At 40.4% G+C, this 137720-nt stretch overlaps 8 protein-coding genes across 10 annotated transcripts; 4 read left to right on the top strand and 4 right to left on the bottom strand.

The window, feature by feature from the left end:
- Nucleotides 1-1734: 1734 nt before the first annotated feature.
- LOC112558226 (leucine-rich repeat and fibronectin type III domain-containing protein 1-like) lies at nt 1735-10703 on the bottom strand. Of its 2 annotated transcripts, none has more exons than XM_025228560.1 (2): nt 10574-10703; nt 1735-9113 (listed from the first exon to the last, which is right to left on the bottom strand). In XM_025228560.1, exon 2 carries the CDS (start codon nt 8974-8976, stop codon nt 7060-7062), a length of 1917 nt encoding a protein of 638 aa, XP_025084345.1. In that variant the 5' UTR covers nt 8977-9113; nt 10574-10703; the 3' UTR covers nt 1735-7059. The 2 variants fall into 2 exon arrangements, with proteins under 2 accessions (XP_025084345.1, XP_025084346.1); XM_025228561.1 differs by lacking the exon at nt 10574-10703 and adding an exon at nt 10436-10562.
- Nucleotides 10704-10718: 15 nt separating this feature from the next.
- Nucleotides 10719-29874, top strand: LOC112558227 (calsyntenin-1-like). The gene is given in 15 exon segments (XM_025228562.1): nt 10719-11097; nt 14331-14480; nt 15074-15160; nt 15163-15280; nt 15804-16351; nt 18305-18580; nt 19061-19242; nt 19492-19776; nt 20246-20397; nt 21319-21623; nt 22359-22538; nt 23005-23150; nt 24662-24794; nt 24928-25109; nt 25751-29874. Coding segments are annotated over 15 exon segments (2976 nt in total). The 5' UTR covers nt 10719-11039; the 3' UTR covers nt 25925-29874.
- A 9427-nt stretch (nt 29875-39301) lies between these two features.
- LOC112557384 (2-phosphoxylose phosphatase 1-like) lies at nt 39302-45395 on the top strand. Its single transcript, XM_025227198.1, has 4 exons — nt 39302-39319; nt 40209-40343; nt 41134-41361; nt 42026-45395. Exons 2-4 carry the CDS (start codon nt 40241-40243, stop codon nt 43252-43254), a joined length of 1560 nt encoding a protein of 519 aa, XP_025082983.1. The 5' UTR covers nt 39302-39319; nt 40209-40240; the 3' UTR covers nt 43255-45395.
- Nucleotides 45396-55512: 10117 nt separating this feature from the next.
- LOC112555589 (echinoderm microtubule-associated protein-like CG42247) lies at nt 55513-81968 on the top strand. The gene is made up of 24 exons (XM_025224023.1): nt 55513-55716; nt 55893-56876; nt 67170-67348; nt 67853-67980; nt 68511-68707; nt 68872-69075; nt 69848-70028; nt 70325-70426; nt 70655-70730; nt 71265-71417; nt 71671-71740; nt 72065-72169; nt 72485-72580; nt 73621-73773; nt 75498-75656; nt 75993-76106; nt 76535-76672; nt 77268-77399; nt 77696-77852; nt 78072-78187; nt 78510-78600; nt 78918-79013; nt 79197-79327; nt 79563-81968. Exons 1-24 carry the CDS (start codon nt 55513-55515, stop codon nt 79638-79640), a joined length of 4044 nt encoding a protein of 1347 aa, XP_025079808.1. The 3' UTR covers nt 79641-81968.
- Nucleotides 81969-82045: 77 nt separating this feature from the next.
- On the bottom strand, nt 82046-89468 carry LOC112555578 (alkaline phosphatase-like). Its single transcript, XM_025224014.1, is given in 9 exon segments — nt 82046-83005; nt 83573-83727; nt 84034-84229; nt 85060-85162; nt 85357-85467; nt 85765-85940; nt 86249-86483; nt 86766-86968; nt 89056-89468. Coding segments are annotated over 9 exon segments (1569 nt in total). The 5' UTR covers nt 89150-89468; the 3' UTR covers nt 82046-82709.
- Nucleotides 89469-92362: 2894 nt separating this feature from the next.
- LOC112557875 (transmembrane protein 107-like) lies at nt 92363-94703 on the top strand. Of its 2 annotated transcripts, none has more exons than XM_025227970.1 (4): nt 92363-92767; nt 93141-93208; nt 93804-93904; nt 94071-94703. In XM_025227970.1, the coding sequence occupies exons 1-4, from the start codon at nt 92666-92668 to the stop codon at nt 94232-94234; spliced, it is 435 nt and encodes a 144-aa protein (XP_025083755.1). In that variant the 5' UTR covers nt 92363-92665; the 3' UTR covers nt 94235-94703. The 2 variants fall into 2 exon arrangements, with proteins under 2 accessions (XP_025083755.1, XP_025083756.1); XM_025227971.1 differs by having other exon boundaries at nt 92364-92749.
- Nucleotides 94704-95465: 762 nt separating this feature from the next.
- On the bottom strand, nt 95466-106598 carry LOC112557873 (protein DDI1 homolog 2-like). Its single transcript, XM_025227957.1, has 8 exons — nt 106236-106598; nt 103822-103998; nt 103315-103441; nt 100686-100813; nt 100300-100428; nt 99496-99599; nt 98849-99020; nt 95466-98630 (listed from the first exon to the last, which is right to left on the bottom strand). The coding sequence occupies exons 1-8, from the start codon at nt 106504-106506 to the stop codon at nt 98380-98382; spliced, it is 1359 nt and encodes a 452-aa protein (XP_025083742.1). The 5' UTR covers nt 106507-106598; the 3' UTR covers nt 95466-98379.
- Nucleotides 106599-113127: 6529 nt separating this feature from the next.
- LOC112555566 (pleckstrin homology domain-containing family G member 5-like) lies at nt 113128-127015 on the bottom strand. Its single transcript, XM_025224004.1, has 13 exons — nt 126917-127015; nt 125084-125242; nt 120275-120347; nt 119927-119976; nt 119494-119646; nt 118916-119026; nt 118323-118472; nt 117876-118013; nt 117611-117730; nt 116917-117049; nt 116397-116509; nt 114989-116112; nt 113128-114622 (listed from the first exon to the last, which is right to left on the bottom strand). Exons 1-13 carry the CDS (start codon nt 127013-127015, stop codon nt 114613-114615), a joined length of 2433 nt encoding a protein of 810 aa, XP_025079789.1. The 3' UTR covers nt 113128-114612.
- Between the last annotated feature and the right edge of the window lie 10705 nt (nt 127016-137720).

The raw sequence follows: 137720 nt of genomic DNA, 5'->3' as shown, positions 1-137720 counted from the left end.
TCACTTCAGGCTCAGCGCCATTGCGTACAACTCAACCGGCAACCGTTGGCGATATCGATCTCTGAACACTTGACACAGACTGTATCGATATGTTGTAACCACCTAAGTTCGTGGAACTGGGAGCTGAAGTGCGTTTGCTGAATTTAGTCACAGAAAAGAAACGATGGCCCTTTCTGTTTCCACATTTGCCATGTCACAATATCCACGCATTTTTATAAACATTTGAATTTCCTATGCACAGGCCATTTGATTGGTTAGCTAAAAATAGTATCATTGTCGTTGTGTTTTGCCCTTGCGGGTACAAATCGAAAACAAAATTGCTTTGGTTGAAAAACAGACCAAGTAAAACGCTGGAGGGTTTATGTTTCGCTTTCCCTTTTTTTTTTCGTGCTGTTCTGTTCATAAACTAATTTCAGCTGAGCATTGTTTTCCTTCCAAGAATTGTTTGCTCCGTCTAAGCAAGGAAAACAAAGCCAGACGACTCTGGAATCTTTTTACCATTTACCAGAGTCACCCGACTGTCGGCAAGACTTCCCACTCACAGATGCACGCGCGCAAACAAAAGGGAGAAAGAATAAAGTATCTGTATTTTCTTTGTTGTTCATCCAGCGGTGGGTGAAGCTGAGGGTCGGTGAAAGGCCTATATACCTCCTACCAACCTGTATGGTCTCCAGATCTGACCCCAGTGTCAAGAACTTTTAATCAACTAGGGGTCTTCAACAAAAGGAGATGTCTTTTGCTGTTCTTTATTGGAACGGAGAGACGTGGAGAGAAATGATCTCAGCCTGGAGGTCTTGAGGGTTTACATCCGGCGAGTGTGGAAGCGTTTCGAGATCGCAAAACCGAGCGCCTTCGATCCATCCGAGTGCCCCATCTTTGTGCAAAGGCCGTTTTAGTGGCTGATCAATGAAGCGTGCTGCATGGGATCGTGACTGATTTGCACCTTACATAATTGTGTGGAAGAGGCACGTTAGGTTACTGAGCTCGGCCTTAATCTTGAGGTCGGCGTTTTGAGGCTTGTCTGAGCCTGTGACTGATGAACTTCATTCGCCCATCGAGTAGAAGGATGACGGATTTAGCGGACTGTTTGTAATACTTCTGGCACGACGAAATTCTGTCTGGTCTTCTTGCTGGCACCAAATGGTCTTCACCTTTCCATTAGTTCTTGTCCGCCTCAGCTCCACAGAACAGGAACTTTAAAATAAGCTCTAGGGTGTTTAACTTGCAGGAAGACTGTGTGATTATGAGGAAATTTGTACCACTGTTACCCTGTATGAACTGATCCACTGTTCCCCTGGACCCCGTGTTACCCTTTGTGTCTCTCTGCTCCCATGTTTGTTTTACGCCGTGCCAGCAACAAACGCCATGTCACAGCGAGCCATGGGACACCAAGAATAAGCGGAAAGAGGCCTCGGCATTCTACACAGAAGTCCTTTGCCCTGTCACCCTCTACTTCCTGAGCTGAAGCATGCAGATTCTGCAGCAGTCTTCAGCAAGCGGTTGATGACAGTTATCAGCTGAACTGTCCATCCCACCATTTTCTTTTCACCCTATGCATCCTGACTTCCCTAATCAGTGTCTAGTCGTTTCTGGTTATCCTTTTTATGTGTAATTAAGTATCTTCATGGATACTTTCACGTTACAACAAAACATAATTTCGCTCTCCCACACACACACACACAGATGGAAGGCCCTTATAATATTTTATGTCAATGAACAACTCGAACTCAGTTATTTCATTTTTTTTTTCCTTTAATTGTGTCCCAAGAAACGTGTTTCATTAACTTGCCTAACACTGGCTCAGCATGTATTTCACCCAGAGGGGCACTAAACAAATTCTATAATTATATAGCTACTTCTAGGGCATCAACCTGTGAGCAAAGTTATGAGTGAATTCTGACTAAAATTCTTCTGAATTCTTGGCTATTGCACAAAATAACTTACAGAAGTAACACGGTCTTTGAGGATTCAAAAGGGCTGTGTACAGGACACAAATGCTAGCTGGCCGCAAAAAATACCAGGCTAGTTTTGGGTTAGACTAATGACAATTCTATGAAACATTTAACATATTACATTTGCAGCAGCACTGTCATAATATATTGACCTGCAAAACTGTCATAATTACATAGACCAGCAGAACATGCATCGCTGTCTTTGCCTTCAATGTCAATAACAACATCAATGCTCCATTTACAAATATATAAATCATTCTAAAAGCATTGATCAGATAAGCAGTAAATAGCAACCTGTCAAGTCGCTGAGTTGAAGCTGAGCTTGTATCTTCTAGTGCAAGCAAGCAATGTTCTTTACTAATGGAGGGATATGGTAAGATTACTGATACATTCTCTTTTGGCAAACATTTTGTTTCTTCACCCCCTCCCCCCTCTTTTTTCCATATTTACAAATTTCAAAAAATTGATAAGCAGCACCAAAAGATGACCTAAAGTAATAATATTTGAAGACAAGGCACAAAGTACAACTAAATAATGAAAAAGAAATTCAAGTGCTTTCTACATCACCTTATGCTGAAGAGCAGTCATAGCAAGGGATATTCAAGACCTAAAGACGTCTCCACAGATTTGAAGGATTCCTAAATTACTAAGATAACAGATATTTCTAAAAAAAGGTAAGATTTAAAACAAAGCTGCACTTTTTCTCTTTTATTAAGATTTGTAGTTGTTAAACCTCATGCTGGAACATTGGAAAATAGCTCTTTTCTCTTTACCAATCAGTTTTGTTCCTTAAACAGTCCTGTTTCAATTAAATGTGGCATTTTTATAATAAATGAGAAATTTGTGCTAAGAATCCAAGACTAGCAGCTAACACAGTAAGATTTTACAGATATAATTTGTTAACACTGAGCAGCACATATACATGGCATAACAAAAAATCTAATTTCTAATAAAATGTATGAAAATAAGTAAAGGAGCAGGGTGACAACTCACAAAAACCTGCAGATTGAAACTATATGCTGCAAACAGAAAAAAAACTAATACCATACATTAATCATCCTTGTCAACTAAAGACATGGAATGTGTATTATTTTAATATTGTAAAAGTACAATACTTACATCCTAGGCAGGTGATAAATCTGAACAAATCTATGACAATAAGGTACACGCATGTTACGGCATGCTGGTCACACATTCACTACTAGTAAGGGCTAGTGTGCACATAACAAATTACCTACCTAACACTACACAACTCTGTAAAGCAACTGCTACAAGCTAGTTGGCTGGTGTCAAGCCTCTTTATTAGTGAACCTCTGATCTGATATCCATTGCATACGTTTAAGGCACAAAAATACTCATATCACACTCTGCTTGCAGCATATCCTTAAAATGACATCCTGATGAAACCGACAAAAAGCTTATTGTATTATTATATGCAGCTTTGCTCCAGCATGCAACTTTAAAAAAAAAAATCTTTAGATAAGCGTACAGCAGATACATGCTTTGATCAAAACAGCTAGCAAAAGATCACTCACAATTTTCAAAGCTCCATTTTATCTTATGGCATCAAAACAGGTAAAACATTAGTCATGGCAACACTGAAATGGTCTGGTCTTTTTTATCTTGAGTAAAATTCCTCCACTCACTAAACCATTTACACACATAGTCGTATCATGGCCAAAGATGCACACTCATCAACATTCACATCTCTATAACCTTTGGTGCAATCGCTGCAACACTTCAAGAAAATCCAAGAAAGGGACAAGCCAACAACCTCACTGTCACTCAAAAGCAGCTAAACATGTAAACAGGATGCTACATGCAAAATGCCTACTATGAATCCAGGATACCACATTCTCAATGTATTGGTAGCTACAGTATCTCAAATTATTAAGGTTGGGAAATGGAGATATCTTACTGTGATAGTAATACTAACACTTCCAAGACAATCACAAATCCAAATCTCTTATCTTAATATTTCTTTACACTGTCCTGGACATTGTTTAAAACATTAGATGCCAGTTATTTGCATTTAACTCTTCGCATGTTCGCAGCGCAGCTCATGAAGCTCTTCATTTGGAGTGTCAACAATTTTAAGTACTCATGGCTCTGTTTATGGTATTTTTTTTGTAAAACAAATATGTGAATGCTTCATTAATACTTTGGCAAGCTGCCTGCGACTGAACTACATGTGACTTTACATAACATGTCAGCCCTGCTGCTAATATAAAATTTCTGGCAGGAAAAATGTACAAAGCATGCTGAAAATATGGATTCCTCAAAGACATTAATCAAACTATAAAGCTTTTAATATCTTTCCTGATTTCAGCAGTATTTTATACATCAAGCTTTAACAACTATACACGCATGTGCTTTTGGAATTTACAAAAAAGAAAATATAATCAGGCTTATTCTAAAAGTGCTTTTAGAATATATGCAAATGAGGGAAAAATTTTAAAAAAAGAACATGCCACCAAGTTTTCTTTCCACCTCTTTTCAAACAGTTTTTCAGCCAGTTCACAAATACAAATGTACTGGTACTGCACATAAAATGTCACTGAATTTGAAAGACCACACTTGTCAAATTAATCCAATTGATACAGTCTGGTGTCCTCAGTACCATTTGCCACATCAGTAAAAAGTACTTTGTATTGATCTAGACACACCCTTCATACCACATCTTACTTAAATGTGGATGCATACCTGATTGCCTGCTAATGCTTGGAAAAAAAAATCTATATTACAGCTGATAGATATTTTTAAATATCAGAAGTTATAATGTTGCTTTCTTATGTGAATTCAAATATACATGGGCAATATAATGTTGCTTTCGTACATGAATTCAAATATACATGGGTATGGGTATATATTCCATTTTTGGTGTAGAAGCTGGTATCTTTTAATTATCAAACATTCTCCAAACTTCTTGAGCAAAACCGTGCTGCTTGGTCCAATTTTATATGACCTAATGTTCATAAATAAAGGTAAAGGAGGTTCTTATAGTGCTGAGTACATTCACCAAAAGAAAGCATATCTGACTGCTGTGCTGATCAATTTTTTTACATTTTTTATACCTCAACATCAGGATGTAACTGGTCCACTTGAAAATCTAAGCCTGCTAATAAAAGACAATTGTAATGCAAAAGCAAACTGAAGAATAAAAAAAAAAATTCCTGACCTGAAATTTTTCAGTGTGTGCACCATTTCAACTCACTATCAACTCATATGATCAGCAGCAGTGAGGCAGCATTCTTAAGACATTTCTCTCCTAGGAACTGACATTCTGTTGAATTCCTCAGAACTAACCTTCTCTTACATAGTGTACGTGTACTGTTCATATGCCAATTTAGTATGTTAACTTAAATATTTTTAAAATATAAATATCAATGTTTGACGCAAAAATATTTTAAATGCATTCAAATATACAATATAGCATGAGTACCTTCCTCACTTGAGTGTAAAAAAAATTCCAAATATGCTTACTTATTAAAGTATTTCATTGGATCATCTGAAAAACTGCTGTCTAAATAAATAGAACTCTTCAATAGTATAATGTTCTCATGCAATCTTACAGTTAGAAGACTTGATGTTGCTAGGTGTGTAAGCCTGACAAAGTAGTCAACAGCAGTCCTGCAGAAAGCTCTTTCTTCTGATAAGTCCTAATGGACAGCACAGTCTTCTCACTGGACTCATGTGCATCCCTTTCTTAGAATCTTCACTCTTCTAACCAGTCAAGTGTACATTCAAGTCTACATATTTTCTGCATACAGCAAGGGTCTGTCCTCTACTTGATCTTCTTCCTCATGCCTATCATTGATCTTAATTTTACATGAGTCTCATATGATACACGAGCGAAAATCCTCATTTCGCCCTACCCCCACCAAAAAAGAAAAATAAATACATAAGGCTTTCTATAACACCATCATTCCCACTATATAGCATATATTGTGACCAAGAAATAGAAGATGGCTTTTTAAAAAAAAAGTGCACACAATCAAAATGGAATGCATTGTGAATGTTTCTCTGATCTGGGAAAGGGGATGAGGTTCTGTTTCCAACGGCATGGCAAAGCCATCAAGCAATCAAAACGAAAAACAGTGAAGACTGCAATTCAAATATTCTGACTGCAGTTTATAGACTCTTCTGTTTCTGGTGCTGGTTCTCAGTACCTTTCTGAGCTCACTCACATTCATACTTGCACACACTTGCTCAGTTTATCTTCTGACACCAGGCTTCTTTATATATCTAATAAGATAAAGACATACGGACAGAGGTCATTTTCTACCAAGACCATTAACTCAGAAAAAAAAAGTATCCTTCAGCTTACATCACTTAAGGTCTTTGACCTCCTTTAAATTCAGACTTATATGAATGACTTCACCTAATAATGTCTGAACCTTGAAATATGGTATTCACTCTATGAGTATGTGTCTGCTGTGTGTGTTTCTTAGGTTTGTTTCCCATTTTTTGTGAAACACTAAGCACATCTTTAGGGAAAGTGCTATATAAATGTTCATCATTTTTATTATTTGATTCAATTATACACCTACAAGAAGGCTGAGCCAAGCTTCAACAAAACCCTTAGTTCTGTATCACCCTTGGGGTGGATTGCTTCTTGTTAGTGCTAAGGTCAAATGTGAAAACATACAGCTTATCTAATGGAATACCTTGTCTGTTTTTACTCAAAACTAATCATCATGCTGTAATCAAAGAAAAGCAGGTATTACAACAGAAAGTCCATGTTGCATTCAGCTGATACTAAAATCATTTTTGATCACACTTTTAAACAAATTACGTCTTTAAAAAAGGCTTGAATTATAATCCTCTGTAACCCCCATGTCACCAAACCCAGCTACCTTCCAAACATAATGTCCTTTCATTACAAAACCGTTCACAAACATTTTTAACGAAAGCAGAAACATGGTCCCAGACAAATATTTGCTGTATTGTTGTAACAGTTTTAAATCTGAGCTCAACTCAATCTTTGTCCAGATTTCCTTCTCCAGGATTTATATGAATTGCAAACTTTGCTTTTATTTTAGTTTGCAACATTTTAAAATAACAGTAGCTATAAAAGACATGGGACTGTTATGATTTTCATAACCCATCAAACTATAGTGAATGACTTGATAATTTCTCGAGATTCCTGAGTATCTACGTTGGTTTCCACAGAAATCATGGACACAGTCTGAACTCCCATGTCACCAGTGCCACAAAACTCTCGAATAGACTGTACATGATATTTCACTGTCTCCACACCGAGAACAACACCAGCCTTGACTTTGTTTGCAGCTGTTGAGCCACTCTCCATGATGTTGTGCACATACATGCTACCTGATTCCTTGATGGCATGCACATTGCGCTTCATAGATTCCACCCTGCGACCAACTCCATAGCGAAGCCGCCAGCGCACTTCTTCCATAGTTTCCAGAATGTTAGATGGCAGCCAGGCACCTCCTGGGGGAGTGCCAGGGGTACCTGATTTTTTGGGCGAGTATGTAGGGCTGATTGCCACAGGTGTGGTGAAAGGTGTTTCTGGAGGGTAGTAGTCATCATCAAAGTCCATGCTATCTTCTTTGCATCTATCTTCAAAATGGGATTCATTAAGATTCTCTTGCACAGACACATTATCGACTGGGGTGTGCTTCACATTTTTCTTTCTGCCCACACAGCTGCACCAACGAAGAACAGCCCGTTTGATTGCTCCTACCACAAAGCCTAAACAAAGACTCACAGCAGCACAGCATGCACCAATGAAAAGACTCTCCAACATTACTGTCTTAACAGCTGAGTATGCTTTGACATAATGGATGGCCGTTGCATTACCCAAACGGTTGAAAGCTGTGCATGAAATGTTGCCATTAAAGGAGCTGCTGAATGAAGAAATTCTCAGAATGCGACCATTACTCTGAACTGACACTTCAGAAGTTCCAGTCAAACCGTGAACCCTGTAGCGTCTTGCTGGCTGGCATTCTTCACAATGATCCTCCAACATGTGCAGATGTGCAACATCAGCAAACTGATGACCCCATGGTGTTGACCACATAATAGCAGGCTCAGGCTCTCCATGGACTCTGCACGACAGCTCCACATGGCTTGTGATCAGGATCACATGAGAATGAAATGGAACAGAAGTCAATGGTTCAGTGCATTCATCAAGCTTGCCAACAACATCTCGAACAATAACAACTTGCTTGTCAGGTGTTGTACACTTTGTTGACAGTGGTCTTTCCAACAAGGATGTGTTGCTATGCAGAACCTGTCCAAGTCCAGCAATGCCGCATGAGCATCGTAATGGGTTGCCAGAAATATCAAGGCTTTGTAAACTGAGCAGTTCTGTTCGAGGTGAAATGTCAAAGGAGACGAATCTATTGTTCTGAAGTTTAAGAATCTGAAGGGATCGCAGACTGGATAGCTGACCAGGGGCAGTGAAAGACAACCTGTTGTCATTCACCAGGAGAATACGTAGCCTGGGCAAGTTACTTACAACAGGAAAGATATTCAATACATTATGTTCTAAATTTAAAATCTCCAGCCTTGGCATCTCAGCAAATAGATCTTTTGGAACACTTTCTAGATAGTTGTAACTGAGATCTAATGTAAGCAGATCATCTAATCTAGTGAAAGACTTTGGGGAGGCATCAGTAATGGCATTGTGACTCAAACTTAAGTGTCGGATGGACATGCCATCAAAAATGCCACTCTGCACATCCTTGATGTTGTTTCCAGCTAAGCTGACATTCCTCAACATTGAAAGTCCTCTCAATATTTCTGGAATCATCGTTTCACTTGTGTTAAAATGTACAGAAATAGCATACTCTCCAGGTTTATTGTCTCTCAAAAACTGATTGAATTTTGCTGCATTCTCAATAAACTGGGAATCAATGGTACACCGAATATGTGCTTTACCTTCACAAATGCATGATGGGATGCAGCCCTTAGCCTGTTTCTGATTGTTGCTGCATGTTGCACCTTGACTTAAGAGGCTAATGATAGCCAAAAGCAAATGCAAGTGATGAATCATGACAAAAAATTTGGTGGACTATGAAAGGGTATTACATACACAAATAGATCCGGTGAGCAATCTCTGCATATTACTCATACAAGCACTGAATCATGAAGTACAGCTGCAAAATCCAGGCCACCCTTCCACAGTCTTATCTGGAAAAAAAAGTTGTAGCACAGTTACTCATTATTTCTTTTTCATTCTTCTGTGTATGTAATTAGTTCATTTTCTGATGGTGTGCATGATAAATAACAGGCACATATATAAATATATACTTATACACACATCTTATTTTTAAAAAAAATGTGGAAAAGAATAAAAGACAGCCATTTTGATGGGCAAATGTTAGTCTGACTTAGTCACATTAGCTAAGTTGACAGACAACTGTTAGTCTGTTATAGTGGTAGTAACCCAATGGATAGACAACAGTTAATCTGACATAGTGACAGAAGCCAAGCAGACAGACAACTGTTTGTCCATGAGACAGTAGCCTACCGGACAAACAACTGTCAGTTGATGTATGTGAACTAGTTTAGGGCCAACCTTGGCCTATGAATCAAAACCTACCCCTAGTCATGTGGCAAAAATGGGAAGGTATATCAGGGAAAGTAAACTAAATGGTGGCAAGAAGGGAAAGTTTGGACGCTATCTGCAATGTGCTGTTATCAAATCCCAATATGACCATAGGCCATGGGACTTTATAATTTTTGTTGTTGATTTTGTTATTTATAAACTAGTATGTTACTTTATACCATTCAAACACATTTTTTCTTGTTGAAGTCTGTTTTTATACCAAGTCGTCCAGCCAATATTAATCATTGACTATCAAGAGCTTTCTTCACAGATTAACTGAAATCCTTTCTTTGCTGTACTTTCTTCCCATCTTAGGTTTTCAGTTTTGGTGATCAATCCTCCTTTATTCTTTTAATCCATACAGCCCTCTATCATTTTATAAAAGTTAGTGTGTTTGATAAGCATACATTCCCATTACTTTCAAACAAAAGATGTAGAGAACGTAGCATATCTTTACCAATGGTTTTGTACCGCAACTTTTAGTTTACGAAATAAAAAGCACCTGGCAATGATGAGCAAAGAACATGCAATATAATCACATTTACCGTCTGTTTTAGGCTTATTGATATTTAATGGTCGTTACTTTTTTAAAGCATGAATTGAACAGGAAAACGCAAATACTAGAAAAATCATGGGAAGAAAGGTCATTCTGTTAATAAATGTATGACATGTTTACAAAGGCCATATTTTTCACGCATAGCTAAAATGATTTACATATCCTGTAAATGGATCAGAATTATCCGTTTAATCCTTTAAAAATATATGGGACAATGTTGTCTGTTACTCAACATAAATGAAATTAAGAAAAATGTTCAAAATGTTGTAAAATCTATGACTATGTTGCTGCATCCTACTTCCAACACCGACATATTTAATGTTTAGACGCGTAAACACCCGTACATACCGTCAAATACACAACAGATAGCCATGTTTTCTGTAATCTGACAACCTCGAATGAGGTCATTTCGTAATCACCTAAAAAATAGCCTTATAGAATTTTTAAGATCTGGCTATGGCTTTGAAGTATAATTATGCTATTTACCTGAAATGTCAAGCCATAGTCTTTCAAACTTAATTTTTGTCGGCTTGGATAAGAAAGAGGGGGATCCATTAAAAGTATCTACTTCCGCTTTCGTAAAGCTTCCGGACATTCCGTCTACTGTACACGGGTGGCCGGTAAGAGACGGACGCGGGGAATGTTGTTCCTTTTTTTAACACTGACGTATAATTGGAAAATACGCGGTTATTTATAAAGAATTTTCCATCAAGTGGTTGCGGAAGGAAAATTCTTATGACTGCTGTTAAAGCAAATTAAATCCCTTATAAGAGGAAGCAGCCTACGAACGAGCGGTCGAAATACTTTTACGTCATCGTCATTCATTATCATAAGTCTGATCAGCCATATTTGTTGTCGGCACGGTGAAGAGAGGGTTAACAGAACCAGTTGATACCACCTTTAAACATTAAAATCGCGATTCTAATCGCGTGGACTCCTTCATACAACAAGCATGATGAGGATTAATGTGATTGTGCTGGTGATATCCAGCACAGTTATGGGAATGTCTGGTGAGTAAAATACCGATGCTGTTGTCTTTCCTTAGCGGCAAGTGCTTGAGATTGTTCTTTGTTGTTGAAGAGTGTAGAGGCTCATTCTGAAATTTTCATTCTTCACCTAATATTTTGAAATGAGAAAGCTTAACAGAGACTTAGTTGTACAACTAAAGCCGAGCTTTGTGTTGTAGAGAGCAATCAATGGAGTATTGTTCATTTCATTGTCATTTGCTCATTTATCAAGATAGCATTTTGCACGATCTGTCAGTGGTAGTGGTAGTTACACATCTAACACTTGTAGACCGAAACTGAAACCTTCAGAACATTTTGTAGACAAAAGTTGTATTCTTTTTACGTCCTTGAAAAAGCCGCCTTGATGAGGGAATTGAGGCTTATTCTTAAAATCATTTTTTGCATATTTTATCAACAGACACTGGCGCGTGTAACACCGAAAACTGATTAATTCACAGTCATTAATCCAGTTTTTACCGTAAATCACTTCTTACAAGCCTTCTTATAACATTAATGAGGAGGGTTTAATCAGAATGTAGACATAACGTAGTATCAGGTCATTACAGGTGACTTGGCTGTCTGTAGAGTAATCGTCTTGCAACAGTAGTGTCAGTGAAACAAAAGAGTTCAAAGAGAATAATAATTCTCAAGCCTTTGTGAAACATTCAGTAATCAAATTAACATAAAAACCAATTTGTTTTTCAACCCGAAAAGGTCAAATTCTTGATTAACCGTCACTTTTGAGTGTCTTGTGAACAACCAGAGAAAACTCCTTGGGAAATTCATGTAGGGTTATTAGCAGAAAGAAGAAGCATTGAAAATAGTAAATATTCAAAAATGCATACTAATATAACATTAAAAGGGCTTATTGCAGTTTACACATTTCACTTCAGTGGACAAGTTATGATTCTTAGATCATCTCATCAGTTTCCTAGTGAATATTCTAATCTCCAAATACCATGTTTTCTTTAACATAAAGCAAGACCTCATCCCATCCTATACAAGTGGTCGCTTGTTTCTCATTTTTGCTCACTATCACTAACACATTTAGTTCGATTTTTTTTTTTGGTCACAGTTCTTGTCATACAAAATTCTGGTTGACTGGTATGGGATAGTGGCTGTAGGTCTGCTAGTAGACTTATAAATTTGCCACAAAAAAACTTTGAGAAATAAAATAATGCAATTTATTGTTTTTGTGTGAGAATAAACATTTGTATTATGGATTGAGCTAACAAGAAAACAGTATGACCACTGGTGTTGCAGCTTTCTCCAAAAAGGGGTAACAGAAGTGGGGGTAATTCTAACTATATTCTTAAAATAATGCCATAAGCATGCAGGTGTGGTATTTATTTCTTAAGTTGTGTGACCATCCCACTACATGGCTGAGACAGAGTAGGTGGGCCATTATTTATCTGGGCTGGGAAGCCTACCACGTGACTTGTGCTGTCAAATCAGCCAGCACAATGAATAAACAATCTGTGTAGGCAACTGATCCTTTGAAATGGCTGCTCCTAGCACTTGGCAAGCATCCTGCGTGTGTGTAAAGGAGAGGGGGGGAGAGGTGGATGTGTGTGCTGTGTATGTTTGTGCATGATGATTGTAAGCCTGCTTTGGCACTGTGATAGTGTGTATGATTGGGGCATGTGGTGGTTGATGATTATACAACAATTGGATAAAAGTTGGCAGGAATATTTATGTGGTCACTGGTTCATTTATGGACTATGGTTGGTGTATGTTAGTCTAGAGTATGTTTATATTTCATATTTATTTTCTTTACACATTTCGCAGGGTCCTTACATAGAGAATTTTCGCCGTAAAGCCTTATAAGTCCTTATATTTGCCATGTGGTCCTTACATACATCCTTACATTTTTCTCTTTGACCCTTACAAGTCCTTATATCGATAAAACATTACCACAGATTTATTTCTCATACCTCTTACAAATCCACAAATTTATTTTTGGAGTCGACTTTGGCGCAAAATACAGACGATTCTTCGCCTCACTGCTATTTTTATCACGCAACTGCCAAGTCTTGTTGCAACAAGACTGATGTTTCGCGAAATTTTAGTCTTGATGGATGACCACATTTCTTTGTCTTCTTGACTATTCAGAAAATGCCATGGAAGTGTTCTTTTCAGGAGAAATGGGTAAAGGAAGAAAAATATAAAGACTGTTTGATAAAAGACTCTAAAGATAAACATTGTGCACGATGTGCTGCCTGCAGAATATCCTTGAATCTTTCGTCAATGGGCGAAAGTGTTACGAACAAAAAATAATAAACGGGCTGTTATGCTTGACAGTTTCGACTCATCCCATCTTTGGTTTAGCATGAGGATCACACTGTTTTCATTCCTCTTCTGGAGTCGGTTGCACTGCTCAAGCTTAAGGCCTTAGTCTGGATGTAGCAAGGGTATAGCACCTGACTTAATTTACGACCGTTGCATTGCTCCCGACTAAGCGAATTTTAATCCAGAGCTAGGGCGTAACTTTAGTCCAACCAGGAGGTAGGCCTATCTACAGACTACCAAGTGACTAACTTATGAGTGTCCACAGCAACTCGGTTTTCGTTTATAATTTTTGGAGAAGAAGCATAGGACGACGATGTGAAACTTGTGTTTGGTAGATGAAAGTGATATCTCTTTTCAAAATGGCTCTTAAACTTGTTAATCATTATCGTTAATTACAACAAAATATGGCGAAATTGAGCCTTCGGAGTAATGTTTTCGATTCTATTATTTCGGTGTTTTCAAATAGTTGTAGGAGATACAATCAACACGCATATATGTCGACAGTTTCTCGAACAATTCACTGTGTTTCTAAGGCTCTTACAAATGGACAAAATAGATAAAATACATAGGCCATCACTCTGCATAAAAATCACAGCTGGGAAAGCATCAGAAATTAAATATCGGTATTAGCCGGGACATACCTTAGTGCAGACATGCCTTTTTTTCTTCTGGGGGCATCACAAGTAAAAGGCTGAGAAACACAGGTTTAAACCTCAGATTTGTGTAAGAACTTTCCTAGTTATCCATTTGCGCATGCGTTTTGTGTGTGTGTGTGTGGTTTTTTTTTATTATTTTTTTTTTAAATTTTGGGTACTGTTTATTTACTGGTCAGTGCAGAGAGTGTGACCTATCTCGGCCATTATTCTGTGCATTACAGGTGCATAAATGAAATTAAATTTGCAGGACTATGTTTTGATTATTTTGCCAATTTGCTCTTTTTTTCCCAGAACCCAACGCCTATCCTCCACAAATCATTTCACCGATCCAAAGCCGATCTGGTCGGCCAGAGATTCATGGCATCATTGGTGAAGACCAGACCATTGTGAAACTGCAGCATCCTTTGTTGGCTACTGATGCTGATAAAATTGGTGGTGCCTGTATGAAAAATTTTACTCAGTGTTATTGTGAAGAAAACATGTAATTTTGTAAAAGAGAATAAAAGTAATAGTAGTCAATAATTCGAAGATAACAGCTTAAAAGAGGTAGACTGATTTTTTTTTTAATTGTTTAGAGGTTGTTACCGATTGACTGGTAAACGTTTATTATCATTATTATTGAAAATATTCAACTGAACTGTAAAGATTTATTAGAACTAACTAAACAGGTGAAGGCAGAATGAGAGTATTCGTGATGACTACATACATGTATACTCTTCAGGATAACACGAAGAATATAGCACACTTTCTTGTTTTAGGCAAAGCTTTGTTGTGAAAACTGCTTAATGCAGATCTCAGTGAAAGATATAAACTATCGTTTTGTTTTTAATACTTGTGCTGTTTAACTTATTCTGATAGTGTAGTGAATATAAAATTTACATTTCAAAATGGCTTGATATGAATAATTTGACTCTTTGTTGAAAATTTTTAAGAGTCACCAGGTAGGCAAAATTACTGTTGGGGGCAGACGAATAGCTCTCTTGATATTTGTAGCTGTTGTATCACTTTTTTTTTTTTTTGTTTTCTGTTTTCAGCATTTATCTGCAAGTTTGTGGTGAAAGAAAATAAAAAACATCCCAGGAAGTTGGAGTTTCCTTTTGAAGTGCAAATGAAAGAAGGAGCCCTGGTGAGGGTGAGATCCGTGTAAAGGAGGGCATGCACCTGGATTTTGAGCAGCAGAGTCACTACAGATTCTACATTGCTGCAGAAGACTGTGGGTCACCACCTCAGCAGTCTGAGAAGTAAGGGGAGCTTTTGAAAGATGGAGAAAATATCTTAAAAATGGCCATCTGCAAGCATATGTATATATACTTAAACACGCTGAAAAATTACCATAATGGATTCAGATCCAGTTGATAAGGACATTACCTTTTGTAACTGCGATGGGGAAAGGTAACAGAACAGTGAATATGAATGAAATCCAAATAATTGGTATTTTGACTTCCATACTTGTATTTAGTATTATCCATGTCACGCCAATTGATCTGCCTTAAATCAGGAACAAAATATTGTTGGAATTTTTTTCTTTTTTGCTTTTGTTTATTGTGACTTTGTCTTGGCAGTGTTCTTGACAATGTACATCGATGATGAACTCCTGTATTGTAGTTTTTTTGTGTTGAACTACCTATATGTCTTCCCCTGAGGACAAGCTCACATTCACTGTTCTCGGCATGTTATTATTTTATCTGTGGCAATCTTTTCATTATAAGTAGGAGTTCTTTTGTAGATAAAGCATATATACTTTTGTATTTTTCTTTGTTTCAGAGCAGTTGTTTTAATCAAGGTGAAGGATGTCGATGAGTTTGCTCCACGGTTTGAAAATTCTTCATACACTGTTGAAATTGAAGAGGGCAAAATGTATGATGAGATCATCAAACTGCGCACCATTGATGAAGACTCTTCAGAAACATTTCATTCCATCTGCAGTTTTGAAGTCATAACACCTGATGTTCCTTTTTACGTGACAACAGATGGGGCCCTTCGCAATACTGAAGTCTTGGATTATTCCCTTCATAGGAACTATATTCTCAAAGTGGTAGCAACAGACTGTGGACAGCGCAAGTCAAGCCCTGTTTTTGTCAACATCTTGGTCAAAGAGCAGTGTCACAACGGCTGGCAGGACGTCCCAACTGAGGTGTCGTACACTGCAGGCAGTGGCCGAAAAAAGATTGCTGAGAATGCCCAGCTTCGGCTCTGTGATAAGGCATGCACGCCAGAGCAACTGACAGTGAAAGTTTCCCTGACAACGAAGCATATTGGGAAAGGGTGTGACCGAGATACCTACTCTATTACATCCCAGCGCAAACTTTGTGGTTGGTATTCTACATGTTTATAGCATTTGACTTTGTGTATGTGTGTTCGTTTTCTCATCCATCGTGCAAATGCCTTGATATTTGTGTTTATATGCAGCCAAACATTAGCATGGCAGATTTCAGTCACCATTTTTCATGCATACTTGCATTTCTTGCATTATGTATCATTAATAATAAATGATCTGTATTTCAGTCCCCACTCTCTCTCTCTCTTCCCCTCAATCCTCAGAAATTAGTAATGTCACTATTGCTGTTAGTAATATCACTTGCCATTGCTTCTCTGTAAAGAATCCCAGTAATTCCTCTCCTAAATAGCCCAATTGTGGACTGAACTGATTTTTAAAATAAAACAGAAATTGTACATCAGAACTGCCCACCCCAAACCAGGTGGTTTACACATTAACCTGATCATGATTTGAATTTAAATGGATAATCTTTTTTATCATTTTATTCAATTTTTTTTGTTTGCTTATCAGTTCATTTTTAAAGGATCTTGAAGGAATTATCTATAGCTGTAGAATTTAGCTTTGATGATTTTTTTTTTTTTTTAATGTTCAGCTCAGTCAAAGGGCAGCATCTATTAGCTTGACTTCATCAACAATACTCTCATGGTGGTGGTGATGTTAAATAGGGGGAAGGAATTTTATTGTGCAGTATCACACAGTTGTCTTTGTGACACACTTAACCATCAACTCATCTATGAAGAACAAAATATAAAAGGTGAAGCTTGAGGAGAAAATGGATAATATTAAAGAGCACTGAACAGCAGACAGTTAATCCTATTGTACAAGCCAATGAAAAGAATAATATATTAAAAAATGCTAGTTTTTACAAAATATGGCTTATAGGAAATATGATTATAGCAAATCTTTATAAAGGAGAAGTGTTTTGAATGCATGGTTAAATGCTTAAAGATAATGACATGCAAACTGAGCATAATGACTGCCCATAAGTACTAGCAGTATTGTACAACTGGCATATGGGTGGGCATAACTGTGCTTAAATGCCATCAACTCAGAACGGCCCCTTTTGACCCAGTACAGCTGAAACTGAACTGCACTTTCTCCTTGTATGCCCAAAATGTTTGGGTCTTGGTAAACATATCATTCCTAAAAATATTGTAAACACCCTACCCTTTCTTATTTCTCACTTTTAATGATAGATGCAAAAATACACTATGTACTTTCTTGTTTATTTATAAAGCATTAAAACTAAGCAAAAGCTGTATTATGTACAAAAAAATTGAAGACCTTTCACTTCAACCTACTCAAACTTCAGTTTGATTTAAGTTGACTACATGATTGTATGGAGGCTAATGGTTGATATACTGTTTGTGCCCGTATTTATACATGAGTGTAAGACTAGTGTGGATGCTAATTTTATGCATTCTGAACTGTGTATTTTCATCTTGTACCTTTCTTGAAACTGGGCTCTTAAGTATGAATCGTTAAAGATATCTTATGACTCACTTCATACTCTGACATATAATAAAGTGACAAGTCTACTAGTATCAGTGACATTTTAATTGACAGTTTTTTCCCCTACCCCTCAGTCCTTAAATCCTGAGAGAAAAAGAGCAATTTTTAGGAATTTATAGAATCAAAAAATTTCTGTTTTATATAGTTATTTGTACTTATTTCTATTATACAGAATTTCTTTTCTAGTTTTAGATTTTGGTTTTATGCATGGTTTAGTCATTGGCATGCACTATATCACATGCTCATGATTACCAAATGAATAAGTTTGAACAAATGTCTGTGCCTTCCAAAATCACAGATGTTTAAAATTTATTAAAGGGAAAGTCTTGTTGGTATTCACAAGAGATAGGCTTAAACACTTTTTACATTTTCCCTTGAAGGATAAACTTATGGGAGTACTTAGCAGTTTGGGGATTCATAAGTATTTGCTCATTCAGCGAAGATGGGTGAACTTGATAGATTATTTTTGGTGCAGGTGCCAGTGGAGAAAGTGTGGATCTTTTACCCTCTCCATCCGAGGCAGATTGGACCAAAAATCTTCCCACTGACGATGGACATGTCATGGACCAGATCTTCTCCTTTGATGGCCAAAGCAATGCTGTAGAAGTGCCTGCTGGACACTTTGATCACCAGCTTGGTGACCACTTCACCATCTCTATGTGGATGAAACATGACTTCCCAGAAGGCGGCCCAGTCAATGTTCACCACTCTGGACCAAAGGAGCATGTCTTGTGCATGTCTGATGGTGATGGTAGGTTGGAAGAAAATGTCTTAGTAGTTTTGCTTTTTTGAAACAAAGATAATGGTTCAATGTAAAAAGTAACAAAATAGTTGTTTCATTATACCGTATGTTTTTGATTTGCTTAATTAGTCCTTTCTGAAATTTTAACAGTGCTAATTGGTATTGTTTAATCTTTTAAAGTTTCGGCCAAATTAGAGAGAAATTTATTGTTTATCATGGTTGATTATTATCTAATAGGAATTTTATAGGATTGATATCAGTGTAGTTCATTTGACTGTGGTTTTTATTTAGCTTTTGTTTAATTGTTCACAATAAGTGAAAATTTGCTATGCTCGTGTTGGTAATATGCTAGAAATAAATTTTTATTTTTTCAGCAGGAATCATTGTTTTTGTGAGGTAAAATTATTTTCATGTGCGGCAGGAGTTCTTTTATACTTAAGTTCTATCTGGAGCCTTGTCTTAGTGAAAGTAATTTTGTTTATGATTTAGGAATGAACCGTCATCATTATGCTCTGTGGGTTCACGGTGAGAAACTGATCTTCTTGCTGCGTCAAGAAGGGAAAACGGGTGCTGACATGGAGGTCTTCAAACCAGCTGAGTTCCGCTGGCGCATACCTCAAGTCAATGACAACGAGTGGCACCACTATGCCATCAGTGTTGACTTTCCTGATGTATGTATCATCATCATGACAAGTACTATTGAAAAGTATTACTTCATAAGTTGTATGAGTAACCTAACACTTAAAAAATTTGCAGTGTATAATTGTTTTGAGCTAGGCACACGAAGATGCTTAAATTCGTTTTTCTTGGGCCAAGTTTTCAGGCCAGCTGATCAATGCCTGCCAGATCATGGACACACCTTCGTGTCAAATACATGCCTTGTCCCTTCAAATATAACAACAAACAATGTTTAATTTCAGGTTCGTTTATACATGGATGGGAACCTACTGCTGACAGATTCCAACAACTTTGAAGTGATTGATGATTGGCCTCTTCACAAAACCCACAGAGTGCACTCTACTAAGCTAGTAGTAGGAGCTTGCTGGCAGGGAGCTGAAACCACTTTCAAAGACTTTTTCCGTGGCTATCTGGCTGGTCTTTCTGTGCTTAAAGGGAAAACAGAAAGTGAGCGTGTTATTAAGTGCCTCCACAACTGCAAAGAGAACCTTGATTTTCACGCCTTGGGAGATATGTCTGCAGGCACCGTAAGTTGCTTTCTATGCCTAAGCAGCATGCATATGTGTGCGTGCCTTCAGATATCTACATTGATGTAGATCTCTTGCCACAGGCACTATTATTACAAAAGATTTTTAATAACTTGTACACTCTTTACTCCCATTGATGTGGTGAAGTTACGGGTTAAAAATAAATGGTGTTCTCAATTGTTAAGAGCGAACATTCAGGACAGTTATTTTGTAAGTGAATTGATATTGGAATTTGAAGATTGTTTTAGTGTGTTAATAAAGAATTTGACGTGTGAGAAGCTTTTTTTTTGGGGGGGGGGAATGTAGTCATTTGAAATGGGATAGCACAGCAACAAATAAGGTTAAAATCACCATTCTTCTAGATGTAAATTAGTTTACTGATGGATCATCTGTAACCATGTTCAAATGTTGCAAGACACCATTAGAAGTTGCCTTTCCTTGATTCCCATCCCTAACCATTGTTTATCAGGTGGTGAGCTTCAACAGCGACATGACAGAGTTTACTGTCTTTAGCAAATCTTTATCGGAGGTTGAAAAGATTTTGCGTGAAGTCACATATGTCAACGCTCGTGCATACCCAACACCAGGCCGTCGTGATCTTCACATTGAAAGCACTGTGACGTAAGTACACCAATGCTAGGGTGTAATAAAGAAAAGAAAGGCAGGAAGTATTAAAACAAATTGACTGGTATGGAAACAGAAGTTTATAGATAGGAAGAGCCAAACTGATTTAGAGGGCTTCGGCTGGACTGTTTATCGTTTGACATACAAAATGCATATTGTCGCATGCAATAAACCTGATAAGTTTGATGAGTAGTATGAACTTCAATAAAAGCATTTTTACTAGAAGGTCATTTCAAAAATAAACTTATTTCTTAGAGGTTATTTTTATTATCAGGTAATAAATTTACACATAGAGCAAGTAAACAGATTAATAGTACATGAAGATTCCAGGCAAAATTGGTAAGAATGTGCAAAATTAGAAGTACACAAAAAACTTCCCCCTGCAGCTGACAAGTATATATTAATATTGTCTGAAGTAGATGTTGGATTTATTGGATGCAGTCTTTTACAGGATTATTGAATTAATCTCAAATGAAATCAATAATTTTAAACTGGAAATTATGCATGGTTTTTGCTGCTTGACGAGAGTCACTGCAATGTGTTTATAGTAGAGGGGAGAGAATTCTTATTTTTAAAAATATCCAACATCAGTTTCCTGCCTTCAGTGCCTGTCATTTGGATTGTATAAAGTATTGAAATAGACTGTTAAGCTTCTTTTCAGTTTAACATAAAACAGTTGCAGGTGGCATTACTGGAATGCTTTAGAGATTCTTAACCTTTTTACATGACTGTACCCCCAGAGGGTGCATTCAGGTACTTATTTTCATAATGGCATGTGCTTATTTGTGTCGCTGCATAACCCTTGCCATACCCCTAGGGGTATGCATACCACCGGTTGAGAACCGCGGGTTTAGGTTGTTTACAGAGTGTAGAGTTAACAGTTACTTGTTAATCAGTCTTATTGTCTTCTTTTGACAGGTGCAAAGGTCAGGAGCAGGTGCTACCAGCAGTAAACAGCTACATCATGGTGAAAGAACCACCTAAGGCTGTCATTGTTATAAGTGGCGCAGCCAACCTCACACGTCTTGTATATGAGTTTGAACGTGGTCTGCGCATTTTCCAGGATGTTCATATCTACTCCACAAGTCAGTCTAGTTCCAGCATTGAAGAGGAGGAGGAGTACGATGATGATGATGAGGAGGACAAGGAGAAACTACTTCTGTTGTAGAGAAGACGACCATGAGAGCAGATGAAAAAGGGTTCCAGGGCACAACTGAGCGTATGTTTAGCATTTTACTACTTTATGCTGAGCCATGTTTAGGGGGTTTTTTTTTGTTTTTTTTTAAGCATTTGAATGTTCCGTTCGCATTATCTTATCATGCTGTCTGGAAACAGATGCTTCTTAAGGAGAGAGTAACGACTTGTAGAGAGGCAATTGGGGTGTTCTGTGATCCATTCAGCAATGTTATTTCTACTGAATACAAATTTGGTGAAAGTGAATTCCTGTAAAGAGTAAACAGTTTTTGGAGTGTGAAAGAAACTTCAGCAGCAGAGGTAATAACTTTGACAGTTTCCTGCAAAACACTGATTTGTATTGTATAGTACCATGATACCAGGCAGTGAGCTTTTGTTAGCTGAGCTTTGGAATCAAAAAAAGGAAGATAAATTGGAGTTGGACAGAAGAGCCATTTTAAGGATGAACTTAATAATCATCGTACACTTCTCAAGTACATTTTATGTACACCTTTATGTTTGGTTTCTCAGAAATAGAATGCAGTTCATAAAATGGTCAAAGATATGCATTTCATTTGGATTAAAATAGTCACTTACATTCCATTCATATTCATTAATATATTTTTTTCAGTTTATTCAGAAAAATTTTATCTAGTTTCAGAATTCAAGTTAATATATTATACTTTGTCCTTGTGACAAGTTTTTTGGAGTACTAGACTTGCAAAATGTAAGTACTAGCAAGCATTTTCCAGGATTGAAAGTTTGGTAGTCAGTGCTTATTAAAGCTTCTCTTTTAGAGGTCACAGAAGATGGGAAGAAGCAAGACCAGTTTTTCATTGACACATGCCGGGTTGAGGCTGATCCCCCACTTGACCTCTTTGTGGAACATCTGTCACTTCCTACTCACTTAATGGAGAACAGAGGACTGGTCTGGACTGAGACTAATGATGGTGTGGTTGTTATAAGTAAGCAATTTCTGTTTTTATTTTGGCCATTTTATTATCGCTAATATATATCTGGTTCTGGCTTAGGGTGTATTGGTACATTTTTTCCAAAGTAAACAAAGCTTAACCTTTTTTTTTTTGCCAGTTATGTTTTTATAGGTTGTTTATAGCCAGTTACATTTTGGAATGTTTTTTTCCAACAGACCTGGCTGAACCACAGTGTTTTGTTAGTCATGGCCATTGTTTCTAGACATGAGTTTTTATTTTTGATCAGAGAATTAATAATTTGTAGGAATTAATTTGGAGATAAATTTTCCCCTACGATATTTTCAGTCATTTTTCTGTCCTTTCCTGAGAAGTCATGTTGTGAAGCCAGCTTGCATGTGTGCTGCTGAATCTTTGTGCACGTCACTGCATTTCAAATCAATTGTGTAACAATTAACAAGTCATGTGATGTTTCACCTTTTTACCCTTCCCCAATTGTCAGATGCGGATAAGATTGAATACTATGAGGAGGTCATCCGGGACATCCACTACTATCACAATGAACCCAGCAAGCTGTCTAACCGCACTCTCACTCTTAGCTGCACTTCCCAGAATGGACGTTTCATCAGTAACAAGTTTGTTGTCAGGGTAAAGTATTCATGGCCTTTCTTTAATATTATGGCACAACGGAGCACAAACATGTATCTGTATGTCTGTACAGAGAAGCACGTGTTTTTAAAGTAAAAGCATCATAACAAATCAGCTTGAAAACCACTACTCACAATAGCCCATTGGTGTTTGAACTTTATGTTAAAGAATGAAATGTTATTTATTGTATCCGGGGCTGAAGAAATGCCAGAGGGAGCTACTCACACTTTGTTCTAGAAGCACTTGGTGTTTATGCATAAATATAGGACTTCCATTTGAGCCTGCTTGTTCTATGTGAATCATGTTCATGATTGTGAAAAGCAACATTGGTTTGGGGCAGGGGGAACCTGATAGATCCCAACCAGCTGTAGAACTTCCCAGCCATTCAGCACAGAAAGGTCGCTGTTTCACAAGTGTTTTAGCAGATGCAACACATTTTGTTCTTAGACTATTTCCTTTAAGGAAACTAAATGTTTAAGATTAAACTTTGTTTAAAAAGAAAAGGAAATGTTATTCACTTAGTAATAATAATAGTAAGGATGCTTGTATAGAACAGAATTCCAGGCTCACAGTACTTTGATGCTACCAGACCATGAATATGGAATACAGTTTATAGAGGATGTACAATAATAATATGCTCACCAAAACCACAGGCACACACGAAGTACACACAGTTTAACAAAGTACATGCAGCAAGAACAGAGTTACTGCAAGAGGTATTTCTGAAGCATGTAAGTCCTTAAAGCTAGTGACAGGCTGATTGGTTCAAACTGAGACTGGCAGTGAGTTCCACTTTTGGGTCCAGCATCTGATAAGGATCTCTTGCCAAACAGTTTGGCTATGACATATCACAGCCAGCTTGTACTCAATATGAGCAGCTGTTAAAGTGTATGGCATGACTTGTGACATGATTACACTTTCTTGCCTTGAGAACAAGGCCTGCAGCAGAGTTTTGAACTCTCTGATATTTGTCAATTATGCAATTGGGGCTGCCAGTCAGTAGAGATTTGGAAAGAGCTGGTGAATGAACCAGTGCTTTTGTTGCCTGACCATCAACGTACAGTTTGAGGACACGCATCTGGCAAATAGCTGAATGATCTGAATAACAAATATGAGACAAATCATTTGTGATCGTGGCCCAGACTGTAGATAGAAGATATGAAGAGGATGGTTTGGGTACCTACTGTGATGGTACTGGAGATTATGGAACGAAAGGGATAAAAAAGCAAAGCTGTCCTGTGGTGTTACAGTTTCCTACAGGTCATCTAAGACTTCACACCTGTGATAACAGCATTTCAGTAGTGTTGTCCACATCACAATTACCTTATGAGGCATACAGTTGTGTGTCATCTGCAAACTGACTGGTTTGAAAGGGCATGAGTTTAATAAGATAACAGACTGGTATTGTGCTCATGATGAAAAGAACTGGTCCAAAAATAGTTCTTTGTGAAGAAAGAATAGATGGATGAGATGAGGTATTATTGATAACAATTGTATGTTGTGGGTTGCAGCTGGTGGCATTGCATGAGGTGCATGACAGGCCCAGTTTTGCAAACGCGCAGGCAGCACCTGTAGCACATGTGCAGCAGTCCCTTGTGAGTTCTGTTAACCAGGAAAGGCATGCTGCTGCAACTTCAACCTCCAGTGAGTACTCTGTTGGCAAAATGTGCTTATATGTATAGTATTTCTTTTATCTCTCAGTACACCTCATTACATACCTTTTTTTAATATAAGCACTTTGTGAAAAGACATGATTTTTTATTTGTTCTTAAACCAGATCTAGGAATGGCAGCAATCATTGTGGTTTGTGTTGGCTTCCTGCTCTTCATGATCATTTTGGGAGTAGTTCGAATTCGTGCTGCCCACCGCCGCACCCAAGTGGTCCATGTTGAGGAAAAGCAGGAGATGGAGTGGGACAACTCTGCACTCAACATCACAGTGAACCCTGTAGAGCAGGAGGTATTATTCAGCTTTTCTTTGTTTAGTCTTTAAATTAGTATTTCTTGCATGCTTATCTCCTCATTAAATATCCTTGGTAATAGTTGAAAATGTGAATAAAATTATTCTGTTTTTGTTTTGGTTTTTTTGTTTTTGTTTTTTTTTTCTTTTTTTTTTTTTTTAACTTTAAGTATTTTACTTTTTGCTACTTTCTCAGTTTGAGAGAGATTCTCACACTTTGTGGATGTATATGTGAAAAATGTAAGTTAAGACTAATGGAAGCACTAGCAATGTACTTAACAATTCATATTGGGTTCCCATCAGAGGTGAATGTGTTTTAGCTTAGTTCACGTGAGAGAACTTAAATGTGAATGATTTATGTTTAGAATTAGAAATCTCGTTATGCCAGAAAAGATTCATGTTGACTCTGGTAGTACTGCAGTGTCCTTTAAAACAATCTTAGCTTGAGGTGTTATTCAGATTAACTCAAATTTAGAGCAGGAAGAGTGGAGCAAAAAATTTGTTAACAATCGTCATGAATCTTTATCAAGAAGTTACAAAGGAGAAAATATTGATGCTGTCAAGGATATATCTTGAGTGATGCACATGTTGATAAACACACACAGAGACTGATGATCATTATGAGGTTTCTTTCTTTCTAGATCTTTGAGTATGAAGACAATACCCACCAGAGTTTCCATGATGACAGCGAGACAGATGATGATGAAAGCAGTATGCAAGGCGACTATGGTGAGAGCTCAGAAGACGAGCCTCAGGAAACCAACAAAGCCCCCACCAATGATCTTGAATGGGACCATTCCAATCTTGGGTTTTAAGTGACTCGCCATCAGTTACTGTCGTGTGTTTTAGAAGTGAAACTGTGAAAAAGCTAAAGGAATATTGTAGATAGAAGATGGAAGATCATGCTTAATTGTGACTGCATTCTTTGAAATGCTAGATTTCAAATTAGCCTGAAATACTTGTTCATAGAACAATCAGCATTAGTATCCACACATCTTGGAACTGTGAATGTGCTGTTATATTTCTGAGTAATCAAAATGTTTCACCTGGTACTGTTGTTTAATGCAGTTGGACCATTTTAAAGATAACTCTATGTGAATTCGGGCTATTGCCACTGCCCAAGTGGATTTTGCACAGAGCTCTTGAAAGTTATGGCATGGAAATGTATAAAGTGTTCTCTTCAGACAGAATCATGTATAAAACAGGGTTTTCTTTTGAATTTCAGATTAATAATTAACCCAAACTGTAAATATATTTGAAAAGAAATCTGAAGTCCTACTTATGGCGTGTCACTTTTCGGCATAATTTCTGCATGTGTGACATAATTCCATGCTGTATACATGGAGGAGAAAGCACGTTGGTGGGGTAAGCAGGGAAGTGTGAGCATGTTGATCGGTTCAGAAATATCTGTCTCTGTTACTTGCAGGGAAATTTTCTCTGTTACCTGGATCATTGGAAATCTTCATTTATTGTACCATCAGTCTCATCCGTGCATGTCTCCTTACACTTTACTGCTTTTTTATGTGGGTAGTTACTGTGTGTTCTTGTTTTTGTTTTTTTTGTATTACGAAAATTTCACCCCGCCTAACACATTCTCCTTCCAACCATTTTTATCAGCCTTCTGCATTTTTGGGTGTGAATAATCTCTACTTAAGATGTAACAGATTAAAAGTACTGTTATGGATAGTGTTCATTTTGTGCAGCTAAGCAATGCTGTTTGTGACCAATGGCAGATCTAGGTAGACATCAACAGGACTCTTCATTTCCTCAGTGTTCCTTCGGAGCATTGGCCTTAATCCCAGCCAGCCAACTTGAAGCCAGCAGTGCCCATAGAGACTTTGAAATCGCCCAACAGTCCAGTACAATGAATTTAACATCACAGTGCTTTCAGAAGCGTTGCTGCAGTGCCTTTCCAAGTCTTTGCAAAGCAAGGCTTTAAAGTAATGAGGAACTATTCAAAGTGAGGCTGGTCTAGGAAATCAGGAAATAAAAATAATGTGTCAATTACACTCTGTATTATATGCACAACTACAGACCTTGTGGACAAACTTCTTCCTCCACAAAACCCTAGAATATATGCTAGAGAAATAGCTTCAGGTCTCTTATTGCTGTATATAGTTCTCAGTTCTGGTCTCGAGAGATCTACTAATACATTCAGTTCCTTGAATTGTCTACTGTCATATTCTGTTTTCATCATCCCTTAATCACCTCATTATTAGTACACTCGCAGTTTGCATTTTAAGAAAAGGTCATTATTGTTTGGATAAAATATATGTTGAACTAGATCTTCCCCGCCCATTTCTTCTTGGTACGTGTGTATGTTGCTGATAGTGGGTGTTGATTATCCTGCAGCACACTCTTCATTACACGTAGACGAGCAGTCCCGAATGCTATATTTGTCCCAAAGGTTGTACGCATTAATTACATTTCTACAATCATGGTAGTCTTTCAATGTCTTTGTGGGAAAATGTTGTTACATTGAAATTCATGATTCCTTCTGTTCATATATTCAGTCAAGCGCTTGGTGGTATAATTTTCCCCTTTCTATAGAAGTGCAGTTTTGTTGGCTTTGGATCTCCTGTTGTGCACGTTTAGCAGTGATATTCATTACTCCAATAATGTGATTGATTTTAATAATTTCATCTTCATTAAAAGCGATGGAGTGAAAACTTAATGTTTATTTCAAGGAATGACATTTATTTTTTCAAGCTTGCTGGCGAGGAGAAGTGTTTTGTCTTCAAAAATTTTATTACAGATTTACCATGCCCAACAGTAGCTTGGTCCAGAACATTCCGCATGCTACCAGGATGATAAAGTACTTTAACTGGATGATATGCTGGACACAACTCACCTACATTTTTTTTTTCTAATGAAACACTAGCAGTTCTGTAAGAAATGAGGGGGAAGGGGGTGAGGAGAAAACATTCACTATTTCGTGAAACTGTTCCTTGGACATACCTGTACGTTGTCCAGTCATGTCGAGTACTTTTGTACAAACTCAGTGATTGTTGGTTGTTTCCTCATCGCTTAATGGTGTTGTGATGGCTTATCATTTATCAATTTTGGACGTTCTCAGTGCTGTTGTGTCAAGGAGATTTATTTTTTAAAAATTCTTATATGGCCGTTACATTGCATCTCAAAGGCACAGCACCTGAGTGTATGGCCTGCACTTACCTGTATCTGTATACTGAATTCCAGAATGTATTAGTAAAGTATAAATGGTAGTAGGGATTTTATTTCAAGGATATGAAGTTGTTGAGCAAATGCTTTTTTTTTAAATCCCTCTTCTAACCACGCAACCACACATCCCGCCTCTGTTACTTTAAATCTCATGTAATATAAAATCACTTCTGAGCTCCATCATTAATGTCGGTGACACTTTAGTTCAAAATTACATGGTTACTTGAAGTGTTGTTTCGCATGGGTAAAGCTGTTTTTATCTTCTGAAGTTATAAGAATGAGGATTTTTCTGTCAGAATGAAATGTTCTCCTTCTGCCGCACTTTTTTTGATTGGTTGTATTTTTGAAACTTTTTTTATGGGGTGCAAAAAAGGTGGCGTGGCAGAAGATGCAAAAAGTGACATTTCTATGGTATTGCTTTCAGAGTATTTGTTTAATTTATGACATGTGGCATTTACACCAGTAAGATGTAAAATGATTAAGTGAAATCACACCAAGTATTTTCAACCTTCTCATGAATTAGCATGTACTGTTTGCTGTGGGCATGAGCAGAGAGCTGTTTTCTTAGGTGCCCACAACTGGTGTCACCATAAGACAGTGCAGACCTGGATGCAAAGTCATTCAGAAACAACTATGCATTCACTGCTGCCATTAGCATCTTGCCACAGTGTGGTAATATTCACATTCTAGTTACAGGACAGAGAAACCTGCAAGTTAGATTGGACTTGCTAGAAGCACAAAAAGGCAATAGTTTCTTGAATGAAGATGCTATGCTGAATTAATTTTTTTAGCATATTACTATCATTTTGTAAAACTACCATTTAAATACAAAAATAGTGTGCTTTTATTATTATTATATATACACACATAAAAATATATTTTAAGTCAACTTGCTTATTATTAAGTAATATTACTGGATAAATCTTAATCAAATGCGCATGGCAGTTTATAATGTATTAACCTGGTGTGGAAAACATAATTAGAAAGGGTATTTATGGTGTGTTTATATTATTTTAGTATTATAATTTGATTTTATTGGTATGGTCTTAATACTCATGCTCATGGATAGCTTGGTACCTAAAGCAACCAGCAGAGCTATAGGGATTTTTTTCCTAGATTCTTGTTGCTCTCCATCACCTACCCACATGTAAAGATAGAGCCATCGTGTGAACATAGATTTTCTTTTAACAGCCATAAATACCAATCATAATGTATATCACGATCGAGTTTTAATGCTTGTTTGTTGCATGTAATGTGGGTACATTTTGCACTAGGTGCTTTTTTTCCTGTGAAAAAGTAAGTGTTTACAAGTCAAAATGTTTTCTTTATTGTCATTTATAACCCACGCTTATGTTTCGCCTCCTGCCCCATACACTGCTATCAGCTTCATAAACTGTATATGTCCAGAAACAAAAGATTTTTAATAAAAGGTGTGGTTGGTGGGTAAGACAGGGTCACAACTGGTTGATACCTGCACATTGCAGTTTTATGTCGGCAAGTTAATGTGGTATAAAATCCATCATAGCAGAAAACAACGGACATGTCATTTGGACAAGATGGTAAATAAAGTCCCAGCCACAAGGGAGCGTTTTTTGTTTACTTTTTATATTTTGTTGAACCTTGATTAGACTGCAATTATTGTAGTTTCAAGACACTATTTTCCAAGTATGAATATAAATTATCACATCACAGTACTGTGCCTGCGAGTGCAGCACTCAAGAACTCGAACCAGACGTCTGCAAACGAAGTACTACCTTGATACAACGGGTCACGCCTGATCGCTTCCGCTCTATCGATCACCTGGCTTGAGCGGCTCAGTCCTTTGTGTTCCAGCCGCCCCTTATCAGGAGGACACAGTGTGCGGTAGGTCCCACCTTTTCAGGGGCGCCGCCACGGCAGGCTTTGGGGTCAAAAGTTGATGCACAAGCTTGGCTTTGTAAGAACACGCGAATACAAAGATTAAATGAGCGTGCACGTGTGTAGACAGCGAGAGAATGTGTGTGTGCGCAAGCGCGTACATGAGAGTAAACAAAAGAGCAGGCTTGTGTTTGTTGGCAAAGCTGTAGTCGTGCGTGTTTTTGTTGGGCTTTTTTCTTTTCTATTTTAAAAAAGTGCTGGTGCACACATGTTCACGTGGGAGGTCCTTGCGAAGTGGTTCAACCTGCTCCGAAGCCGTCACTGAAAGGAGTCGAGGCTTCTTGTTCGTTTTATTAGTCTGAAGGACTCGCTGCTTATGAGAAGGACATGACCTGCTATTTCTCTGGTTGTGAAAGGTGTGAACAATTATGAATAGCTTTTCTTAAAAAATAAATTCCTGAAGTGCATTTGTACAGCGTTTGTCTACCTCGCTGTCGGCGTAGACCATCGATCACGCAGAGGTTGCCTGTGATAACCGATAGAGAGTGAGTGTCGGGCGGTAATAAAGTAGATCGTAATGGCAGTTCCAGCTGGACACAATCAACTGGTGTAGCGTGCCAACAACTTACAGTAGCTCTGCGCCTTGGTCTTGTCTGGTTGTTACAACAGCTAACGTGAAATCGGATATGGTAGGACCAGAACGAAAATCACGACTATCAGAAAACAAGAATTTCACGTCTTGTGGTCGTTAAAAAAAACAACTGAATTTCACGAAAAGTCTTAGAGACTTTCATTAGCCTAAGATTTCGTCGGCTGCTGTTGGGTCCTGTCCTAATGGGGACTTTAGTAACGAAATAAACTGGCAAGACGAACTTCGTCTTCACAACTTGGACAGAGATGTCTTCGGGAAAAGTTCGAGACTCTTCTGGAAATTCTAGGGGCAGCAGAATATCTTTTGCCCCGGGAACCAGTTTTGACGAAAGAGGACCCTTGTTCAGCTGCAGAAAGAAGGCTTCTACGGGAGACACCTTTAACCTTCGACCCGTGAGTTCTGACGAACTGGTAAGGCACCAGACTAGAGCGGTGATTGTTAATTATTTTCTTTGAGGAATCAAATGTTTGTGGAGAGTGTGTCTGCTGACATTGCCTACCTTTATCTTCGTGATGAGTGCAAGCTGAACTGACAGTTCTGAAGTTGTGGGTGTTTGTTTGGTGTCCGTGGTGGTGGTGGTGTTATGTGTTGGGGTGTGCTTGATGGTGTATAGCGGTTTTGAGAGAATGAGAGATGAAAGAGTGCCTTTGTGCATATATTTCGTGTCAACAACACACCGTTTAACGATCACGTCCCTCTAGCGATCACGTGAATGATTTCAGTTACCACAGTCGAAATTCTCCCTTCCCAAAGCCACGCTGCCCTCTCTGCGCTACCTGTCGGTGACCCACGAGGACTTTCTCGACCCCAGATTCGCCGAGGACGTCGTCAAGTCCTATGGCATCCCTAAATACTTCTTTCGCAGTAAGTCAAACCTGCTTCTCTCTCCCCCGTCCTCGGCGTGTCTTGAAGAACAAGAGCATACAGGAAAGACAAGTCAACGCAGGAAGAAACCTTCAGGATTTTGTAGAGGAGTCTAGGGACAGGACTGTCAGGGATGCTGGTATCCGCAGGAGTTCAAAGAAGCAGCTGGAACTAGCAAAGAACATGACCAGCACCGGCACACGCTTGCCAGCGGTGGTTACACAAAAATCTGCCGACCAGACCAGCAACCCCAGAGCACGACTTAGGGTCGAAAGGTCATCATCGCGAGGGCTAGAAGAGGTCGAGAACATGGAACCCAGGAAGGTGGCGCCAAGAGTAGCGGGGTTCAAGCCGCTATTCAAGCCTCTGATCGGCGAGATGTACGCACAAGAACAATTTTCTCCTCACATGAACCCTTGGCGAAGTCTGCAGATGGAGAGCGAGACGAAAAAATATGTGGAACATAAAAAGAGATGCGGCCTTTGGGCAGTGAGTGATATAAAATTTATATTAAATTAGCATGCATGTGTATGTGTGAGAGAGAGAGAGGTGGTGGGAGGGAACGAGAAATGGAGGCAAGCACAATCCACATCCAAACCAAGATTGAAGTAAATGTACATGTTCACATTTCTCGTAAAGAAGCTACTACTTATAATATGAATATTATTTTCTGTTTTAATACAGTGCTTAGTGGCTTACCAAAGTGAATCATGTTGATTTTCTAGCGTAGCATCACTAAATATGTTTTGTTGACTCTTAATGTCTTATACTATCAACTTTGGATACATTCACGTCACCTGACAGTACTATAGCGACGTCATCTGATGAGGGACGTCGACTTCACTTGACTTATTGTAACTACTTCAACTGACTTTCTGTAACTACTTCACCCAGAGACACCAAATAGCACTTGACTTACTGTGACACTTCTTCCAGAGACACCAAAGAGCACCTGACTTGCTGTAGCCACTTCACTATGTTTCTTGTTGCTTCCTAGGTATGTCCGACTAATCCATTCTGCTCGAGGCATGCTGCTCCCCGAGACCCACTCACTTCATCAAAGTCACCAGAACAAGACGGACCCTGAGGCTAGTCTTTTTCTCTGATTAGTCGGGTAAACAGGCCCGCCCACAAGATAGTCCCGGTTGTCAACGTCGCTCCTTAATAACTGTCACAAGATATTGCATTTTCGTGAACTTTTGACCTCGTGCACGTTTTGCTGCAGATGGGACCATGTGGAAAGAGATTTTACCCCTGACTCTATGAAAGTTCATTGAGCGACATGTACACATCTTACCATAGGACGTGTGTCCAAAATGTCATGTAAAGCTGAACTTTTTGATACATTTTTTTTCCAGCAGTAGGAAACGAGCACAAACCAAGTATACACCTTTGCTTGCCAAACTGACTTTCCGTCTTTTCTATGGAGTAGTATTTGGGTTTTTTTTAACCTTTGTTTCAAAATTCCTTATCTCGTTTCTGGAAACAATGTACAATATTACAATAAACATCGAATTCAAGAATGTGACGTGACTTCATCAATAGAGTGTTTGTTGTGACAGATTTTAAGTCATTTAATTTGTCCTTGACCGGCACCTGTCGTTGGGGGGACATGGACAGACACGGCAGCTGACAGGGCCGTCACTTGTTTACTGTGTGGCGGTAGTCAGCAGGTCCTGTACAGGACGACCTGTCCAGTCTTTCGACTGCCTTCCAAGGTGTCTTAACATCTTCGACAGTTCTTGCCGCATGACCAAAGAAAACCAACTTACATCGTTTGACTGTTGAAAGTAAAGGTTCCTGGTGTCCTATGCGTGTGACAAGCGTGATTTTTACAAAGTCATTGTTTTCTATGTTTGTATCTGTACGAGAGCCTGAGTCTCCTCGGGCACTTGTTCTCAAGTGCCTGGATGCTCCTCTCGGTATCATCAAGCAGGATTCCGTTTCACATCTGTAAAGCAAGAAAGGTACTAGTAGAGAGATTTTCAAGATCTTGCATGAATGTCGGAAAAGCGAGCATCAAAGCAAACCATCACTCACCGATCACTTGCTCGCGCACAGACACACAACCTCCCTCTTTCCGGCATTCTCCAAGATTTGATAAATAAATAATTGCTCGAGAAACATGAAAAAGAAATGTTGAAGCACCACTGTACTGGTGACACACGTGCCATTCCTGCGAGGATCATGTCGTGGAAGTGGTCCAAAGGGGCAGAATATTATTAATTTTTTCAACTACATAAATCTGTTTACATTGTTCTGATTTAGTTTAATACAATTTTTTAACTACTGAAAGTGTTTTGATAAGCTTTTTGACTGCTGGACCTTTGAGATACAAAAAAATAATTCAAAGAATTGTACGTTTTGAAACACTTGGATTTATAATATGGATTAACTATGAGATGTACTTGATTCAAACAAAATTCATTATGAAAAAGGAAAACTGTCTATATGGTAACAAACAATTTCAGTTTACATAGGCAGATTCAAATAATCAACATCTTGATGAAAAGTCTCAACTGGAAGGAATCTCATTCTCGCTGTCCAATAAAAAATGTATGCTGTAGTCACGTGGTTTCGCGCGTCGCGCGGTATCATGAATAAAAAACGCGATATTCTTTCGGGACAGGAACTGGCAGTTCGACAAGATTTATTGTCTCATGTTACATCAGCATTCTGTCTGCTCGCAAACTTATGATCGTAAAGATCATCGTCAGAGACCCATGCAGAGACCGATTCACTGACTTCTGCTTTCTTTTAATCATCTCCCATCGGGGTGAGTCACGACCATTTTAATTTAGACTAACTGACGCGCAGTTGCATTAAATAACCGTACTTCTTCCTGATTCCTCTCACATTAATAAAATCTCAAGGTACAACATTGATTACACATTCCTCTGCATTAATCTACACAAAGGTCAGGAAAAGAGAATCCCAAAGTCCTGTCCAATCGAGAAATCTGTGCCGAATGCCTAATTACATCACGAACTTGTATATTACTGGACTGCTTGCAGACGATGTTTTCCAGTTAACTACTAAAACGAGGCATGAGACTACAAAGCATCCGGTTTATTCACATTTCAGATTATCTACTAAAACGAGGCATGATACTACAACGCTTCCGGTTTAGTCACATTCATTGTTCAGGCTCGCCTAACTTCGCAAAATGGTAAGCGTTGGTCTTGGCAGACAGACAGCAGTCCACCTATACACATCCATGATTACATACACTGATCTTCTCAAGGTTCTTTTCAGCCATTGCTGTCTATAAGTCTGGACAGAGTAATTGCATTATATAACCGTAGTTCTCCTTGATTTATACCCGACACACTTCAACCAAGCCCAGGGCACCAAAAAAATTTAATTAAAGCCTTTGCAGAAACCCACATTCAAGATACATAAAAAGATAATTACAAAGTCTCGTGCAGTCTAGAAATCTGTGCTGAATCCCTGCTTAAAACCTTTCTCTGGTTTATCTTCAGATGCTTCACTGAATTGTTAGTTCTTGTAGCTGCACTACGGTGAACGAAAATAACCTTGCGTTCCCCTGCGTGTTTGTTCGCACTGCTAATCGTGATAAAAAAAAATGAGTTACAGCGTACAGGTTCCATTAAGAAACTCAAGTTTTACAGTATTTATTTTGAAAAGAAGTTTTTATTTCCAATATCATATTCAACTCTTTCTTTCTTACTTTCATTAATTCATTGAACTTTTCTTTCTTCCTACCTTCAATTCTTACCTATTTATTTATTTACTGGAAACACGGTACCCCATCATTTTCATTCAAGGCACCAAGCAGTTAAGACCTTCCTTGGAACAAAAGTTAAAGTACAAGTAGATTCCAGAGGCAAGTCGCAACAAGTCATGTTCACTTTACAGGGTACATAAATAGACAGCCAGGGGGCCCTGCTGTTGATCAGCAAGCATCCTCAGACCACAGCACCAGCAGCAGGATCCGCAGACGGGATGGCGTAGTAGGCGGAAGCCTCCGTGTGTTCCTCTTCTGCAAGAAGCAAATAAAGACTGCAGCTACATATTCACTCAGGTAAGCAACCGATTTATTAGAACAAGTATTCAGACCTGCATTGTTGTTTTTGCTATCAAATTCAAAATAATATTAATGCCCATGACAATGAAATGTCATTTATCGGGTACAATCACAATACTCGTCAATTGCCTGAAACGTGGATTACTTGAAATGTTACGAAAAAAAAAACAAAACAAAACGAAAACAATAAATAATAATAAATACGTAATAAAATAAGTAATAATAAGTAAAAGTATCCATACAGATTATTAGTTGAGAGTTCTGCAATAATATTCAAAGGTGACTGGTCTGTTTTTAAAATAAAAAAACAAACATAAAATCCTAGTTTTGGAGTACAATAACGAATATTAGAGAACTCGTTGAGTATGGTTTATTTCTTCATTACTACAATTGTTTTTTTCGCTGTTTGTCTAGCTTACTTGATCATTTTTCTCACATTCATTGGTTTGCTGTTAGATCAGTTAGTTCAAACTTACCCGCCGGCTCTCTCTCTCTTTCTCTGTGTGTGTGTTCCTATCTCTATTTATCTGAAACCTTAATGCGTATGTTCCCAGCGGTGTATGCGTGTGCTGGTGATTTTTCTTTATGCTTTCCAATCTTATTTTCCCGTGCAGATATACATCGGGGGTAGAGACGACTAGTGTCAACGGGCACATCGACTAGCAGGCAGCCAGTGGAGCACCCGCCACTGCCGTCTCCAAGGAAACAAAACTCCCCAGCCGCCTTCTTTCAGCCGCCATCAGAGGAAGCCAGTTGCAGAGACACAGCAACATCGTGCTGAGCTCCTTCTGGATGTCCCTTACCTGACCCAGCTTCCAGAAGATGAAAACGTTGAGAAGAAGTCGTCTGGCATGTGCCCTCCTTGCCTTGGCAGCATTTTCTCTTGCAACAGCCGTCATCACCTATGGTAACGGGCCTACATTGAATTGATCAGAGCTTATAAATCCAGAGCTCGTAAGAGTAAGAGTCTAAGAGTAAGAGTAAGAGTTGCTCGGGGACCGATGCTCTTGTGAACGTGAAACACGTTTAACGCTCTAAAAATTAAAATTAAAAAAGTCATAAAACTCTTGCAATTCATATCACATCGATTAGAAAACAGAAGATCTTTTGCCATCGTTATACATACAAAATATTATATTTTAAATCAAATTATTAGTTTAAAAAACTCAGTTATTTCTCGCCTTTTTTTAATCTGATTTCTTCGGACATATAAGCCGCGCAAAAGCAATACCAGACACACTTACTGTTACGAGCGCTGGCTTGATCTCTCTGTTATTTAAAACATAGTATCACATAGTATCTGAAAACATAGCATCACAATGCACATGCACTTGATTCATACTGGTCGCACGTGTCTGTAACGATCTCTGTTAAGAAATGTTCTTTCTTTTATTGTTGTTCACACGGCTTGGTTGATCTTTTTGTGTCCTTAAGTACTAATGGGACCATGTACATCCAGTTTTCAAGGCATGAGACTCCATGAGAACCATTACTGCAGCTTAGAGAACTGTCACATTGAGCCATCAGCTCTGCATCACAACACTACCGAAACGGCGGCAGCACTTGGCAGTATCTTTAGACACATTCTATAATGCTTAATTTGTTTGTAGTAGACCAGAAATGCTGATTTGATTTAAGCTAGAGGCAATTAATGTCTAATATCAACTCCACACTCAGTGTTGTGAAAAGTGTCATGTACAAGGAAAGCTGAAGCTATGTGTGTGCGTGCATCTGTGTGTGTGTGTGTGTGTGTGTGTGTGTGATGACGGGTTCAAAAATTAAAAAATAAGATTTTCCTTGCTTTTTTTTCCGCTGTTCTCTTAAATCGGGGTCACTGATCGGAATTGAATTGTTCATTTTATTTACAAAAGTAAATATGAGGCATTCCCATTTTCTCTTCCCCCGTTCAAGACAAAACTGTCACCTCCACTCGACACAATGCAATAAAAATAAACATTACTTTCCATAACCTATATTTATATGACGAAAAATAAATAGCTTACTCATTATTCTGACATTTCCAGACTGGTGCTGGAACCTTCTTTGTTTACCAGCTGCTGCAGCAATGCTGCGCCTGACATATTCTGACATCTATATTTTAGTAACTCTATGTTTCAACTGTAGCACAGTGACTGCGTGGTTGTCAGGGTAGTTTTAACACCAGTCCGCGTGTCATCGAACAAGAAAAAGAATTTGATTTCTCCCGATAAAGCTCCGCGATCTCTCATCAGGCCCCACTGACGTGAGAGTTGGCAGGTTACATCCATTATTCACGTGGTCTTGTCCGGAGCTGCTGTCGGTGCCGTTTGCACGCTCAAGCGGTGGAAGACCGATGTTGACTGTTGTAGAGGAACAGGAGGTGGGACCCAGGTATAGACACTCGCGACGGGGGAAACAGATAACGAAGGGTTAAAGCACTGGCGTCCCAACCCGAAGGCTCAGCGGTTCGATACTCGTGTGGCGCAGAGAAATTTTTTGCTTGTCAACCCAGCTGTCCAGAATGACTCAGCAGGTGTGCGACCCTTTAATGATTGTAACATGGTCACGGCTGCGTCGTCTCGCCTGAGGCACTAGAAGTCAGGTCTGTCTCTTCCGTCCGGTATAGTTGTCTGCGCTTGCTCCCTTCTCCGTCGTTTCTTCTACGTCATTTTTTATCGTCACCTTATTTTGACGTCACATGAAATGACATCCGGCCTTCTACACCATAATCTTCGTTACGCGGAGAACAAAGAAGAGCTTTCTCTGCAAGAGCCCGCGTGTGATTCCCTGTAAGTAGGTAACAAAAAAATTAACTTCATACTGTACTGACATGGCACATAATCGTTTCTGCACAGTGTGTAAGTTTGGAATGGTTATATAGACAGTATTACCTAAGACTGACACATATACCACTTCATAACAGTCTGTGTCTCCTCTTCACGAGGTAGAACCGTGGTTTCCTTCCCTCGCCCGCTTTGATCTGATCAGGCACGTGAGTCGAGCTCTGACAGCCTGTCATAAAAATGGTCACGCTTGGTCATTCTACAGTCCACATTAAAACTTATTTCACAACAGTCCATCAATGATTTATATAGTTATAAACAATTTTAAATAGAGAGTTTTTTTTCCCCCACCCATACAAAGTAACAAATATAACACTTTTATTACAGTTTTAAGACCACCACCACCACCCTTATCTTTTTCTCACACACACAAGAAAGAGAAAATATAATTTTTTTAGCATGACGAGGAGTCTGTCCGTATATCTTTTATAAGTACTCAAACTAGGCTTGCAAGGAACCTGACAGGAAACAAAGAACTGCGCGTTCTATAAGGCACTGCCAATTATTATACTTGTAACTATAAGAAAAATGGCGTTCTTGAAAAAGGAACAAAAGACTACTCCTTCTGAGCTAAATCATTCTTTTCAGTGATTTGGCTGTCATTAGCAGATGTTGCCTTTCAGATACACATAGTAACTCTACTAATATATTTTGCTCGGATCAGTAGTTTTTCGCAAAATGTCGTCTGCTACATCACACAGCCCTTATTATGAAACTGGAGGCCACTCTTGTAAACATTACGAGTGACGTCCCTTTTACTGATGGCAAATAGAGCGAAACCCGCAGTGTAAGGTAAATCGTTACACAGGTATTTGAGATTGAGTGTCCATAGCTTCCACAGTCATTACGTGTCAATTTAAAGTTATGTGAAACAGAAAAAAGTATCTTAAACGATTAATATTATGCAAATGTCATTTGTTTTAGTCATTAAATAGGATAAAACACTGTGAATGGCTATAAGCTTGACATCAGTTCAGAACAATGATGAGCAAATAGAGCTCCTCTAAGAATTCAAGGGACAGAAATTTTGCACTTTTGCAGTGGCCCAAAGAAGTGCATTTGATGACTCGTCGTTATCATATCATGTGTGTTCAAGCATGTGTACATAGTTTGCATGCGCAAGCATCTAAGAAGGTTTTTAAAAAAATTATAGAACTTAATGTTGCGGAATAATCTATCAATTCCTTTGTTATTACTACAGTCTAAACTCCTCTGAGTTTTACTTTAGTATACTGAAGCTATTAAATAATTTATCAATTTATGTTTATTCATGGTAAACTTTGTCTGGCTTATAGAAATGCTCTACTGTTCATGAGAAACGGTATGTTAGATATCTATTTTGATATACATTAAATTACTAATTAGTACTACAACATTAGTTAAATTATTTCATATTTTATAGTTACTTTTTGTGTATTTTATTTATTGCTTGCACTAACTTGGCCCTAAATCAGTGCAGTTGATCATTTGGGATCATTTTTATTGTTTGAGGCATTTTGTAATTATTTTGAGAGAACCTATTTGATTATTTAAACCAATTTTCTTTGGTCTATTTGTTTACAGTTTTAGTTGTACTTTGCCACATTTACAGTAAAGATGTACACATGGTATCCTGTTGACTCAAATACAGCATGTTAGTTTCACTAATTAGTTACACAGCCTTCGTGTACTATCAGTATTAAACAGATGGGTCACTAAAGACATAGAGATGCTGCCATTTCTGAGAATGATGACGGCTCGCAGGAAGCTGTCTACCAGGGTCCTGGCTCTGGGCATGGTGGTTGTAGGGCTCATCACCATCATTGCTTTTGGTGAGTAGGGCAGGGATGGAAACAAATTTGCATGGACTGTACTTTGGTGAGTTGGACATGGTTCTTTAAATCTAGATGATTGCTTTTTTTCCCATGGGAAGAGTGGGGAGGAGTACCCTTCTTAAATGTTGTAATTCATGTTATGAAATAAAACAGTTTTCAGCATTATTCATAATCTTTCTTATTTTCAGGTTTTTGTTTCTTTATTTTTCACAGTAATCTTAGTGGTTTGCTTCTACATTTCTATTTTCTTAATCCTTTACCATTTTTTTCCTCCCCTTATTTCCACACCCTCACCCTCTTGCGCACCGGTGTTATCTTTGATGCTAAAGTTGGCAGAGAATTTAGTATAGTTTATGTAATGTCCAGAGTGTTGTTTGCACGCTTTTGTTTATCTGATGTTCTGGTTTTATTTTCAAAACCTGTATTTGATGACATGGAAAGTGTGGGTGGGTGGGGTACACACATTGATGCACATTTGTGTTGTATGTATGTTTATGTGGTGAGTCTGTATATGATGGGGAGAGAGTTCAGATAAGTGCATGTAATTACATATAGTCTGTTAGGTGATGTGGTGAAAATGTAAGCAACAAAATTTATACTTGTAAAGATATATGATGGTTTAAATTAAAAAAGAAATGTTTAATCAACTGCCTACAGTGATATAACATCTGGTCCTTATTGTTCAGAGTAAATACCACTATTTCCTATTCTTATTCCTCTTCTAAATCTACAAAATGTCAGAACTGTAACACTGAATAATGACCATACCTCACCGTTTTGTTACCAGTAACATTGTTACGAGAAGAAGGCCGACATAATGGGAACCACCACCATGGCAGCAAACAGATGTTTGTTAGTCACCTGACTGTTGATCATCTGCCAGCTCCCTTCCTCAACAAGATCAAGGCAGCAGCAGGGAGTGATGATGTCAAGACACACAATGATAACCCTTTGGGAGTGAGTAGAGTTGCAGAATACTGCAACATCCCAAGTGGTATGCAGAAAGGGCAGGAAGGTAAGAGAATAATTGTGATTTCCAGCTAATTATGAAAATGTAGTAACTCAGATGTTAATTGTTTTTTGGTTGTTTTTTTTTTGAGAAACAGGTGTTTTAGTGAATCTGCTTAGCTGATGGCATAGCTTTTTGAGGGTGCAGTTTGGTCCATTTAAATTGGTGCAAGCATGCCTTAAGGAGAAGGTGCAGTCTAACTGCCCATTTACAGAGTTCAGAGCTCAGTGAGAAAATCTTAGCAGTTTACAAAATTGGTCACAAACGCAAAAGTACTAATTACTTGTGCTGTTGCCAACTCTTTACCTTTTTTATTTTATTTTGGTGCAGTTTCTGTTTCTATTTCCAGATGTCTTTTGAGTTGTATCACATTTTTATTTGCTACAGTTTTAAGCAGATCTACATACATAATGCAAATACAGATTTTTGGAGAGCAAGGCATTTATTTGCTTAGTTCAGAACCAGCACAAAATTAGAATGCCAACCACATTTATGATTGACCAACTAGAGGATGTCAGAGTAAAGTGGAAAGTTTACTGAAAGAAATATTTCTCTTTACTATGGAATAACAAGCCTGACATTTAAATACAAGTAAAGAAAACACTGCTTTTCCAATTGTCATGTTGTGGAGATGATACCTCCCTGAGATCCTGGATTTTATTTCATTTAGGAGAAGTTCCTGAAGGTTACCAACTCACTGCTGTGTTCCTCCTTATTCGACATGGTGACAGAACACCTATGACAACAGTTTTGAACATTCCTCGACCTTCACCACCAGAGGGCTGCATCATGAATGCAAGTTCCTTACAAAACACACCTGAGGTCCAAAACTTCATTAGTGACATGCAGGCCTCCAAGGGTAAGCAGCATCCTGGCAGTGAATTCATGGACTGGTCCTTGTTTCCACAGCATTCCCTGTGTGGAAACTCACAGCTGACTGGTACAGGGGCTTTGCAACACTTGTACAATGGCCTGATTCTAAAGGAGAAATATGTGAAAAGGGCAAACCTATTTGGTGAGACTTTCCATCCTTCCCAACAATTGCAGTTGAAGAGCACTCAGTATTCAAGAACATACCAGAGTCTCATTGCTTTTTTGTATGCCTTCCTGCCACACTTCAATTTAACTCAGCTTGATATTCAGGGTGCCCATAGCAATGTCTTCTGTGATCCGCAGTTTGTACCCAAGTCATGTTGTCTGGTGCTTTCACAGTTAAAGGGGATGGCTGACAGACAGGCGTATGCTCATCTGAAAAACAAAAGTAGCTACCTTGCTGCTATGACTGCTTTTGCTAATGTCTTTGATGTGAAATTGTCAGCCATCTCTTGGCCTACAGCAATCATTGACACACTCCAGGGTCATGCATGTCATGGTATCAAGCTGCCCTGTGGTCCAGCCAAGAAGTGTGTCTCCAGTGCCATTCTAGAGCAGCTGTGGGCAGTAGTCGATGAGGCTGGAAGAGAGAGCACCAAAAACGAGAACTACGACAGATACTGTCGAGTGGCAATGCACTCTTTTCTTTCCGAAATAGCGACCGAGATGATTAAAGTATCTCGCAATCATTCCACTGTAAAATTTTCTGCATTCTCTGGGCATGATGTCACCATTTCACCACTTCTACAGAGCCTGGGCCTGCACGATGGAAAGTGGCCCCACTATGGCACCAGAGTAATTTTTGAACTCTACAAGAAAGTCGGTGCTGAAGGGAAAAATTACATCAAGGTTCTGGTCAACGGCCATGACATGACTGACAGCGTAAAGTTTTGCCAAGGCTACACCAACCAAGATGGTGTCTGTCAGCTGAAGCGGCTTTTGAATTTTGTTCAAAGTGAAAACTTAGATTTCTTGGAAGGCAAAAGTTTGCAGACTTTCTGTGACTCTTCAGCTAAAGCCTATTGATTTTGTGCTGTTACATTGAAGGGATTTGGTTTTTTATTATATTTACGTGAAGAGTGTCTGAAGAAGCACTTGCATATTTTGAGTATTAGATTGTTTGGGTTTCTCTAAAAAGCCTAGTGCACAATGGTGGGAAAGACTAATAACTTTGTATTTGCTGTTTACTTTAGTTTATTAAATAGTGTTGTTCTGAATTAATCTTTTTGTCTTTTAGCTGGAAGTCACAAAAACTTCAGCAAATCTCAGGACCAACTTGATAATCATAGTGGCATGTCTGATTGCTAATAAATGAATGCCTCATCAGTCTTTCTTTTTTAAAAGCAGTCACATTAAAACATTATGTATATTTGCTCAAGAGGAAATAGCCATGGTGGTTTTTTTTAAAAAACATATTGGTCACATTCATCACAATTTCATGGATTTAAGACTTTGTTTGCATGTGTAGTTTAAGAAATTATAGGAGGAGGTAAGGGCTAATTTAAATTCATTACGTGTTAGAGGAAATGCTGTGGTTAAGCCATTGGATTTTGAAGATACATGGAGCCATGATTATGAAAGCTTGAGGCAGCATGGAGACAAGGACAAGGGTATTGTTTCCAAAGTTAAATTGCAGTGTCTAATGTTTTACCCCTGGATCTGTAGGTGTGAAAAAGTACTAGCATTATGTGGACTGTTAGGAGTAATGCTAGAAGTGCATGTTCAGGGCATATTTAAAGGGTTCAACAGTGGGTAGGTGGTGGATATGGAAAGGGAGAGAATTTCATTGTTTTGCTGCAAACTATCTAAAAATCTTGTGACCATATGTTATGCTTGTGATAGGAATAGTTAGGAGAAGAAGAGCCTAATGGTCTAGCTGGGATGCAAGCTGGGAAGAATACAACAATGTATCTCACTGATAAAATATGGAAAAAAGTGATTTGAATTTCCTTAAGGCTTGATTACAGTGACATTTAAAAGGAAAGTAAAACCAAAATCAAAACTTTATTTAAGAAGTAATACGCACATAGTAGGTAGAGGATCTTCCAACCCCCTCACTCACAAAACACCAGTAGCAAAACCCATAATTGCTTTATCAAGCTTTTCAAATGTTTCCCCCCTCCCCCCACCACCACCACCAAAATGAGATTATGTTTCATAAAAGCTTATAAATAGCAGTGGCGGTTACAGTAAAATGCAAAATAAAGAAAGTTTGAAGAAAAATAATTCATGTATCCCTCAAATAACAAAGAAGCTGTAAAAGCCTCAAGAAGCTTCATAAGCTCAAAATTTGACCTATTCCTGAATGATGAAAGGATTTTTGGAAGGAAGATTGGTAGTTTTGTTGTTAGAAGAGAGACATGAATATAGAATTTCAGACTGGAGGATATTTTACTTTTCAAAATGTTGATTGAGAGATTGCATGAACTGACAAGTAGAAGGGTTTCGACTGTGTTCACGCTATATCTTTACAGTGGCTAGTAGTCTTATTGGTTTCTCTACTGTTGCATTTAATGAATCACATCTTTTGATATCTTAGCAAAAGCGTTGTTTGTGATAAATGGTCTTTTAATTTTTTTCATTGGCGAACACCAGTTGGAAAGAAAAAAACTGAGACTCAAGTGTCTATCATTTAAAATATGGAAATATTAATAACTTCTGTCTCAGTTTTAATCACTCCATCCTGCTCACTTTTATTTTGCTCATTCATTCTTTCCATCTTTTTTGTGCACCTAAAACTTATTCCAGGTGTGCTCAAATTGTTGAAACTTATGCTCAGCGTGTGGCTACACAGCCTTTTGAAATAATTTTTCTTTAAAAGTGGAACGCCTGTGTCACTATATGGACGGAAACTTCATGGAGAGTTCAGCTATGTGTGAGCTTATGCTGTACCATGTTCATTTTTGATGCTGGGATATGAATGTTTCATACTTCGATAAATATGGTCTATTCACAGTTATTTGTGTTTGCCGCCTGTAGGCAAGAGCATTAACAGAGGTAGTTTTTAGCAGCAAGCATATGCTGCGTTAGAAAGAAACAAAATAAATAATAAGTTGTTGTTTAGACTTTTTGCTTATATTGCTCAAAATACAGTGATGTTTGTGATGGGATTGGATGCTGATTTCTGTCACCTTTGCAATTTGGACAAATAAAATACCAAAATAACACTGTCGGGTTCAATTCTGTTATGCAGATGATTTCCATATTAATTTCTTGATAAATTTTCTGGTCTGTGAAGGTAATATTTCTCAGACTTAACTGTGGATACATACTCCAGTTTGGATTAAGAGAGAGAACTGTATCAAGTGAAGGTTTAAAAAAAATACATCAAGGAAACCTTTCATACAAGAAAACAAGGCAGATTCAAGTCAGTAGTATAAATGATACCGGACCTAATTTGTTTGTTCCATGCAAGAAAGTGCAAAAAGCAAAACCAATGGGACTATGTGAACAAAAGTAAAAACTAATATTTCATAAGAATGGTAAAAAAATTTTAACTAAAGGTGTCATGTAGCTAAAGTATAAGGGAAGTAACCCTTGACAAATGGTTCAGGTTCTAAGCCGAGTTATGTACCTTTGGTTAAACGAGTAACGAAAAATAAATAAGTTCACTCGAGAAGTGAAATTAGACTGTCGGGGATGGCATATGGCTACTTTTTATTTTCCACGTCATGAAGTGCAGGTTATTTGGACTCAGTGCTTTGGCCGTTCGTTTTGGAACAAATTTTACGATTAGTTTGTTAACTAACCTCCAGTATTGTTGATTGAGTTTTGGTGAGTGCAAGAGAAACCAGGCATCTTGCAGTGGACAGTCTGTTAAAGGCACTGTTACAAGTTGCTAAATTCTTAGAAGAGATTCCTGCAGATACAAATGATGCCATGTTTAGTAGTTAGCTTGTTCAGATAACAGTCATCAGGATATTCTATAGCATTTAAAGTTTTAGTTTGGATGGCATTCACCTCTCCAGGGGAAAAAAAAAAAAAAAGCCACAAACTTTGGAGACCGCGGTTTAGTGTGGGAGTCGCTGCAAATGTCCATGATCTATGTGTAGGGAAGAACAACAAATAACAAGCAGATACTTTATGGTGCATTTTGGTACAGAAGAAGAGTGAGAGGCTACAGTTGACAGAGACCAACGTAAAATCATATAAAAGCCATACAGTCAAAGATATTTAAGTTTGCTTAATGAATTATTGGTGGTCACGCGCAACAAAGCAACAACATGAATACAGACAGCTATAATAAATGGATCGGGAACTGCTTTCTGGGCATTGTTCTCAACAGGAACGGAGTGGCGACACGGCGAACTACAGTTTGTAGAATAACAACCCATGCCAGGTTGTCACGCTTTCGTAAACAACATCTCGAAAGGCGAGTAGTCCTGGTTTTACACAACCTCACCCAAAACACCTGTGGAAAGCAGGTCCGGACAGTTGCAGAACTGGTGTCTCCCGACATGCTGATGAATCCACCCCACCCTGCGCTTCTCCACCTCCACCAACACCCTACCCCATCCACCCCATCCACCCGGCCCGCCCATCCGGCGACTCGCACGCACACGCCGTTCCGCGAGCTTTGAAAGTGGGAAAAGCTGCTTACACCAGCACAGGTGTGGCCTTCCTGCTTTTCTTTTGACGACAGTGTAGGATATTAGAAGCGATCGGGTGTTGTCTCTCTCTTTCTAACTTTTGTAAAGCAGAAGTGATCGAGTGATATCGCCCTGAGGAAAAGCGATAGATTCGTGTCAGTGGTAGTCGATTTCAGTGGCTTCGTTTCAACTCTAGATATAGCGGCGAGATATGAAACTGGGTATCGTCTTCACCAAACCATCAAATTTAGGCGACATCAATCACACACGAGAAATATGCGTGTGTAAGACTGAAAACTACATTCAAATCCCTCGTCAAACTGTTTTCTGGGTAACAGACTTTTATTTGAACATTGCTTACAGTAAGGAGACCAGTTTACAAAAGAAATAAGAAAAAGAATGTGAGGACGAGTTCAGAAATACGCCAAGCATAAATAAATAAAACTGAAGAATAACATACTTTTGAAAAACGAAACGATAATTTCATGACTTAAAAAAGAGAGGTTGATGGGAGCTCTATATTTTGTCTTGAATATTTTACAATCTTCCAGTATGAATATGGATGTTGAAGCTTTGTAGACGAGAAAGAGATCAATATCTCTTTTAACACAACAATACAGTGCTGCTTACATCTTTTTTTAAAAAATCAAATCGGTTTCAGGTAAGAGAAGTAGGGGTGGGTGGTAGCGTGGTATAGACAATGGAACAGGTGGAGGAGGACAAAACCTGACGAAAAGCACTCTGTTGTTGTTCTTTGTAAACAAAGCATCAGCTCTTAGTGAGCCGCCAGAAGATCTGATTTTTACATAGAAGACATAGATACGACATCTACCTCAGCATGAACAAAGCAGTCGTATAATGAAAGTAAACGAGACATTTATCTGCATGACATCTATTCCTTTCCCTACCATTCAGACTACTTCTCACTGTAATGTTACTACAAAGTCCGATTTTAGAGGTTTCTGCGATTTTATGAACGTGGTCTCCGCCACTTATTTTATTTTTATCGAAACAACACAAACATCAACACATACTCGCCTCTTTTTATTTAAATCGTCTTTGCTGTTAAATGTCCTGTGAAAACAAATGGCCGTTAGCAAGACCGCGATAATATCAGTCATCTTCACTCCCCGCTCTTCCTTCTCTCTTGGTTCAAACCTGCCCCGCTCTAGCCCTTAGTACCCCTTTAACCCTTTCGTTAGATCGTCAAGGTCCTCAATGCCACTTTAACCCTTTTATTAAATCGTCAAGACTTTAATTGTCTTTAACTGAGGTTCCTCTCCACCCTTGCTTTATAATCGCCTGCTTTTGTCTACATGTTATATATCAAGCTTTCGATTGTCCCCATCAAGCAAGCTCTGTTAACATTGTGGTTTTCTCTCCCCTGGCCACACCTGTAAAAGTTGTCTACACCAGTGGGGAGTGACTTTTCACACAGCTCTGACGAACATAATGGCCCATGAAAAGGGGCTTCTGCTCAAGAAAGACTGCGATTAGAAAAGCCTTTTCCCGATGTCTCGATTGCCAGTCATCTCGCCCATAGCAATAGGGTCGACAGAGTGCGTCGGGTAAATATTTGTCCCTTGTGTACATATATTTATTTACTTTTTTAGCAGAGCAAGTGCAAAGTGTCCTCACCACTCAGAGCTTGATTTACCGTGGAGCGAGTGTATACCTGAAGAGGAGCTAAGGTAAGTTCTCATTTCATCGACTTTTCTTTAAAGTTTACTGGCAAGATGTGTTTATGTAATGTTTAAAAACTGGGTATTTCATTGCGTGTATCTGAACAAGTAGAACGTTTTTGTTATTGTAGCTAAGTGCTTTAGTATATCCAGTTACTCCTAGACGAGCGGAGACTCAAATGATTCGTAGCACGGGCAACCTTACGAAAAATTCTGTAACAAGTTGAACAAGATTGTGGAATATTTTGTTCCTGGATATTTGCTCCACGATTTTCCAAGCGTTGTAGACGACAACGTAGAGAGACTCCTAACCCCCTTTTAAAAAAATTGTCATGTCGTCTCAGCTTTGAACCATTCTGCTTGGATTTGACTCGTACAAAGATGAGAGATTCCTGACTATAGACGGAGGAAGAATTTTGTTGTCACATTGTACTAGGCTTGCTCTCCATTTTATCTTCATGGGATTTCGAGTTTGAATAGAGAGAGAGAGAGAGAGACGGGTATTACGGGTACTATAACAACTTTTTATTGGATCTTCAAGACATATTTTGCTTTATCTTTTCTCAAAACCTGTAGGAAAATGTCAGTCTCGGCAAACAGTCGTTATTTAGTTTTATATCCAAAGACTCCTACTCTTCTCATTAGCGGCACGACTGTTTGTGGTTGTAGAAACTAGAGTGAGTGTACTAAATTATATTATGTTTATCATTCTGTGTCTTAACATTTATTGTTCTAAGTTTTGCTGCGCAGTTGTGTTTACAGACTTTTTTTTTTAAAACTTACAATGATATGCGAATGACTACTTCAGAAGCTTCTACGTGTACAATTATATTTTTATGTTGACTTTTTGGAAATAGTTTATAATTCAGCTACCTGTGCTTCAGAAAACAGGGCTTCAGGGATGTGTGAGCCCACTTCCACCCCCTATCCCGACCTCCCTCGCACCTTCCTATTGTTTACAACACGTCCACCCCCTCACCCTATCTTCGACTGTTTGTACTCCACCTGTCTTGGCCCTCACGACCCTAGACCAGCTCCTGAAGCACCTTGGGGACAATTACGACAAAGAGGAAAAGGGGAGCAGGCAAGAAAACCTAAGAGGTCCGCCAGAAGCGATTGGTGTTTACAGATGTCAGGATGACTGACAGTGCGATAGCGGGTCTGTGTAATTGAACCTCGCTTGTAGCCGCGAGCTTGATGAGGCCGGACACACACACACACGCACGCACGGCGGTGGGTAGGTGAAGAGGATCCCCGACTGAGTTTGTTTTGCGTATCAAAAATGTATATAGGTATGAAAAAAATGTAGGAATCCATGACAGGCCGGACAGAAGAGCCAACAGGCGGTAGCGAGCATTTTACATGCACCCCATGTCCTCAGATCGGGGGAGTGGGGTCAGGACATCAGCAAGCTGGAGCACAACAGGAGACAGGGTGGATAGGGCGAAGAGTCGAGGCAGCAGGAGGAATATATTGGACAAGATATGACTGTGTCGCTGCCATGACTGCGGCAACCGTGTAAACACAGTTCTTGTCTGCCTTGACCACACCGCCATTGCTCGTAAAATGTCAGACGGGGAAAATAAAAGCTGCAGGCAATGGCATAAATCACACACGCACACAAGAGAGACAGAGAGACAGAGAGAAATAGAGTCCTTTGCTATAATGCTCTCATCGGAAATTAAGATTAGGTTTATCAACAACCTTGACGGAGAGATTACAGCTGTTTGCACTGATCTTCATATCTCTCTCTCTCTTCGCTCACTCTTTTTAAACTTACAAATTAATCTAAAATCTCTCTTTACCTTTATTATTTTTAGATTCATAAAAATATAATAAAAATTAGTTTACATAGCGCAAGAACTATGGGGTTTCCAAAATATAAGAAGAATTAATTTTTGTTACTCAAACGATCATGCATGTAGTATATTAGAGATATTTATGAAATACTTATGTATGATGGATTATTTGAGTCACATGAATCATAAACTTTCTGTGGTATATGCTTCGTCATCCTCCGTACTGTGGACATCTTCGATGAACCCCATTCTGTCCCCTATACACATCAATGAAAATGATAAACTAGACTAGGGCATGCCACTTAGGATTATCAGTTGCATGCTGCTCAGTAATTAGAAATGTTACGATTCTAATGTTTCTTCATTCCTGACTCCAGAGTAGAGGATGACCTGAAAATTATGGACAATAATTAAACTAAACTAGGCAAACTGTTTACCTGATGGCTGAATGAAAGCTTTATCAAAGAATGTCAAACTTTCGGTCATATTCGTCCAGTTAAGGCTGAAAACATCTTCCCACCTGCTGAAACTAATTAGTTTCTAAATGGCTGAAATGTCCAGTGGAATTAGACGACTGATTACAAGTCAGATTACGAGAATGGTGTTCAAGAACTAGTCTGGCAGTCAGATACAAAAGATAACATGAGGTCCGACTCAGTCTTCCAGCTCAGAATCCTCTGGCTCCGATCGTGGCAGAAAGCCGAGCCTCGTCGGGTGAATGAATCCACAATCGACGAGATTAAATCCCATTTCCGCTGCAGATAATTGCAATAACTCTTTGAGGCGTGTGTCAATCGACTTGACTGAACAGGTTTTCTCTCGTCTTCCTGCCTTTGCTCAGCAAATACACAGCAATCAGAGATTTCCGTGCAAAGGCCCTTAATCACTAGAGAGCGAGCCAACAGAGAGAGAGGTGAGAGAATGTTTGATGTTACCCGAGATCGATAACCGTATGGCAACATTAATAAAAGTAAATGAACTTTGTGTGAGATATTATCAGCAAACGATGTTATTAGTCCCCATGGAAACACACACACACAGACACACAGACAGACACACATCCTATGGACATTCACGTGCACAAACACACAGACATAAATGCATTCACAGACTCCGACACCCTCAGATTTATTTTAAGATTAAAAAAATAAATTACAACCTTCCGGAAACTTAATCTGAGTGTATGCAAGTCAGATTTGCTATGTCAATATTCCCACGCATGCGCTGTTGTCTCCATTTCCTTTGTGGTCTTCCGTGATAGAGAGCTCTCAATAGAAGCAACAGTTCTGTCGGTAGTGACTTTCCACTGACAATGGCAACATTCTCTAGCTTGGTGAATCCAGCTTGGAGGTTCTTCTTCGCTGTGCTTCCAATATGTACGAGCACCCCGGGTACACAGATTCACCAACGATACTCCATGTTAGTGGATTAATACTGGTTGGCTATCTCGTATATCCTGTCATCCGGAATACCTGTGTGGAAAGGGAGGAGGCTTTCAAACATGTGTGAAGATTAATGCGAGTGTATTTTGACATTGTTATCTCTAACTCAGTGGTCTCTCTAACCATTGAGTAGTATGCAGCTGATAAAGGAGGTGAAAGGAATATTGGGGCTCGTAGGAATGTTGGACTCATCGTTCTGAAGATAAACTTGTCTGGTCCAACGAGTTCACATGAAATATGATCTGAAGGTGAGGGAAAGTTTCACGAAAGACACACGTGGTTCCTCCCACCCTACCTCACCTGGACGATGGTCAAACGAGAGGTGGGCACAGGACTGACCCCCGCTGAAGGATGGGAACCGTCTCTTAATATCTGCAATTGATGAATCTTGTCTGTGTGTGCCATTCACGACATCCGCGGAGATGGCCAGGTGGGAGAAACTATTACAACTGTTCTTTACTATTCTAAAGATCGAAATAATGAAGGTTTCAGACAGAAATCATTTCCAGCCATGTACGATGCCGCTGTAGCTCGGTGTTCATCTTTTGTTGATATTTTGCACTATTTGAGTAATCTTTCTTTTGCTCATTGTATTCATTTTCCCTCTATTTATATCTAAGCTGCTAAGAGTGCATTGTTGATTTAGAGATCACAGTGACCCTTTCAATTTTTTTTCAAAGCAGCTGAGAGTCAGTGGAGTTGTCTAGTCGTCAGTCGTCAACATGTCCACTAACTTGCCCGCTGACTGGTGCCTCTGGTGATGAGAGCACGAGTTTCACAGGAAGTCGCACTGCGACCCACAGACGACCTTAACGATGTTAACGGCTGAGGGATGCATTAGAGACCGGCGCCATTAAGCTGCTAAGTCAAGAGGAAGTGACGTAATGGCATGCCTCAGTGACGTCCCACGCTTGACCGCGCTGCTCTTGTCCTGCACTCAGCACAATTGACGGGGAAGGGAGGAGCGGGGAATAAGGGAGGAATGGAAGTGGGGTAGGAATGTGTTGTGGTATCGGCCACGAAGACGTCCTGTCTACCCGGCAAAGTACGGTGAGCCATGTCTCCTCTCGGGTGGCTAGTGTAGGTTTGCCGTTCATCAAGTCTGGAAGATTCGCTGAGTGAAGTACAAAGTCCTTACCACCTCATGGGCTGTAATAATGATGCATAGAGGCATAGCCACCTCGTTTCGTAAGTTAAACCTATGAGAAATCTTCATCATCATTATCATCAAGAGGCAGAACGAATTCAAAATTGTGTTAACTGGAACAATTACTATTTTTATGAATTTGAGATGGACGTGGGAGGCTTTTAGTGACAGCAAGGTTGACAGTGGCTGTATTGTTGCATTGTTTGTTTATTCTTCCCTAGTATAGAATACAGTCCATTGAAGTAACTTGCTAAGCAACCTGACAATCGACCCGGCGATTTTGAAAATCAACTTGCGTGAAGAGAATATCACGCTCTACAGGATTCTTTGACATTCATTAACCGGGGCATCCACTAATGTAAGTGGTTAAGCCACTCGTTTGGCACCAGTGCAGTGAGAGGCCTTGGGTTCAGAGGTCGTCTCGGGACACTACTTTTTTTACAACTCTCGTGTATAGTTGCCCACAGTGCGAAGCAATGCCGCCGGCCATTAGGCTTCACGATAAAAGGTCACAAACACGGGTAGTCCCTATGGGACCGACACCGATCGCTAGTCTCTGGTAGTCGGAAGGGTTTGAGAGACAGAACTATTGTATTTAGAGCGAGTCAAGGTGAGCAGAGAGAGCCAGGGTAGTTAAAGAAAACTACGATATATAAATATATATATAAATCACGAACATCCACATGCGCGCCTAACACACAAGCGTCCTGACATTTGCGCCGTCCTTCGTTCCTGAACAAAGACAATATAACTGTGTCTTGCAGGCCTTGTCGAGGTCTAACAAAACGATATCCCAGCACACGCTGTTTAAAATGACACGATAGTAAAAAGGAAACAATGTAACTCACACTGCCTCACACCAGAGGCTTACTCATTAGAATTACACGAGTGCTGTCGGTACCAGTGGGACATTCTCACAACTGTCTACATTACAGTACATTACTACAAAACATTACTACATTACAGTAGTCAGCCTGGTCTGTACAATGATAAGAGCTGCTTCGGCGGGTACTCACTAAAGCCACTATAGCCATGGAAGGAGAAAAGCCAGGGTAGCTAGAAAGAGCCAACGTAGTTAGAGAAAGCCAGGGTAGGAAGGTGAGTAGGTAGGTAGGTAGACCCAGGGTAGTTAAGTGGGAGGAAAACGTCGACTCTGTGATCAAAACACTTCCACTTCTACCCGTTATTGCTGTTTTGCTTCGTAACAAAACATGAAATAATGTGCAAGATGAGATTAAAGCTGTAAAATATTTCATCTCGGCACGAAGGCTTAAGGCTGCACGGGTGGCGTCGCCACAGACGAGGACAAAACAGGGGAAAGCAACCCTGGCACTCGTGATCGATGGTTTCTTCCCTCTTTCTCTCTCTTTAGGAAGGAGCTCCGAAGGCGAGGTGATGGAAAGAAGCACAGATAAGAGGAAAAAAAGAAACACGCAGGAAGAGAAAAAAAGAGAAGGTTGAGGAGAGGGGAATAAATAACATATATAATTATTATTAAAGTATAAAAACACGAAACTTTTTGTGCAATGTTTTCAGCTGCACATTTGAGTTCATTAAACCTTCAGTGAATAGACAGAAAAACTATTGCAGAAAAAAAAGTCTTGACAGTTGTTCTCCCATTGCTTCTCATTACATTTCGCTCTCCTACAAGTTTTCCGAGCAGTGCAGGTAGAAGTTTTTTTTTTTAAATCACATTTTGGTTGTCGGTGATTAATCACTTGAGGTCAGACTTGCATCTGCGCTTAACCTCTCACATCGTGACGATTTGGTTTAAGTATTCTGAGGAACACAACTTTTCCATTCCTTCTATTGACACCAGAATAGTCTGACCATGGCATTTCTTACATTTATTACAAGCAGCTGCCGAGGGAACGCCTTACCGCGGGCAGCAAGAACTATGTCCTCCAAGGCTCGGGAAACCATTTGTCTGTCAAATGCCTGTAAAGACAGAGAAAAGCTGTATTGTTAGTGCAAATCATTTTAAGCATTGTTACAAAAGCCAGAGGAAAAACGCTCCCAGTTTACCACTCCTGTCTGCAAAAAGGCTGAATAATTTAGTTTCGGTCCAATCAATGTCCTTGCTCATTAACATTTGTTCTATTTTCTGACGAATCTCTTTCCTAAGTTGTGATTCTAGAGAAGGTTAATATTGCATATTTCAAAACCGCGGTAGGCGATTGTAACAGACGGATATTTTGTTGTTGGTGCGGAATAACCAAACCTGACTGCTCCTAACGACATCTACCCGATGAAGTTAACCGATGTTAGCATGGAACACAGTGTGTGCAAATTTTGCCAAGAGTGTCACCAATTAACTTTTAAGACCGTCTCTTATTTTGTCTTCCCACAGGGCGACGCCTTGCTCGAGGGCCATCGTCATCGGGATTTAAACCTCAACCATAACAGCCACCCTCCCAAGGCACAAGAGGACAAAGGGGACAGAACCACAGCTTTCCCTGGGAAGAAGATCTCGTTTCCTTATCATCTTTCTAATGCGAAAGATGACAGCGACGACGAGGTGCAGTCATTCGCTGAAGCCGGAAGAAAGCTCTAACCGCCGCTCGTTCTCGAGTTAGTCACGTGACTCGACACCGGACTCGACCTCCTCCTTTGCGGACAGAGCTCATGACGGACGCGTATCCGTACCACGACAGACACGAACTGATACAACAGATCCAGCGACATCAACAGGAGCGGCAGCTGTCGTCTGTAGACTACAATCAAGACGACGACTGGCCATCTTCGATAAAAGACGCCGACGAGAGCGCATGGGAGCAGTACGGCGACGAGCACTCCCCCCAACATGAGGAGAGGAGGGCGCGCCAGAGGGTCGGGGGAAAAAAATCGGCTGGTCATCACCACCCCGCCCACATCCCCTATCATCCCGACCCTCCTTCCCGCTTTCGCTCGCACACGCTGATGACCGACGACGACAAGCGAATCTACACGGAGTCAGCGGTCCGCAAACTGTCCGCTTCCGGCAAAACCGGAAGTTATGATGATAGGGAAGGACACGCGTGGACGCAGACACCAATCGGCGGTTGGAGCTTATTCGACAGCTCAACCAGCGGGCAGAGGAAGAATTCAAACGAAGGATCGAGGCAGAGGAAGATGAAAGGAATGATGGAGAGAATGATGAGGAGGAGGCGGAAGAAGAGAAGAGAAAAGACAGGTGGGATGTTCTTGACAACGATACCGAGGACTATGAAAATGACAACAACGTTAACACCAATTTTTACGCGAGAAGAGAGAATGAGAAAACACGAAGGAAGAAGGACAAGAGCAGACGCATCAGGAGCCGGGGTTCCGGTGACGTCAGACGCCGCAGGCAGGTGTCCGAGCCGCAGCGACCACACTACCCACCCGGACCACGCAGCGAGCCGGCGTACAGTCGTGAGGTAACGCCAGGTAAAGCCCCATACCGCGCCTCTAGTCTGCCACCACTCGGTTTGGACGACGCCAGCAGCATTAGCAACAACAACGACGACGACGGCCTGACCACCTCCAGAACCGTGTCCGATGATCCTGGAGCTTTCTTCGACCGCTACGCTCGTCGTGCCACCCGTGCATCTGTGCTGACCAAGGCGGAGGAACTTTTGCTGCGAAGGAAGTCGCGTCCCTTGACCAACATTTCCGAATCGGACGATGAAGGCGACGACGCTGCGACGATGATATCGCAGAGGATGCACGCACAGCGGCACGCCGCCAGACACCCTCGCCGCCAGAAGAACGACGACGAATTCGAGGAACAGGACAACGAAGAAGAAGAAGAGGACAACAGCGAGAAAGAAAACAGTGTAGATGAAGGCGAAGTGACTGATGGAGGTCGACGATACGCGGGTGCAGCAGGTCGCACGAGGATGTACGACACCAAGGCAAAGGTGAAAGAACGCATGCGCACTTTGGGCCACGATGGGTTCCGAAAAAATCGACTGCAACAAGCAAACGCCAGGATTCAGAGACAAAGACAGAGACTACCTTACTCAAAGGTGAGTGGCACTACAGCAACAATGTATCACCACTTGGCGACAGAGACCTTGTTTACTTTCTGAGCCTTTTGCGACTCGCCATGGTATCTCTCGCTCCCTTTTTTGCCCTCCGTCACTCTATTTCTTTCTTTTTCTTTATTTACCTATATTCTTCTATGTATGTTTCTATCACCTCACTCATTCATTCAATCCTCTGCAAGTTTTTAACCCTCCGAGTCAACGAGCTCTCGATGTGTTCTCGTTTGTTGCAATGGGTTAACTAAACCATCAACCTGAAACATTTCACACTTTCAAATTTTCGCGGTTCACCGCCTTTTTATTTCATTTGTTGTTGTTGTTGTTGTTGTTGTTGTTGTTGTTGTTGTTGTTGTTGTTGTTGTTGGTAGCAAAAACTAACTGAAAGTCTCTGATGTGACTGATGCTATGAAGCTCGAGGAAGATGGAGCTGTAGACTTCAGTGATGTCAGAGCGATAAAAAAACGATGCAGTAATGATAACATCCAGATTCCTCAGTTTGTTTTTTCTTGTGCTAATTAGTCTCTGCTAGCCAGAAGGTTTTTCAGAAGTCAGTGTGACATGAGAGAGTGAGAACAAAAATCTAATGGATGAAATGTGCACTTCAAGGGTTTGGCCAACAAAATATTCTTTCACGACCTCAGCTTTTTCTTTCGATTCCTCTTTGATCGGTGCAGCCATGAAGAGAGGCCAAGTGCGGACTGGCGGGACTTTAAACGCATTCTACCCATAAACACACTAACGTCCTTCTGCTCCATTACTGGGCAGTCAATGCTGACGTCACTTCCGGCACTCATGGCCAGGCTTTGGCGGCTGAGAAAGTCGAGAGACGGGACTGTGAAGCCATCACAGGCCTCGGTTACAATGGTCTTCCTGGCTTTATGGCGGAATCGATTCTGATGGCCGTGCTATGCAGGTTTCTTGGAGCTTGAGAATCCAGTAAATGCGACTGGAAGTGTGAAAAAGCTTTGCCTTTCCGATTTTGTTGTTGTGGCTGATGTTATTGTTGATTTTTCTTCTTTTTTTCCCACTTTGGTCCGTTTGATGCAATGTTTATCTGTTTGTCTAGGTGGCTGGCTGTGTGGAATTATTGCATTTGCGAATGAGAACCTATTGCAATGCACAATCATGCATAACTCAAACTCACGCATACTCAAACATCAAGTACAAACCTTCAAACGTGGTATCGACCTGGTAAACAAATGCTGTCCTAACCGCCAGTAAAGGGACAATGGCGGCTAAGATTACAATAACACTCAACGATTTCTAGCAGTCAAGCTGCGACAATGGCTGCCAGCGGGGACAAAGATGCTAAGCCGTTACGGAAAACGTTTCACAACCACCCGCCAAAAAAACACCGCAACAAAGGGGAACAACTCGTCATACAATGTTTCATTCCGCTCTTGTTGACAGGCTTGTCTCTCTTGGACCACTGCGGTTGGTGTTTTATTGTCATGTGATTTGTTTGTTCTGGTATTACATTACGCGCTCGTGGTGATGTAGCGTTGAGAGTTCAGGGTGGCGCCACCTTCTGAGTTAATGTTGATGTAAAATCACATTTATATTGATGTAAATTGATTGATTGAAGTTTTACGAGGTTTTCAGGATGTAGCAGTACAATTGATGTATTGTGGGGCATTAACAGATGAATGTTATAACATTACCAGTTCGTGGAGAATTAAGAATGATAGAACATTACGAGGTCATGTTATTATTTCATTACAATCAGCAGCATGGGAGTTGTCGAACCTTTCAACACCATTAACAGATGAAAGAACAAGGCAAATGGAAAATTACTCTTAAATGATACATATTGAGTGAATCGTCTCTGTATAAAATTTCGGGTTTTTGAATGAACTGTTTATTTACAGTCATTACTGACATACAGCTACACTTCCGTTTTTGGAGGCCGCCATGTTTTGTACTTTCAACAGACTCATCTTCAGTCGTTGACGCAGGCGACACTCGTTGACAAGAAAAGCTCTGTAGGGGTCAGTCTTGTCCCACCTCGCTCACCTCTTCCTAGTTGTATTCATGTTCAAAATTCTATTTCATGATACCCAGATCCATCATACCCGCATTTCGACGACTGCGCTTGGTAAATCGAAATCAAACCTTGTGGCTTGGATGAATTTGCAGGGCAGCTTTAATTCTTTGTGTTGCACAGTATATATATATGTGTGTTTTACACGCGATTGTGGGGAAATAATTGTTTTCCATCCCGAAATTTTTAGCCACTCCTCTTTTTTCTTAAATGTGGCAATTGTCCTATGTTTATGTGAAGCAGGAAGCATTTATTTGTATACATTTATTTCTTGTTTCATTCATAAACGCCCAACATGCCGACATGTCTACATTTTTCCCAAAAGGTGAAAAATCTTAAAGTTGAATGTGAATACACTTCGACCCGATTTATATCCGATAATGAATATTATTCGCGCTTTTTCACGTAAAAATGGATTCAGTTTGTGGTCGTGTTCGAGCGTGTTTGTGTGCATCTGTGTGAATGTGTACTTGCGTGTGTGTATGTGTGACCTACCTATGGTTCACCTGAGCAAACATTCCCCCAAGGACGAGTAGTTGACAATAAGCTAGGAGAAAAAGCTGGAAGCCTTGCACCATTCCCCTAAGAAATTGCAAGCTTCACACAGGACTCTTTAAATTATCGAAGTATGTTTTGAGCCGCGTGTCACGCTTCCATGAACCGGAACATAAGCACGCTAGAGTGGTTTCCCCTTTTGTCACACGCCGTTCGTCTTGGATGGCACTAACCTGTATTGTCCTGGGAGACAAAGCTCTGTACACATTATATACTAACTCCTTTCCAGTGTGCGTTTACAAAACTCCATCGAGGGGGTCTTGAATGTTTTCTTTGCATTATTTGTTAGGACACCGTGGATTTCAAGAGTGAGTCAATCGTTCTCTTTCTTACTCTGCTTTCTTGCATATCAAATTACATGTGGAAGGCGCTGGGAATAGCTTAACTGTAAGCAGACATCGCTCACCAGGCTATTCATCATTCTGTTTCATCTGAAATTCCTTATTCCTGTTTCCATCTTTTGCACACATTATTATTATTTTTTTTTAATCCGAAAAAATGTTTTGTCTTATCACTTGTCGAGATCAAGGACATTTAAAACTTATCTAAAGCTGATTTCTAAAAGACATACATTCTGCATCTTTCTCGTTGTCCTTGGTTTCTCACTCTTGTTATCCACTATCAGTCGTCTTCTACATGGAAACGTTAATGAGTCGTCATCAGACAAAGCAACAGTTTTCACTCAAAACTCACACCAACAAAGATGGCGTCACCGGAAGTATATCTGAGGAAGAGGCGGAACGTAGCGAGCGAGCGGGCAAGAGAAGGAAGGAAGAGAGACTGACTTTCATACCCACCTTTGGCAAGCTGGAGGCGTTGAGATGCTGAAATATTAATCGAGGCCCAAGAGGTCGATACAGGCCGTGTCCCTTAGTTTCTTTAACAGTCGCCATGTTGCTGTAGCCATGTACATCCACGTTTGTGTACATCCGCTGTTTCTCGGGTACGGGAGAGCGTGACCAGGGGGCGAACGTTCACAAGACAGACGAGAGGAGAAAGGAACTTAAGAAGGAGAGAAGAGTACACTCCGCCATCATGGCGGTGCCAGACTTCTCCAAGACGTTTACCGTGGACAAGCGACTGGCGGTGATTACCAAAGTAAGGAAGGTGTTGTGCCTCACCTTAGTCTAGCTTTTATTTTCCCAGTTCACAGCAAAGCTCTCATGTGATGTCATGATGTTGTTGTCTGTCGCTGTGGTGTTGTAAACTTGTGTCCGAAAAAAGAAGTTCTGCGAAAGACCTCTCTTTGCTTTGTTCTGACAAACAGCAAAGGATGCGACAAAGAATCAAAGTAAGTGAAGGTGTGTCCTTTTATTGTCGATACCTCTTTAAGTTGAAAATGTTTGTTCAGTTTCTTTATGCAGGACATTACAACAACCGGCTAGTTTGTTTTATGGGCCTGTAAACTGTTTTGCCCCTCTTATTGGTAAATAGAGTTGTTACTGTCTTCTGTAAGGTGCGTTTGACAATGATCAAAAGATCTCCCGACCACAGCAGCAGCACAGAGCCATTAAGATTAAGTCAATTTTTATTTTTACATGAGTTTATTTCGGTAAGGGGAGCTAATTGCACTCACGGACTAATACGAGGGATTAGCAATATCCGTTTATGTCCCTTTCACTGAGACGAGAGAGTAGAGGAAGGCTTCTATTAATAAAAATGGAGGAGTTTGGAGTAAACATCAGGCACTTCATGAACACTAAACTGATCGAAATGTTATCTTCCCGCGTTTACCATTTTGTTTTCATTTTTGTAAACGAATATTGGTTTGACATTCTTATCAATAATTTATCATATAATAAATGGGTTTGATGACCCCCTATTTCTATGCAAATAACTTCTCATTAAATACGTCTGTCCGTCTGCCCATATTTTCTGGAGGCACATCGTGGAAACCAAGAATGGTCGCAAAGGCTATCGAAAGACTCTCTTCTGCCAGTAACAAACCGTCATGGGTACTCTTCTTCTCTCATGAACAGTCATTCTGCATCTTCGCAAAGAGTTCATGCTGTCAAGGTCCGGATCATAACTTGTAATTTTCTCATTAATCCCTGAACCCTATCGTCCGCAGGAGACTAGCTTTCCCCATCTTTCGCAGTTAAATATATTCTTAAATATATTGAATTTGCAGGCCTTTGTATTTTTGACTGCCGTTTGTCTACTGGCTGCTCTTTCTTCCCACCCTTATATTTTCCAGAGGATCTTTTGCAAGTTTCTGACGATCGTGAGAGGCGGATGTTTCCGAGAAGTTGTATTTACCCGATGGCTACTCCAAGGCTGGTACTCATATCCACTAAAAATTACAAATGCAATGCTCTTCTTTGGAGTGTCCTAGAGTTTCTTTCTGTGTTGGTTAAAACAATATACCTTTTCTGCGGCTGCATCTCCTCGCTGAGCGACGCTTGTCCACCGGAAGTCGCTTGTGCGCATGCGGCGTTGCGTGAGGAAAGGCGGGAGGCCGGAGACGCTGACAATGGGCGGCGTGCGGTGTTTCAGAACACTCCCTCACATTTCCCATCGATGTGCGATCAAACCTTTAAGTAGAAGTCAGTGTATTTTTCGATTTCTACAGGCTTTGTGCGTGTTTGATTTTATTCAAGCATCAGATTCAAAACAACGGTTTCTTTGATGTGTGCGTGCGCGCGCGGTTTCTGATACGATTGTTACAAGTACATTCGAGAAAAGTTGCACGTGCATGTTACTGCTTCCTTGTCTGATTGCCTGACTCGTTTGTTTAGGGTATATTATTTACCACAATCACTGGCGAGGCACGTACATAAGGTAACTGGCAAATTCGTACCGTTAAGACAGGTATCTTGATGCAAGAAGTCGACAGACATGCGCTTTCATGGTCCAAAACATCCATTGCTCTTACTTCTGTGACTTGTTTGTATCATCCACACATAACATGAGAATTTGTACACGTTCGCAAACACACATACGCTCGCACGCATACAGGTACATGTACACCTTTCATCAGATCTCTGTCTTGTGCACATTTTAATTAACTCCAAGCTCACAAAAGGACTTCAAGCTGACATAAATGAGTTAATCCCCTGCAGTGAACAGTGCAAGCAGAGAATAGTTTGCATGTTTTGCCTGCTGGCCAGCACTACCTGAACTTCAACAAACATCCGGGCCATGGAGCCGTACATAGCCTTTCTTTTTCTAAACCGGTTCGGCGGACACACTTTCTATTTATGAAATGTAACCACTGTTTACTCTAGGATCAGATAACAACACACATATCTCCACACACGCTGACTCACTCTCTAGGCTGCTTTAATCACATTACATTTAGTTGTCGGCTTTTTGTGTTTTATTGTATGTCATTGTCTTCAGTCCAATAAACGCTAGTCCAGTTTTTGACAGGATTTCTTTTCCTTTCTCTATCTCTCCAACTTTCCCTTCATCTCTTAGTTTTTTTATTTGTTTGTTTCTATCTTTCTTGTTGACATTAATTTGCCTACTGTAGTATATTGCTGTAATTATCTATTTTTATCAGAGAGCTCGAATTGCATTTTTTTAGTCCTCAAAAAAAAAAAAAATAAATAAATAAAATAAATAAATAATAAAAAGAGGAAAGAAATCTTAAGGTCTGAAATTATGTGGTAGTTTGTTCTCTTCTTAAAAGCAATTTTAATCATAGTTTTATTTGTGCTCTAGTTACTTTTTCGGAATTGTTTACACAGAATTGTAAAATAAACTTCTCTTTTGTCATCAGTCGTTTGCCACTATTGTCCTAACCCTCATCATCCACAAAGAAACAATAAATATATGACAAGGCTTTTGCTGTCACACAGCTGTGTTTTAGTTTCTCTTACATTATTTACTCCTCAACAAAAGGCTTCTTGTCCGCTCGATATTTCCGGAGGAATCCTGTTTGGACACCTCTGAGTGAAGTATATGTGAGCGTCATGAAACCGTCGTTCTGGTTGCGCAGCTTCCGGATGCTGACTGCGCATGAGCAGTGGAGAGCTTGAAGCGGCTGTGATGCTGTCAGCCACGATTGTTGGCCACTCACAGCTGCCTGCGAGGACAATCGCACGGTGTGACCAACTTGTCATCGTCATCACCTCTGCAATCGACTCACGGCGCATGCCCGTTACCGATCCCATGGGTTTGGCAGACGTTGCTATGACCACGAGACTCAGGTAGACGGGCCTCGGCACCACTAGACCATGACATTGTCTTGTGGCGAGTGAAGTCCGAAACAAAGAGCGTGGCTTTAGCTGGACTTAGTTTTTTTTTTCCCCGTCATCTTTCGACTTTCTGTAATGATGAGCTTCAACACAAAGCAGTGAGCATCATGTTCAAAAACAGACTTCTCGTTGCCAGACCCGTGTCGCCTCAAAAGGTAAATGATTTATTCCACTAAATTACAAAACTAAAAAAAAAAATTAAAAAAAACACACAGAAGAGATGAAAGTTAGTGAAGTCGATTTTCACGATTTTACTTTCAGAAATATGTTTCAAAATCCCCCGAATTCTTTCGCTCCCTTTTATAGTGTCTTCCTTTTGTAGCCGCTTGTGTTTCTTTGTTGTATGGTTGGCTTTTAGTTTGTTTGTAGCCTTTAACTCATATATATATATATCCGTCACGTAGTCAAATGTGCTCTAAAAATTCAAATCATCATCATCATCATCATCGTCGTCGTCGTCGTTCACTGGCTATCGAAGTATATTTCTGGTCTTTACAATTTTGTGTTTCGTAAAGAAGTGGATCTCTAGTTTTCACATCCTAATGCAAAGTCTACTGATGATTAGGGCGATGTCATGTCCTCTTTTCCCCATTGTTTCCCCATTTCCAAAAATAACTGTAAAACTCTCACAAAGCTGGTAAGTCTACAACTGCCTGCCGAGTTCCTAGTAAAATAAAAAAAAAATCTGTTTACTCATTTCTGCGGTCACCTGAATTATTTTACAGCTTGTTTAATTAGCTCCTTTCAACCATTAACAGAGTGCGGAGAGTTTGCTGCTGGAAAGTTCCTCAAATAAACATTTTTTTCCCACTTGCTTTAATTTGCCAAGTGTGTTACCTGTATCTACATCGATACCCGCTTTTGCTTAGTGTCGGTTGGCTGTTGTGGCAGCAAAGAAGAAGGTAGAAAAAATTAATTAAATAATTCTTTAATGACAGAGAGATAAAGCGAGTGATATTTGCAAAGCCATTCGTGTCCCACGGATAGAGAGGATAGAGAGATAGAGGAATGTGAGTGTGAAATCAGTCCTGTGTATATTTGTATATATCTTAGTTCTACTAAAGTTGGTTTTTCTTCCCTGCTTGTATTACTGCTGTTGTCCAAATAAAGGCCAAAAGCTTTGAATGTGTGACTTGGCCATTTTGTGACAGACTGTTACATCACATTACCGAGTGTGTAACATTTGTTGTAACATTCTTCTTGCTGGCTCTCCTATCATCTTAAAGTCTGGCGGTCGGTTGTCGACCGGTGATGACAACCTCAAGCTCGCACCGTTGTTGGTTCAGTTTCTTGCCGTCTCTACGATAATCCTGCTTCCACTGGCAGTGATTGTTTCATCTCAGACTATAGTGGACATAATTGTGAGGCCAACCTAGCGACGAACCTCAGTCACACGCTGGTTGTTGCTGGCGAGCCGCACACGTGTGGGAAACGTGGACCAACTTGCGCATGCGCAGTTAGAACATGAAACACCAGGACATCTCTGCCCACAGACTGCATCTTGTTGCTAGGTTACCCCGTGTGTTGTCACGCTAGGGAGCTACTCAAGGTTTCAAGTACCATTATACCAACTGGCTTTCATCTTAAAACAATAAAGTAAGTTTTTATATATCCCAGTCAGAGCCACGGTTTCCCATAATGCTATAGTCTTTTTTCACATCCTTCCTTATGCAATACATGTATCATATTACTCTCAGCTCTTGTTTTTGTTATTTGGTTCCTCTTTGTATTTTCCGTGTTTGATTTTATTCTTCGTTTAGTATGGTTGTTTATTCTTTTATAGTTCATATGTTATTTGTTTGTGTTCCTGTTCCTCGGATGCTGTCCATGTTTTGTTCTTGTTTTTTGGCGCTAAGAGCATACTCCTTAGGAGTGTGAGTATGCGCTTTACAAATTATTATTATTATTATTATTATTATTATTATTATTATTATTATTATTATTATTATTATTATTATTATTATTATTATTATTATTATTATTATTAACTACAGAGAAAATTACTGTGGTTCTTTCTCTGTGAAGTTAATGTAATGCCAGGTCGTTCTTTTGCCGGGTGGCATTCAGAGACCAAGATGTCCGTGCGACAGACCAACATTTCGGAAAGTCATTGGACTGAAGCAGAATAAATCAGTAATCTGAAACATACATCGAATCTTTAAGAGAATGTCCAGATGACAAAAGGAAATTGCAGTAAAATGTTGAATCAGGTGACTGTTTGGCACTGATAGAAACTCAGCCGCAGGGACGACTTGTAAAAGTAAATCCAGAGAAGATTAACGACGATGAGAGTTGACAATATCAAAGAGGAAAAGCAAAAAGCCACAGGCGAATAAACAGTCCATCAAGATGTCGAGGATGTCAGAAAAGTACAGCTGGGTACAATGCGCATTCAAATAACCACAAATCCAAGCAGAAAATAAAAATGATAATAACGGGATCCTCTAAAGCCTGTTGTCTTGACCGCTTGTTCCAAGAAAGTAAACAGAGAGAACTGTTAGCTCTCTAGACTGAACGAGATGAACTCGATGGGAACAAAAGCAAGTTTCTAACTATTTAATGGCTTTGGCTGGTACATAACATCACAATAAGGACAACTGGTATGCATCGATGTTTTCAAATTCACCTTTTCAAATATTAACCTGCATCACTCGCCGCACACTGCAGCAGTGGATGCCATGTTCTCTTCACCATTACACTGTAGATATCAAGTCTTGGATCCAGCGAAAACATTTCTCGATGCCAGACACCGACTTTTAAAATGTTTGATGTTTGGGTAAAGCCAGGCCGCTGTTTATAAACAACAAACTTCCTCCCCCTACAACCTTTCAAAAAGAGGACAGCAGATGATGGACACAGGACCGTTAGCACTGGCTGACTCGGGGGGCAAGCAAGGGAAGCCTGGGCCGTGACAGTTCATCACGCATGGCCGCGCACTGGTCGTTACCGTAACCACAGCCTAACGAGTGATTAAACCTTTCATTGAGCGATGCGACTTCATACAGAGAAGCTTTCAAACCAGTTCCAGGTTTGTTTTCGCCCTACCCTCTCATTCCCGTCTTTTGTTTGTCTTTTGTCTCTCGCGACATCAGATATCGATCTTGACCGCTAGATGGCGCGCACGTCCACTGTCGCTGTCTGATCGTTGGCGTTTGCTGTTGGTCAACGTCCCTTGGTAACCAACGGTCGCTTCTAAACTAAGAGTTTGAACTGTTTAAAGTTGCACCGTTGTTTCTCTAATTTACTGCCGTCTGCTGTCTCTTACCCGCTTCTCTTGTGTCAGCCAAGAAGCTAAAGAGGCGCAAACAACTAGACCACGATATACTCACTCAATAAATACTCACGAAATCACTCCCTGTCTGATGCTCTTCTCCTTCACACACACACACACCCTACCTCCGACTCACGAGTCAGAGAGTCAGTGAGTAAGAGCAATCCCTCCCCGAGTCATTCAAAACTTGTTTATTGTCTTGACAGGCCGCCGCCCAGTCCTTCAGTGACTATGACCGCGAGTCCTCAGGTACGGATGATGACGTCACAGAGTATGGTGGTTACGATGGCGACGGGCGCTACGAGGTTCCACAGACACGACTTCCGGAAGCAGCACTATTTAGTCAAGACCGGGACAGAGACCGGGACCAGACCAAGAAACCGAGGTAGTTTTAACAACATTTTGATTGAACTCCTTTTATCCTGCCTTTCAAACCTCAAAAAGGAATAATTCTAATTTATATTTTATGTCATGCTGTATCACGTGTGAGACCACGTGCAGACCAGAGGTTGCCATGCGACACTAGTTTTTGCACCGTTTGCATCCTCCACACAAACAAAATAAAAACATGATTGATTAATGTTTTAATGTTCTCCCCAAATCAACCTCTTCAGGTCAGGCATGACTGACTCAAAAAAGCTCATTCGTGCGTATTTCAAGCTCAGCCACGAGTATTGACAAACTGCCCTGCATCCACCTCCTGTTGTGCTTTGTGTCGCCATTTCATCCAAAATTCTTTGTAATTTACAGACAACGGTTTTACAGCTTGTCCTGGGCAGTGCAGATTACGGGTGGCAAGACAAAAGTATTGTCAAATGTTCACTGTAGCCATGAACACTCCTCTGAGGGAGACAAAAGGAATTTTTTCGCTCTGTTCTTTTGATCGCAGGCGTGTCTGGGTTTACCGCAATGCAGATGAAAATTTCAAGGGGAAGCAAGTTCTGATTACACAGAAAGAGTATCCTAACTTCGAGACGCTTCTAGTCAAACTGGGCAATATTGTTCCTACTGTAGCAGGTGATATGATTACAACTACTAATAATGCGATGACTTACATAAGATGCATCGAAACTGTTGAAAAATACTCTGTCTATTGCCGATTCATTTTAACTCATTAAGAGTATATCTTTAAAGGTGTCTTGCTCATCCAGCGACAGATGTTTTCTGACTATACCTCTTTGAGTAAACAGTAAAGTGTGATAATCTCTACATAGACAATGTCTGCACTAAGCTATGTGAATGAAAATGTTTAAGGATTGTATACACTATATGTCCCGCTAACTAGATTGTATTTTACATACCCCGGCAAATAACCTGTTCATTCTCAACACGGAGATATATGAGTTTGTTTTAGATTGTACGACTTTTATTGCATTTTTTGTAAATACCTTATATATTTTCAGCATTTCCAATAGTCCTACAGCCTAAAACTCTACTACCTAATCTGATTCTATATATGTATCTTCAATTGCTACACTGACCTGCAGTTTGATTCTGTTGGCATAAGGACATCAGCATCTAAAGACACTAACCCTGATTGTTTGAAGGTGTGAGGTACATCTTCAGCTGGCCAGAAGGCAAAGAAATTAAATCCATAACGGAACTTCAAAACAACAGGTTCTACGTCTGCTCAAGCGTGAACCGTCTACAGCGGGTGAACTATGGCAACTCCCGTGAGCATTTCTGGAAAGGTGGGAAAATACGACATAACGAAAAGCATCTGTTTACAAAAGAAAACGGACAGGTAAGCTTTCTTCTGTCTCTCTCAGTTCTGTTTATATGTGCCATGTTTTCTCCTTAGATAAAGTTTTGATATTTTGTTTGTCGCTATCGTTATGTGTCTCTACTACCGTCTCATTGTTTCGAAAAATGCATGTGAACCTGTCCGTGTATGTTTTTTCATAAAAGCTTGTGACGCAGTCGCCTAGCAACCAGCGACCGCACGTGATCACAGTCATCAGCAACATGTACCGAGACAGCAGAGAGAAGCTCATCCTCAATCCCAACACCGCCCAAAATTTTGAAGACGTCCTGCAGGACCTCCAGAACATGGTCTTCATCCCTCACCCACCGGTCCGGGCGCTGTGGACGGAGGAGAAGCCACACATTAAGGTCAGTGAGTGCATGACGGAGGAGTTCTTTGCTTGGGTTCCAGTCACAGACTTGATGCCACTTACGGGATCTCGTTTACATCGCAGACAACCACGGACCTCGCGGTCCGTTCTCAAAAAAGACATTTACTCAAAGCTCCGTGCAGATTACATATCAGTTTTTTTCCCAGGTGGTGTTTACCTTAGCGACAGGCAGATCGGCACGTCAGATAAACACGTCAGATGAACGCCAGTCTAATATCTAATGTACATTAAGCCTATCTTGCATCGAATCCATGTCGATTTGTCTCCAGAGAAATCCCTTGTTTGTTAATGCTGTTTTTTGTCTCTTCTGCGCATGCGCGTAAACGTCACGAGTCTATAATGGCTTCGTGATCCGTTACTGTTGCTGTTGGCTGTGTTGACTTAGAGAGGCTTGACGATTAGTGTGTTTGTCAGTGAAGTAGAATGGAGACACAGTTCGATGCCTTCTAAGGTCTGTGGCTGGGAAAACTCTCCCTGCGCGTTCAGCTCCTGTTTAGCGGGAAAGGGTGCCGGACATTGATCGGGTGGAAGGTGGGATGGAGGCAGTAGGTATACCCGGGTTCCACCACTCATCAAAAGCTGCCGAAATCATAAAATCGAGGGTGAAAGGGTAATCGCTTAAAATGGCAGAAAAAAGGGCCTTGGTGCCCTATCCTTGATACAGTGAACCACTTATGTCTTATGGCTAATCTGACGTTTGTAGGAGGACTGGTGCAGTCGATCATTCAATGAAATGTCTTCCTTTGCAGGTGGAAGGGTTTTCGCATCTGTTTCGGGAGCTCAAAGACCACAAAACCTTTCTTGTCTGCGGAGAAGAGCGGGAGCCAAGGGAGCCACGGGAGCCCGCCAAGCGAACGTTGCCTAGCAGCAACTCTTCCAGCGACTCGGTCACCGGAAAGAGATCTCTGCGCAGGTCCAAGCAGGCCAAAGGTTAGCAAAGTTCTGCCGTTAGTGGGGTGGTAGACCTTAGCAATTGCAAGATATGGTCGTCGTTTAGTCGTTTGTCGTTGCATGGTTCTGTTTCTAAATCGGCTCCAGGTACCGATCGACTAAAAAAAAAAAAAAAAAAAAATAAAAAAAGTTTATCATGCATGTGGAACGAATGTCAATAAATTTTATGGAATATTTTTCTAACTATTAATTTCGATCCCAAGCACTGAATCCTCTAATCTGCTTTCCATTTGTAGTCGATTTTTATTTATCTATTTTTTATATTTTATTGCCAGCGGACACAGCGAGACTCGATTCCTTGTCGCCCATTCGTCGAGGACCTCCCGTTGCCAAACGCACGGAACCTCTCCGCGTAGAAATCAACGGCAGGCAACGAGGTCAGAGGTCGCCTAAACGTCCTTTTCAAATCTCTTGCCGTTAGTCGAAGCTGTAGAAATCTATGGACAACATCATATGTCTTGATCTCAAAATGCTTGAACAATGTCTGCTTTCATATTTCTGTTACCCTGTTGCCCTTTTTGTATTCTTAAATTAATTTTTAAAAAATCTCTCTGTAGTTCAATGCTAAACGATATGTTTAGTGACGGGAGGATTTTTTTACGCAGATTTCTTCTTACCGTCCATGCCAGCTTTAGAAAACGATGGCTTGAAGCCAGACAAGAAACTGCGACTCGACTGGGTGTATCCTTCGTGTAGTTTTAATAATCAAGCCTCAAGATGGCTGCCAGAGACTTCATTGATGATGGTGTTTACGGGTATATATAGGGACCACTTAATCGAAGTGCATGATTTTTGGCCTTTCAACATCAGAAGGATGGGAAGATACTCGCTTTGTTACGGGTAAAGGTTATCCTGCTTTAATGCAAGTCGACTGTGCTTTTTTTGGAAAAAAATCACTGGATGAATTTTAATGCTAAAAACCATTTCTTAATCAAAGTGGCCGCATACCCATTACATAAGAGAATTATTGGCAATGGGGTGGCCAAGACCTCAGTATTTATCATGCTGACCAAAATTCTAATGTCTTGAACGTTTCCCCTCCCCCAAGCCATCACCCCTCCCCTTAAAAAAGTTTTCTGAGGCCCCAAAGCACAGTCTTGCCAAACAAGATGACCTTTACCCGGTTAAGAAGAGCCTACATGATAGTGTCATCGAGAGAGGATGAGTGTGAACTGGAGTGTGATAGAAGATACTTTATCCTTGACCTGCACCAAGCTACGGCTTCCGGGGTCGCGATGTCAGACAGAACCTGGTGGTGCTGCCCAACACGGGGGAGCTGGTGTACTTCGTGGCGGCCATCGTGGTGCTGTACGACCGACGCACGCACACACAGAAACACTACACCGCACATACTGAGGAAGTCACGTGGTAAGTGGAGGAGCGGAGAGACCTCTTCCTCTTTCTACTTCTTAACCATTAATTCCTTTATAACACTCCTCGACCTGATGTGACAGAAACCCTCTACCAGCACTCAACGAAGGATGCCTGTGGCAACACTTGCAAACATTTCTGTACATTATGCCAAAGATTTGTAGATAAAGAAAAGCCGATTGGTTGATACTGAGTGTATTGTCCAGAGGAGGTGACACTTAAAACTGTAAACTTGTTTCTGTGTGTTCAGCCTTGCCATTCATCCCAGAGAGCCATTCATAGCGTCCGGACAGCTGGCAGGACGGGACCCAGCAGGCTCTGTGAGTCAGTTTGGTTTTAGAACTTGATTTCTATGTGAGCGGAAGTCGTCTGCTTGCTGTCAGTTCAACTACACACGATGAACACGCGCCGCATCTCATCTGCTCCTTGTCTGAATTAAACCATGAATTATCTAGAATTATTACGGTTTGGGGGAATATTGTTTATTTGTTGCAATGTTTTGGTACTTAGTGCAACATGAGGGACTTATTTCTTGTCTCTCTAAAGCATTCTTGGTGTTCTACTAGAGGACGTGTTCAGACCTTATATGATGTATCTGAATTTTCTATTGATAATTTTGTTAAAAATTTTATTTAAACTTTTAGGCTCACGTGAGGATATGGCACGGGATTACCATGAGCACACAGGCTGTGATAGGCATAGGCGTGTTCCAGCAAGGTGTTGCCTGCATATCCTTCTCTGAGAAAGATGTAAGAAGTTTGTTTTTGTTTTTTTTTAGGGTGAGGGACGGTCAGTTAACCACCTCTTTGGGAGGTTTATGTGATACAGAAGTGTCAGTCCGTTTTTCTCTCTCATATATAAACGCACACCTCATTTCTGCCTAGTAGAATGAATAGCAGTATGTGGAAGTCGTGGTGAGGGTCGTGGCACGGGAAGAAGTGAAGACGACAGCATCAACAGCGATATTATTTCACATTGTTTGGATTATCCAATGAACTCTTGCTATACGGAATAGCATGGAATGCAGAATACCCGTGGTTCACATTTGCCTCGTGACCTTGCAGAGTAACGGCAACCTGTTGATGACCATCGACGAGAGCGACCGTCACGTGATGAGTGTCTGGGACTGGCAGAGGGAGACGATGGTTGCCAAGACAACGGTAAGGAAACCCTCGATTACTCTCTTTAAAGTCATCTGAGACACAGTTTACCTTTAACACAGGAGAGTGCTGTGATCTACTCAGCTCTGTCAATATGAAATGTTTTGGATAAACTAGTAAAGATGAAAAATGAAACAAGCACTCATTAGAATTATATTTAGTTTAGATATTTGAAACTAAAAATTCTCTTTTCTCTTTAGCCTAAACTGTATCGTCGGACCATTCCCAAGGTCAGAGATGAGTTTTTAAGAGTGGCTGACAATGTATTTTCTTATTTCGAAAACATTTCTCTTCCAATGACCTGCGGTGTGTCTTTCTCTGTTATTTATTTCGTGAAAGTTACAATCTTTATTGTTTTCAATCACTTACTTTTGGTGAGACACATTTTGGGTGAAGTTTGGATCACATCCCTCACCATCACTGAATATTTATTAATGTATAAGCGATTCATTGTTTTGTTCTGGGATGTAGTAGGTAGCACAGGTTCTTTGTTGTTCACCGGCATGCTTTTCTCTTTCTCGTTAAACTGTGCAACAACAACTTGTGTCAACAAGTGAACACCAGTCTAACAGCAGTATTAAAATAAAAACTTGTAAGAATTGGTAGAATGGCACACATAATCTCAGACAAATAATTGAGCGATGCACTCATGATGGGAGAACGGAGAAATACAAGAAAGGAAGAGTGGATGGAATACAGGAAACACAAATTACAGACATTGATAATCTCTCCTAACTACTCTGAAAAGTACATATTCTTAACACATTCAGTGACTTACTCAGCCGTGATTTAACTTTTTACGCCTGTTTACCAAAATATTCTTAAAATTATTTGATAAAATACATTTTTTTCTGTTTCACAGAACCTTTAAAACTGCAAAGAAAGAGAAAAAAAACTCATCATACACTAGAAATGAAATAGAATTAAGTTTTTCAATCTCATTTCTGATTCATTACGAAGACGTGTAGTATGTGTAATGTAATGTAAGTAAAGCAGTCTGTGTGGTTTCACACACCTTGAGTTCCTCTTGTTTCACACAGACCACCAACGATCCAGTGGTGTCGGGCTGCTTCTATCAGTTCGACGACAGCATCCTCATCACATTCGGCAAACAACACATGTACTTCTGGACCGTCTTCTGGAAGAGGTCGGAGAGCCGCATCCTTAGAGACAAGAAGAGTGGACTCTTCGAGGTAATTGCTCATAACAATAGTGTTTGCTAGTTATAAAAATAAAGGAAGAATTATAGGAGTCACTTTGGTGGCATTTTCTGGCACAACGAGTCTCTAACCTAAGATGATGATATATTCAAATGGGTACTTAAGTTTTGAAGAAACTGTGGTTCAAGTTTACCTACAGTACTGATACAAATAATGGTATATACAGCCTAATAACATACATTAAAGTATTCTTAAATCAACGGGAAAATTTTATGTAATTTGTGTGAATGAGGAAGAGAAGAAAGCGAATATTATACTTGAGAGATTGTCATACACAGGTATAACAAATATTATTTATCTAAGACAATCAAATAGGGAAGCAAAATTACTGAGTCTGGATGTATCTATACTATCTTTGAAGTGACCTATGTTCCCTCACAATGTAAGGACTCGTGATATTTCGTTTGCTTCGTGTTTTATAAATAGATTTTGGAAAACAAAGAAAACAAATGAGTATTATGAAACTTTGTTGTGGATCCTTCATAATGTTTGTCAACTTTATCTCTGCTCTAACAAGCTCCTGAATGGGTCCAGCAAGGTGTGTATTATCAGGCTGTTACTATGTTTGTTTGGCACATGATGTTGTTTGTAATTCTGGGCTCACTGTTCTCACCTGGTGTACAGAGTGTACATACCAGAGAAGGTACAGGCACTCGGACACACAATACTATCGCCAGAGAAATCTTCATTTTTATCACTACCCTTCTTTCATTTTGCATTTTCGTACAGTTATTTGAGTAGTTATGTCTCAGAGTGGGTGGAATGCCTCAAGAAGTTTAGAGAAAATGCTTAAAAACAGATATATGCAAAATTGGTATTATCGCACCCGTCTAATCAGGAGAAAAGGAAAAAAACTTGCACTATTTGTTCATGGTGTGTTGTTCTGTGCATTTTACATTTTTCCTGTTTTTACTTATTCTGTTCAACGTCTTTAACATGGTTCGTAGCTAGCTTTCTTTATAATGCAATAAGTTTGTATATGTAATCAAAGGTTACCTCGTTTTTAACAAGGCAGTTTAGCCATACAAATATTGTAAATCGGGAAAGTGAGATAAACTTAATTAGTCTAAAGCATGTCAAAATCAAGAGAAAGAAACACATTGTGAATAACGAGCGTGGATTTTATCTGTCTACAATCCTGCCTCCTGCTTCATTCATTTTCTTCGCTGCCCTTACACATGTGCAAGTCAACAGACAATCAAAGAATGAGAAGACTAAAAGTGAATATTTTGTGGTAGTACTGAGCTGCAGTGACTGTATGCTGATGACATTCATCTTCTTTCTTTATTTTTTCTGTGTTTCTATATTTTCTATGTAAAGCTCTTCACTTAATTATTATTTATTAATATAAGCATGATAATATCGTGAAAAACATTTAAGCACGTGCAAGTATCCTCCTACCCACCCCTTACCCACAAAGAAAAAAAAAATAGAAGAGGGACTCCTAAGAAGATCAGCAAAGCCTCCTTGTCATGCTGCAGTTTGCTTCTCGTCACTGTCCTCTGAACTTTTTACCGACAGCAACTGTCAGCAAGCCTCTAGAACTCAGCTAAAAGTCCGCTGCACTGTTCTTCCTAGTGCATGGGATTCTCGTCCACCCTCATTAGCCATGTTTGAACGTTTGGCTGTGATGATGGTGAATCCTTATCCGCTGCAGCCCCGCCATGTTTTACATCTTTTCTCTTGTGGCTCCGCAGGACGAGATCCCCAAGTTCGTGACTGCCGTCTGCTTCGGGGTTAACGGCGAGGTCATCACCGGCGACTCCACGGGCTCCATCCTGGTCTGGCAGCGGGACGACTCCAACATCTTCACCATCGACCGCCAGGTCTCAGCCTCAATGAAGGAGGCGCACAAGGTACTGGACCAGACTTGTGCTTTCTTAAAGCTCTTACCCGTCAAATAAATAAATAAATAAATAAATAAATTAATTAATTAATTAATTTTTCCATATTATTGGAAGTAATGAGCTCGGTCTTGTTGGCTAGCTTTAGTCTGGAAAGATGTCTAACAGTTGAATTTTATTTTTTGGAGCTGATATTGAAGATAAGGATAGTAGGTGATTATAACATACTAGGAGGCGCTTAACAAGCTGATTTCGTTGTGAGTGAGCTAATTAAAGTTCTGCATTGTTGTCCGAGTGAGATCTTCGCCTGAAAAAATGTTCCTTTTTAACCTGTTACATTTATTGCAGAAGAGCATTTCCTCCCTCGTCTTGTTGTCGGACGGCGTGCTGTTGTCTGGCGGAGGGAGTGAGATCAAGGCGTGGGACAGCCTCATGCGCTTCAAGTTGATGAAGGAGCGAGTGGTAATCGACTTGTCCTCATCTCTCTTTCCCCACACCTTGCTAAGATATTGGAAAGGGAACCTTGGGCGTTAACTGTCACAATCGAAGCAAAACTGCTTTCAGAGAACTAAGTGGTCGATTTTGTTTTTCTTTGCTCTTGAGATGTCATGAGAACTAGACTGTCTTGGAAACTCAACAACATCTTGTTCATTCGCCTTTAAAAGCAGTTTTATGCAGCGGGTAGATAGGGAAATAGTCATTTGTGTACAGTGAAAACACAGGTGTAATACATCGTTTGTCGGTGACAGCAAAGCTGTTTCCTCGGCAAGAAGAACTCTCCGGCACGAAAGATCGAAGAAAGATCGTTGAATGTTCGCACTGTGGAAAGCACTTGATTGATGGCGAGGTGTTGTTTTTTTAGCAAACCGTCTCCTGACATGTCTGTGCAGCTGCCCGAGATGTATGGATCTGTGAGGACGGTCGTCCCCCAAACATCCAACGGCAAGGACGGCTTCCTGTTCATTGGCACGTCCAAAAACATCATTCTGGAAGGTTCACTGCAACAGAAGTTCCGACCAATCGTGCAGGTACAAGATCACAGACTTTTATTCGCCAGGGCCCGTAGTAATGAAGCGAGAGTCAGTCGTCTCCCCAGGGCAAAATGGGAAAATTTAAGAAAAAGCGTCATGTTTCCAAAATTATAAAAATTGATGTCCAGACCCCGTGGACACTACTTACGTTTTTTTTTTTATTCCAAGCTATCTTTGCCACCGCTTTCTATGGCTTCAGGCGAAAACAACTTCACGGTCTAGACACAGCTTTATAATTTTGGCAACAAGACGTTTGTCTTTAAGTTCCTCGTGTTGCTCCAGGGCAACGACTTACCCTCGCCTCATAACTACCACCTCAGGAGCCTATTTCACCGCCTTCCACATGCTATACTGATAAATCGACTATCTGTCAAGAGTTATTTGTATCTCTGTTCGAAAGGCAGGGAAGATTTGGAGGGGGCAGATATAATCTTGTACCTTTCTACTTCAATTATTTCTTGCGATTTCAACTTTCTCTTGCGTCCTCATGTTTTCTTTTTTAAAAGCACTCATGAGACAACTACCTTAAAACAGGATGAGTTAAGCACATGCCCACCACTAAACTACATTTTGAACTCTGTTCCTGTTGCAGGGCCATTGCGAGGAGCTGTGGGCAGTGGCGTCACATCCGTCTGAGCCTGCGTTCTACACGGCAGGGCATGACATGTCAGTTATGAAATGGTCGGCACTGTCCCATGCCATCATCTGGAGCACACGAGATAAAGTAAGCTCCCATGATGATCTTACTACAGAAATAATTCAGTAACAAAGATTATCTTAGATTCTGTGACAGATAAACACTTTAAATTGTATGATCTCATTCTGATGTGGTTTTCGAATCTGATGAAAAATATCAAATGGCGACGGTGTGCAGTGAGTAGGAAAAGGACATTGGAGAGTTCCACTCCAAGAGTCGTGTTTTTCTGTTGATTGTAAAGCTGGTAATTAGTTCTGACAGCACCGACACTGTAGTTCATCTGCTGGTTTAAAGCATCCTCGTGTTGACACTCTTCGTTGCAGAAACCCTGTACCAGCATAGCCGTGGACTCGAGAGGTCAGATAGTGGCCGTGGGCACGACCTCAGGAAAGGTCACACTGTACAGCGCCAAGAACGGCGAGGAGACCCAGTCGGTCAAGGTCGGGGCGGCTCAGATCAACGCCATCAGCTTTTCTCCAGGTGAGTGAGGGCCTGTCACCTGAATCTTCTCCATTTCGCTTTTCTTGTAGTCGTTTTCATTACAGTTTGTTATACTATATATATACTTTGGGGGTTTTCGGGGGGGGGGGTCTTATCTGTCCTCTCATCACTGTTCTGCGTGCAATGGTTGCCACGTGGTCTGCAGTTTGACGGACTGTAGCATTGAACTACAACATAAACTTTGCATTTTTCCCGCAGTTTTCTCTGACCCTAGCGGGAGGCAGATTGCAGTAGGGACACATGATGGCTTCCTGCACTTACTGGTCCTCAACGGCGAAGGAGAGCTCTACAGGCACCAGTCGGCGTCCCTCGGGGTAAAGGACATAATTCAACTAAGTCTTGAATATTTATTTTCAAAACCTCAGCATAGACCTTACTTCTTTTGTGATTCTGGTCATGCTTATGCTTTTCTTTGCACAGTGACTACTTGGCCTTTGTGGCCTTTATTACGAACTTCAAAGATAGCCTTTAGCACGATCTATTCCCTACATACCTTCAGGTGCTGGAGTCTTTTCTCATGGTCTCATCCTCAGGGAAGATGTCCTGTAAAAGTTATCATCAGTAACATTAGTATAAATGTCTTTCTTAATAATGTAGACAGCCATGAAAGTGAAAGTGTTTTGTTCTCTTTGTCAGCAACAAAGTCCAGCCTTCGTCATGCACTTAGACTGGTCCAGCGATGGGCGCTTCATCCAAACTGTACTTGGAAATTATGAACTGGTCTTTTGTAAGTGCTTTTCTCTGAGAAATTGGTTAATTTTTCATGTTAGATGACAGTCATATGTGAGCAGTTTCAAGAATATTGTTTAAGTACATTGACCCTCCTAGCTCTTCCCCGGCCATAATTTTTAACATTCATTCACTGCAATAATATATCCTTATGTTTGCTCATTATCTACTCCTTTAGCATATACATGCGTGTGCGTGTGTGTGTCAATGGCATTGGTGTTGACCATACCTCAATCTTCCCTCCATTAATTGTTGAATTTACAACCATATAACATTGTTAATCATTCGTATTTGTTGTTACCTGTCGCTGTGCAGGGGACTCGCAGACGATGCAGAAATTAAAGTCAGGAAGGACACTGAGGGACGCTGAGTGGGCAAGTTACACCGTGCCTGTAGGCTACCCGCTTATTGGTGAGCAATGTACCCGGCCTTAGACTGTCATTGTATTACTCATATCCCCTCTAACCCGCTGTTACATGAGCGCTTGCCTTAGTCAACCATTCTCTCATTTCTCTTCTCCCCTTCCCACCAACCGCTTTGCTTTGCTTTGCTAATTGTACCACTTTGACTGAGGCATTGACTTGTAAACATCAGGGTCCTGGCACCACATGGAGCGGGGGGAAGTGGTCAACGTCGCCTGCCGTTCGTACTTCCATGACTTCATCGTCACGGGCGACAGCCGCGGCCGCCTCCGTCTGTTCAAGTACCCCTGTACTGTAGCTAAGGTAAGTCTATCATTACACACCGTAGCTAAGGTAATCATAATACTAGACACTGAAGTAATTCTAACATTAGACACAGTAGCTAAGGTAACCATAATACTAGACACTGAGATAATTCTAACACGCGGGAGGAGCATTCTCTGGTTGGTTAAAAAAAAAAAAAACTTGAATTGAATCACTCCTTGTATTAAATAAAACATCGTTTCTTGGAGTAATTTATTTTTGTTTGTTTTCTCAGGCCGAATTTCGTGAGGTAAGCCCTTCTCTTCCAACACCACAGCAGCTGTATTACTGGCAGACGACACGCATCTTCTGACTTCCGGTGGAAGCGACGCGGCGCTCGTGCAGTACTCACTTGTAGATAGATAAATATGTTGGAGCATCTAGCTGTTGTATTTTTAAAGAACACTCTTCTGACGAAATATAATTGTCTCTCTTGTGTTACTCCATGATAAACTTTTAACGACTCAAACATCATCACGAATGTACGAGAAGCAGTCAAATGAAACGTAGTGGACATCGGGCAGATGTAAGCCCAGCCTCTGCTACGTTTCATTTAACTGCTGCTTATCTGTGTGTCCCTTTTGTTAGTTGGAAGACAAGAAGTCGTACTCTCTGGCTGATGACAAGATATGATATCAGTTGCTGTTTGAAGGCCATGGGTTGGAGTGTTTTTTTATGTTTCCCTCGCTCATCTATTTCATTATTTATGTTGTCCCAGAGATGTGATAGAATGTCAATCTGTCGTCTGCTGTTCTCCTTTGTACGCCAATGCAAGAGATCAAAAAGCAGCAGCACATCATCGTTTAGTGCCTTCTACCGTGCCCAATCAGTCATGGTTGGACAGACTTTTTTGTCTGTAAATATTCCTGTTAAGATTTCTACTTTCCTGCAGAACAGCGGAAAGTCCAGGTAACCTCATTACATTGTATCCCTCATCAAAAAATAACCCCAAAAGGGTGACTTCATGTGACTTTGTTTTGTTGTTTTTTTTTTTTTTTTGGTACATTTTAAAAACTGTTTTTGTGAAATGGTGTGGTTGGGGTGAATGTTGATCGTGTACTGTCGTTAGGTGATGATTAGTAAGGGCCACATTCTTGTTCTGAAACTCTCATGGACTAAATACCTAAATTTCTCTGCCATGTTCCTCCTGACCTTTTTTTTTAATTGTTCTCATTTGAGTATTGTTACTGATGTGTGTCGCTCCTTGTCAAGAATACTTTCTCTTGATACGTTTTGCCCTCACGCCCTACTACAGACTCTCAGTGCGATGAGACGGTGAGATGATTCAGTTCTTAGTATTCGTTACTAAGACAAACACTGTGATATTTTACAACTTTGTTCTATTTCAAGCGGGTTTTGTAACACTCACTATTTTATAATATGTCCTGTCAGTGTTGTTCCTGTGATATTTATACTGCTGCGATGTCAACAGACGAGACATGTTATCATCGAGTGTCTACTCTCCTTCTAGGATATAAACTGTGATTGTTGTGTATGTCGCACGTTGTCAAGTGAATACCACGACTCCACAATAGTTTGTCTTTTATTACTTTATTACTTTCATTGATTTATTATTTACTTGTAGATGCACTGATAACAATTGTCTTCTATCTCAAGAAGCGAAAAAACTCGTATGCTTAGCGAACAGTGTCAGCTAAAATTTCCGTTACATGATACATGATTGATAAGGTCGTGACAGTTCACAGAGCGGGTCACGCTCTATCGAACCATGACACGTGGAGATGGCTCACGGTCTGTTTCTCTGCAGTAGGTACCAGGCAGGGATATTGTCAGAGAGGAAAAATAAAACTTTTATTGATAATCTAGTGTAGGCATTTATACCAGATAGTCTCTATATTACCTGTTCTATTGTCAGAAAATTGGACCAAGTCTTCTGTAAAAAAGTGTTCTGGAAGTTTAGCAAACAACACTTTTCTGCAGATTGTATAACAATAAAAAATATATGTGCCATGTACAGGGTGCATTCCCAGTTGGATTTTTATGTCCTCTTGTTTTCTGATGTAAAGAAGTTTATTGATTGCCTCATTAAAAGGTAATGGCGGGTAGGCGTGGGACTGCATCGAAAGCGATCAGTAAATGTAGGACAAGTCCCATTACATTTTGCTGGCGAAGTGGCGATATCGAAGCAGATGTTTACTCCCCACTTTGACCTGCACGTGCCTTGAAAGCACTGGACTCTCCTCCAATCGTTGTTAAAGATGTGAAGAGCACGTCTGGGGTATCGAACGTTCTCGGTGTCATGAATGCTTTAGTGGTTGGTATGCTTGTTTCTCCAAGTTTTGTCTCGTCAACAGAATCATGAACAGACTGTGGCATGTTCCTCCCACTCATCTCGTCAGTCCACAGCTTAAAAGGGTATCCGTCCGTTTGGTGTCATCGTCGCTCGATAAGGTCTCGGGATCATTAGGAAGTTGTCTTGTTATGACATGTTAGCATCAGCTCTATGATGTCATGGGTTTGGATGGCCTCCCTTTTATCTTTAATGCCACCCGACCTTGAGTTGTACCGATTTCATAAACTTACCATGTTGAGTTCCTTCCCCAGCCCCTTTCCTCATTTTTCTCTTTAATCTTTGAAAATAACTCAAAAACACATAAATGATATGAAAATAAAGAATGTGTTTGGATTGTTATTATTTTAATTTCAGCAAGGTCTGTGTGTGTGTCTTTTATTTACAAACTTTCGTGAAGCCAGATATATATTTATACTAAGCATTTATTTCTGAATTTGTACTCTTGATCTTTTGCATACACACATTTCATGCATGTACTTGTTAACAAACCTGCATGTACACTGAAATCAGCAGCTAATAATTTTCTTAAGTACACGTATTATTCTTCACACTTTCATCATAACATGTAACAGCCTACAACACACTTTACTGCCTAATGCACAAAGCAGTACAAATATAAAGACCGATGAATAAATAAATGGACTTTATCCTTCATCTTCCTTATCTCTAAATCACTCTTTTCTTGTTTAATCTCGTTGTTTCTTTAATTGTAAGATGTGACGAAAGTCCTAACATTATCATTCATTTCAAATAAAATGTAAGAGCTTCAATAGCAAAAAACAAACCTGACATAATGAAACAAAATGTGATCACAAACTACACTAACAAAGATGCCAATGCTTCCTGTCGGGTAGGTAACCTCTAGACAAAGGGCAATAATGGAGGATGTGTTAGTGTATGACAGAATCTGTCGAGAATGTAGATATGTAAGTTAATAAGAAGAAGGACATTAGTGAAGAAGGTAGTAATTAGTAAAAAGGATAGGTGAAGGACAGTTTTCTGATGTGCGGAAGGTGATAGTGTGTTGGGAAAAGATAAACTGAGGCACAGACACAGCGTGACTCGTACCTACAGCGTTACCATAGAAACCAACGCACCGACTACGAGCAGGAGGGTGTTGACCACCAGGGCAGAGCTTCTACACCAATCGCAGGTGTAATCGTAACTAGTCTGGGGGCACTTGCCGGACCGTTTGTACTGCCCCACACACGAGGCGTAGGCCATGACGTGGGCGATGTAGTTCTGCTCCTGCACGCCGCGGAACAGGTGAGACATCGGACCCTTGGCGTAGATCGCCACGTCCTCCCCCCCATGGCTGGAGGTGCTTATAGGGACCGCGGCCTCCTGGGTGTAGTTCGCCATGTCTGGTACACAAAGAAAGGACATGTGGTCACTGTGCTAACTCTTGAACAACACTATGTTTAAAATATTCTATCATTCAACTCTAAAGGAGCTAGTATCTCCTAGATACAAAGTCATGATAAAGTTTGTGTGAGAAGCAATGGTTCATTTTTTAATTAAATTGTGTGAAAGTAAGTAAAAAATAACTGTAATTTTAGGTTATATTTGCAAAAAGGCCTTCTTAAGGTCTAGGACAGATAGTCATTAATTAATTAGGATTTTTAAATATACCCTAAGACGAGGAAGCCTGGTATGGCAAACATGTTTTCACACGGTCATCTGACTCATCTGAAGCCCTCTAAACTGTCAAATGTGTGTAAGTGAACTTGTAAACCTCTAAAATTACTTGCAACTTGATTTGTTCTGATTTTGTGGTGTGGATCTCTCTCTTGCACATCATTTGTGCAAATGCAGCTGCTTTAAAGACTTTAAATTGGAAAATTCAGGAAAAGTATAAAAAGGAGAGGTATAGAAGTCAGTACTTCTACACGGGGGTACGTGTGAGTGGCACTTCTAAAAAAGAAACTTACTGGACTCTTCATTAGTAACTTCATTTCTTTGTGCACTGTGTCTGTAACCAGGCCCGTCGCCATACAGCAGTGAAGTAAAAGGCCGTCCATCCGGCATCAACGATCTCATTGTTGCACATCTGAAAGCAAAGAACCAAGAAAAGTCAATCGCCCTCCTTCAAAAAAAAAAAATCCTTAAAATATTATTAGCATATTTATAACATATTATGATGAACGAGAACGCAGAGAAAGGCTCATACAAAGTAACAGACTACTAAATATATACATATATACTTACATAATACACATGTACAAATATATGTGTATCTATATGGGTCATATATGCATTAGTTGCATGCTTGTATCAATCTGTGTCACGATTCAATGAAAAATGTCTTTGTAAAAGCAATAAACTGTTGGTGAAGAATATTTTCCCAAAGTTTCGTTTAATGGTTTGTTCCCGAACAACCTCAAAGTTCAACTTACTCAGAATGCCATTGTCCCGGGACGAGTAGCCAGCGATGACCATTGTGTGTGAGTGGTCAGCCGTGATCACAGTCAGTGTTTCTTCCTCTGACGTCAGGCTGGCGGCGGCTTCGATGGCGTTGGCGAAAGCTATGGTGTCGTGGAGCGCGTGGTAGGCGACGTTGTCATGGTGACTCTGGTCTATCATACCTCCTGGTGAGCAACACAGGAACCGCTGACGTCAGTACCCTCTACGTCACAGCCTATTATGGATTCTGATTGGCTACACTACCTGGCCGTCAATATTATCATCTTGATAAATCCACCAACAAAGCAAGCAGCCAACTGACCTTCCACAAGCAGTAGAAACCTCTGGGGTTCTTTTAAGCAGGCGAATAGCGGTCGTGGTCATCTCCGTCAGGCTCGGCTGCTCCTCGTTCTTCCTGTTCATCTCGAAGTCCATGTGGCTTTGTGAGAACAGTCCTGTCAAAGAAGGCCCCACGTGACCCACGTGGACAGCATGTGTGAACTGAGTCAGGCCAAAATGGCTTAAAACGTCCTACCTATATGCTCATGGAACTTAGACGAGGTTAAATATTAGAAAAGATTTTTATTAGATTTAAAAAAACCATCAACATCGGGTCTCTATGAAAGTCTCATCTTGATACTTACCCAAATATAGCCCATTCTGTATCACTCAAAATGTTGAAATGTGTCCTCTAAAGTGACCTGTCTAGAATATCTACTGTCAAACACTTATCTAAAATGGCTGAAATAAATTATTTATCTGTTTATCTCATTTTGATGATAGTTGACACAGTCCTAGCTACGTAGAAGAAGAACGTGCTCTCCTACAAGAATTCACATGATATTACTCGCCTTTATTGGTTTACCTTGACCTGTACAGAAAGATGTCTGCAGGCGCATATCTGGACAACGGTAGGAGAAATCTTAGGAGAAAATAATATCTTGACTGAGCTGAACCTGACCATTAGAAAAAAATATTGCACCCCACTTTTACCTTAAGAATTACTATTATTTACCTAGAATAGAATGTGTGAGTTCAATGTCCAACTGTCGAAGCTGAGCAGCATTCCAAACGTAGGCTGAATTTCGGTTGAGATCTTGTTGGTTCTGACTCCACTCCTGCACATCATAAGAGGATTGGTAAGCACATCTCCGGGTTTCCACAGAAAACACTTCTGGCACACACACACAATCAGCATGGGTATGATGGCACTTTTATTTTCTGTTTAGATATACTCTCGATGTACTAACACGAGAGACAGAACTGAATTAACGATTTTTGACGATGCCAGCGACCAGGAAGTGACTCTTACCTTGATTAGGTTTCTTCCATCTTGCCGTCCCTTTTCAGAGTTGAGTTGAGCCGTACCCGGAATAATTTCATCAGCAGGTTAGAAGTATTGTCGGCCGCCACCCATAATTACCTGTTTGATCAGTAGATAACAAACATGTAAAACTATTTCATCGCGCTCCAATATCTAACTTTTGGTTTATTCTGGTTTTCGAGCCAAATCGCATGGTTCTGCGTTTATCGACATGTCGTCAGATGTCCCTCACTGGTAATCAATGCTGCTGCTGCTGCTGCTGCTGCTGCTGCTGCTGCTGCTGCTGCTGCTGCTGCTGAAGATGATGATGATTCTATTTAAGGCTGGAACGTAGGACTACGTGAGACTACGTGAGAAATACGTTTCTAATCTGGGTTTCTCCAGACTCTCACCTACCTGCACTTGCGGGTAGTCCTCCACCAGCTGGCGAGCGATATCCCGGCATCCCTCTTGCACAGCGTCGGGAGTAAGATCTACGTCTCCCTCCCAGTCTCTCTCAGGTGTGTTGGCGTAGGCCCCCGCAGGGGTGGCGTGGGTAACACGAGTATTGGTCACCAGGCCTACCGACTTACCTACATGGGAGGGAGAAAGTCGTTAAGCACGTAGACCGTTCAGGAAGTGAACACACACACAGATATGAGGGAAAAAATAATAATTGCTGTGTCTTAAGAGCATAACGTTTCGTAAGCTGTTCCTAATAAAAATCCTGGAACATTGTTTTTCTTAGAACCTTTTTATTTTATATATATATGCAACTTATAATCAAATTTTCTTTCAATTCATTCTTGCTGTCGGATTAACACATTGCTTCCTTCTAAGAATACTACTAAGTCTTACAACATCACACCTTGTGCACACCTTTCCCTTGCTCACAACTTACCTTCGCTTAGAGACCAGTCCAGGATGAAGGTCAAGGCCACACCTGGTGCACGTGACTGCGTGCAGTTAGAACGCTGCACGTGTGCGTCTACCCCGAGTACGCCTGAGTTAGTCTTCGCCCCGCACTGGTAGGCCGTGGAGGAGGCAGCCGAGTCCGTCACCGTGCAGTCCGCACAGTAGTCTAAACAGTCCGCACAAAACCGATACTTGGTCATGGAGAACTTTTCAAGCCAAGCCTGGATTATTTTCGGTATATTGAAATTTTTCCTGACAGCTCATGGTTGAATAAATAATTAAGCTAGTCGGGAAAACGTTTTGCTGTTGGTTAAATCTCTCGAAGTACATGTACTCCCATATTCACATCACCAGATTTTTGGAAATATTAACCCAGCTTAAGTCAGTCATTATGAAAAAAAAATTGCTCCCCACTAAGCCTTTAAAATAAGTGTGCAAGAAAGCTGTCAAGATGAGACATTTATTTGAATGGCAATGGGTCGAGAACCTCACGGAAAAGACACCTTAGACAGGGCGACATTTGGAAAGTTCTCGAAGTACAAAAGCGATGTCTCGTCGCCGTTTAACATCCGGGCTGCTGTGACAGTAGAGATGCCCATCCCATCGCCAAGAAAGAGGATAACGTTTCGAGCTCGTTTGACGATCGGTTGAATGTCTTCAGTCTGCAGCAGCTTGTTGTAGGCCCGCCTCTTCCAAGTCATAGCATCTGAGAGAGAGAGAGACGGTAACAACCCGTGAGTGCCTGTGCATCGGCCATGAGGTGTGCATGGGGCATGAACACAAGAAAGAAAGAAAAAGAGGAGTAATGCTATAAATAACAATATAAGCACACTATAACCGACACTCCAGAAGAGTTATATATGACAAAGCGATATTTTCCGTGACATAGGAAGCTATAAAATACTTGACACTGACAGTCACCTCACATGTTGACCTAGTCTGACAGAGATATAAATTATAACTCAGTTGGCCATAATAATATCTGTAGAATGTGACAGTAAACATCATGGGAAAACATATCTGAAAAAAAACTCCTTTTTGAAGCTTCAAATAGATGTAAAATCAGCTTTTGTTGCGCTTTGTTTTACAATAACTATTGTCATTATTATTTCATCTGTCCTCATCAGCCTAGAGTTCCTTCTTGTTGTTATAACAAAATGTGAGAAATTATCCGATTTATAATCTGGTTTTGAATAGTACAACTTTAAGCTGGATGGAAGTTAACGAAAACATCTTTTAGTTTAAAAAAAGTCTTCATGTTAAAGATAATATAATAATCTGAAGCCGCTAAAATTGTAATGAATAGATTCGCCTTTGTGTGTCGAGAGCTGTACTTGCTTCCTAAAAATGCAGGTAGCTAGAGGCGATGAATAAAACTGATGTTTATCAGGTTCTTTCTGTGTAATGTAGGTCACAAACACACGGACGTGTACACGCATACACACAGCAGTGGAGGGAGAGATGGGCGAGAGATGGGGTGGGGAGCAGGTGATTGTGTGTGTGTGAGAAAGAAGAAGACTCCAGTCCAGGGCACCACAACCTGATTACACCTTGCGCTTCCCGTGTACAATGCTTCACCCCATCACTAGTCCACCCGTTTGCTCATTTCTGTGTCACGAGGCCGAACGTCAAGCATTACGAATGTTTGTGGTGACCACAACAAATGTTTTCTTTACACGGCTCTCGTCATCTCAAGCTCTCAATCTAAGAGAAAAGGCTTTGTTACAGCAGGTGAAATTTACTCTCTACACTCTCATTTGCAGTCTGCTTCGCGTAATTATATATTGTCCTTGTCTACCTTGTGTACCATGATGAAAAGACTGAGACATTTGAACACGTATTTAAGTATTGTGTTCCTCACTGCCGTCGCTGGGGTTTCACTTGGAAAGAAAAAGCTACCATCACCATGCCGATTTACGATTCATTTTTAGTTTCAAAAGAATTCTGTCTTGTGTGTAGACTGCTTTTGGTGTTGAAGAAAATGTGTGTTAAATCAGATTGTTGTTTAAAAGTGAAGATTTTAACGTTTATATAGAGGAATCCAATTTTGAAAGTAATCATTAGAGAAAGATAGTCACAACATGAAAATACTAGCCATTCTTCCTCTTCGCATTTTACAATAGAATCACTTCAGATGGGAGACCAAAGACAGACGTGGTAGTGGAGACTGAGAGAGGATGTGGGGGAGGGGGAGAATGAGGGAAGAGAGCGAGAGAGACTATGTGTTATAAATCATAAAAACAAATAATACATAATACGAAATTTTCTAAAAATCTAAGCATATAAGGCATTCGGCATTAGTTGAGGTAAGACTTAAAATAGCATGCACAAAAATCAAGACGAAAAATCTTAGTGACATATTATAATCAAAGAATGAAATGACTTTGTCGCGTATTTAAATATATAAAAGCAGTTCTTGACTTTTCTGCTTCAATTCTAGCTGGAATTAGGTTATTCAGAGCAAAACACTGTCAAGCGTGTATTTTTGTTAACAAATTATCTCTGTTAATTAGCACTGAATTAATTCAGTTATATCTTTTTCCTGTGCACAATCAGGGCCTTGATTAGGGGCAGGTAGAAGAGGCATCTGCCGATAGGGCCCCGCGCTTTTGATTAAAACCGTGGCGATCGCGTTATCGAGGGGCAGCACATGCAGGGGCTAGGAACGGGCCTGGGCACAATAGTTTAAAAATTCTTCATAAAAATCCTACAAAAAACAAAAACAAAAAAAAAACCCACTAAAAGACGCCATTAACTATGTAAACTATGTTTTATTTGAGTAGATCGCCTTACCTTCTACGGAAGAATTCGATTTGTCAGTAGACACCGCTATTGTAAATATGCCTGCGAGAAGTATCACGTGACATATGGAGGTGACGCTGGCCATGTTGCGGAGCTCACTCGCGAAGTTCTAGATCTTGAAATATTCTTTACGCCTCCTCGAACCTTGCCCTACTCAGGTTCTGCATCTGACTGCACGGAGCACGATACTACTGCAGGTACGAACTAGCTGTCACGTGATTTGGAGAGTAGCGTGGGTTTAAGATAAGGTGACCAGACAAACTACATAGGAGACAACTTTGAAATTATTAATCAAACGGCGATAGGCAAATGCTAAAAGCAAAGGCACGGATGCGAATCAATGTACGGTAATCAGATTTTAAATACAAGGAGGACATTGATCGACCTTTTAGAGAAAGCGGAACGTTTTGTGAGCAGGTGGGACGCGAGGTCAAAGACCTAAAAGCGGGACGCCTGGTCACATTACAGTTTCTTTAGGTAACATGGCATGTCACTCAATGGGACAACTACTTGATGATTATTTAGTAGTATGGAACAATGCACGCATACACACGCACACAGAACAGGTACAGGCTTGGCGGTTGAGGGGGGGGGGGGAGTAATTACTGGGCGGGTGACAACCCGAGACCGATGAAAAACGGGAGGTGGTCGACTATAGTGACAGGATGGAGGTGTGGGGATGGTTTGGATGGGAAGTCGGGCGTGAAGCTTGGGTGAAGAGGGCAATAACCATAACCCAGGAGTCAGAACGTGAGGGGACAGCGCAGAGTGAGAGCTGCTTCTCATCGAGAGCGCATGTGTGGTGTGGAGGTTGCGCTTTAGCCAGAACCATCGACTGGCGAAACAGTAAATTAAGGACTTGGAGCCCATGAGATCGAGTGTTGTGCTGTTCTTGTGGTGAGATCGGGAAAGCAACCCAATCCTGATATAATTACAAACTCTTTTTCCACCCATTTGCAGTGGCGTAGGAAGATGTTCGGCGTTGGGGGGGCAAACTCCCTGCTGACAGTGAACGGCGTTCGCACTCGCACATTACGTAAAAAGGATGGGGGGGGGGTACTGCACGCACGCACGTACACAGTGTAGCATCACAACTCGCTGCTTTATTGTTAAAAGGCAAAGCAGCATTAAATAAGAAAAAACAAATTAAAGAATGACTCCCCGGCTAACGCATTCACAAGAAATGTGATAAACGTTATAATCAGATAAATCATATTAATCAAGTTGGCAAGCAGTTGCCAAAAAAACTGCGTCTTCGGTGATTTCTATTAATGAACTCCATGCAATCTCGTCCAGATTAAGCAGATCAACCCTCTCTTTAAATACATGCATAATGAGACAGTTATTCAAGCGCGTTTGTGTCATGGAACTTCTGTGGTATGTTTTGTTTGTTTTAAGCAGAAAAACTGCGTGGAAAAACAAAGGTAAAGATTAATTACGCCTACTCACCCAACGGCTCGTGACACGCTTTGTTCTATCTCACAACAAACGGGGAAAATACGCTGGTTGCTAACCCTCTTCTAGACACCACGCCAGTTTACACACAGCACGTGGCAAACCCCCGACTACTCCCAGAGACGGCACAGGTCTCTCCACCACCGCAAAACTCCTCTTCCGCCCCGCCTCCTCCAGTCCTTGTCAGGTTTCTCTAGGCTTCGAGAAACCTCCAGAACTTTCCCTACCCACAGGACCAGCGTCCGCGAGATTATCCACGTTACAAAGAGACACAGCCCTATACCTGAACTTGGTGTCCGCACACCCTGGGAAAATAGCCCATCCACCCCAAAGAGAATCAAAGAGACCAGAGAGGAAGGACGCAAGGCTACCCTATAATTAAGGCCATAAACTGGCCAGACCACCGTGGCCAGGACGAAACTAGTGGAATGGCCGCAGGCCACCCCTTCCTCGCTCCGCTACCCGACGGTGCTGAGCCAGCGATGCACACGTTCTATGGCCATCTACCAAACACGACACATATATACAAACCAAACAGTATAACACAATAAATTTGAGTACCAGCCACAGTCGTGATGATAAAAGAGTGGTGCCCTTGTGTAGTTTTAGAAATGTTACTTATGCACTTCCCCCTGAGTCGTAGATTGCAATAATACAGTCTCTCTGTCTCTAAAGAAAACTACCAATATAGAGACTCAGAGTCTTTGCTTTACTTAGGTGAAGTCAAAGCCGTCAATTCGCACAAACCGTTGGTGTCTAGTAAGATGGAATCCTCGTGCTTCGCTAGCTTTTCACAAAGTGTAAGGGTCCTGTCTGATTGGCAAGACTGGGGTATTTATGCAACTAATTCGTTACTGGCTTTTGTGTTCCCCATGGCCAATGCGGCCCCTTCGTGTAAGCGATAGCAGATAATTTTAGGGTGACAGCGAGTGGTGGGGATGTTTATGTTGTCAACGAAAACCGCCAAAGAAAAGGAGTCGCATTATGGGGGGAGGGAGACCACACTCGATGTATCGATGTACTGTCCGCTGCTTTCTTCGCTGAGGCTTCAACACAGCCTGCAATTAGCATGCAAAACAATACCAACGAATGTCCCCGATCTGATCGTCAGAGGTGTTAGAGCCTCCACTTGCCTCAGGCCCGCTTTTTGACGTGATGACCGTTCCTCTCTACGTTCCCCTACCTTTCTTCAGTTCTTTGCTCTTTGTGAGAATTACGTTCAAATATTGGGGGGGGGGCAAAAGATATTCCTGCCCCCCCTTATTTCCTTGGGGGGCGGCTGCCCCGCTGCCCCCCTGGTTCCTACGCCACTGATTTGTTCTGGATACTCTAATAGGAAAGTTTGTGCGTGCTGTTAGAGCTTGATGCGTGTTGAATGTTCAACGAATAATTATGTCAAGAAGTCGCTTTCAGAAAAAGTGTCGATCATTATAGTTTTCTTTTCTCTATCTGAACTTCTAGAACCTAATTTGATGAGTTATCCTGTTTTAAATGTTTCAAAATGCCATATAGCATTGAAACTATATACAAATTAATCTACTGTGTCCCCTCCCTTTCAAATGCCTTATTCATCTCGACCACATCATTCCCAGACGTCATCCCACAGACGAGGTAAAGGCATTATAAGCGAGCTGCATTCAAATGCTGTACTGCTGAGTATACTATAAATATTAATGGACACGCAGGGTGATACCGGACGTCGTTTAACATTCAGTGCATGTCTGCTTGATGATCCACGCACCTCGAGATCATCAGCTGCATATTTGTGTTCACACCCTTAACCGCGCTACTAATCTGTCTCCCACATACGAGAACGCTTCCAGGGGACGATACTCTGCTCTCCTCGCGTCTGCGCAACCGCACCAAGCCACTACAAAAAATGGCGGTCTTCAAGTAGCAACATGCCGCTAGCGCTTGGTATTTCACAGTATTCTGAGAAAGGCGAACCTTGTTTTAAAGTGTTTCGACTCTAGATGTCAATCTTCAACACTTCCAACAGTTATTTTTTTCAAGCGAAACTAATCTAACCCAGTTGTCGTCTTTACTGAAGTCACACACCTGTGACAAACAAGCACTTATGTGCATCTGTGAACATCATTTAGCAGTCTTCAGATCACTCCAGTAGTTCTGACACTAGATCAGCAAAATGAAGCTGACGGGACTTGTTCCAGCGAGATTTTTAACTATCGTTGCTCATCTCATCATTGTGATTGTGATATTCTGGTCACGGGTTAGAGCTTTCTCCAAGGTCTTTTTAAAAATAAAATAAAGAATTCTAGTTTCTCACTTATTTCCATTGAAAATTATGTAAAGAAGTTGCATAGCTTTGATGTTCTCAATGTTTTAAGATTGGTACAAAGATTTTGTGAAATCGGAGCTTTATTCAGAGGTGTTCATATTTGTCAGACATGTTCTATAAAATATTGAAAAGGCTATATATACTTAGTCTGCTTCTTAGTCTTTTATTTACTGTTCAGTGTTGAATATAGCATAAAACAGTAAAGTTGTAGCAGTTTCAAGAATAAGAAAGGATTGATATTTCTCAGTAGCATGGAGATATGGTTATTATGATTTAGCATTACTTTTAATAGAACAATATAATAAATGTGTATATGTTCCAGGATGAGAATGTTCGAATGTGCCTCCCAGAGACGTATACCCAAGATGACTATAATCAGAAAGATGTTCAGTAAGAAAGGATTGATTTTTCTGTTTGTTTAGATACAGCCTTGTATTTTACATATGGATGCTTGCACTAAATTTTGCCTACAAATTCATTTAGTTTTCCATAATGATACCTATTTGTACATGTTTGTGCCTGAAAAACAAGAAAGGAATATAATTTAGATAATGAAAATTGTTGTAATAAATGTCAACATTGAAGACAAAAACTGTTTATAATTTTTTTAATGCTAGTCCTTTTTTGCACCCTTCCTTTTGCAATACCATGTTACTCTTCAGCTCTTGTTCTTGTTATTTGGTTCCTCTTTGTTTTCTGTATTTGATTTTATTCATCATTTAGTACGGTTGTTTATCCTTTTATAGTTTATGTTATTTGTTTTCCTGTCCCTCGTATGCGGTCCATGTTTCGTTCTTGTTCTTAAGCTCTAAGAGCATGCTTCTTAGGAGTGTGAATATACGTTTTACAAATTTTACATTCATTATAATTGAAGGTTTATCCCAACCATTATATTATGTACTTAGCATTAATACAGACATTGCTTTTCATATAACTTTTCAGATATTTCCCACTATAATTAAAGTTGTCTTTGCATTTGCTGCAGGATGATCATTGGCTTGTCTGTGACCCTGGGTCTGTTTGTGCTTGAGCTCATTGGCTTTATGGGTGGCTTAACCATGTTTTTTCCATTCCAGAGTCTTCTCTGTATCCTTGCGTGAAGCTTACATGTTGGTCTTTACTTTATGTATATCAATACAGAATTATAGCACGATATTAATGTCATCCATTTTAGTTGTTTAAGTCTGTTTTTTAATTATTCCTCCAAGATGCATTGGATCTCTTTTCTGATTGCTACCTTGACTACAGTCAGCAACTTTTGCACACACAGGAGCAGCAGTGGCGCTTTCATATTTCCTGTTTGATGCATGGCCTTGTGACTGGTACTGGTATATTTTTGGCTTCTGCAGTGCTTTCCCAGCTGTTACCGAAATTATCACAATATTGGGGATTTTGTGTTTCAGAAAGGGTCTGTAAATTGTCTCCACCTTCTACAGGGTTTTGTATATTTGTTGGTACATTTAGTTTATGTGTGTGTGATGCGCTGTCAAGTATGGTTGGCAATTGTAAAAAGATTGAGTTGCACAGTACCCCTTCAAATCACTTGAGATAATTTGAGGCACACTTCCAGTTGTAGTTGTTGACAGCTTTCTGACTTAATATTGTAAAATAAATTGGGGTTTTTTTTTAATGCCTGTGAACCAATAATTAGAATAATTTTAAGAACTGTGATGGTGATTTTTCTTCCCTCATAAAGTAAGGATCATTAATGTCAAGTAAATGATCATGCAACACATGTCTGCTGAGAGATACTTTTCGAAAAAAAAAGAGAAATACTTGCAAGCTTGTACCAATATCATCATGACTTGAAATGTGATAATGTCCGTCCAATTTGAGTTTTTCTTGTATCATGAATATTTTAGAATAAAATGTTCTACTTTTTAAATTTTTTTGTTATTCAATACCATGAATTATGCACAAAATATAGAGTTTCCTTATTTTTTCTTAAATTGCAAGGAAACTTACGTTTTAAATCTTAATCTGCCTCAGGGTTTAAGGTCTAATGGGGAGTGATTTTTATTTCTAATAACTGGTTAAAGCTAAGAGAAGCAACTGTTTCCAAAATATGGGTGAATATTCACTAAGTCATAGGTGGGAACCAAACTTTATTCTGGGACTGAAGTATTGTTAGACCTAGGTGACCCCACACCAATCTTTTTCACTGTCATTTACCCCACTCCACCTTTCAGCTGTCATGCTTGTTGGGCCCCACATTTGTGTGTATGAGCTGTTGATCTTAATGTTCTTGTGAAGAGCACATCTTCATAGACACCCAAGCTCTCTAGGCAGAATTTCAAAGCGCTTTATAGCTGCAACCTCATGATATTGTGGGTGGCGACAGCTATAACGATTGCAAATATTTGAAACTTGCTATACCACCCTTGATGGAATCATCTTTCTGGTATTCCTCATTCTTATCAAGTTCATTTCCTCACATTTTTTCACTGCCTATCCATTTCCTTAGTCATTTAGAATTTTATTCTGTCCCAGGTCCATCTTGAGAATTTTTCCTCAGGACAGAAAACTCCCCTTCATACACTGAGCATAAAAAAAAGTTACTGTATTCCATTATACCCTTCATTGTAAATCCAAGGATAAGAACAATCGCATATTTTTACTACCATGCATGCATAAAAAAGATTTTAGAGACAAAGCCAACATTTTATTTTCACCAAAACTGAGCAAGTAAGAAAATCAGGCATGCAGGTTATGTGCACGAAAGAGGTGGCAGTGTTTTCAAGTCATAGAACTCAAGCTACTATAGAGACCCAATTACCTGTTTGTCTCGCACACTCCCACAACCATAAGACTTTTCTTATGCAGGACAAAAATAAGATGTTTGCCTTTACTCAAATCTTACCACAGACATATTGCAAAACATCAATAGACACTTTAGTGAGTGAAAAACACACTAGAACACCTCTAAACATGTGAAGTGTTGACCCTTTATCAGCATTCACAACAAACTTTGAAAGACTGAACTTTAAGCTTATGATGAGAAAAAAATGATTCAATCCAATGGAGGGAGATGAGGTGCACATAAACTGCTTGGCTACCCAAATGGTTCTTTTCCATCTGGCCTGACCTCCCTCTACCAGATTGAATCCATTCTTTCCTGCTGGATAGTAAAAGTTCTGCCTTTAAAAATAAAATGTAGAGGAATGCTTATAAGATTGCCATATACCTTCGATCAAAACTATCAGTTCAGGCAAACATTTGTAAATAATTTATAAAGTTTCAAAACTCATAATAACACCTAAAATTTAAGGGACCAAAGCTTTGTTCAGATTTTTTTAACACAATGTGACAAACAGCTCTTTAATACTATTATAATAAAATGTTTATATTATAAAAATAACATTGTCTTAGAAAATAAATCATGAAAGCTATTTTTCTGGTACCTATTATCCAACTGGCAGCTTATAAAAGATATTTTTCTAAACCTTTTCTTAAAACCAGATTTCAACAGACCCTGCTGCTTGACTTACAAAGACAAGCTCTTCCATTTATTCTGTACGAGTTTTAAATCTGATTAGGATGCATTAAAAAGCCAAAAACCACAACCATGAAGTGGCTTTGATAACATGTTAAAAAGTCTCCCACTACCTTCAACCTTCCCTGATAAACCAGATTAAGATCTAAAGATTTTTTCCCATTAAGATTCAAAGACTCAGCTCACTGCCAAGGAACATATGAGAAAGCAACTGCAGAATGTCAAAAGGGTGGAATATCTCATCATCTTCACACCAAGAAAAAAGCTACTAACATGGATTGAACCTTGCTTCAGTTTCTGCTCTTTGCTCAAATGTTGGCTGTCATGCTCTGAATAAAAATGAGTGTGCTGGGACTCGCTTAAAAAAACAAACAAAAAAAAAACAAAAAAACAGCAGCCTTAACAAAAACAAGACATCAGTGTCTCAGTTCCACCATTACAGACAGAAATGTCCATGTCACATCAACTCAACCCCACCCACTCCTTTTGTTGTCTTGTAATACCCCATAAAGTTAGAAGAAAACGAGATAATGCCAGTTTAAAGCCAGTGCACCAGTCCTGACTCGAGACATACAAAGGTTTTACGGAATGATTCCACCTGACACACTGCCAAAATGCAGCTTGGTACAAATTATGTCTAGTATTATTTATTGGACAATGTGACCCAGCAGAAACTGCACATTAACTATTGCATGAGCTGCAAAGCAAAATTGCTGGAGGTACTCCTGAATTTTTGCAGCAGCATTCAGTCCCTAGCCCTACTTAACGTTAGCAATCAGGACAAAATCCTTTTAATAAATGAAAAAATCTGTGCTGTGAGAGTTTATATGGGTAACCGTTTTTCTGGCAGTACCAAAACCACACCACTCACTGCAGCTCTAGTCAAAATGAATTTGAAGTAGCATCTTGAATTGCCAACAATTTATAAATGTGTTCTTAATAAATGTGTTCTTAGAAAAAGTCTTAAGGGGGCATCTGAATAATAAACTGTTTTCACCTGGAAGCTTAAATCAACCCATCCTGATCAAGGAAACAAAAATCTGGCATTACTACAGGAATTCATCTTTCTTTTTTGATATGCCTGTTAAGTTTTGCTTTTTTCCTATCATATTCTGTATTATGTAGAAGTCGTATAGCCTGCAAAAACTTGGCATGATTTCTTGTTCTGAGCATATAGGCTGTGACACCATCATCCCAAATATTTGTAATGCTCTGGATATTTTTTAAAAGTAGCTATTAGAGAAAATAGAGCAAATATCTTTTGCCTATAAACATTGGGTTTTTTTTTTTTGTTCAACCAAAGGTTATCATGGATTGTATTGCCAAATAGTCTTGTTTGTACAAAGTTCAGGGAAAAACAAAGCTTAGTCTTTGTTACTCCTCGAGGAGCATAGGGCCGCAACAAGAGGGAAAACATGCTGTTTGTTAAATGTTGCCAATTCTGTTTAAGTCTTTTTCCTAAAATTAAACATTCTTGCATTTTATTTTTCAATTCCCTTTCTTCAGAGGTATCTATAATCAGTTGTCTTTTTTGCCTCAAAGATAGTGCATTGTTCAGGCACAGCTCATCACACAAAGGCAATACTTGATAATGCATCTTCTTTTTAATCATTATTTCTTACTACCCAGGGCTGCATCATTTTCAATAATACACAATTTAGATACTACTGAAGCAAATTAAAGTTTTTAGAAATAAGGTGTACTTCCAAAGATGTATGTCACTTTGCACAAAAAATATCCAACTTTTAATATTTGAAAATAAAGTCAGCTGAGACAGGCAATAATTATTCCATTATCAAGGGCAAAGGTTCTCTTTCACAACCTTTCCTCATTTCAGCAAGTTGAATTTGACCTACACCCTTTACCCGAAGACCTTGTGTATTAAATGGTAGCCAGCCAGCATCATTTATACACTGTTGTAGTCATGATAAGTCATGAAAATCTGTTCACATCATCACAACAGAATGGAAAAAGCTGGTCTATGAATGCACTAGGCCACTTTTCCCAGCTTCTGTGTATATCACATACATTCACTCCCACACGCACAATTACACAGGTACATGCACTTTTAACTCCAATTCAAAGATTTGGCTAATAAAGCTGCCAAGGCCTGATCAGCATTACCATGTGCTCGGCGAAGTTCTTCCATCACAGCAGCTCGAGAAAACCCATAATTCATAAGTTTGGCTATGGAAGATTCTGAAAATGTCAGTGTGGATGCAGAAGATCCAGAGTGTGAAGGGCCTGGTACTGGTTGTTGCACTGACGTTGAGGCACCAGCATTTACAGAAGAGGCTCCTGCTGGCTGTGGCCTTGAGCCTTCCACCAAAATAATAATACTGGTATTATGAACCTTTTCGAGTTCCATACTTTACTTTTTCAAAAGCTATTATAAATTTCAAAATACTGCAGTTAGTGATACAATATCATTGCAGTTAACTATCCAAGAATCTTCTAAGAATTATAGACTATAAAAAACACTTCTGCAACACTGAAAAACAGTGATGGAGATAACCTCTCTCACTGTCTAAACTTACCAGCTGTCTGTTCTGACTGCATTATTGCCCGAGCCAGGTCTTGGTCTTCGTCTGTTGAATTGTGATTCATGTTCAGGCGAGCATGAACAGGCAACTCAGATTCACTCAAAAATGGAGTTTCTGTACCAGTTGTCCCAAAGACTAACATGTTCTTTCGCAGATCAATGATGCACTGAGAGACAAGAACCAAACAAAAGGACTTCAAACACAAGTGCCAGTATCCTTAGTTCTCTGCAAACAAAGCTCTTTAATGGAGGGGAAAAAAACAGACAGACAAAGCATTATTGCATACATTATTAAGAAAATTGCTCATATGAACAATTTATTCTTTGTTTCAAAGTCATTTCAATACCTTTTAGTAACTTCTGCATTGCTTATAAACATTTTGCGTTATGTTTATTTTGTAAATTAAGGAAATTACTGATCTACTTGACAGTTTAGTCCACAGTGAGACATACAATTATAAATGCTCCTTTTTGCATGAACTATTATTACTCAGCAATATTCTAATCGTGAACTCAAAATGAATCCTTACAAGCTACTCTAACATCGCCTGAAATGCAAGTGTAAATGTACAAATATCCTATAACACATTTGAAGCCTCACATAATAAAAAAAATCTCCACAATGAACAGATTTTGACAAACCTGATGGCGTTTCAACATATCCAGTCCAAGCAACATGTCCATTGGCTGATCTTCTAAAATGGAGAAAGAAGACTGAAAGAAAACTGGCCCAATCTGAATCTGACCTGCATAGACGACCAGGAAAAATGCAAGTCAAAATCCCAGAAGCAAATTACCAAAACAGTTGCTGAGCTTTCGCATGCATCACAAAGGAATCAGTTTAAAACCAAGTTAACATTATCTGGCAATTATATTATCAAAAGCAGATACAGATCACGGTTCCCAGTCACTTAATCCCCAGACACTTCATCCCCGACACTTCATCCCCTAGACTTTTAATCCCCAGACACTTAATCCCTAAACTAAATCCTTAACTATAAAATTATGAAGTCAGCGAAAAATTTAATTGAAATTCAAATTCAAATCATGCTATTAACTTCAACGTCATTTGAACATCTACAACATTAGTTAAAGTTCATATAAGCTAGTAAATTTAATGTTCTTCAACAATATGATATGAAAATAGTTCTTGAGTGTCGGGGATGAAGTGTCTGGGGATTAAAAGTCTCGGGGATGAAGTGTCGGGGATGAAGTGTCTGGGGATTAAGTGACCGGACACCACAGATCACACACAGGTAAAAATGTAAGCACACTTAAAACTGATAAAATGCAAAATTAAACATTTTTATTTTACACAAAACCACAAGCTAAAAGCTTTGAGACTATTAGAACTGAAGTTTATCTTCCATGAGCTATAAAATTTCTGCCTTTTAGCTAAAGGTTGTGTCATGCAGCTTAAAACAAACACAATGAATTTAAACCTACACAGATGCACTCTTCCAATGATTTTCTGTGTTCCAACACCTTTAGCAATCCCTGCCCATCGGTGATCAACAAGCCGCATGATGTGACATCGTTCTGCGCATGCTTGACTCATGATGGTCATTTGTGCCCCTGCAATTAAGATATTAAATAGAAATCATGTGCATCTTAACTCAATGATACTGTGCAAGTTAATGACAAGTTATAATACTTTAAAATGACTTTGTTTACACATTTTTCTTAAACCTAAATTTTTAAAGAATTACATTGTTTTAATAAACACTGGTTCTGTAAACTTTATAACCAGTTAAGTGTTGTATGTATAGAATGTACAAAACCCTTAACCACAAACTAATTATACAGACTGCATTACTCTAAGCAATGTTTACCTGAGTCAACAAAAGCTTTGACAGGATGGCCGTTAACCATACAATCTATGTACAGCATAACAACTTGCCCGAAACTTTCAGGTGCAAACTCTATTGCAGTCTCCATGTTGGTCTCTACATTTTTCATTCTGAAAATAATTGAAAGAGTTGAACTGACTTAGTAACATTCCTAAAGCATTACATAAATAATAAACATGCAAACCACAAGGCCCATTTTAATTATCAATGTTTTTAATTTAAGAAGAAAACTTACCAAGACAGGCACCTACTTGAAAAAGTCTTCCACCTGACCTTTACAATATGATAGAAATGGCCAATCAAGTTCTTTTGTCATTCACCAAGTCTCTTAGCAGATGAAAATACCCTTCCTTTTATTGCTCATAAACAAAAGAAAAATTTTCTCCCAGTCCATGTTAGATTTGACCAAAAATTACTACATGCAGAGAAAGTGTAAGCCAAGACAAGGCCGGGACAAGTGCAATCTGACAGGACATCACAGAATTGCCCAAGTCACAACCTTTCCTGAGCACACAAATCTTCTCCAACATAAAAAATAACCACCATTGTTCATGCTGGGCATCTTTTCAAGATGCACCCCATGGGATGTGTATAAGACCTGAATCAGCTGCAGCATATCTAGCATACACTAAGATTCAACGAAACCCAAAACATGTCACCATCAGAACTGATTTTGTGTATATGCTTCTTGTTCTTTAAACTTAATGTCCTAACAAAATAGATCATCAGTGGTGGGTAGGGTGTGGTGCTGGCAATGCTGCTTATGCTTATCTTATATTGCAACACCCTTACTACCCATACACATGGCCACAAATTTAAAAAGGGCACATAAGGGCAACAGAAAAGTGACCAACATGATCAAGGCAAGTCATGACAAAACATGCTTTAAAAACAGTGGTTCTCAAAGTATTTCGGACCGCTGACCATTTAACAAAAGTAAAAAATATGGCAGACCACCAAGGCCTAAAAAAATTAGCGTCTCTGGCAATTTAACATCACTTTGCTGACATATGATGACTCAGCCGCGGACCACCTGACTTATGCGTGCAGCCCACACTTTGAGAACAGCTTCTTTAAAAGACAATAAACAGAGGGTGCATCAAACCAATGTTTATTTAAATGACATTCCCGCGTCATGCACAAACAATACTCTAAATGTTAGGTCCCCCCTCTCCCCTGAAAAGAAACACAAAAACCAAAGCAAATATATATCATTAATCTAGTGACATCTTATATTTGGAAACAAAAAGCATCATGCAATACACAAAGCTAAATATAAAACAGCCAAGAAAATAAGGGGAAAGGCCAGCCAGAAGACAAACTTTGCAGGGAAACAAGCAGCTTTTTCCATGCCACATAAACAAAAAGAGTGCAGATGTGCAGTCGCAATGCACACAAAACAAATGATGCCTGTGGGAACACAAGCTAGGCCGGGAGATGTGCAATTTGATTCATGCCACACACAAAGTTGCACGCATCCAGACCTTGCCTACATTTCCTGTCTGATTACTAGCTGTTTACAATCTTCTCTGGTACTGATAAAATTCAGGACATTAATTAAAAAAAAAGTGTAAAAGGCACTCTTCACATAACTGGAATGCATAAAGTGGGAAGAACAATGTGTGTCCAGTAGTAGATGTGTTGGCATTTTCTGTCAAACTCCTATGCTTGACTGATGACTGAGAGATGTCTGTTCATCTTTATATTGTTCTCCTTGAAAGGAAGTAGGATAAACCTATATTGTGCCCATCTGCTAAAACTGTTTCTTAATTTCAAGTCTCCATTCACAAATATTTTTCTCCCTATATGGGTTTAATGAATTTAAGAAGTTCATCTTGCTTTGGGGGTTGGCATGCAAAAGACTCTCCTTCCACCATCTTTTGTGATAAATCAGTTTCCCTTTTTCTGGTAAGCAGCTGCTAGGTGGACAAGGGAGTTTACCAGCTACAGGCCAAGCAAATCTAAAACCAAACCTTCTGCTTCATAGGTGAGTAGTTTAACCACCAGCCTCTTCCATTAATAATTAGGTGTAGCATTAGCATGTGTAAAAAAACAGAAGTGCTTTGCAACAATGGCAGTGATTTAAATCTGACAATACAGAGACATACAATCCCACAACAAATGTGTACTTTTCCTCTACAAGTCTAATCAACATATATTTTATTTAAAATAAACACACTAAAAAAACCCTAGCATGCTGAAAATAAAAACAGGTCTGCATCCTTTTACCAGATCTATAAGATTTACTCAGAATGGTGCTCAGTGAAGAGCAAGAAAAAGCCGGGACACGTGCAATTTGCTGATATGCCACAATGTTGCCCGCATCACAGCCTTTCCTGGATCATCTTGCTAGAACAGTGACCACATCATGCAGATTTTTATCTTGGAAAATGGGAGCTTACATCAAAGCACATAAATAGCAAACCACACAAAATGAAGATGGTTTCTGTCAGGATATTAATAAACGACTTTTGCTTCTAAACAGAACCCAAGGAAAATTCATCACAAAGAGTCATCATGATCTAAAGCAGCAGAAACTATGTTACTAATATAGATGTAAATAATTAGCAAACTAAAAATTACTAGATTACAGCCCATGGATTAATTTTACCTGATCTCTTCTGCAATGCGTTTCTGTACCTCAGGATCAAAAGGGTCTGCACTAAAAAGTGCATGGCGTTCTCTCTCAAGGCGCCTCCTCTCTGCCTGCTGCTCGTTAAACACTTTGCTAAATTTCTCTGAATGAGATAAAAAAAACAATGTGCATGCACATATCTTTTAACTGGAGAGATATATTTTGGGAAATGCATCATTAGGTGCAGCTGTCAATGTGCGAACATCTCATGGGACCACTGTTGGTGCCCGACTGTGTTTCAATGTAGAAAGTTTTCTATTCTGTGTTAAACTGTTGTCATTCAACACTTTCAAAATACGCATGAAAAGCAACAAAGCTGACTTGACTACCAGAAAGGCATAATGATCTTGCAATGCTCTAGAAATGACTATAATTATATATTCTACTACTACATTTCCTTCAACAAAAAAAATTGTAGTTGGCATATCATTGAAAACTAATGCAAATATTTCTTACATAAACCACTAGAAGTTTTACCCTTACCCGGGTCATTTAATGCTTCTGCCAGAGTAGGGTTGCGTTCTTTCAACAATGCAAGCTGATGAGGGTCTGCTAGAAACATTGATCTGATAGTTTCTGGGTCAGGCTCAGAAGAAAGTTGCTGCTGGCGTCCACTTATCCCTGGTAGCTGAATTGAGCTGAAGTCTATGTTAGGTAAGCCTGATGCCAAATAAAAAATAACCCACAACTTTATTTTCACAAATCACTTTCCATGTTAGTTTTAGTTAATTTTTGCTCTGGGAGATACACCAGCAATTAAACCAAAAATTATAAAAGTATAAGGAAAAGATCTTAAATATAGGTAACTTTCACTAGCAATCATTGTGATGTCTTTAATGTGCTTGCTTAAATGGATGTGTTATACTTCTGCTTAAGCTCAAATCATGAATCATTATAGTCAAGCTGAAGTTGTGGTCACTGGTTGATTTGAACATTTACCTATCTGACAAAGCTGACTCCATCACAACCCTTGTTCAATTCATCCACAACTTAATTTAATCAATTTGACTACTGGCCTCAGTTGATTTGACCTACATGTATGAATGTTACTACATTCCTTGCTTGTTGTATATAAGCAAAACTATTTTTTTCAATATAAATTGGTCACATAATATATGCAAGTCAGATGCCATCGTTATCAAATGAAAAATGGATGCTGTTCGCAGTAATGCAGCACATGGATACTCATGCATGAACAAAAAAATTTAAAAAAGCAATTAATGCAATCAGCATGATAAAGCCAAATTGCCCATGGCCACAAAATGGGTCTTTTAAGCCCATGAATTGTTTGTAATACTCCACACCATATCTTCTAGTCAAATTGGCTGCACATTAAGTTTGTGGAGACTAGCTTAAATGGATTAGAAGCTACTTCACTGTGATATGACACTATGACAAAAGTTCCCCTCTGGCCTAACCCTAACCCAGACTTACGATTACTTAAATCTTTATTTTTGCTTTGATAATCCTGAAACCATATCAATGGATGTATAAAGGTTTAATGAGATACCTATCATAATACAGGCTTTCTGTGTTGCTTTTTGTATGTTTTGTGTGTTTGAATGAATAAATTTGGTAATTGCCGAAGAAAAAAAAGACTGGTCGAGGGTGGGTCACTTTTGACATATATTCTATTCACATTACGAAGTTTTGAATATTCGGAGTGCACTGAAACTTTTCCCAAACAAATTTCTTTAATTTCCATACAAAAAGTATTTGTCAACATATTCCTGCAAAACAAAAACTGATGTGATCTGAATTCATACTGATGGGCATCATGGTACTTTGTCTTGAAATCACAGAAACTTTGTTCACTGCGATTCTTGCTTTTGTCTTGCAGATGTGGGAAGTCATGTGTAAAAAATGGTTGTCGCTAATTTCATTAAATATCCTCTAAGAATCTCATCAACATGAGCAGATTTACTGCAGTATATATTTTGGAAGACTTTCTAATCGTGACAACCATTAGATTTCACCAACACTGCTCTATATTGACTTTTTACATGCATAAGAATCAGATAAGCTGTTATCTTTTTAACTACATTTATGGACTTCATGCCACATAGTTCTAACAATTGTAGCAAAAAAAAAAAAAAAAGAATATTGCAATTAATTTTATGACCTATGACCCATTTTAGGAGTTGAACTTTTGTCCCAGTATCATATGTGAAAATACACCTCCAGCTTCTTTTTTTAACAAGTGTGTCATGATTCCTGGGCATATCGTGCTACATACAAATGAAAGTTGCATTTTAATATATTGTTCCTCCCCCCACCCTCAAAAAAAAAAATTACATCTTCAAACAGAAAAATTACTGGCCCCTGAATTTGTAATGCAGCATCGATTACTTATTACATTTAAAAATGCAATAAAAATGTGCAGAAATTTTTTATACTTACAGAGCTAATTATGATTTTTAACAAAATTACATTAATCAACATTTTTCAAAACGAAGTTTAAGTCATATGGAAATTGATACATTTTTAAAGCCCATTCAAAAACATAGTAAACATGCATCCATACATATTGTTAAATGATGCAGGTTTTGCACTAAAGAAAGTTAGTCTTACTTGCATAATGTTGCCTTATGTACTGCTATTGTTCACTATAAAAGATGAAAATATTCTTTGTTTCACTGCAGAAAATTTTATGCTGGAACTTGTGTTACTGTAAGAAATAAAAGAAAACCTTGTTAAAATTACAGTAACTCATTTCCCACTAGAACTGTGTATACTGGTAACATTTAGTATGAAAACTGCGTATCATATGTACTGAAAGCAGTCTTGACGTCGGAGATTCCCGATGTCGATGAGCACAACTCGGACTGACGAATTATTTTGAGAAAGTGAGCAAAGTCTAGGAAGTTAACTGTTAATCGTTTTTCTTCTCGTATCACCTGACGATTGACGATGTCCTCCCCAATCATGTCTCTGTCCAAGCTGCCCAGTAATTTGCTGTAAGAGAAGCATATCGCCATCGCCGATCCCGTACTGCTTCAAAGTTAACCTGTCATCGTACAGTGGTTGCCCCTTCCAAAGAATTGCGATTTCGTGCGCGGGAACACCGACTTCTAATTCACACAGTGCTTTGAAACTCGCCAAATCTAGATCTTCTCCAACCTCCAGAGAAAAAATTTGGTCTGAAAGCGTCGTGACAGTCAACTGCATTGTACGTAACGCTGTTTGAGCAAACTTACGAAGTCCGTGAAAAGAAAGGAATGTGTTGGAGCGGAAGTCCTACAAAGGGAGATACTTCACGACTTCCGGTTACGTGGTGACAAGAAAAGGTGAATAAAGTGAACGATAATCAGCTTTCGAAATCACAACTATTTTTGTATCTTTCATTATTTAATATATTAAAGACTATTTAGTAATAATTATACTTGTGTTTCAAGTATGATTTGGAAAGGTTTGAATTAAAAAGGACCACCGACACGTATATTCAGTCAAGTTAAATAAACTTGTGATTATCAGTATCGTAAACGAAATAAAACCGTCGTTGAGACATACCAAGTCAAGCTTTAATTTTCACAGGGACATGTCTTCTGCGCTTCGTAGATGTAAAATCTTGCTATCGTAAGTCATTGTTGTCCTCAACCTTGCGTTCTTTGAGTCTTTTTTTGACTAATGTAGTCTTATGGAAAGGATTTAAAAAAAAAAAAATCGATTCTCTGAGTGGGAAAGCGAGGTCAAATATTTGTTTCGATCGTTTCTGCGTTTGCTATCATATTGGTTGTGTAGACGAGTACGAAAACCACTGGAGAAAGGGAAACAACCGTCCTATATAGCCATCGCAACAAAGGAAGTCGGAGTTCATATCCATGCGTCTGATCCAGTCCTGCAGGCTGCTCTTCATACGTCTAAATGTCACTTTTCTCCAAGTATACGCTCCGAATGAGACTGCACTGTCCCAACACTGGAGGCCATGTGAGTTTTGCAACTTTATCAGTCAGGACTTCTGTTTTCTGGACTGATATCACCAACACAGGAAGACGTGGATGATCCAGAACAGACTACATATGAATGACAACAAGTCTAAATTGGTACTGACTTGTCCCCAAAATTGTATTGATCATCCTTCCCTTCCTTATACTTTCCATAACCAGCTTATTTATTCCTTTCTTTGCTTCTGTCCTCTATTTAGGTTTCATTCTTGATTAGAGTTTGACTTTTTGTCACATTTCTCAAGTCTGCAAACCAGCTTATCTGAAACCACCAACACTCATTGTGTTCTCGGGGATCTGCTATTGCAATTCCCATTGGCTGGCTCTCCCAATCTACTTGATAGTCCAGAATGATACTTATCTGCAGATCAAATTCCTATTATTTGCTCTGCTTGCTGGCTGGCAATCTCTGATCGTACAGTCTATAAGCTCTCCACTTTGACTTATTCCACAGTTTCTGGTACAGGTCCTGTATATCTCACCAAGTCACTCCTATCAACTGATTCCTCCATCTTCTGACACCAGACTTCTTTGAATCCCACTAAGACAAAGACATATGGTCTTTCTCCTATCAAGCCCCATGAACTTGAAACAAATTACCTATCAGCCTTCATCATGCTGATTCTTTTGACCACCTTTAAGATAAAACTTAATGTGTTTTTTTTTTCAAAACCAATGACTTCACCTCTCCATGTCCTGACCATACACTGGCATAATGTATTCTGTGGGTGTCTGTTTTATGTGTTCATATGTGTATGGATTTAAGTTTACAAGTTTATTTAGAATTGGCCTGTTCGTAGTTTTCTAAGACTGCTGAAGGAGATTAGCAGTCAGAGGCTGGCAAATATAGCCAAGAGGACTCATAGTAAGAGGCTGGAAAATATAACTAAGACTGCTGGAATAAGGTAAGAAGGATGTAATTTCGGTAATAAGAAAAATCTGTATATCTGATTATTCTGTTTTTAATTTTTCTTGCCAGCATCAAATATTCTGAACCATTTTTCAAATTCATGTGTGTCTGCTCATTAAGAAACAGTCACAGGTGTGATTTCTTGCATTGACATTGCAGAAATGCTGAGTTACAGAAATAAGGCACTTGAACAGAGATATCAAAGACCATCCCACTGATTAGAGGGGAATAGAGCTTGAGTTGTATGCCATTTATGAACTGCCTTTACTTAACTGGGTGATGTGGATATTTTAGTTTCAGTTAAAATGAGTCCTGGGCTTGATAAAGTCACAAGACTAAATTTGAAGCTTCCCCCAGTTGTGGTGCAGCACATTGATTGAAAGAAATTAAGTGCTGGCCTCACATATCTTAAAATAAAATTTATTCCAAAACCTGAATAAGATTTTATCATGCACCATCCACTCCTCCCCCTACACATGTGCAACACAACAGCAAAATGGGATTTTCCATGAGGACCAAAGGCCTTTTTTTAATGCATATTAAATGTCTTTTACATTTGACTTTCTATAATGCAATACTTAGAGAGTCATCTATAAAAATATGTTTTGGCTGCTTCATTACTTGATAGGTTTATGCACATACAAGAAGAAGAAAACAAAACGTTGCAATGCATAAGGGTTTTCTCATGCTTTTTTTCTGTTATATACATGTCTGACTGTTGTATAAACTTTAATTATACAAAGCTGTATACAATATATGTTACTACAAGAGGTTCAATTTTAAACTCCACAGAAAACAATACAAAGTGTGGTCATGAGATAGCAACAACGTTGGCATTGAAAAATGAAAATGTTAAAAGCATCTGTTTTTACTTTGAAAGAAATGACTTCAGGTTATCACAAGTGCTTTTTTAGTTTTTCTCTGTGGTGGCTGGGAGCTTCATAAACATTGTGTTATTGTCTAATTAAAGTTTGCTCCATTCTGAAATGCATTAAAATAAAAGTGATAGATTATAGCAACATATACAATATCAACAAATAAGGGGAGTGCCTTTCTTGTGGAATATCAAAAGACTGCAAACAGAGAATAGGTTACATTTCTGCACCTTTAGTTTAACCCAAAAACTTATGATGAATAACACCATCATTCAATCTTAGCTTAAAAAATTAACATGATCAAATTCCTGTCTTCCTTTATCTGCAACTATTTATTTAAAACTGAGTTAACTATATTAGTGCCCTCTAAAACCATCCCAGTTTCTCATCCGGCCCTCTAGAACCATTCCAGTTTCTCATCCGGCCCCTTGGGAAAATTAATTGCCCACCCCTGCCTTAGCAGGTCACAGGATCACAGCAATGAAGGCTAGACTTCTTTCTTATAGCTTGTTATATTTTGCAGTGGCCAAAGATTAAATTACACATGTAGGCTCTAATGGCCTCAAGTATTGGGAAATGAAGGAATGGTTCACAAAGTATTTTATACTACTAGTCCTCAGTCACATCAGTTTGTCAAAGGACAAAGCATCAACATCTAGATACACTTGTATGGTGTATGAAGGCTGTTTGCTGTATCTTATAGGTATAAGATTGACTATAAACTTTATTTATTGTGATATAGTAGCAAAGCAAGGAATCATTATTCTAAGCACAATAAATACTGCATTACATGTATTCTAGAAGATTGATCATAAAGTTTACACTGAGATAATGCACTAGAAAACGGAATGCATTCAATCAGCATATTAATAAATTACAGTCTATACAGGAATTTGAGAGGTGTGAGTGAAGGTGGAGAAATGTGGTCAAAGGCAAATGCATGATGTTAACAAATATGAAGAAAGACCACCTGAAGTGAATTGAGAAGCATACTCCTCTTTCAAGATTTAATATAGAAGAAAAGTAATATTTGAACAAAAACTTGAAAAGTGTTTAGTCTGCAAAGGCTGCATCCCTACTACATGAACTCGAATAAAATCTACAGACAGTCCATGTACATAACATTACATAAGAAAACTCTTTAATTTTTTCAGTTACACTTGCGGCATTATGAAAATTCGCATAGCTGTGATAGAAACAATTTTTACACAATGATTTGGCCAGTAAGATTCATGTGGCAAAGAAGCAGCTACATACACAGGAAAGCAAGCAAGGAGTCGCTGAACTGGTTCTGTCACGGAAGCTGATCTTTGTAAAGGCATTCAGGGGCCATGACCAACACATCAAAGAACTGTGTTCAGACTCACTCTCAGAATGCTCTAGGCAACAGCTGAGCATTCAAGAAGAATAAACTTGCTCTGCCTGTCATCAGGAGAAAGGAATGCACATTACTTAGCTCTGCTTCCTCACCCTCTAGATGTGTGAGAGAAATTGTTGCTTTAAGCTGCAAGTTCTGTTGAATAATAGCAGCGCTAACTGCCCAAACACAGGGTGCTCAAAGCTGATAGTGAAACTGCCTTCACACGTTAATAAAAAAAAACCAAGTGCTGAAATACATGAAAGACTTGGAAGTCAGCAAAGTGAATTTGCTGAAATGAGTTACCTGAGGTTTAAACTTTATGTATGGCTCATTAATTGATGCCTTCTCTCCACATGAATTTATATCACACAAGATTTGTTTTCCATTCACCTAAAATGCAAGCTCTCTTCACTCTTTGTCCATCTCAAACACTCTAAGATCACTTTTCACAAAGAACACATAAACAATAATCACCTACATATCCAACAATTAAAAAGAAAAATACTGCCTAAATTCGGAGCAGAGTGAAAGAACCACATGTTAGTCTCCAGAAGCATCAGCTCCTACAAATGTACCAGCTATATTTTTCAAAGAAAACTGGTTAACTTAACTAAATAGCAGAAGATAATATTAACCTATACTTAAATACAATCATACGAACCAACCAATATTAAGTTGAATGCTTCTAAGTGGTCTGTGAAAGGTACATGTCCAAAGACTGTCTAATCCAGGTGGGACTCACTATGCCAATGTGATGTGGTATCTAGCCACACCTGGGAGGGCCAAACATGAATTTTCAAGTTGCATAATGAAATAGTGGCCCCAATTGCAGTTGAAAGGCTGCAGACTGCACCTATACTGATGGCATTCACCTGTTCAACATTAGTACACTACCAGGGAATACAATGCTTTTGAGACAATTATTATTATGTCTGTGTATATATTTTTCAAAGTGTTCACCTATCTTTGATGGCAAGATAAAGCAATAAATCAACTTTGATTATGTAAACCAGAACAAAATTCTTATCATAGCATAACAGTATCATTAGACTAATGAGCCATACTGATTGATGAGCCATGCTGACCTTCAGCATAGTTATATTCTTTATTGAGATCACTTCTTAAATAGTAAAGTCCCTCTTCTAGTAACTGTGAGAAGAAAGCACTCTCTCTTGTCTCACACATATGAATGCACACTCACTCTTATGGAGGAACTTAAAGAAAAAAACATGGAGTTTTGACTTTTGCCCACAATGAAGGATGCTCTACTTTTTTTTCAGTTTGGTAAATTTATCCCATGCCAATCCTAGTAATAGAAAACAGGAGTGTGAAAAGAAATTCCTTCTTTTTTTGCAAGCTTACTAGATTACTGTCTCATATTTTTGTTGAATTTTACACATTCTATCTGCATCCCAAAAGTCTGTCAAATATCTTCCCTATCACAAATGCCTTTGTGGTGGAATGTACAATCATAATGGGAATGTACAAAAATATGTACTATGGCAAAAGAAATAAAGATATCAATGGGTGATATATTAAAGTGGACTGCACTACTAAGGTTTATGGAAATATCTAAAAAATATATAAATTATGAGTCTTAGTTCATAGCATCAATAAATAGATGATGTGAAAGCTTTCAGATGAATGATCTGAACTTACGACCCAGTGTTAAGTGGACAAACAAATGACTCATGATATCTAACATACGTATAACTCTTTTCTAAAATATCATGTGGGTGTTCAAAATTTCTAGATTATTCACAAGTCACTGTTCTTGTCATGAAGTGTTCAGGAAGTCTCTCTGTTATATAATTTACGTGCATGTTCATATCCAGCTATTCTTGGGGAAGCAGATAGCCGAGTGGTTAGAGCGCTGGTATCCGAACTGAGTGAGCACTGGTTCAATGCCCTATTTGTGCAGCAAACTTCCTACCAGTAAACCCAGTTGGCAGGAATGGGTACCTGACTCTTTGGAGGGTTGGGAAAGGTAAGGCAGCGAGGGAGAGGAAATGGGCAGATGTTGATGAGAAAAGTGAGGTCTCTAACACCTCACCCCCAACGACCTGAATAGGTAGGGGATGGCCTCTACCTATCTAAAGTGGTATGAATACCAAAGCAAATCCTGCATAACAAAAGTATGATGTGTTAGGGAAAACATTAATCCTTCTACTTTCCAATGAATTTTTCAGATGTCCAGTACTTGATAACATCCCACGCTGCTAACATTCAGAAAGTGTACTCATTGATAAGAGAATAATTACTGATTGTGTACTATCTTGAGACTCCAAAAACACTCATTGCAAAGTACTCCCTGCACATACAGAAACAAACACATCCTCTCTTTAAGCTATGGTTGTCATGATTAACAACATTATCAACCTACAGTTAGACTTACAATTTATAATTAACTGAGCTGGCTGTCATAGGTTCTTACATAAATGCAAAAATTGAAAAGTGTCATGCACATACAAGCCAGCACAGGTTTATTCCTATATAGTTCATACACACAGATGTGAAAATATTTATAGCTATAGCATTGATTCTCTGAAGAGTCAATGGCCACATAAAAAGATCGTACAGTGGTAATTAAAAAAGATGCAACCTTATGCACTTAATGTATACCTGTACATGGTTATCACACACACTCTCTCACACTCACATATAATCACATACTCTTCTGAAGAACAACAACAAAACATAGGGGTAAGCACGTACATGTTTCAGAGTATCAGGATTTCTCTGCGATAAAGATTATACAAGGATCAAGGCCACGCTGAAGCACACCCAATTTTACAAATAAAACATTTTCACCAAAGACTTGACATGAAGATGCAATGACAGGATAAAGCTATCTAAGGCATCCTCAAATCATATGCTTTATGTTTTAGGGGACATTTTTTCAAGGCATATGAAGCACTCAGTGAAAAGCATGGTCACAATGTTTCTCCATTACCAAAACACCATGTCTGTAAAGGAATGTTGTATGTGTGTGGGTACGTGCAGCATTTGTCCTGGCTACTTGCATCAGAAAACATTAGGTAAGAGTAATTCGAACAGGATTAGATGCTCAAGAAGTGATAAAAGTTTAGTCATTTTTACTCCTTGAGGAGCATAGGGTCGCAACAAGAAGTGATAATAGGATTAACCTAAACACACCCGGCAGACCACCCCAGAACTGTTTACATGATCTTTCTTCAACGCCTTGGATGTTGAACTGAATGTAAATCTTGAATGTAAAGATCTTTTATCTGTCAGGTACTTGTACCTGTTGTCAAAAACTGATATACTACAATTAACATCTTTACAACAAGAACAAAGACAATCATGATGTTTCAGCATGCTTCCCCACCCCCACTTTATTTCACTAGAACATCAAATGAAGAAAGAAAGTTCACTAAATGCCCTTTAATCCTAATAAGAAAGCATCACCATAGCTTCCCCTATGCACTGCAGCACCTTCACACCTTTACAGAGATACACAGTCACAATTCTTTATGTGCAACATTGGTGACAGCTAATTGCAGAGACACTTTTTCAAATAGATTCTGCATTCTTCACGCTCGTCAGGAGCATAAATAAAAGGGGTGCTTGTGAACTGTGATTTGAATCATCCTGCACAATATGAACACACTCCTTGTAGTTCACGCATCTTAGCTTCAGTCGCATTATGATTATGTGGTTCCTTGACATAAAGCAATGACAGTAATAAGCAACACAATCTGTTGACTGTTGAAGAGTTCGGGTATTCTCACACAGCCTTATTCATTAGGCAGTCAAGTCTTTGTTACTTGGTCCCATTGGTCTTTAGTGCACTCTGTGACATGAAAAGACAGGCAGCAGCACATGTCAGCCTGGATGCTGGCAGGGCAAAATATCCTACCATGCAAAGGCACAGAAAAAGCCCCGACATTGTAAGACATGCAGAACTGAGGTAGCAGTGCTGCTCCACTTCACCTGAGTTCTCAGCACCTTCCAATCTGTTAGTGTCTGACAGCATCATGACATCTGAGTTCTCAGCACCTCCCAATCTGTTACAGTGTCTGATATCTCCGTGACACGTGGATTGACTTTTCTGATGCAGCACTGGACAACACATCCCTGCATACATCGTGGCAGCTGACAATGCTGCAGTTTCTCTCAAACGCTGAATGACTGAACTTGGTTTTATGGCTGTTCCTCATATTTTTATACCTCCCTGAAAGTATAATACACAAGAATGTCAGATCTTTGTTGCAAACTGGTTGTTACCCTATTGCTTGCATTGAATATTTATGCATGCTTGATCTACAAGAGCAAATGATATGTGCTCCGAGAGAAAACTAAAAACAAATCAGAAAGAGAGATAAAATAGAATTCCCTACATTTCATTTGCACCTCACTATTTACTCTTTGGAATAACCTCCAGAGAGGTTTATTGCTGTAATTAAAAGGCTTATAAGCTTATATTTTGTTGTTGCTTCACATTACTGGAAAAGAAAGCACATCTTAAACAAATCAAATTCTGATTTATGAATATATTTTTAAGTGGGAAAAGCCTGCCAATTGCAGTTGCAACACTTACGAAGCCTCCACGCTTGCATCAAGAAGTAGATGTTTTTTCATGATGAGCAGCTGTGAATGTGAGAACCTCTTCGAATGACCATGGACTGGCAGGTTAACAGAGGAAATGCCATCTTCTCGTTCACCGGTCTTCAACGAGCTGATAAGCTCTGCAATATCAGATGACGACTTTGCTCTGCAACGGCTGCTCTCTGGGTCTGAATTTGCCACAGAGTTATTAGTGTCAGTTTCAAGGCTGCTGTCAACAGACGACAATGACCGCCCAGTCTTTTGACTTTCTGTCTCTTCACTGATGTCACTCTCAGGGTTAAGGTGCAGCGAGCCTGCAGAACTGACCCCAGAGGAGCTAGGCATGCTGTGCACAGAATCTGAGCTCAAAACTTTTCTACGTAGTCTTTCCTCTAACTGATTTTCATTCTGCCATGAAAGCCTTTTGTGGATGCTATTGTCTTTCTCCTGTCTCAGCTCCTGAATGGAGTCGGCTGTATAATATCGTTTTTCACTGCGCGAAACCCGCCTCTGGTTGGGTTTGTTCAAACAGCTATTGAAGTCACTGTCAAATGAGCTTTGCTCCATCAGACACGACGGTGAAAGAGACAGGGATCCAACTGAAGTGATGACACTCATATCATCAACAGTCATACCACGATTATCCCCCTCTTCATCATAACAGTCTTCAGTCCCTGCCTGCATGAGTTGACTCCCATGGATGTTAGGCACAGACTGGCTGGCCTTCACAGGTTTATGTTTACGCTCGTTTGTTGGGGAGTACTCAGGAGACGATGAAGCGTGCCTTTCCTGACTCAAAACATGGGTCCTGGAAGCTCCTCGAGATGAGATTTCACTACATGAACTCACACGCTCCAGAGCCTGAGGACTAAGGATCCCATTGGAAGGTAATGATCCATCTGATGTCTTTGCAGGTAGAATGTTTGGAAGAAACTGTCCCTCAGTTGAGTCCATACTTGCAGAGCGTGGTATGGATGGCAGATCAGCTACTGGGTGGTATTTCATGTTCAGGGGTGTTGTTCCAGGTGAGGAATTGTTCTTTGCTTCTTCTCGACTACGGCTGAGTCGAGAGACATGCAGCCTGTGATCTTCCATCTTCCGTTCATTATATTCAGCCTGTCAAAAACATTTGCAAAAGTAACATTTGGTGTTACATTCATATATACAGCTTCAAAATGTTCACATACACAACAAAATTTATAGCTGTAGTGAATGCATTTGTATTTTCTGCTTGTAAAACAGAACAAATGATTTATTTTTATTAATTCTGCTTTCACTTGGAAACGACAAAACAATTTAAATCAAACTTGAATTCCTTTCTCTCTCTCATGCACACATACACACATGCACAAAGTCAGATCTCTACAAATATTAACAGATTTTGCCCCAGCCATCTTTACCTGAGCATCCCGTATCTTCTCTAGCCACAGTCTGACAGCAGTTTGATCACCATGGAATGTATAGGCGGCCACAGGCACATCATATTCATTCATATAGATCAGAAGAAAACTTCCTGAGGGTAAAAAAGTCATAAAGAGAGCGCACTTGAATGCAGGGATATACAGGGTTATCCAGAGATAGACATTCTTGTCCCACTTTTATTTCTATTCTTTAACTAAAGAGTGTTTAAAAAAAAAGCTGCTACTAAAAGTATTAGTATTGATCCGTAGGATATATAGTTAAAATTCACTGCTACACAAGCATGAAAAGTAATGTATCTGACTTTAAACATAAGAATTGTGCAGATGAAGAAAATGCAAAATGACATTGGCACATACATGGATTCATACAATCACATGTAAAGAGATAACTATCCAACCATCATGCTACATCATGTATGCAAGTGTGCTTGAACACATGCTCATTTTTCAGTGCAAACCCTCCACACATACACGCACTAAAAGGATTCAAAATGTTCACCTCTGTCCTTCAGGTCTGAGACAACAATCTGATCTAAGCGCATGGGTGGGCGGAAAATTTTATACTTGTCCATTCGCTTGTTTGACTTGCACACCAGGATCAGGTCGGTGAAGAGGAAACAGTCCACATCAGTCTGAGCACACAGATAAGGTTTGTAAATATATATATATGAAAATATATGAAGTAAATTAAAATAATAAGGGTTCATCTTTAGAGCACAATTAAGCAATGCATGTAAACATGCCATCTGTATCCATGGAGCATTCATAAAAACATGCAGGAAAAAAAAAACCTTCTCCAGGATAAAGTTAGACTGCACTGTTATATTGTTCTTGTTATTTGGTCCTCTTTGTGTTTTCTGCATTTGATTTTATTCTTCATTTAGTACGATTGTTTATTTTTTTATAGTTCATATGTTATTTGTTTTCCTGTCCCTGGTATGCTGTCCATGTTTCATTCTTGTTCTTAAACGCTAAGAGCATACTCCTATGAATTTGAGCATGCGCTTTACAAATTTTGCATTTATTATTATTATATCATGTCAAATGAAAATATATACAGTGGAGAAAGTTTTGTATAGTGATGACTGAACCTCATCTTTCCTAGTTTGATCTTGGCATTCTCAAACTATACACTGTACATGCCTATCTCACACTTCCAGCAGCATACTCTGAGGCTAACACAAATTACACACCTTTGACTGAGATTCCTTCAGGCGAAGATTCGAATGCATAAGAAGGGAGCGTGTTTGAGGAACTTGTAGTCCAGCCATGGGTGTCATGAGGTTGAACTTACTGTTGTATTCCTGTATTATCTGAAATCACAGATATAAAACGTGTTTTAAACATACTTTTATATCAAAAGAAAAAAAGCATGCATGAAACTGCCTGTGTGAAAGAGTATGCATAAAAGTGTGCACATTTTCAAATCCAGAAGCAAAAGAAAAGGCATTCACTTACTTTAACACATTCTTCACTGGGAGGCTCCACACAGTCATAGGGCTCTATTTTGGTCATGATTGCTTCCAGTCGTTCCATGTCTAGCTGATACTGCATCTTGGAATTGATGCTGATCACACATTCATCGACACTGGCAATCTGTAATATCATTATTGCTGTCATCCTCATCACAACCATCATTATCACATAGCGAACACAAAGAATTCCCACACATGAGTCCTTTCCTACAGATCAGTTTAAAGCCACTTCTGTATGCTGCATACAATTCATTAACACTATATAAAACATTGTACACTTTCAAGGCAGCAGACTTCTTTTTGAGTGGTTTAAAAGGGACACTGTTCTAAATTTCTACAGATCCTAGAAAGAGTTATTAAAAGATAAGAAAGACATTTGGCACACACAATGCTTTAAAAGATCAGCTTTCCAGCAAGAAACACTGCTTACCATTTCTAGAAGATCTCGTCGCTGTCTGTCATCTTCTGTTTTTCTAAGAATAGCTTGAAGCAGGAGGGAATACTTTGTGATGCGTTGTACGGGTTTTACAAGGAGGTCTGTCAACTTCAGCCGATTGCACTGCTTTTGTGTTTCAGCCCACTAGAAATAAAAGAGAAGAAAACATCCTATTTTTAGAACAATGCTACTGGCAACATTCTGCAGTCTAGATGTGGGAACAAACGAAATACATCTGTAGCACTGAAAAATCTACAATGAAGTTAAATACAAAAAATACAAAAATACAAAAAAGGCAGAAAAACTGTTGATGCCAGCATTCTTAACGAGTAACAGGTGGCTGTGGCCCAAAGCTCCTTGAGGAGTAACAAGGAATAAACTAACCAGGTGGCTAAATTCCTCACTTGGCAACTTTTATTAAGTTTAGTTTTAAATGAATATCACATCAGATAGACACTTATTGACGCCTTATAGTTTAGAGTTTATTGTTCAACCACTAATTAAATGTGCTTTTGGTTTTTTTTACCACGAACATAAATAATTGACTGAATTATAAAGAGTTAAAAAAAAAGAAAAATCAAGCTCACCAAGACAAACATCTTGAAGAGATCATTTTCTGTATGGCGTGACTTCATATACTCAGTACATTGTTTCTGCTCCATGCAGTATTTCGTGTAAGGTCCAATCAGTTTTTTGAACTAAAATAACAAAGATATTTCAAAACAAAAGAATTACAAAGCTAGATTCACACCATCCGCAAAGTTCAAACGACAAATAGCTAAAAGACATCGGTGGCTAATGATTATTTCTTCATCTTTCATGTTGGACTTCTTGAGTCACTCCACCCTTGTATTTCTCCTTTAGTAAGAAATTGTCAAATGAATTATGAAGAACGCTTAAGATTTTGCTCTGGACATCAAATGTAAACATAATAAAATTAAGTATTACATTTATTGTGGAATCCAATGTAACAAATTTAAGGAGAATTCCCAGCATGCATGACAATTTGATTGTGGTTGGCAAATTACAGTTTTCACAGAGCTAACTGTAATTGACTGGATTGAATGCCAAGCTTCTCAGTTTTATGTGGTGCATCACATGTACTGCATACACCTGGCCTAAATAAACAGTTGTTACTCTACCATGCATCATCATCATCACACACCTCACTGAGAAAAGCAGGCTTTAAGAGGGAGGGATTCAGAGGGTGTCTGTTCCTCCTGGCATCTTCTAGAATGTTGATGAGGCTATCTTGCCACAGCCGACAATTACATATCAAGACCTGGTCAATGTTACTGAACAGGCGCTCAGTCTCAATCTGCAATCAGAGTGCATGTCTTCAGAGTGAAGTCTGCAAAATTTAATTCAATGTAATTTTTTTCTTTTACAAAGCAATTCGGAAATTTTTTTCAAATGAAAATGCACAGATATAAAACCTCAAAACATCCTTGTGGCAGTCACTTGTGAAGTAAAAATTAAAACAAGATATTTCTCATAACATGATCTACATTATGAGACATTATGCAAAGTAATCACAGGAAATTATAGAGGTGATCAGCTGATGACATAAACTGTCATACGACACCTGTGAAACTTACCTCATTGAGCAAAGCCTCTTGCTGTATGTTAAGAAGACAGTTTGAAACACCTGCACACAAAATGATAGTCTAAATTTATTATCAAACATCACTTTCAAATAGTAAACTTGAGACATAAAAATATCGTATTATGATAAATGATCTCAAATATCTTTATTAATCTTTTTAGCTGGTTGTTTATTCACCATCTGCCTGAACATTCAGCATGCACACATACGTATGCTGGGTCTGTGGGTTTGTATGAGCATAAATACATGGCGGTGGGAAATGAGGAGATGAGTGACAGAACTTGGTTAGTCGAGGTTGTGAATATAGCACAACTTACATCAATGATCACCCTGATCTGACTGATGTATGACAGCTCTGTTTGCAGAAGCTCCCAGATGGCTTCCTGCTGATCATGTTGCCGTTTTGTCAGGGTCTGTCAAGCATAAAAACTTAGTTTATCAACTCGTTCTATCTCACAGCTTTGTCAGACCTTCAGCCACACAAAAGATGGAATCCCAGCACACCCTATGGCACTGACGCACCTGACACACATGGCAGATACAGCCTGCTTACCTTACATGCCTCTGACAAGTTAACAACTGTTAGCAAGGCACTAATCAGATCTGATGAACACTGTTATTTCTGTTAAAAGACTTTTTATCATAAAAGTCTGAACTAATGTTTGCCTCAGCTATACATGAAATACCCATAAGAGTGTGCAGAAAACCCCTTTGACTGCAACATTAAAAATTATTTTTCGAGCAATCTTTTGTCTCTGTAAATGAGTAGCATAAATTCAAAAACATCTTAATAATTAAGTATGCTGGAGCCAGTTTCAATCAAAAGTACCAAGCAAACCAAAAAAAAATCCAAAGAAAAAAACAAAACCTGCCTGCCTTTTTGTTACCACATGTCTAAACTTATGAAAAAGTGATGGCATTAACATTCTCTGATTTTTAAACAGGATGTTCATCTAACAAACAGTTTCATGAATTAGATCAAGCACAATTCTGCATATTGCCTGCATGCTGTGTTAATTAATTTCATTTTTTTAATTAACTGGTGTGGAGAAACAAAATAAGAGAAAAAGATCATTGCAACAGTATCTGAGGCTAAAGCTGATATATAATTGCATATTTGTGCTTGAATGTGTGTCAGTGAGCGTATGTGCGTGTAGGTGTGTCGATGCCATTGGAGCACATGGAAACACAAAAACCCATTCCTCCAATTAATGCTGTTTTCCCAACTACAGGAAATAAGTAAACCCTATTTGTTTCTTCTACCTGGGTCAAGGACCGACACTTGACAGGAGGTGCTACCATGACCAGCGAGTGAACCTTTTGTCACAGACTTCACCTCTATATACTGACCGTAAGTAAGGGACACCAAATGTCCTACATGGACAAACAAGTTAACACCTCATTATGGTCAGCTGGCCTTTCATGCTACTGGCCCCTAGAGCTTCAGCTCCAACGTCATGTCATGTCATGTTCTCCCACCCTCTGTCCTGCCAGACCAGGTGTGACCAGGTCATGTACCTTAAAGCCGACATCCTACTTGATGATACCCCTCCCCCTCCATCCCCCATTCCCGCCTGACATGTCAGTTATTAATAATGAGAAACGAAGGAGCTACTAAAAATAGCCAGCAGCTTTTATTTTAAATTTTTATTCGGAACATATGATGTATTATTAGCAACATTCAGTGGGCTCTGGAGAACCTAACACAGCTAATGAGTATCTGGGCCTTTGATTTATATGAGCTCTGATAGGAGAAAAGGAAGAAAGCAATATTCCGCACTCTCTGACACATATACCCCTTACAAACATATTCCAGGAAACTGCTGTAGACACAAGCATACCTACACGTGCCTGTCAGGTGCTATGTGATTAATTGATCGCGATACAAGTTCTCTTCCATGTCGTCTCTCTTTAAAAGCGCCCACGTATGCAGAAAGGGATTGCACATATCTACCTGTCTTTTTTTTTTTCTAACCTTCTCCACATACTCGAGTGTCCCCTTGCAGCGAAGGTGATCAATCAGAGAGTTGAGAGGGGGGGAGGGGGCCGGCCACCCAGCCAGCCAGATAAATGTGGTGACAATACATCCTGAAGGGCGGGCGTCAGGCCTCTCAGTAACATTACCTTCTCTCAATGGCGAAGGACAAATTATGTATTATTGTTAATAAAATCTGAACACATTTCAAATAAGCATTTGTCTATGATAAACTCACGTAATTATTTTTGTTAGATGGTTACTTCCCAGCACTGCAATTTTATTTTATAGTTATTACAACTGACTGCTGATAATGACTTTTTCAAACATTAAAAATGTAACATTATAATTATAAAAATTTTATACAAATTTATACACTGGTTTTTGTAGCCATTATCTTTAGGAACTCCATCCGAGTGTCGATAAGAACCTTCACCAACATCACAAGGTGTGCTGGTCTGTTTTCTTTTAGTAAGGATGGCATATTTCTTCTTCAAATTCAGCCCCTACAGAAAACGCTGCTTTTAGAAATACTACCCTTTCGTCACTTCCTGTTTTCTCGATAAATCCAGGTGTGATTAAGAAACAAACATAATACTTTTCGTGCCTTTTCGGCATAAAAATAAAATCGGAATATGTTTTTGTGTTGCCTAATCCTCTATTTTCCAGCGATTTTCGCTGAGCGCTCGAGTTGCCCTTTAAAGATCGAGCGACGACTGGGTGCACTAAGAGGATCCATCAATCGTGCAAGTCGTCGGTCAGAGGGTGAAAAAAAGCATTTTTTAACTTCGGAACACACAGCAAAGCTTTTTTTTTTTTTTTGTTTCATCCGCTGTTAACAGCGAGCCCAGAGATCACGCCTAGTTTCTAGTTGCGCTGGTTCAACAAGTTCTACTGAAGCATCACCTCCCTAACTGATGAACACCGCAAGACAGCCATGTTGGTAGTCAGCTGTACCGAGGATCTGACGCTGCAAATACCTTCCTCCCCCTTTCCCCCCACATACAAATCAGCTTTTCATTATTTGTTGTCACTTGCAAACAGCGATCATGAGAAGTTTACTTTGCGCTCGTGGAGATGGCCGTCAGACCAAGACCCAGTGTATCAGCTCTCGACAAGACAACCTCGTTGACCACCATTAGCTAAGTCTTCCTGTTCTTATCAGCAAACCCCAAATTTACGATTGTGTAGCCAGAGAGTGTGGTGGGAGACGTTTCCCAGTCACGTCAGGCGACAGTGACGAACAGCCAGGACCGCCGGTGACGCTACGCACGTACAGTGTGACGTTCGGGGTACCGGAGGACAATTAAAGGTTGGTTGTTACGTCACTAGCTTCGCAAGTCGGACCTCGATCTGTCGGGTGGAAGAATGTGGGTGAAGGCACGTGCCTATGGGTGGAGGCAATCGTTTTATCAACGTTATGCCACTTCTCAACCCCTGCCTTTGTCAGGGTGGCGCTGACGTCTGTTTTTTTTCTACTTTGTGGGTTATCGGTTCACTGGCCAAGAGGTTTTGCGCATGTGATTGCTAAATTTAGCTCAAAGCATGTAACGGCGCAACGATGGTTCGGTCGGAGACAGGTGCGCAAACGAATGGCAGATACAGGTGGTTGTGCGCGTGCGTACTCTTTGCAAATTTTGCGTTTTATCTTTAAAATCTCTTGTCGAATTAGAAGCTGAAAGGTTGAGGCGTGTCGTATGTCAAACTCTGAGCACAAATTCTGCGAAGAAGCTACGATTATATGTCACATGCCTTCCCTCCATCCATATAAGTTTTTCTAATTAAAAAAAGAGCTTGACAAGACTGTGCGCGCAGGTGTGTCAGGAACACACACACACAGACACACACCACCACGGCTGCTAGTGTATGGACAGCACCGATGCCACCACTGACTGATAACAGGAGTCTGGCATCGCTAGAGAGAGAGGGTTTTCAAACTATTTCTTATGTTAAGGATTATTTTTGATCAACAGGTGCTACATTCCTGACAATGCTATCCTCTAAGTTTCTATGAAAAGGAAGTCACGCAACTGCAGTTGTACCTCGGTACCCGTGTACCCGAGCCATTATCACCTATTCTCTTGTTAGCACTGGGACAGCGCCACCAACGGGGGTTATCTGACATCTTCATTCATATCCGACAGTTTGACCCTCTCCTTCTCCCCCACCTACCCAGTTTCCTGTCAGGGTCAAACGGGGTGGATAACAGAGGCTTTTACCCGTGGGAATGTCCTTGTGACTAGTAAAGAGACGAAGTAAAACGGGGGACAAAACCGTTTTCCTGTTTTTTCAATCTACTACAAGGGGTAAGGGCGTGTCTAGAAAACTCAAACAGAAGAGGAAGTTTGAGGACAGGTGGTGAAAGAGTGGAAAAGCCTCTGAGTTACCGAGGTACCAATGCTTACAACTGCCATCGCCTCTGTTTGAATTTCTCTCGTTCATCTCAACACTACTCTGACATCTCAATGTGTCAATGGCCAGACACAAATATGTCTTACATAGCCAGCAGGCAAGAACCCTTGACCAACACGAGTGATTATTTTTATTTATTTTTCTAAGAATGGGATACGAGAACAGTAGAGAAGGGTAAACTGAACAAAGTCGGGTGTTTGAGGAAACAGAGGTCAAAGGCCGCACGCGCAGGGATTCTTACAATGGACCCAAGCCTCATAAATCCTTACTGGCTCGGAGTAAAACACAAACTCCTACCCACACCCTCTCACAATGTTGCAGCTCTCCTCTCATCCATATCTAGGTAAAGGAGAATGTGGAAAATGCAATCCTCCTTTTGCACTTGTAAACACATAAACAAAGGCGAGTTCTGTCTCGCCTAGTCGTAAACGGGCGTCAAGACGGTTTATGTCTCTTGACTTTCACAAACGATTCTGCCACGATTTCTCTGATTCAGATTTACTGCCTCTTGTTTCCACTCAAAGGTAAACTTAACAAAGTAACAGTAAACGAAGACGTTGTCGTGGATACATACTCCCGACTGTGGAACCTGTCATAAAGGACAATCTCCAGACAGCATAGCCGATAAACACACTAAGACCAAAGTTCTTACATCGAAAAAAAAGGATCGTTTGCTGAATTTGTTTTCTTTATTTTGTTTACATAAAAATGAAGGCTATGTATATGATCAACTGTCATTTAAAAGAAGAAAGTTGTACGTACGGATGCGTTGTCCACCACGCTGCTCCAGTGAGCCTCCGTCTGAAACAACGACTCGTCGAACTTGGGTCGCCCCAGGGACAGGAGCTCCGGCATAGGGGGCAATCCATTGCTGCTGTATCCACACAGAATCTCGTGAAGCTGCTCGTGCTTTTCGCGATCCTGTCAGACGAAAAAAAAAAGAAACATAACATGATAGAAATTAATACATTCAAGCTCAAAACAGAAAATTTAAATTGATTATAAGCTGGAGATACATTCCATCAGCGACACAGTTGAAGAGCCTAAGGGAGGGAACTAAGGGGAAGAGGATGGGATCTAGAGATTTGTCCGATAAACCAGTGAGAGAGAGAGAGAGAGTGAGAGAGAGAGGGGGAGAGAGAGTGAGTGTGTGAGAGAATGTGAGAGAGTGTGAGTGTGTGTGTGAGAGAGGGTGCAGGGGGTGAGTGGATAAACCAGCAAACACGTCGCAAAAATCACGCGAATGAATGGCAAACAAACTTCTTGTTCTCGTCATCCTGACGGTTATTGTCCCTGTCTATAGAGTAGGTGAGAATTGAGGAAAGTTTGTATGAGCGACGATAACGAGCTGATGTGACGACGTGCGTGACGTGAGTGACGTGCTTGCGAGAGCGTTGCGTGTGGATGGAGAGCTTGCGGCAAGAAAGGACAGCAGCACAGCAAGGACGCAGTCCACGCAAACTCTGTGTGTGTGTGTGCACGAGAAACAGTGTGTGAGAGGTACATCTACTGATGTTATCAATATCCACTGAGGATGAGAAGGAATCAAAAATATATAGCGAAAGAGAGAGAGAGAAGAAAACACTCCCCTGGTCACAACTGACGTCGCACTGGCCGATACATGGGGAGGTGGGGAGTGAAGGGGAGAGGAATTGATGTTTCACGCCCTCAGCAGCTATCAACTATCACGGCCAGGCAGCCATCCCTGCAAACAGATGCCGCACGCACAGAAAGAACAGCGAGCCCGAGACGAGAGTTGAACCCTTACCTCCCAACCCTCATTGTATTGGCGACAAGCGATAATAGTTGCGCCGCTCGACCGCCCGACACACAAAGGTGGACAGAATGTGAGAGAAATGGGGTGAAGAGGCCAAGGTCGGTTTTGCTGAAGGACAGAACGCGTGCAACGACTGCGATACAAAAGGCAGAGTGTATGAAGATCCTTAAACACTTTTCTAACGATATATCTCGGACTTAAAGATGAGGACCTTTAAGAACAAAATTCTGTTTTAGCCTCTACCTTCCCCTGGCACTGTCCCTCTAGAGCAGAATAAAGTGAAAAACATTTCAGTGGATAACGATTGTTGAAGGAATAACTCGCTGTCAAATATATCTCTTAAGGCAACAAGATTAATATTATCTATCAAGATATGTCTTATATAAGCTCATGCCTAAAACGCCCTATTTTAGAAGAATAAAAAACACATAAAGGAATAGGTAACTCTGTCGTGTCGGTAAACACGACATCCTGATAGTGATATCCCAAGTTTTCCTCAAAAACATGGCATCTTGATAAAACAGGGTTTTCCTCTAACAAGAAGAAGAAAACTGCAGAGAATGCTAGTGAAAGGACACTTGTCTTAAAGATGGACGGAAGAATGAAGTAATTTAATACACCGTTTAATAAACACGTAGTAAAGCAACGATAATATTTACCCCCAATTCATGTTCAAAGAGATATTTTGTCACATCCTTCACCCTCCCACCACACCGACCACAAAGTTGCTACGAGATCGACCGATGAACAACTAACTACTGCACCCCGAGAATCACCGGTCACAAGACAAATGCACCGTGTTCGATTCTGCGCCCTACCTGCGTTTCTCCAACGTAGAAGACGCTTGACGTGAGGCTGGACCGCTCGAGGGGCAGGCTGTAGCGCCATCTGGACGTGTCCATGTTGTCCACTAGCATGTCACTTCGTGACAGAAGTCTCCTACCTGAACACTTGATCACCCGAGTTCTCCACACAGAACCTTCACCGACAGGAGGGGTAGCCGGAGCAGGGCCAGGGGAGAGGGAACAATTATCTGTCAACGGGCGTCCGTTTAACCCAGGATCGGATTTCTCCCTCTCTATCCGCATCCAGCTTACTGGATTTCCCACCTGACAGGTTAGAGGCTCGTCTCACGAGTCTCGGAGATAAACACCAAGTCGCTTCTTGACCACGCGAGGGCAGGGGGCGGGGTCGAGCGACAAGCTGCAGGGCCTGTGTCCCCGTCCTATGAAGGCGTTCGCCATGACCCCATGACCCCGCATGGCGCCGTTTCAACTTCTGCCACTGTGACCCTCGGTGGAGGTGGTGGAGGGAAGAAAAAGAACAAGCCCCGATAGAGCTACTGTGGGTCCCATCGGTCTAAGGTCACTCATTCATCACAAGACGACGCTTGCGATGCGCATGACGCTCTTCACCGGACTGGTCGAGTCAGAGACTGACGATAACAGAATAACAAAGATGAGGAGGTCAGGCAGTCAGTCGCGTCCAGTTTGAAACAAAAACGATTTTTAAAGACACCTTCCTCCCCGAACATCCCCTCCCCACCCCACGCCCCACCCAACCCTAAGGCGCCTTCTGTGCTATTTCATCTTCTTTTGTGTTGCGCAGCTGTGAGGACGGCAGCTGCATGCGACTGGTCAGTTTGCTGAGGCGCACACTGCGCACACATTGCATCAGGATAAGATAAACAGCGGAGGTCGTTGAACCACGGGCTGCAGTTTGTCGGAAATGTGTTGCGGCCTGCCGGGTTCACGGAAGGAGGAGGGAGGGTAGAATAGTCAGTTGGGGTGGGTGGAGAGAGAGGCAAGCCTGCTTCTTCACACAGACCTCGTCACACTGTTCTTATCACACATCAGCATGAACGCTCGTTAGTCAGACCGCTTGAGAGAATGTCTAGGGACGTGCAGACTGTCAAGACTACAGAGGTCCTGGCCACCCACGTTTAATGATTGTAGATGATCACACACACATACATACAGCTAAAAGTCGATTTACACATACTTGGACTTCGTACAAAGATCCTTGTTTTGAAAATACCAAAAGAAAAAAAAAAGACATCAGCAGACAAGATCACAACACCCGACTGACCCGGACCCTGATACCGATACTGTTGTCGCCGACATGACACGAAAAAATTAAGAGTGCATCACTCCAGATAACAGTTGCGGCACAAAAGTAAAATAATTGTCATTTCATAGTGAAATGATGGACATAAAAAACAATTACTGTCTAAAGACAATGTAAGCTTCACTCAATGACGAGTGAAAGTATACTCGAACAGACTTCACGGTGTCTGAACGAGATGGAGAAACGAAAACTTGAACCTAGGATTGCAGTCATGCGCGTGTGTGTGTTTGTGAACAGATGCGATATTTTATATTAGTTTTTATAACTATATGCATTATTATTATACCTACATGGTAGATTATATACTTTATAATAGGGTTTTATAATAATCTTATCCTATGACTAAACTCCACAACACCTTATCAAAAGCCCTGACGAGCTCTAAAGAACCCACTCTCTCTCAGGTGTTGGTGTCCGTGGGGTACCCATGCTCTCTGCAACTTCTGGGTTGACCGGGTTCGCCTATCTTGCAGCTGTTCATTCCTGCACTCAATTAACCTTAGCGATGCAGTACGCTGGACCTCCAGGTGCCAAAAAATACATCAGTGCAAACACCGAGTACCCCCTGTACAGCAGGATGTCAAGCATGTCGATGATGAAGCGATCGACTCCGCATCCATGTTGCACCCGCGTGCAAAGGTGACGGCGAACCTCTTTGCTCGGAGGTGGGCTGGGTGGAGAGAGGCCAACCGATGCAAAAGGGTTTTTTTATTTAGTATTATTTTTAGTATATTTATTACAGGTGTAGTTCGTACAAAGTCTTAAAGCGGAAGGAGTGCGGCGCTAGAAGAATATCTCCCTCTGTCTCTCTGTCCTTCACTCTCTCGCATCCCGTTTAACTTTCTCCCTCTTTTCTGTTTCTTTCTCTCCACACAGACGTACATAAACACAAGCAGATCGATGTCTTCATTCTCTGAGATTCTCACACAATAATGAATGCTTTAGGTTTGTTTTCTTTGCTTTCGTCGGAAGAATAAGGACGATTCCCACAGCTTTACTTTTCCGCATCGTTCCTCTCCAACGACTTACGGAGAGGTTGGCGGGCTGAAGGAGGGAACAGATGGCGAGGTGCTGATGACTTCTTACGCCGCCTGACGTCCCTCAACGTCAGTCGCCATCTTGCAGCAGCCTAACTGCACGATCGATAAAAACTTCCGAGTTCTGCTCGACAGCTCTCCTCCCCTCCCTCTCCTACAGGCTGCCGCCGTGAGTAGTTCGCCCTCACAACAAAACCCATTCCCTTAATGTTGTCATCAAACGACAGAGCAGCTCTCCCCTAAAGTCTTCATCAAAAGACATCAAAGGCCTTCTTAATGTCGCCACGCAACGACAGAACAGACATCCTTAACATCGCCACCAAACGAGCGAGCACACCTCCTTCATGTCGTCATCGACTGACAGAAGAGATCCATTTAATGTCGTCGACACAAGATGGAACCTACCTTCCCTTAACGCTGTCATCTAACGACAGAGCAGACCCTGTTAGCGACTTGCCCATCAAACGACACCTTGCTGCGTCAGACGGTGATGTTGATGGTTTGCGTGTGTGCTGCACACGTCGCTCTTCTACACCTTGGATGCAAGGTCCTAACCCTCCCATTTCCATCCCCCAGCCCCCAATCACGGTTGGGTCTATGCAGTCGTCTGTTCCGACCTCGTGTTGGGCCTTCAGTCGCGATGGATACTGATGTGGTGGATGGCTGTCTGCTCCTCTCCCTCTCACCCCTTCAACTCTCCTCCTCATCTCCCAGCATGCCAAGTAACGACTTTGCACTTACAAAGTTAAAAATGCGTTTTTGGTTTCAGCAGAACTGAGAGAAAAATGCGTGTCTTAAAAGTGAGCATGGGACTGAGCTGCTGAGTTGCCACAGCGCATGCGCAAATGAAAACGCCTCTAGCGGGATTTGCTGAGTAGCAGTTGAGTAGCAGGAGCTGGTGGACATAGCACGATGATGGAACATGGCGGGCGGCGATTGGAGGACAGAAGGCGCTGTAGGCCATGGTTAAGGCAGACAGAAAACCAGTGTTCCTTCTCTCTCTCTCACGCACACGTACAACTTTTTTTTGTTTTTTGTTTGCTTGCACAGCCTGAATCGATTAGAAATTAATCGATAGTTTGGGGACTTGGGAACATCTGGTTTTTTCTTCGTGGAACTACGACCGTTGAGATGAAGATTCTATTTTAAACCCGCCTCCAAGTAAAAAAGTCAGTGGGTCAGTGGAGCGAAAGAAGAGGCTAGTCGCTGACATGGGGCAGGAGGGATTAATGATGGAGGAGGAGGAAACAGGACAGGAGGCAGACATGGGTTAGTGTACGCACATGAAAACAGAAGAGGCTGTGCACAGAACTGTCCCACCATCCCAAGCAAGCTCTTGAAAAGATAATCAAGCCACATTTCTTCCACCACAGAAAGTATTTTCTGAATTTCTGAGGGGCGTATTTTGCTGCTTGTGTGTTTCTGCTGTTGTTGTTGATATGTTGATGGTACGATGATACCTTGGTTCCTACGTCATCAACTATTATTGCTGTAATTATCGCTGACCATCCCAACTCTTTTCGTTCCGCAGGGATTACTTCAACACGGCGACCACCTCACGCAATCACCGGAAGTGTGTCGTTAAAGAGTCCTTCCCTCCATCCCAGTTTCCCCCAGTGCCTATGCCTCGTCCTTAAGTGTACTTCAAACACCTCCACTTTTGAGACAGCCGGGCCCCGGTTCAAAAACTCGGTCCTGGACACTCATTCCTCCTTTGGAGGTCAAGGTTGTTTGCTGGGTTCAGGTCCGTCCTGTACAGACTTGTCCAGTCAGGGTCATCCGGACACACAGATCGTCATCGTCATGAGGCTGAAAGTGGGGCTGGAGGGAGAGGGAGAGCGGTTGAAGAAAAGTTTCAGTTATTTCAGTTATAAGAATAAGCTCGGTGTCTTGATAATTGGATGTTGATGGATAGTTAAGTATTATACCAGACTGTCGGGCAAAGGGCAGGTCTCTTTGTGTGCGTGTGTGTGCGAGAATGCGCGTGTATGTGTGTGTGAGTGGGGAGGGGTGGTTGCAAGCGGAGAAGGGGTCGTTCAACGTTGACCCCATAAATAGGTCGCGTGTGAATACGTCACCATCGTCGACTATCTACATTGTGACCGTATACCCCAAAAAGACACTCGGGGCTTTCTCGCTGATATCAGCAGCAATCGATATGAACGCGTGTGAACACTCACTCACCACAAAGCACTCAGCGCTGTCTGCTTTACGAACCCATGCTACAATAGACAACAGCCGACCTCTTATCTCCTGACGTCACTGACAGGTAGTGGTGGGGAGAAACAGGAAACTGTTCAGTTCACAGAGTATTGGATTACCGAGATTAAAGAGAATGCCATGATAGCCTGAGACGCCATCTTGGTACCTGACGCCGAGTTGAGGAGATAACTAGTCCGAGCTGCTCTCAACCTCATTATTTTATTTTCTAGTGTCGAATTTCGGGAGGAAAGGATAGCCATAAACACACTCGACTTAGCATGTTTATCGTATACCAGAGAGCTGGGTTACTAAAATGGCGCATGGTGACGTCATGACTTATAAAAATATACCGTGCTCCAACGTTTATATCGGGATGAGAGGCAACATGAAGAGGGAACACGGGAGTTAAAAGAAGTGAAACACAACTAACGAATACAAGAAGTGCGGGGAATACAGTAGTGAGGGAATACAGGCGGTGAGGGGAATACAGGTAAACGTCACAGCCAGGAAACGTTACAAGGCGCAAAGAGTTCAAAGTCTCTACCTCAGCAGAAAGTCTGGCGATGGTGTCTGTCCATAAATACCAAGTGCGACAACGAATGCAAAGGAATGCGGATTTCAAGCTATAAACATTTTTACTTAAAAGAAAAATAAACTTAATAAACAATGAAAAAATAATAAATGAACAGGTATAAGCGCTGACAGCCGCAAGTGACATGTCACAATCTCTGCTATAAAGTCTACTCAGAAGTGTATACAGGTAATACTGTAAAATGCACAGTCTGCTCTGTGTGTGTGTTTGTGTGCGCGCGCGCCTATGTTCTAGTGCACGAGCACTGTGTTCCAAGGAGTCTCACGCAAGCTGACTAGGATTCAGATATCTGATAAGCCATGGCCCACGGTACCAAGTATTTATGTCGAGCCCGCACATCATGTCGAGAGGTTTCAAGTCACGCGACCACAACACGTCCTACAGGCAGGGAACACATCAGGATTAAAGACAAGCTTAGCACCGACCAATCTTTTCGTTCGGGTTGTAAAGGGATCTCATGAACTAGAGATCCAACAAAATAAACAAACGTCTGTCATAAACACAAACAACAATGAGTCTGTGTTTTTTTTTTAAGAAACTGCAAGTTATAAAAGCTTTCCTCACCATTGTTCAGCGAAATCATTAATCCACTTATTTGTGCGGTAAATAGCATTCCGACAGTAATGGTGTCTACCATTACCTCCCTCTACCTCCAACACCTCTTCCACACATTCAGACACACGTGCGCCAGCTATGATGGGTGGACGAGGAAGGTAACGGAGAAGAAACAGAAGAGAAGAAACAGAGAAAAGATTTGGAGAGGAAAAACTAGAGAAATAGACAAAATAAGGATGAGATGAGATGAGAAAAATGTAAACAGGGACAGATACTGACTACAGAACAAGCGCTGAGTTCGTGCTGTTTTCATAAACGCATTACAACAGCCTCTACTCAAGCTGCGGTACACACACACACCTCTTTGTCTCCAGTCCTACAGGTAGCAACAACAAATAAAAACATTCGCTCACCCTGACGCTTGTCCGAAAGCTGGAGGGCACCAGAGGCCAGGACTTCCTGTAGTCCGAGTTGACCACTTGGCGCGGTGGTCTGCGCTTCACCACGACGTCTGTTCCTGAGTACATGGCTGACGACACTGCCCTCGCCAGTCACGTCACTACGTCATGGCGACGTAGATATCTCGTCCTTCACTTCTCAGGCTTGTATGCGGAGTAGTAACTCGGAATCAAAAGATTAGCCTTTGCTGTCACAGCCCGGATGTGGAGGCGAACTAGTTTATACTTGGGCAAGGTTGTAATGTTATGTCACACGACAGACGCTCGATCCTAAGACGGATGTTATCGTCGCCCTCTTGGTACTGCCACGGCGCGTCACCTATTCATCTGCCTGACGTTGTGAAGAGTGAGACACCTGTTGGTCGGACCTCACCGTTACATGCGAGCTGACTAGTGTCAGAGGAACTAGTCTTGTGCGAAAGCAAACCAACGGCGAAATGCAGTGCCGCAGGTCGTGAGGTACACAGCTCTGTAAACCACTCCTTCCAGTGGGTGGCTAACAAAAGTTTCAAAAGTTGCACCTCCAGAGCGAGACAGAACGTAAGCAGCGACAACGAGCGAAAACGAGGCGCTAAGGTCTGTTGACTCGGTGCAGACAGCGTGAACAAAGCATCGCACTGCGACGACGACAACAACAACAACAACGTCGTCTGGTTTATTTGGGTTGAGCTTTCTTCTTTTCCTCTGGTCGGCTGGTTCCGCCTACGAAATTTCTTGCCTGCTGAACCGGAGGAAGAAAATAAATGCGAGATGAGACTGTGCGAGTGCAGCGAGCGAGGGAGACTACAGTCGGGGATCAGATGTAACACCTGTAGTTTTAACACCTATTGTGTGTAGCTGCACAGTAACGTGTGAGTGGGACCGACAAGCTTTGGCTGGCCAGGTGATAGACACCCGTCACAGGTAGGTGCTGGTTGGCAGGCACACCTTCGCCACGACACTGATACCCTGTCATTCCGCAGTTGGTAATGATAAGACGATAAACACGATAAAAGGATTGATGAGAAGAAAATGTGTTGCTCCTCTTACGAAACCCTCGTCATCTCCCACCCAACCTCCTGCCAAAGCCTTGATGACGATTTAACAGGTTAATTAATTAACCCTTGCGTTTCTTACAGGGAGGAGGGTGATGAAGGTGGTGGATGGGGGACGCTATGGTTGATTAACCCTTTATAGCTGGTGGGGAGTGTAGGTTCCTTTTATCGAAACGTTCTTTTTTCATTATTGGAGTATTTCCAAGAGATTGCAAGGATATCTTTTCTTTAAAAGCAACATTTAAAAATATTTATTAAAGTACTCTCCAAGGCACTTTTTTTTATTCTTCTTTCCTCTATAAGCTTTAAGAACAAAATTATTTAATTTCCGTCTTCCGAGTTTGCAGAATTAAGCGATTTCTGATATATCCTCATCCAACAGCGGTCAGGATGATTATGTCAGCAAAGAAATGCAAAACACGATTTTTAATGAAAACTAACTTACATTTTTTTTTAAATTCCATGTAAAAACAAACCACCTGACATTCGCATGTGCAACCCCTCTCTACCCACCCACACACCTTTTGCTGATATTCTGTCCTACCCAGTGACGTTTTCAGAGGTACAGGTGAGTCTAGTGAAAGTTCGGCTCTTCCCTTGTAACCCACGCGTGAGGTACGACATATACAATTGTTTTTGGTCTACGTACTTTGTACAGATGGCAAAGTTTTCTGATGTTTCGAGTTGAGGGCTTGCACGACTACAGGGTGAGTCAGCAGTGCTTCGTCCAGTTGATGTCGTGTCTCGTTTGTCGGGCGTATCCGTCACTGTCATCGCTGCTATGTGCGCATACCGACACGGTGGCCTGCACTTGTCACACCAGGATTTGTAGCTTCTCGGGATGTCTTTAGTCCTCACCGCATTCTGTGTTATTCACCACCAAGTCTTGATGGTGTTCTGCACATTTAATTCACCAGAGCCTCTTCAACGTCTCGGATCGTCGTGCCTTGTTCACCAATACGTCCTACGTCCTACGATCCACCAGTAGGTTCCAAGATCTTCATAGCTTCATGGGATTACTGGAATATTTACATTGAAGTCTTCGTGTCTTCACAGCATGTCGTTGGCAGGAGATGGACACTTGTCCACGCTACCTTTTGAATGTTTCAGGACGTCCTGCAGGACTCGGTGGACAGCTGCACGTCTTCAGATGTTGACGCCGTGTCCTCATCTACTTTGGCAGACCCCAGCCTCGTCTTCACCTGGCACACAATTCTTCAAGACTTTGTCCTCAAGACGGATGCACTCCTTGCCTGGGTGTGGGTTCTCTCCTGACCTCAAATAATCATGAGAACGATACTGCTCCACATTGCGTGGCTACTCTCCGCCTCACAGTCCTAGCACGCACTGCTGATGGTCGTGATGTCACAGATACTGTCTACTCTGTCCGCAGACCAGGCTGGTTTGTCTACTCTCTAAAGTCTACAGGCTAGTCTTACTTGCACAAAGACCACTCTGGTTTATTTGTACAACAATGCTGGTGCCCCGTGGTCTTCCATTCTTGGAATTCCTGGCTGTCAGACCTTACAACACATGTCTGTACAAGCATGCTTATTTTTTTTTCCTTTTCTTTCGTGCTTGGCCGCTGTAATTGTCTGTCTGTGCTACAGTCGTAACGACATGCCCAACCACACCGCTGACAAACACTACAACCACAGCGCTGTCCCCACTTACCCCTCCCTGTAAGTTAATCCGACCACACTCTCCAAACCAAAGCTCGATCCTGCCAATTCCTTCTGGGCTCTCAGACTATAAATTTACCCCTAATAAAATCTTATCACCATTACATGTCAGGGGCAATTATAACTTTTCTTATGTCTCTTATATAACACGCCAGTTGTGTTTTCGAAATGATTTACGCCTCATCTACTGGTAAAAGATAAGTTATACAAACCCTAAACTAGTGACTGGAGAGTTTAGTATATTAACCTGGCACATTTCCGTTTTGCCTTTTACATTTTGCATGTCAGAACACTAGCAAGCTGGCATGAACAAGAATTTCGCTGTTCAGTGCTCGATGTTATGTAAAGGAATGTGAACATAGCCACTGAACCAACACCACGTTAATGATAACATATGTAGGGTTACCTAGCACACGGTCACAATCCTTTCCCCGAGTAAGCAATTCTTGATTAGATATTAGTAGTCAGTCCCCCTTGTGTGCCACCGACTACCGCGGTCCTCACTTCACGAAAGGTCACTGCTGGCAAGGGGAGCCTGGAGTGGTGTCAGATGTCCCGATGGGTCGACTTCGGTGGCGGCTGCATTTTAATGCACATACTTCAGTCACTCCAAAAAGTCACCTTGGCGATGGTGCGATCCCTTGCTGTTGCCACCTCCCTCAACACAGGTAGTCTACAGCGGCAGACGTAAATCAAGGTTTTAATACGGGGACCCACACTCGCACCCTCCCTCGCTCCCTCACCCCCGCTGCCATTTTCTTACCCCTCCCCCACTCCTCAGTCACAGCTGGGCGGCGCACCTTGACAGCGTAAAGAAAAGAGCGGAGCGCAGACGACAGATAAGAGCTACGAGGGCGGGTAGGGTGCGTGCCTAGTGGGGGGTTAAAAACATTCTCCACTCCCTACCCTCCAAAACTAACCTCCATTCGTTGTTTCCCGTGTCATAACCGTGGCAGGGAACTGCATGGGGGGAGGTGGGTGGAGCAGGACTCGTAATCTGCACGGTGATACGCTTGTACTCGGTCGAGTGATCAGGATTCGCGCCAAACATTGCCAAGAAAACCCCGGATACGGAGAATCTGGGGGTGGGCGGTGTCTCTCCTTCCTTTCTGAGATATCGCGAACATTTATCTCCCTTGACCTCACTGTGAATATAATTCATGGTCTCCCTCGACTTCAATAATAAAAACTGGCATCACGCGATTGTGCTGACTACTGGGTTTATGTTACATGTTTTTTCCTGCCTCAGCTTCTGAAAAGTCTTGTTTCTGTTACACGAGGGCGTGGGTGTTCGTCGACTGAGTTGGTCCAAGCATTTACTTATTTGTATGCACCTTTAAAAAAAATAAACGACCAATGGAGGATCACCTAACAGGTTCCTCGGGATGTCATCACGTCTGCTGACACCACGTGCAGTCAGCCGTGGCGTGCGTGCTTTCAGGTGCGCCAGTGGTTGTCTCCCCGCCCTCTGACCTCGGGGTGATGCAAGGTCTCCCTGCAGGGAGCGCGTACCTTGACGACACTCGGAGGCTGCTACCCAGAAGAAGCAACTACAACAGCAATTCTCGGCTTGGTGTCGCCTGGTGCTGTTTGGAACATCACACTTAATGCTGAACGAGAGATGAAACAAGCACCGAGAGGTTGCGTGGGGTTAACACTGCGGCGAGCTGTGATAGCTGATACCCGCACCTCGTCGCATCACCAATACCCTTCCCCACCGACCACTTTTCTCTGCAGACCCACTCATGCATTACGATCTACAAACACCGGCACGCAAGAACTCCCTATCTTTCCCTGTTAACCTGCTACAGGTGGGACAGGTGAGAGATCCGCTGATTGCGCTGATTGCGTCACGGATTAAAGACGGTCGTTAGGGATGATAGATCGATAAGGGCGAGGCCACATCATCCACTGTCCGACTGAACGAACACAGCA

This window comes from Pomacea canaliculata, linkage group LG2 (genome assembly GCF_003073045.1).
Source record: "Pomacea canaliculata isolate SZHN2017 linkage group LG2, ASM307304v1, whole genome shotgun sequence".
In the NCBI taxonomy this organism is placed as follows: Eukaryota; Metazoa; Mollusca; class Gastropoda; order Architaenioglossa; family Ampullariidae; genus Pomacea; species Pomacea canaliculata.
Note: the sequence above shows the minus strand (reverse complement) of the source record. Positions and strands in the feature narration are given on the sequence as shown.

What these genes read in the sequence shown, in the direction of transcription:
- LOC112558226 (XM_025228560.1), bottom strand. Translation starts at nt 8,976, where the DNA reads ATGATTCATCACTTGCATTTGCTTTTGGCTATCATTAGCCTCTTAAGT.
- LOC112557384 (XM_025227198.1), top strand. Translation starts at nt 40,241, where the DNA reads ATGCTGCCATTTCTGAGAATGATGACGGCTCGCAGGAAGCTGTCTACC. An exon ending in CATCACCATCATTGCTTTTG is followed by an intron (nt 40,344 to 41,133) that starts GTGAGTAGGGCA and finishes TTTTGTTACCAG; the next exon opens with TAACATTGTTACGAGAAGAA. An exon ending in TATGCAGAAAGGGCAGGAAG is followed by an intron (nt 41,362 to 42,025) that starts GTAAGAGAATAA and finishes TATTTCATTTAG; the next exon opens with GAGAAGTTCCTGAAGGTTAC.
- LOC112555589 (XM_025224023.1), top strand. Translation starts at nt 55,513, where the DNA reads ATGACGGACGCGTATCCGTACCACGACAGACACGAACTGATACAACAG. An exon ending in TATTGTTCCTACTGTAGCAG is followed by an intron (nt 67,981 to 68,510) that starts GTGATATGATTA and finishes GATTGTTTGAAG; the next exon opens with GTGTGAGGTACATCTTCAGC. An exon ending in AGAAGAGTGGACTCTTCGAG is followed by an intron (nt 73,774 to 75,497) that starts GTAATTGCTCAT and finishes GTGGCTCCGCAG; the next exon opens with GACGAGATCCCCAAGTTCGT.
- LOC112557875 (XM_025227970.1), top strand. Translation starts at nt 92,666, where the DNA reads ATGAAGCTGACGGGACTTGTTCCAGCGAGATTTTTAACTATCGTTGCT. An exon ending in TATAATCAGAAAGATGTTCA is followed by an intron (nt 93,209 to 93,803) that starts GTAAGAAAGGAT and finishes CATTTGCTGCAG; the next exon opens with GATGATCATTGGCTTGTCTG. An exon ending in TCCATTCCAGAGTCTTCTCT is followed by an intron (nt 93,905 to 94,070) that starts GTATCCTTGCGT and finishes GACTACAGTCAG; the next exon opens with CAACTTTTGCACACACAGGA.
- LOC112557873 (XM_025227957.1), bottom strand. Translation starts at nt 106,506, where the DNA reads ATGCAGTTGACTGTCACGACGCTTTCAGACCAAATTTTTTCTCTGGAG. An exon ending in AGGACATCGTCAATCGTCAG is followed by an intron (nt 103,999 to 106,235) that starts GTGATACGAGAA and finishes ATTTGGCATCAG; the next exon opens with GCTTACCTAACATAGACTTC. An exon ending in ATATGTTGAAACGCCATCAG is followed by an intron (nt 99,021 to 99,495) that starts GTTTGTCAAAAT and finishes CTTGTCTCTCAG; the next exon opens with TGCATCATTGATCTGCGAAA.
- LOC112555566 (XM_025224004.1), bottom strand. Translation starts at nt 127,015, where the DNA reads ATGCTAGTGGACAACATGGACACGTCCAGATGGCGCTACAGCCTGCCC. An exon ending in GCGTGGTGGACAACGCATCC is followed by an intron (nt 120,348 to 125,083) that starts GTACGTACAACT and finishes TATGCTTGACAG; the next exon opens with ACCCTGACAAAACGGCAACA. An exon ending in TCTTCAAGATGTTTGTCTTG is followed by an intron (nt 118,473 to 118,915) that starts GTGAGCTTGATT and finishes TTTTATTTCTAG; the next exon opens with TGGGCTGAAACACAAAAGCA.